At 50.1% G+C, this 121,896-nt stretch overlaps 1 protein-coding gene and 1 long non-coding RNA gene across 8 annotated transcripts; one reads left to right on the forward strand and one right to left on the reverse strand.

Moving 5' to 3' along the window:
• Nucleotides 1-13,290: 13,290 nt before the first annotated feature.
• Pde9a (phosphodiesterase 9A) lies at nt 13,291-105,530 on the reverse strand. 7 transcript variants are annotated; one of them, XM_087898346.1, is made up of 19 exons: nt 105,406-105,530; nt 74,620-74,690; nt 72,648-72,725; nt 68,637-68,680; nt 44,442-44,496; nt 43,773-43,843; nt 38,519-38,603; nt 34,084-34,162; nt 32,675-32,749; nt 28,325-28,411; nt 27,433-27,537; nt 27,158-27,240; nt 25,755-25,911; nt 23,293-23,406; nt 19,805-19,909; nt 19,012-19,140; nt 17,786-17,881; nt 16,204-16,321; nt 13,291-13,663 (listed from the first exon to the last, which is right to left on the reverse strand). In XM_087898346.1, the coding sequence occupies exons 2-18, from the start codon at nt 74,652-74,654 to the stop codon at nt 16,220-16,222; spliced, it is 1,500 nt and encodes a 499-aa protein (XP_087754472.1). In that variant the 5' UTR covers nt 74,655-74,690; nt 105,406-105,530; the 3' UTR covers nt 13,291-13,663; nt 16,204-16,219. The 7 variants fall into 7 exon arrangements, with proteins under 7 accessions (XP_087754472.1, XP_085535965.2, XP_085535966.2 ...); XM_085679839.2 differs by lacking the exon at nt 105,406-105,530 and adding an exon at nt 104,554-104,709; XM_085679840.2 differs by lacking the exon at nt 105,406-105,530 and adding an exon at nt 104,554-104,709 and having other exon boundaries at nt 13,291-13,666.
• Nucleotides 103,728-117,650, forward strand: LOC146890860 (uncharacterized). Its single transcript, XR_014998377.2, has 3 exons — nt 103,728-103,846; nt 116,410-116,493; nt 117,356-117,650. It is a non-coding gene; the product is annotated as an uncharacterized LOC146890860 (long non-coding RNA).
• Nucleotides 117,651-121,896: the final 4,246 nt, after the last annotated feature.

Consider the following 121,896-nt stretch of genomic DNA (forward strand, 5'->3'; position numbering starts at 1 on the left):
TGCACAAAGATTGGTAGGAGAGACGAGAAAAGGATTTCTGCTAAGGGGAAAGTGGTCAGCCATGATAGGTGAGACTTTCTGGTGCCACTCCTTATAAGCTTATGGGGACTAATTAATTACATTCAAACTATTACATGGGGTTTCTCTGTGTAGCCCTGGCTCTCCAGGAATTCACTCTGTAGACCAGGCTGGCCTCAAATTCACAGAGATCTCGTTGCCTCTGAAGGCATGCACCACCACCACCCAGTGCAATACTGAGTTTCCCTATGTAGCCCAGGCTGGCCTCTTGTCTCATTTTCCTGAGTGCTGAAATTACAGGCATGAGCTACCAGGATTATTGTTTGCTCTTTGCATTTTTTTAAACCATCAGAAAATTTCCAATAATATCCTACTTTTCCCTTGAATCACTCTCGTTTCCAACATTCAGGCAAAGAGGACCACACAGAACCTTCTCTCTCTTCCTGGGTGTTTTTTACTCGCTGTCTCTCAGGAAGCTAGACACACTTGTGTGTGTGTGTTTCTGGGGTTTGAACCTTGGGCCTTAGCACAGTGAGAAGTATTATGGTATGATGGTGTTGACTGTCAACTTGACAGACTCTAGAATTACCTGAGAGACTCTAGAATTACCAGAGAAAGCCTCTGGGTTTATCTTGGTTGTGTTCATTGATGTGAGAAGGCTCATCTCCCCCTGCCCTGTCCCCCAGGACAAGGGTTTCTCTGTGTAACCCTAGTTGTTCTAGAATTCACTCTACAGACCAGGGTGACTTCAAACTCAGAGATCCGCCTGCTTCTGCCTTCCAGTGAGGGATTAAAGATGTGTGCCACCACGGTGCCCGGCAGGAAGACCCATCTCTAATTGTAGGCAGTACCGTCATTGGCCGGGGATCCTGGACTGCGTGGAATGGAGAAAATGAACAGTAGCAGCAGCAGCAGCAGCAGGACTCATTGCTCTCTTCTGACTGCAGGAGTAGTAAGACCAGCTGCTTGAGCTCACAGTGCCTCAACTTCCCCAGGTGATAGACTACCCGGAACTGTGAGCCAAAACAGACCCTCAAGAGGCTTTTGTCGGAGTATCTTACTACGGCAGCAGAAAAAGAAGCTAAGATACTAGGTAGGTGCTCCTCAACTGAGCTGTGTCCCCAACTTTGGGTGGTTTTGTTCAATCTGCGGATTACCCAAAATATATCGGCTTTAACTATAAAACACAGGTTGAGAGCCAGGCGGTGGTGGCGCACACCTTTAATCCCAGCACTCAGGAGGCAGAGGCAGGCAGATCTCTGTGAGTTCGAGGCCAGCCTGGTCTACAAGAGCTAGTTCCAGGACAGGCTCCAAAGCTACAGAGAAACCTTGTCTTGGAAAAAAAAAAGGCTTAACGTTTAGCAGAATCTTTCTCTTCTGTCCATATTGTAGCCACTGTGCTCTCTTACACAGATTCTCTTCTTGGCCAAACTCTAGTTAGGCTCTTGAATCTTCTCCTCAACCCTGTTGGTGAACTTCCTTTTAATATACACTTGGCAAGAACTCTAAGTCAGTTTATCAAGAACTCCCTACTCTCAGATCTGACCCTTAATTTATTTTCTTTTATGGTGTCTGTCTGTCCATCCCCAGGGATGGGTGGCTGACAGCAGGATCTTCTGTAGCTGCTCTCTGATTTTATTAATTTATTTATTTATCTATTTATGTATTTATTTATTTTTGTAGCTGAGGCTAGCTTCAAACTCCTGATCCTTCTGTGCCCACACCCAACCCAAGTGCTGGGACTCCAGGTGGGTGCTGCCACACTTAGCCTGATTGCTACTAATTTTTGAGGAATTCCCTGTCCCCTTTGTCCTCAGGAGGTGTCTGGTGACCCTTGCCTGGCCTTCATCAGGAAGCCTGTCAGGTCAGCTAGCTAGGTCTCCTTCACAGGTGTTTCCTTGTCTATCCTTTGTTCCAGGGCTGTAAATCCTCACTCTCTCCTTCTGCTGGGAGAGGTGAGCCAGTCTCTCCCCGACTACAAAGCTCCCTGCCTGGTCCCTGCACCTGCTGAGTTGTTGAGAAATGAGTCTGCCTTGATGAACTTTGACACCCCCTCCCCACCCTGCCGTAACTTTGCTTTTCACACCGTGAGGAGGGAACGCCTGTGTGCTCACTTGGTGTCTGTCTCCTGTGACTCAGCTCTCTGCTGGCTTTGAGAATGATCAGACCCTTCCCGTGGTTTGTGTGGGAATGATGTTCTTTGAGGCTGTCTGAGCTCTAAGAGGAGATAGAAGCCACTTTTGTGCATTTTACGTAGCTCGACCCTAACGGGCTCCTTCTGTGAGCTCATCTCCTGATGGGTCCTGGCCATCGGCAGTACAACACATCATTCGATAAGATCCTGGCAGAAAAGAGATGGTACAAAAAAACTGAGCCACCCAGAAGGGTTCATGAGTCTAGTTATGAGGGAGGTTAGAAAACCCTATCTTCCAATGCAAAGGGCACAGACAGCTGCTTTTTGCTCTAGGCCTGAAAGGCCAAAGAGGAACTTAGTTAGAGCAGTAGACTGTGCAGTGGCCAGGCTGACCAGTAGGAGCTGTGGTCACAACCAAGCAAGGACGCAAAGGACCTACCTCAGTGACTACCAGCCAGCCTGGTCCACATAACACACGGACAACCACCCACCCATGGCGCCAAACACTCCCTTTTCCAGGGGCATAAAATATATACGAAGATAGAATGTGTTGCCATCCATCAAACCAAGCTGAAGGCACTTGAAAAAGGATCAAAATATTACCCACGGCATCAGACACACCTTCTTCCAGTACAGTGAAAAGTGTACCAAGACAGTGTGACTATCCATCAAACCAACTTCAATGCCCTTGAAGGTCCAGGCTGAAATGTTACAGTGTGGTTCTTGTCCATAGTGAAATCTAACCAAGTATCAATAGTATCAATAACCAGAAGACAACAGGAAACCCTTCAAACAATTGGGGCCAAAGTAACCTAGTTTTAAATGATCCATGATAGGAAAGAGTCTCAAGGGAAATTTAAAGAGACAGTGAACTGAGGGAAAATGAAAATACAATGTATCAAATTCAGCCCTGGGGCACAGCTAAAGCCTGGCTGGGAAAGAGATTTACAATGCTAATGCAGGAAGGGAGACAGCAGGATCCAGTCCCTAACTAGACTTCAACCTCAATAAAAAGGGCCAAATAAACCCAAACAACTCAGAAGGAAGAAATATAAAAGGTGAAATTAAAAAGAATGCAGGGGGGCTGGAGAGATGGCTCAGAGGTTAAGAGCATTGCCTGCTCTTCCAAAGGTCCTGAGTTCAATTCCCAGCAACCACATGGTAGCTCACAACCATCTGTAATGAGGTCTGGTGCCCTCTTCTGGTCTGCAGACATACACACAGACAGAATATTGTATACATAATAAATAAATTAAAAAAAAAAGAATGCAGAAAGTCGGGGGTGTGTGTGGCAGAGCTGGCTCTTTGAAAGATCAGTAAACTTGTAGCAGGAGAGGAGAACCACCCGCGAATAGTGGGAACAGAAGAGCGAAGGTCACCAGACACTGTGGCAGCAAGGGTGTGACCCAGGGACACTGAAAAGCATCCATCCACACACAGAACACGGACAGCTTATGTGAGAGGGACCAACTGTTTGAACAGCAGACACATCTACCACAAGATACTCATTTCAACAGCTCCATATACGACGATGAAATGGGACCGATGATTAAAATGCACTGTCAACAGAAACACGACTCTTACCTCCAAGGGAAGAGGAGACAGTTTATTCTGGAGCTAAAGGTGAATGGCTGTGGTCCAGGAACACAGACTCAGTTTACCCGAATACTATGCTCCGGCATCTTATCAGTTTCATGAAGTTTTTTATAGCAACGGAACAGAGAAAGCCATAAATCAAGGCACGTTTAGAACACGTTAGTGGAATATCAGGTAGGCAGGTGGGTTTCTGTAAAGCAGGGAATCTCTGCCATAGCCTCAGGTGTGTTGGAGGACGCTCTCAGCCCTGGAGTGGGTGGAAGGTAGGGATCTCTTTGTATGTCCCAAAAAGATTTACCTATTAGTCACAAGATATCACACCATACACATAGGCAGCCAATAAATGGCTCTCAAGGGGCTAAGATAACCCAGGATAATTTGGCTCTGGACCTGCAACATTCTAGCTCCCCCCAAATCACAGAGGTTCCAATGACTGAATCAGGCCTGTAGAATCTTTCCATGGGTGTGCCTTTTTCTGGGGCCCTCAGTCCACAGTACCCCTCCCACCCGCATTTACCCATTCTTCAGTCTTTGTACTGAAATTTATCCCAGGCCTTTGACGAGGAATTGTCACCAGTTTGTGCCCTCTGTTGCAGAAAACAAAGGAAGCAGAAGTCCTTCTCAGTTCCTACAGGAACTAGGAGTACTCTGAGACCAAGTCAGAGAGAGACAATGAAGACGCAACCATGGATTAATATCACTTATTAACGCCCATGTAGAAATCCATAGCAAAGTACTAGCAACTTGGGGAGGCAAGGGTTTATTTGGCTTACACTTCCACATCATTGTTCATCATCGAAGGAAATCAGGACAGGAACTCAAACTGGGAAGGAACCTGGAGCCAGGAGCTGATGCAGGGGCCATGAAGCAGTGCTGCTTATAGGCTTGTTCTACATGGCTTGGTTCAGCTTGCTTTCTTATAGAAGCTGGAAGCACCAGCCCAGGGTTGAACTACCCACAGTGAGCTGGGCCCTCCCACATCAATCACTAATTAAAAAAATGCTCTACAACCTTGTCTACCGCCTAGCTCTTATGGAGGCGGTTTCTCAGTTGAGGCTCCCTCCCCTCTGATGACTCTAGCTTGATTCATTTTGACAAAAAAAAAAAAAAAAAAAAAAAAAAAAAAACTAGCCAGGGCACATCTATACACAGAAAATAAAAACATCTTTTTTAAAAGAGGGTAAAATAGTTAAAACATTTTTTTTTAAAAAAGAAAGTAACATGGGAGGAACTAAGCTACCTAGTTTAAAGAGCTATTGTTTTGCTAGAATAATTAAAGCTGTGTAATACTGGTAGAAGGGCAGACAGGTCAGCGGAGCAGAGACAAAAATTCAGAGACAGGCGCCACGGATATGTTCCACCAGCTTCTGAGAAAGGCATAAAGACAATTCCTGGAGGAAGAGCTTGTGTTTTCTTCTCTCCCCCACTCCACACAGGGCTCCTCTGTGTAGCCCTGGCTGTCCTAGAACTCTCTGTAGACCACGCTGGCCTCGAACTCCGAGATCTGCCTCAAGACATGCTGGGATTAAAGACGTGTGCCACCATTTGGGCTGAAAGATAAGCTTTCCAAAGAGAGCGCCGGCGTGACCAGACACAAGACACAAGCGGGACCTCGATGTCTGTGGACAAGCCGATTCTAAAGGGTCATAGGTGAAACTCTGAAAGCTGAGACTCTTAGGAAAAAGACAGAAGAAATTCTCAGCCTCAAGGGATAGGCAGGGAGTGTTTAGACTTGACAAGGAACATAAGCTTGATGAAGGAAAATGATGAAATTGGACTTGGTCAAAAAAAAATATTTGCTGTTTGAAAAATATCACTTAGAAAATCGAAAGGCCGGGGCCACTCTGCAGGAGACTGCGGCTTGCCCAGCAACGGATGCGATGCCCTGGGTTCGATCCCTGCCCTAGTCAGCTTCCTATGGCTCTGATAAAACTTGTGAAAACACTCACCAACTTCTAGGTAACACTCCATCAGTGAGGGAGGCCAGGGCAGGAATCTGGAGGCAGGAGCTGAAGGAGAAGCCATGGAGGGGCGCTGCTTTCTGGCTTGTTCCCCATGGCTTGCTCAGCCTGTTAAGCTGAGCCCATCTGCCCAGGTGTGGAACTGTCCACAGTGCTCCCCCATCAGTCATTAATCAAGAAAATGGCCCACAGACTTGCCTACAGGTTAATCTAATGAAGGCAGGTTTTTGTTGTTTGTTTCTTTTTTGTTTTTCCTCAGTTGAGGGTTCTTCTTCTCAAATGATCCTAGTTGTACTGAACTGACAAACACCAGGCAGCGCCATCCCCAGCGCCACACAGGGTCACACACTGGATCATACACTTCATTTATTTCGGTGTTGGAAGGCAGCTCCACCCAGCGGAGCATTAGTGGTACTAAGAGCTTTTAAATGCCTAGCAACAAAGGCAGGAGAGGTGGCTCAGCGGTAACCGCTTGCCATATAAGCATAATAGGCCTGAGTTTGATTCCCAGACCACACAGAAAAGCTGGGTACGGAGCCTTATACTTTTTTTGGGGGGGGGGGTCAAGACAAGGTTTCTCTGTAGCTTTGGAGCCTGTCCTGGAACTAGCTCTTGTAGACCAGCCTGGCCTCGAACTCACAGAGATGAAGAAGAAGAGGAAGAGGAAGAGGAGGAGGAGAAAGAACATTAACCTAACAGAAGGCTCACACTTTCCTGGGCATTCCTCCTGGAGAAATCACTTCACAGCCAAACAAACACCTGCTGACTAATTACAATTACCCAACCAGTCCAGGTGCCCATTTTACTAGTCACCCACTAGTAACCCTAGTAGCCTGGCCCACCCCGAGGATTCCCAAGAGGCAATGGGGAGGTGTGTAGAGTTGAACTGGTCTGGAAGTTCCAACTTCCCCTCCATACTTTGTGTTGGGAGATTTTTCTCCTCCCTAAAGTGCTAATGCCTATTGATCTTGGAGAATTACCGTGGGAACAAGGAGGTGATCTCAGCCTTCTGGGGTTCCCATTTGACCAGGCTTTGGGCAGAGGAAATTCCACCTCTCCTAGATAAGGATTCAAAGGTTGCCAGGTCCTCCTCAAAGCTCCTTTGACTGGAGCCTTATCGTAGTTAGGGTTTCTATCGTTGTGAAGAGACCATAACCACAGCAACTCTTATAAAAGACACCATTAAACTGGAGTGGGCTTACAGTTCAGAGGTGTGGTCCGTTGTCGTCATGGTGGGGAGCATGGTGTCATGCAGGCAGACATGGTACTGGAGAGGTAGCTGAGAGTTCTACATCCCGATCCACAGGAAGCAGGACGGGAGACTGAGCCCTTAGGTCTAGCTTGAGCTCCTGAAACTTCAAAGCCCCCCCCCCCAGTGACACACTTCCTCCAACGAGGCCACACCCACTCCAACAAGGCCACACCTCCAATAATGATACTCCCTAGGAGACTATGGAGGCCATTTTCATTCAGACAATCACAAGCCCTTATTCCTCCATAGGGGCAGCTGGCCTAGAGCTCTCATGGCCTGTGGGGGTGGCCAGAGTGGGAGGGATGAGGTGGCAGGAGAATCAGGTAAGCTAATTCCTCTGGGTTCTGTTTCTTTATTGTTTTGCTTTCAAGCATGTTTAGTAATGTAGGCAACAAATCACTTTAAAAAATGTAATTAAAGTACCTTCCCTCCCTCCTAGCTTTCCCCCCAAATATATGACATCCTCTTTTTTTTATTTTTTTTATTTTCCAGACAGGGTTTCTCTGTGGCTTTGAAGCCTGTCCTGGAACTAGCTCTTGGAGACCAGGCTGGCCTCAAACTCACAGAGATCTGCCTGCTTCTGCCTCCTGAGTGCTGGGATTAAAGGCAAGTGCCGCCACCACCACCAGGCTGACATCCTCTTTGTTAATCATTATTGTTACATATACATATAAAGGAATAAACATGTAAATATGAACAACTGAGCCTGTTTAGTGTTGCCTACATGTATATTTCTTAGTCTTGTCTAACCCAGGGGCTCATCCCTGGGGAAGATTAATTCTTCTGCCCCTAGCAGTTGTTAATTGCTTGTAGCTATTCATTTAGGGGTGGACCCTGTGAGCTCCCTGCCCCATCCACATTGTGTGATGCCAGTTGGTGTTAGTTTTTCAGGTCCCGTTTCAGCAGCCATCCTCTGGGTCCTGTTTGTCTGTCTGTCTATCTGTCCTCTTTATCTGCCCTCCTGGAACTTTCCATCTTTTCAACAGTGCCTGTAGCTATAGGGGCACACCCTGTTTGTTCTGCAGACATCCCACAGTCCCCTCCCTCTCTCTGTGGCCTTTTAGCAGTCCTTGGCAGATGCAGCCAGACAGCGTTGACTACTCGCTTCTTATTTGGGAAGATGCTTTTTGCAGATGCAGCCCTGGCATGTGAGGATGCTCAGCCAATGACTTGACGTCCTTGGAAGCAGAGGGAGGTTTGGACACAGCCACATCCTGAGGGAAGACTTTGCAATGACAGTAGAGATTAATGTGACACTGCCACAGACTTCTAGGAGGTCCTTAGGAACTAAAAGATGCTGTAAGGATCCACTCAATGAAACCTCCCCAGGGAGCAGGCCCTGTAGACGGCGGACCCCGGTCCTGAACTTCAGAAGCCTCTGAATAGAGAGAGTTCTTTTCTGCTGACTTGAGTCCCCATTGCATGTGGTCATCTGTCCCCACAGGGTAGGACACAGAGAGAGATGAGTGCCCCACACCGTGGGAGAAGGGTCAAGCCCAGCCCTATCAGGCTTTGTAGAGCAGGTGGCATCTTAGTCACCCTCTGCCCTGGGGCAGAGCCCTGAGGCAGAGTTTGCCCAGCTCACAGGTCTGAGCGGTGCAGTGGGAGTCAGAGCGGAGCCAAGGACGCTCTCGCCCTGGAAGCCTGCTGGTGCGGACAGTAACCTGTCTGCAGGCAGTAGGTGGGTGGTACACATAACATCCTGCCTGGCTTCTCCTCAGCTGGCACACTCTGCTCAGAACTCTGTCTCCCCTGCAAGCAGCAGCTTCATCAGATGGAGCTGTCTGTCTGTCTGTCTCTAGTGCGTCATTCCTCCTTAGCGCTGCAGGGCTGGACATCCACTGGTGACAGGGGTCCCCGCACACTAACCTGGGGCTGCAGCCAGCTCCATCCACAGGCTAGTCAGCCGTCAGCTGCTGCTCAGCACATCCCCCTTCTGCCTGCTCACTGGCACACCTGGTGCATTCCGGATTTTGTTGTTAAATCATTTTAAAGAGAGAGAGAGAGAGGGAGGGAGGGAGAGAGAGAGAGAGAGAGAGAGAGAAACCCAAACAGAAAGCCTTGAATTCTCATTACCACAAATCTTCATCAGCTATTGCACAAAGCTTTCGTTCAGCCTCGCCTCGCTGTTTGTCTCTACTGCCTCCCCCTCCCCCGCAGAACCCATCCCCTTGTTCCTGAAGGAAGCCCAAACCACCTTTATTTTCACTTTGTTGGCTGCCAGGTCTATAAAATGGCTGAATGCTGGACATCATTCCTCTCTTAGCTTCCTTATCAGCTGGGAGCAAGGCCGGCGGGCTGATGTGTGCATGCACGCCCAGGAGCATGGTCCATACATGTGCACCCATGTGTATGTTTGATACCTACCTATAGGAACAGTCCCTTCTTCCCCTCAAGATTTGCATTGGGATTTTTGCTTCTTATGTGATTGTGTGGGTGACCAATCTCATTCATTCATTCATTCAGCTGATGTTTATTGAGCACCTAGAAAGTCTTACCCATTAAAATCAGCCCTGAAGTAGTGTTTGCCTGTCTGTCTGTCTGTCTGTCTGTCTGTCTATCTATCTATCTATCTATCTATCTATCTATCTATCTATCTATCTATCTATCCATCTATCTCAGGACATGATTTCTCTGCATAGCCCTGGCTGTCCTGGAACTCACTCTGTTGAGTGGCCTCAAACACAGAGATCCACCTGCTTCTGCCTCCCAAGTGCTTCTCAGTTTCCTGGGAAGTTGTTTTTGCAGTGCACCTGCTTTCATGAGCAATTTAGATCACCCACAATCAAGATGTCACACTGTGATGGGGGCCCCACATCTTGTGTGTCCAGGAGAGATTGTGTGGGGCAGCTGGCCTCTGCAGTCAGCTGTGGGGTCTGGGCCTGGAGTTCCTGGCTGACTCTGAGACGTGGTCACAAAGCAGCTTCAAAGACTGGAGGAAGGAGCCCAGTTAGGACCCTTGCCCAGTGACCTGGCTAACTTGGCATATCTTTAAGGCATGGCAATGAGACCTAGTATGTCTAAGGAAGTCCCAGGGTGCAGCTTCAGCTGCCCACACACAGCGTTCATGGGTGGGTCCACTTCTAGGGGAGCAGCAGCAACGGTGAGTGGACCAATCGGTGATGTTGGTAGTATGAGGCCTTCAGGAGGGCTGTGATTGACAGCATGGGCAGTAAAAATCTCTGACCTCAGCCCTGGGATAAGGGGTGGCTGGTCACCTTAGAGTGTAAGGAAGAACTATAAAACCTGGAAGGGGAGAGGGGACCAGTGAGGTGGGATGGGGCTGGGTCAAAGTTTCCAAGAATGGTCAGGAAGGGTTGGACAACAAGTATTTAGCAGATTTCGAACAGAACACCCCCTGGTGGTGATGACCACTGCCCTCCGATACACTCATTCAGTTTACCCAGCCCAGGAGATGGTGTGAGGAGATCCAGGCTAGGACCTTATGATGGGGGTGTCCCGGGTTATCCACGTGGCACTGAGTTCCAGTTCCAGAATGCAGAGGATGAGACCTGGGAGAGAGACAGAGAGAGGGAGGAAAGAAGAGATGGAGGCAGAAGCAGCCCAGGGGAGCGGTTGTTTGGAGCCAGCCAGAAAAGCTTAGGTGGAATTGTCATCTGGAGCCTTGAAGGATGAAATTGAGTCTGGAATTGTGGGAGAGCATTTTCAGGGTGGGGAAGGGGGCTGCAGCCGCAGGGAGTGAGAGGAGCAGAGGTGGGAAGGTGAAGGAAGCAATCCTGTACCCCTTAGCTAGCGCTCACCGCCCCTACACAACATGTGGGGACAGCACACAACAGACAGGGCTCCTCCCAGCTCCCAGTCAGGAAGCCAGAGATCTGCATGGTCTGGGCCAGCAAGTTCTTTAGGGAAGAATGAGCAGATCTCTGGGTCCCTTCTGCCAGGGCACTAGCCTCAGTCTTTGGGCTCCACACCCATGGCCTCTAAGTGCCGTGTTCAGGGCACCACAGTATCCCAGACCACCGATTATGAAAATATATAATAACCACAGGGTTCAGAGCTCAGAAAATAAAAAGAACATCTGTGACCGATAAAGAGGGTCCCAAGAGGAAAATGAGCAAAGGTTTGCTTTCACAGAATGGGAAAGCTATACGGACAGTTAGCAAATAAAAAGCTTTCCAGATAACAAATAAAAATTTGAAAAGGCACTGACCCCCGCCCCCAACACACACCCCTCCAGGTGGAGCATGCCTTTAATCACTGCACTTGGGAGGCAGAGGCCAGTCTGGTCTTTCAGGGTAGCCAGGGCAACACAGAGAAAACCTGTCTCAAAAAACAAAAACAAACAAAACAAAAGGCATTTATGGGCTAGCCACAATATGCAAATTAAGGGATAAGGGTCGGTCTCCTTCATAAGGCATGATGGGAAGCCAGAGGGCATGACCAAAGACTGCGGGAAGGGTAGCCAGAGGGCTGCACCCAACAAACTGGATGTTAATTTCTCTGAGCGGTGACAGGGCAAGTCAGAGAGAGCTCCGTTGTCATCTAAGAGCCTGGTGCTGCTGGGAGAACACTCAGTACTGTTTGTTAGCTGTGGCCTGAGAGCGTGAGTGCTGAGAAGTAAACCTCTCAGGTACCGCTGGCAGGTTAGAAGTCACTAGAAGGCCCCCCCCAGGTGACTACAACTAAGTCTCCAGTCTCTGCTCCTCAGGCTAGGCGAGTGGCTCTGAGGTCTCAGGGGACTCCTAAGTCCTAATGTCCCTCCACGTACAGGTGGTCCTGTGCCCAGGCTGATGTCTGAGTCCACCAGCCTTCTGCCTTCTCCCCACCACAGCAGAGTCTTGGCCAGTCCACTTCCCAGCTGGCCACTTACTCAGATGTGGGTCCCTTCCCCTACTCCATCCATCTCCAGCTGCTGACACCAGGAGTCACTGAGGCTGACCGGAAATGAGGGCTCAGGGGTCTTCTAGTGCAGAAATCTCAGGGCTCAGAATGCAGGATCCCAGTGGGTTGTAAGGGGTGGGGGGAGCCCTTGATATTGAGATGGGAAGGTCAGATGGAAATCATCATTGGAGGGTCTTTTTTCAGCCAGTGTGGCAGGTGACCATCCTGTCCTGTAGGGCGACAGAGGGCAGAGGCACAACACCAACAGGGCGCCTCTGAGGTTTGGCTGTATTCTGACAGTATGTTAAGGTGACAAAACCAGAAAGAGGTGTAGAAGTGAACACCGTGCTGAGGAGGTCAAAATGGGACAGAAGTAGTTGGTGTGGTGGTGAGCCTGAGAGGTGGGGTGGGGGCTGGCATGGTAGTCCCCTCTGTACGCTGTGAATACCACTGGTTAATAAAGACACTGTCTTGGGCCTGTGATTGGGTAGAGCGGGGAGGGGGGGAACTAAACTGAATGCTGGGAGAAAGAAGGTAGAGTTTGAGAAGCCATGTAGCCTCACTGGAGACAGATGCCGGAACTTTACCAGGTAAGCCACAGCCTTGTGGTGATACACACATTAATGGAGATGGGTTAAATTAAGATGTAAAGGTTAGCCAATAAGAAGCTAGAGCTAATGAGCTAAGCAGTGATTTAATTAATACAGTTTCTATGTGATTATTTAGGGAGTCTGGGCAGTTGGGAAACGATCAAGTGGCCTCCTACTACAGGGGGCTGTAAATTCAAAGGCCAGTCTGGGCTACATAGAAAAGTTTGAGGTGAGGAAGACACACACACACACACACACACACACACACACACACACACACACACACAGAGAGAGAGAGAGAGAGAGAGAGAGAGAGAGAGAGAGAGAGAGAGAGAGACCCAACAGTGGAGCACCTACTCCGTCCCTTCAGGGGAGTAGCCCTAGGGAGATGGCCAGCAGCTTCTCTGTGTTTCTTGTAAATTGAGAATTCGGAGGCCAGCCTGGTCTTCAGAGCGAGTTCCAGGACAGCCAGGGCTATACAAAGAAGAAAGTCTGTCTCAGAAAACCAAATCAAACCAAAAAAAGAATTAAAACCCTGACAGTAAGTCAAGATTTCAGAGCCCAGGCGCATGAGAGGATATGAAGGGTGTTGTGGGGGCCGTTACCATGACACCTGGGATATACACATTGCCTGTCCTCCAAAAATGAAGGACAGGGCATCTCTTCTTTGGGGACAGAGTTCCTTAAACACACTGACAATTTGAATGGAAAATCCCAGTTCCCTGTCCCAGTGGTCAGGAGGGCATCTGCCTCCCACTGAATGCCTGGTCCCCTAGCCTGCCTCATTCCCAGCTCCTGTACACACCACTGATGACTTCCCTTTGCCACGCGCATGTCCCCAAGTGTTCCCCCACCCCGCTCTGTTCATAAACACAGGACACATGCACGCTCCTGCACTCGGGCACCATTCTCATGTTTAATGTGGAATTTACATGAACCCTGGGGTCACATTACTGCTCAACCATTTGAAGATACATCCCAGGGAAAACCAGAGTCCTTGGAGGCCCGAATGCAAAACCCAAAGAAAAAGTACAGACCCATTTCTGTATAAGAATATATTATTTAAAAGACAGTTTAAAAATAAAAATTCTGTACAGCATCATGAATTCCTGTTTTTATATCAGTGAACAAAACGGTTCTTAGAAAATGTGGTCTGTCGCAGGTCATCTGGGGTCGTCCGGGTGTGATCGTCCTTGCGTGGAGGATCCTGTGAGGTTCCCCATCCTTGTCCACTCAGAGGCCATGGTTTGGTTGCTTTAACTAGTCCAGTCTGCTGGAAAAAGAGGAAGATGGCATGTTGTCTCCGTGAGCACTGGAGATGGCACAGTCACAGATCCCAGTGGGAAGTTGAGATGGTAACAGGATGCATGGGACCAGAAAGCAGAAAGACCTGGGCTGGGGAGTGGTGGAGCCAGCACTGCTCTCGCAGAGGATCCAAGTTCGAATCCCAGGATCCACAACCGCCTGTAACTCCAGCTCCAGTGTATCCAGCGCCCTCTTCTGTTCTCTACGGCACCTGCACTCAAGTGCACATACCCACATATATGTACATACTCCCCCCCACATATATATATAATTAAAAATTTAAAACAAAACTTTTTTATGTTAAAGCAGAAGTAGGGCTGGAGAGGTAATTCAATGGTTAAGAGCACCAGCTGCTCTTCCAGAGGTTCAATTTCCAGTATCCAACATGGTGGTTCACAGCTGTTTATAAGTCTAGTTCCAAATGATCTGATGCCCTCTTCTGACCACCACAGGCACCAGATATACCAGTGTTGCATAGACACACAAGTAGGTAAACACACACACTCACGCACATACATACACTCTCACATACTCACTTACACAGTTACACACACACTCTCACACAGTCACACACAGTCACACACACACATACTCACAGTCACACACACACACACACACACACACACACACACACACACAAAGGCGGTACTAACTGGGGAATGAAAGGGACCAAGCCTGAAAGGACAAGTGGATGCAGGGAAGGGCAGGAATGGATGAGAAGCGATAGTAACAGATATGCGTGAAGACACTAGGATGAAAACCACTGCTTTGTATACTAATATGAAAATTTAATAAATATAAAAGAATGAGGCCAGGTGGTGGTGGCGCACGCCTTTAATCCCAGCACTCGGGAGGCAGAGACAGGCGGATCTCTGTGAGTTTGAGGCCAGCCTGGTCTACAAGAGCTAATTCCAGGACAGGCTCCAAAGCTACAGAGAAATCCTGTCTTGAAAAACCAAAAATAAATAAATAGATAGATAGATAGATAGATAGAAGAATGAGGTTGAGGCTGTAGAGAGGGCTCACTAGCTGCTCTTAGGAACACTGGCTGCTCTTACAGAGGACACGAGTTCGGTCTCCGGTACCCACATAGAGGCTCACAACCATCTGTAACTCCAGTTCCAGAGCATCTGACATCCTCTTCTGGCTTCCACGGACTCCAGCACACATGTGATCCACATACTCATGCAGGAAAACACATATACACACAAATAGAGTAAATAAAAAAAAAAGGAGAGAGAGAGAGAATGAGGTTGTCAGCCACATAACACATGTAGCCCAAATTAGACAATATCAGTGCCATTTTCTTCTCAAGAACATGACCTGGCTTCAAGGTTCACTGGATGCCTCAGTATGGAACAGCAGTTCACACAACTGCTCAAATCCAAGCAATGACACTGTGGCCTTGCGCTTACATACGAGAGGCCTGGGGTTCACAGAGGTGGGGACGCATGGCCGTCACTTGCAAAGGTTTAGTGAAGGCATGTCTTGGGATGACATCTTTTGTTTCCCCTCAAACTCAGCCTCTTCAGCTCCATGCATAAACCCTCAGCTCACATGACAGCCACTCAACAGCCACGTGCTTAGTTGGAGGTTAGCCTGCACCCAAGCCTGTGCTGTAGCTGTGCTGGCTGAGTGGCTGTGCGGGCGTCAGAAGACATGCTTGTGGTGATGGAGGGGGGGTAGGGTAAGGGGCAAATGCTTTTTAAAAGCTTCTAGCACTCCAGATGCACTTCACAGAATATCTCATCTCATGAGTGGCACACATTCTAATAATTAATCCTTTCTATAACCCAAGTGTGAACCTTTCCAAATCAGAGCCCAGATTCTAATTAGGATATGCAGGATTACAGCTGCACGTACTGGAAAGCAGGCTGCGTGCCTGGTTTGACGCCGCTCTCCTGTAAATGCAACAGCAAATGAGGGTTTGTAAGCGTCTGGGGGTTCGGGCACTGATGTGCAATCCCCACTGTGAGGTGAAAGGTGAAAACACCCGACTGTACTGTTTGGGGAGAGGCTGTGGGAGGCAATCAGAGGATAGACAAAGGCATCAGGGTGGACATCCCGTGACTGACTTTCTGGTGCTTTATAAGAAGAGGGCGGGAGATCAAACACACATACATTCTCTGTCTCTGTCTCTGTCTCTGTCTCTCTCTCTCTCTCACACACACACACACACATTATCTCTCTCTCTCTCTCACACACACACACGCTCTCTCTCTCTCTCTCACACACACACACGCTCTCTCTCTCTCTCTCTCTCACACACACACACACACATACATTCTGTCTCTCTCCACACACACTCTCTCTCTCTCACACGCTCTCTTTCTCTCTCTCTCTCTCTCACACACACACTCTCTCTCTCTCACACACACACACTCTCTCTCTCTCTCTCCCTCTCTCTCACACACACACACTCTCTCTCTCACACACACACACACGCTCACACTCATGTGCACTTTGCCCTCCCCACGTATAACACTTCAGAGCCCGTCCACTTACCGTACACATTGAGACGTCAGTTTGGAGGTGATTGTCCTCCACTGTTTTTCTTATCTCTGTTCTTCTCTGTGGTGTTTTCTGTGCCCCCAGTTGTCAAGCTTTCTGTCTTCTTCTGTAACTAAGGAAGCAAGGGCCAGAGTCAGACCTGGAGGCAGAGGGCCAGTGCAGGCAGCCTCTTGTCTCAGGAGGTGTCCACTGCCTGAAGACACTCAGATGGCTGCCCCCACACACATATGCTTTTCAGATTTTCCAGAGACAGCCTGGGTGCTTGTGACCTGTTCACAACCCACGACAGCATCCTGGCCAGGAATGTCTGGGTCAAGCTGGCCACAGCCCACAGCCCCAGGCCTGGGGGCCGAGTTCCTGTTTCAGGCTCAGTGCGGTCACTTCTTTCTCATGCCTCCTTCTCCAGGGCCAGGATGGCATCTTGGAGAGCCTGGCATTCCCACTGGGCAGTGAAACATATGATTCCAGACTCAGGTTCCCACGAGCATTGGCTGATGGGATGGCCATGGTGGCAGAGGTTCCTGCAGCCTTCCAAGCAGAGTCTGGACGGGGAACAAACAACCTTTGGTGTGCACAGTTTTCCTCTTAGCCTTTAGATTTACAGAGCCGACCCCTTGAGGCTTCCCGGCAGGGGGATCAGGACTGCTGGTCTGTGCTTTCAGTCAACCTATATGTTTTCACCATGTGTCTGTGATATGCCTGGCACTGTACACTGGGGGGTGTGCATGGCAGATGTGGCTGAGGGAGATGTGACCAATACCAGACCACACCTGGGCATAAAGGCAGAAAAGATGGATACAGAGCCCTCTGTTACTGGGGAGCTTGGATGGATGGGTACAGAGTCGGAAATGAGGGCACGAGGGGCATCGGAGGTTGGGTGGTGAAGGCACAGTGGCCAAGGAGATGTCTGTAAGGTATAAGGAATGAGGAAACTTTTCTGGGTACATGGGTGTCTTGGTAGGAGCAGGGGGTGCTGTGGGCAGAGAAAGACTGTACCCGACAGTCACGTCAGGCAGGTGACAAAGATTGAGTCCTTAGTACCAGCATCTCTGAAAAAACAGATCTTCACACAGGGGCTCCAGCAAAGCAGAACTGCTCATGGGGATCAAGACTGCAGAGGCTCCTACCCTCTCCTGAGATCCAGCATCCCCAGCGCCCTAAAACCTCTCCACCTCCTGGACCACAAGAGTAGACAAGTTGCCCCGTGTGCTCTGTGTCTCAAAGCAGGGACTTCGGTCCTCGCTTTGGTCTCATGTCTTTTTCAGGGCAGCCCTCACTGAACAGGCACCCTGGCCTGGAGGAGGACAGGGGCCAGGGAGGTGCTCAGACACACGGCAGAGGTGGTGATGCACGGTGTATCTCCAGGCTCACACAGCTGCATGCTGGTTCTCATCTGTCAGCAGACTCCGGGGAAAGCACAGCCCACCACAGTCCCTGGGAAGAGATTCTACCATTCGAGAGCACAGCATCTGGACCCCTTGTCTCAATGAGCTTGGCTCTTGTGCCCACCCTTTGTCCTGCCTGGCCGCCAGTCCCTGACTCGCCTGCCTGTGTCCTCTGCACTGCCTTTGTTTACCTCCTTCATGGCGTCATCCAGCTGCTTCAGCTCCTCATAGTGTTCTCGAGACTCCCAGAGTGGCCGTAGCATGGTCTCCTCAACAATGGGAAAGAGCTGGGGAGCAAAGAGTCCGGGGTCAGTCCACCATTATTAGATGGCAAAGAACACTGGAGGGGAATTGTCAGGCCCTTGGGGTACCTGTGAGTCCCAGGGATCTCACTTCCCAGTGGCCTCATATCAAGGCCTTCAGAGAAACCCGAGGAAATGGAGTGTAAATCTCCCGGCCAGTTTCAAGTCCTAGAGACCCTGGCGCAGCCCCACCCATCCCCCATTTCTGTCTCTGGCACAGACTTCCACTCTTGTCACTCCTCAGAGGACCCCAGAAAGCCTACTAACTTCTCCTGTCCCCATCCTTCCAGTAAGACAAGGGTAGGGATGGCCTCAGAAGGTCTTAGGCAGGGGACAGATCTGATGAAATCCCTGGTGGTGGTCACAGAATGAAAAGGATACAGGTGGCTGTGAGCTACCCAGAGAACGATGGCCAGGAGGTGGGGTGGAGCAAATGGGTTGGCTAGAGAGGAGTGTGTGTTTGGGACTTGGGGATGGAAGTGGTGGCCTTAGGCAGCTCTGGGGCGTGGGAGGTAGAGGCACAGAGTTAGAAGAAGACTAGGCTTTGAGGGTTCCCCAGCCCATGGGTGCCAATTCCAGGTGCTCCTTTTTTTTTTAAATTTTTTTTATGGTTTATTTAACTTTATTTTATATGCATTGGTGTGAAGGTGTCAGACTCCCTGCAACTGGATCTTCAGACAGTTGTGAGCTGCCATGTGGGTGCTGGGAATTGAACCCGGGTCCTCTGGAAGAGCAGTCAGTACTCTTAACCACTGAGCCATCTCTCCAGCCCCCCAGGTGCTCCTTTAAGAAGCCTAGAAGGACAGGAGAGCCAACAGCTGGTACAACTGGCTGGGTCTTAACGCTGGCAGAGATAGGCAGGGACAAAGTGGGCACAGAGGGCCTGGCAATCACACATGGGGCTCTTTGAAGAGCACCAGAGGGGGTGGCACTGGACACAGCAGAAGGAATGGCTGCCAGGCAACCATCACCATGACAGCAGATGAAGCTGTAGAGGATTCATGTGTGTGCATGTGTATGCATGTGTATACACAATGCATATCCCCGAAATGTACATGCATGCATGTGTGCACACGTGTGTTCACTGCTGCTGTACCGCCCGCACAATCTCTCACCTTGGTCACTGTTTCAAACATTGGGATCAGGACAAACTTGATGAACCCAATTTGGGCTGTTGCTTTGGTCACTTTGTCCCTGTCCATGAATGGGGCCACAGGAAGGCCTTCTGACTTCTCACGGTCGCTCTGCAGGGAACACAGTGACAATGGCATTAAAGGCACAAAGGCCCGCGGATTCGGGTACACAGAGCAGCCCTGTTCTTAGAGGAAGAACAGGACATGCTGCCCAGCTGGGATCCTCATGGTCACACAGAAAAGCAGTACAATGGTGAGGACACAGGGCCTGCGGTGAACGGCTACACACGAGCCAAGGCGAGGTGAGCACACTGGCATCATAGGGACCAAGTCTAGAGACAGGCTCAGTGTCTCAAGGACGTGACAGGGCAGTTTACAAGGCTCAACTTGACAGCTACTGTCTGCATTATTTTATGCCCGCGTCTCCAGGTAGCTATCCTACGAACCATCTTGCTTGCCCTCGCCCCTCAACAGAGTCCCCCTCCCCTCAGGTCTTGCTTCTTGATTCATGGCTATTCTTGAGTCTGCCTCTAACAGTGGCTCTGTGAGTGGCAATGGGTGGCAGTTTCACCACAGTGTTTTTCTCCCTTGGTGGTCATTGTCTCACATCTATAACACAGCCTATGTCGTTTCTGCTGTATGTCTACACAGACAGTAATGTGGAGGCTGCTGGGGTGTGCATGGATGTCAATCACCCTGGTCTGCTCTTTCCAATGCAGCCCCGCCCACGGAGCTGGAAGGAGTGCTCATGATTTGATGGCTCGGTATCTCTTACCTGCATGAAATATTCTTCCAGTAAACAATCCACCCATGGTTCTGCCACCTCCATGGGACGGACTTCGTTGGAGATATCACAGCATTTTATGAGAATCATCTTCAGCTGAAAGAGACGCGACATTGAGGGCCACGGCAGACACAGCACAACCACTACCGCTGTGGGCTGACTGGATTCGCCATCACAGGTGGAGAAACAGGGCGGGATGGGGGTGGGGAGGGGTGCTGGCCCTGGAAGGGTACCTGCAGTACTCTGCACTGGGATCCTGGCAGTCGGGATTTCTCAGCTTCCCTGAGGAAGGGTGGGGAGCCATCACACCCACAGAGCATCCAATACTCAAGCTTTTAGGGTGTGAACTGCCAGGTTAAAAACCGAGTGTGCACTCAGGCTCTCCCATGCTCACTCTGCGGCTCAGGCTGTCTTTAGAACCCCAGGCTGGCCTTGAACTTCTGCTCTTCCTGCCTCCCAGCTGCTAGGATTATAGGTATGTGTCACCAAGCCTGGTTCTCAAAACAAAGTCATGGTAAGGCTAAGACAAGGAGATGCAAATTCAAGGACTGCCTAGGCTACACTGAGTTCAAGGTCCTGCTGGACAACGTAATGAGACTCTTGTCTCCAACTGCCAAGAAAAATCAAGGCTGGGGACACGGCTGAGGGGTATACAGTATTTGCTGATCATATATGAAGTCTATCGCCTTGACAAGTAAAAAAAAACTGTGACTGTGTGAAATATAAGAAAAATATATAGAAAGGACATCGTTAAGAGGCAATGGTTTAAAAAGGGTATTGAAAAGAGAGCCCGAGGGGGACCCCCAAGTGGTGGTGAAATGGGGGCAAAGAGCATGGTGGCAAAGGTCTTGCAACCCCACCCATGTCCCAGGACAGTGAAGATGGGAGAGGTCAGCCCAGGATTGCTTACTTAGGGGTGTGTCCTTCAGCAGAACCCTGACTATGGAACTGAAAGATTGTGTAAAATTGTGCAAAAGGGCCTGTTTCCAAGTGCAGGTCTTTCCTGTGTCAGCCTGCTCTCTGTGCCAGGGCCTTCTTGTCCTGCAGACATCCCTCCTGTGATGGAACCAAGTGTGTCGCTGGAAGGTCCTGCACAGGTCCACTCCCACCAGCTTTCATGCCGCCCCATAGCAGGTGTCCCTCGTGTGTTCTCTTGGGTGTCATCTCCCAGGACAGTGGACTTCCTTCCAGGTGGGAGGCTAGCCCCTCCCCTGGAGTCCAGCAGGGCTGGGTCAGGACAATCAGAGGATTCTGCCCCAATGTTTCTCCTGAGTTAGCTAGACCATCCTGTCTACCTGCTGTGGGGGCTGGTGCTCTGGCCTTGTGCCAGGCACAAACATCATTCGATACATTTCTGGATAAAAGTGGGGCAACCGTCCAGGGTCTGAGGGTGAGCAGGCAGGACCGGCCATCGGAGGCACACAACCTTGAGCCATGTTCTGCCCGTTTAGTTGACTTTTCCACATAGGAGAGGGAACACAACCGGGCTATGCACAGGCCTTAGGTCTGCATAGCGGGGTGGATCAGCCCTTCCACTCTGGATGGGCCTTGAAGGACCTGTGGATATTTGCTGGGAAGCCTCATTTCTGGTTCCTGGGCAGCAATCCTTCTTTGCTGCTCTGTATTGGAACTGGCTCCAGCTCAGAGGTAGTTACAGTCTTGGTCTGGTTGGCCTCATGGGGGAACTGCCCCAGACAAGGCATTGTAGCCTCGACAGTGGCTGGGTCAGGCATGTTGATATGTCTCTGGACTGTGTTCTGGGTGCTTCCATTTCCTTGGCCTAGGAACTCCCCCCTTCCCCCGCCCCCACAGAGGCTTAGATTATGGACTCTTTCTCCCAGTCCTTTCTCAGTCCCTCCCCCAGTCTTTGGGGGTCCTGCCTGATTCTGTCCCAGGGAAGCCCTGGGCAGTAGTTCCTCTTGCACCTCCCAATCAGTGGGCAGTGGGCGGGTAGGCAGATGCGGGTAGGCAGAGACCAAGGTAGGCAGGTCTGCCTTTGGTCTGGTTTGTCGCCTTATCTACCCGCCTTTACTCGGGGCAGACCCTCTGAACTCCAGCCTGTCATGAAGCCCGGAAGCTAGCTTTCTTCATGTACAGACAGAAACAAGGCACACAGCTTTATTTACTTCCCTCAGCCGTTTCCGATCGTCTTTCATTCTTTTTTCTTTCCCCGACCCTTAGCAGATCCTGCCATGGATCCCATGCGGCCATACATGTGACTTTGCAGTAGCCCCTTTGTGTCCCTGATTTAGCTTATTATGCTTTTAGCTACCCCCAAAAATATTAAGTAGTAAGTTCCAGAAATAAACAGCCTGCCAGTTTTACCCCCATCTCCACGGTATTCTGAGGACCACAGAAAGATCTCACGCCATCCTCATCCTACTCAGGATGGGACCCTTCTTTCTGACTTTGGTTCGTTTTGGATACATTGCCCATTATCTGCCATGGTGTCCTCTTGTTATTCTGCCTTATTGTGGTGTTGGGTTCTTCTGCAGCCAATTTGTAACTTAAACTTTATTGCAGAGATGTGTGAAGAGGAAAAACCACAGCATACACAAGGCTTGGCCTCCCACGGCTTTAGGCACTCACTGAATCACCTTTAATCCCAGCACTTGGGAGGCAGAGGAGTGAGTTCAAGGACAGCCTGGTCTACAAGAGCTAGTTCCAGGACAGGCAGCAAAGCTACACAGAGAAACCCTGTCTCGAAAATCGAAAAAAAAAAAAAAGAGAGAGAGAGAGAGAGAGAGAGAGAGAGAGAGAGGCTATAGTCCATGTCTCCAAAGTGAGGCATAGAGCAATTAACTTAATCTCTGAATGCTGGGATGCTAATTGCTAATTATTTTGTTAATGCATTTTGCTCATTTTGAAGTTAATTAATTAATTAATTTTTTAAGATTTATTTATTTGTTATGTATACAATGGTCTGCCTGCAAAATTTGTCCCTGCAGACAGAAGTTGGCACTAGATCTTATTACCGGTGGTTGTGAGCCACCATATGGTTGCTGGGAATTGAACTCAGGACCTCTGGAAGAGCAGTCAGTGCTCTTAACTACTGAGCCATCTCTCCAGCCCCAAGTTAATTTTTTTTTTTTGAGATAGGGTCTTACACTATAGCACAGGCTAGCTCAGAATTCATTATAGGTAGCCCAGGTGGGTCTGAAGTGGCTGCAATTCTCTTGCCTCAGCCTCCCCAGTGTTGTGAGTACAGGGATGGACCAGCATGCTGGGTTTGCATTTTGATTTTTAGAAGGGACAGACACCATGTATACTTAGGCCACTTCCTCACCTTAAGGGAGGGGGTTGTCCCTGATCCATGGAGTACTCTTCAGGGCAGCTTTGTCTACTGCTGGCTCAGGAGGAGTTGGGATACTGAAATCCAATCACTCCAGCAGTCCATGGGCAGGGGAGATATCTGGGTTCCTGGTTTTTCCAACTGAGCTATGGCTCAGTTTTCCAAAGACACAAAAGACACAACCTACCAGCGTCAGATGTTCCTCATTGCTGTAGTCAAAATTCTCCATTTTTTCTTTGAAAGAATCCATAATTTCAGCGTGCCTTGCCATGTCGGTGGCCAAGATCAATGTGATCATGCCCTGGATGGTAAGAGGACATGGTGTCACCATATGCCAGAACCTCAGTGAGTGTTCCTCACACTGTGCTCTGAGCTTCTGTGTGACCATTGCCCACATGCGTGCTCTGTCTGTCCCTGTGCCATGTCTACAGGCTACAGATCACAGCCTGACAGGGTAACAGATGGGTCGTCATGCTGACTTGTAAAACCAAGCAGATTTTAAGTCTCCTAGACTTAGTCACCTAGGTCTGTATTAGCCCTGCTCAGAGCTTGCTGGCAGATATCAGCAGCAGATCCCAAGACAATTTTCCCGTTGTCTTATCTATATGTGACTGCATATAGATTATCTAGGTCAGAACATACTTGGTAACATCCCCACTATCAAGTCTATAAGTGAGAATCCAAAGGCTTTAAACCCTAGTAGTGCTATGGTTTGCCAACATGGCTGATGCCCTCCTAAACACAGGTTGAAATCTGGTCCCTAGACTGACTGTGGTAAGAAGCGGGCCCTTAAGAAGTGTTTGGGTTCCACCCTCATGAAAAAATTCATATTCTCCCCCAACGCATCCAGCACTGGGTTAAATCCACAGGGAGTGAATTCTTGCTCTTGCTCTTGCTCCTTAACCTTCTGCCCACATCCCTCACCAGAAACAGAGCAGATGTGGATGCCAAACTCTTAGACTTCTCAGCCTCAAGAACTATGAGTGATCATGAACCTCGTCCCTTTTAAAACTACCCAGCCTGTGGTATTTTATTATCGCGGCTGAAACTAGACTAAGGCAGTTAACTAAATAATGGTTTAGGAAAACCAGTTTTAGTAGCATAAAAACCATAGCATCTAAAACTATAATCCATATAACCCATTCTTTCATTTCTCCTTCTGTCCATCTAGCTTTCCATGAATCTACAGTATTCTATTTGTGTATATGTTCACCCATCCTTCCATCCATCATCCACTCACCATCCAACCATCTGCCACCCACTCACCCACCCTTCCTTCCATCCCTCATCCAACCATCTGCCACCCACTCCCTCACTCATCCATCTGCACAGTCCATCCATCCATCCATCCATCCATCCATCCATCCATCCATCCATCCATCCATCTTTTCATTCACCCACCCATCCACTATCTATCCAGCCATCTGCCACCCATTCACCCACCTACCCAGCCATCCATTATCCACCCCCCTATCCCTCCATCCCACAAAACATTTACATAACATCTCTGCCCCGGGTGTAGAGTGTCACCTTTCCAAGAAAATAAGACCCCCAGCCTCAACGGCCAATATGAAGCAAGCAGTCAACGTGAAGAATCTCAAATGTGTATTTCTTGTGTGTGTGGGAGGGGACACATCATCTTGCACTTTGAATTACGAACCTTTTTCCTGTAAAGACTGCAATTAACAGAACATTCAGTTATCCCTCAAGATCTTCAGTGACAAAACTGTTTTGTATGTGTGAGTGTGGGTGCACGTACGCCATAATTAGTACACATGGAGGCAGGGGGACAACCTTGGTTGTTGGTCCTTGCTTTCCGCCCTGTTTGAGGCAGGGTCCCCTGGTGTTCACTGCAGTGGACACCAGGGCAGCTGGCCTGTGAGCATCAGGTAATTCTGCCTCCACCTCTCCTTTCCCCATAGGGTGTATTACAATTATAGCCACTACTGTGTCTAGCTTTGATGTAGGTTCTGGGGATCTGAACTCAGGTTATTTGGTTTATGTGGCAAGTGCTTTACCTACTGAGCCATCTCCTTATTACTTATAAAATATTTCAAAAATTTGAATAAATGATTTTTGTTTCCAGAAGAACTCTTATTTTAGAACTCATAAACTTCTGGAATAGGACAATCCCTTGTTGTCCCCAGGGTGGCCAGCAGGAAGAAAATCCTGTTTGCATGGATTTATTGTCTGCTCATCCAGTTAGATAACTCTTTTGTTCCAATTTTAGTATATGTGCTGCCGAAGCGAGCACGACTCTTTCTCTCTTCGGGGGTACCGCTTGCTGGAGAAAGTCACACACTAAGGGATGCTCCATCAGGCTCACTAGGTGGCCCTGGCCTGTGTGGTCATCTCCCTTGCTAGCATGCCCTTTACCCACTGTAGAAAAGGGTTCGTCATAACAGTCTATGGCGCACACTTAGAGAGTGGAGCTGCGAACATGAAAAAAAGGGTAGAAGTCTACAGACAGAAGAGAGGGCTGCACCATGAATCAGTGATTCAGTATTGACTGTTGTCAAGCACTCCAGTTAGCTTTGAACTTCTTAGAGAGCAGGCGAAGAAATAATGGTTTTGGGGATACTGCTGTAACCAAGAGCCTCTGAAGAGCAGGGCTCTGCTATGACCCTACAGAGCCCTGGCCCCACACACCTGCCTGATCTGCCTGAAGCCCTCAGCTGGTACACTGGAGAAGATGTTGCATTCGGGTCTCGCCAGGATCTGGAAGGCAATGGCGCAGTGATGGTTCTCCAGCGGTGAGATGTCGTTGTAACGCACAGCCAACTCCGTGCGGGCGTTGATCTGGTATCTAGGATGTGTGGAGAGAGCAGGAGGCTCAGGCACCCTGCTGCTGGCATCTGTACGCCAGGGTGTGCATGGTTCCTGCAGAAGCTGGAAGTGCTTAAGGGCGAGTGACCAGACGCCATCTGCTCCCACCAGAAACTTGCTTCATGGAACCCCTGGCTCTCCTGTAACTAGATATCCCGTGCCTTGAAGTCCAACCCGTGATCTCAGCTCTCTCCCTGGAGTGATGCCTTGAAGACATGAAGGTTCCAAAAACTCAGATTTTCAGTATATGCAAAGACAGGATTTCGGGAAAGCGGAAATAGGTTTGTTCTCTCACCCTATCCCACATGTAATTATGTATGTATGTATGTATGTATGTACATATGTATGTACATGCATATATAACAAGATCTCATTCTGCAGCCCAGGTGGCCTGGAAACTGGAATCTTTTTGCCTCACGCAGCCTCCAAGAGCTGGGGTTACAGGAAAAGTCCCACGGTACCATTCTAAGGGTTGGATTTTGAGGTTAATGCTAAAATAAACTCCTTGCCAGCCTGATGGTGGCAGCTGTGGTGAACAATAAATGTGCTGAAAGGTAACAGAGGACTTGCTGGGACCGCCTCTGAGGAATTCTCATGGCCACGCCTGGCATCGACTCTGTCTCTGAGGAGTACACATGGCTAGACCTGGTATCCCCAGGGACACATCGTGGCCCCAGGGACATCTGATGTCACGTGCAGCCACGAAGGTGCATCAGAGAAAAACCTATGTGTCACTGAATTCAGGCCCCCACTATGAGGGAGGACTCTGTTGCTTCATGGGGTAGCATTCTACTCTAATGGAGACAGGAGGTGCTTAGTGTCCCAGGCCTGGGCCCATCCTCTTGGTCCCATTACCTGTGTTCCCCAGCCCTGCCCTTACTCACTCTAGCCCTGCTCCACTGCATGAGCCTTTGGAAGCATCCTGGAAGACAATGGGGCGAAGACCCACTGTCCCCCATCTTGTGGAGGGGGCAGGCTGCCATGCACCTTCAGAGCCTGGGGCTGATAAAAAGGGACTGTGGCTACCTGTGTGGGTTGGTAGCTTTGGAGATACTCTCCTGGGGGAGACCCAGGGCTCTGGACAATGTCCAAAGCTGGGAACTGCATCCTACAGGGTTAGGGGCCTAGGTTAGCAGCTCCGTCTGAGAGCTGCTGGGTAAGCTGAGTTTCCCCTGAGAGAAGGGGCACTTTCCAAAGCAGAAACGAGAAAGAAACCCCAAACGTACGTGTTGTTGTACCCTGGGTGGTCCAGATCATGGCAGATGGCTGCGGTCATCAGGACCAAGATGTCCATCTGGGAAAACTTCTCCTGGATTAGGAGAGAGTCAGACGTCTGTCCTCCTCCTGGGAGGGCAGGAGGGGGTGGGGACAGACTGGGCTGCAGTGACAGGGGCGGAGGACTCAGTCCCTGCAGAGGTCATACACCCACTGGGCTGGGGGCAGGGAGGGCCCAGGTACTCAGCAGGGTGAGGGATGGAGGGCGGGGGCTGGCAGGACCCACCTGGAGGCCACAGAGCCAGACCATGCTGTACATCATCTGCGTCACACAGAAGCAGTGCCGGAAGTTGTGGAAGGGGTTGTTCCTGTAGTTGTCATGCACACAGAGCTGTGGGGAGGGAAGGGTCAGCTCACCGCCCCTGCTCCCATAGGCTCCCAGGCATCAGGTGTCCCCAGGCTCACCATCACAGGACAATGCGGCCCAGGAGCCCTGCAATGTCCCACCACGCTACAACCTGGGGGCAGGGATGAAAGTATCCCCCTCCCCGGGTCTGCTGAGCCACACTGGGATGGAAAGCTGGGAGTGGGGCAGGGAGCATTCCACGAGGGACTCTAGGTTCCCAGGCCTACTGGACAATTAGCAGACTTTCAGTTCTGGATTCATGATAACATTTCATCCCTTAGAGAAAGATCTGCTACGAAGCACCCATGCCTACCCTATATACATACAGCCACCTACACCATGAACAAGACAGATACATACACTCTCACAAACACACATCCACACCGCCAGGGACATACACTCCCAATCACACACATTCTCACATGCACACTCCCAGAGACACACACGCACACACGCACATTTATATCCTCATAGACATAACTCCACACACTACTCATATAACCTCCTTAGCCACACACCCCTAGACACACATGACATCCCCAATTCCACACGCCTCCGCTTTAGTGGGCTGCCCTGTGAGTTTCTTCCTGGTTGTCACACTGTTTCCTCACTCCTCCGAGGGCCTGGGAGGACAGATGGACAAACGACCTGACAGAGCTCCCTTGGTCCAGATGCCCGCTCTGCAGAAGCCCACTGTCACCAGGAAAAGCATAGTAGACCATGCAGGTGTGGCAGGGGAAGTAACAGGTCTGAGTGTGGGTTCGTCACTTACCAGCCATCTGCGGAGTGTGATGGGGTTGATGTTGAAGTCCCTGACCAGACCAAGGTCATGGTACATATGCTCTAAGCAGCTCAGCATCTGTGGGAACAGGGTCAGGGGTGAGAGGTCAGGGGTCAGGGGGAGCAGGCAGGCCAGTTGACCCTCCTTCCTATGCACTGTCCTGAACAGTACCATGGGGATGATGGAGAAGGGTGGGACAGGTCAATTGTAGGATCACCCAGATGGGTGGTGACAACCTGCAGGCCTCCTGGGAGTGAAGTGACAAGGTGTGTTCCAGTCACCATAGCAACCTTGTGTAGGGAGACACAGCTGCAAACGGTGACGCCAAAATGATCACAACCCGAGTGGAGGGTTAAGGGTTCCGAGGAAGCTCAGCAATCATACATGTGGGAAGGGGTGTCCCTGAGGGCCACCCCTTCCTCGCTCAAGGCTAGAGGTGGAAAGGGCTTTGACGAGCTGGAGTCCGCTCCTTTTGCTGGGACTAGAGATTCTTTCTACTGCCTTGATCTGGAGGGCAGATCTCTTGTCCGGACAAACGTGATTTCCGGAAATTCTGTCATCTGTGGACACTTGGTGTAGGGCGAGATAGACATGGTGTTGAATTCTGCTGTCTTTTTTTCAGATCTCTGCAAACATCTCCCAGAGTTTTGACACTAACTAAGCCAACGAGAAATAGAAAAGGAACATGTAACCAAGCCCAGATAGAGTGGCTTTGCTTCTGGGAGAAGCAGGTCTCGGGGAGACAGAGCAGAGTGAGACAGCCCAGTGGCCATGGCATGGCATGGCCCCAGCAGAGAGCACGTCCCCTACGCCACACATCAGTGCCAGCCTGGTCCTGGGTACCAGCGTCCTAGTACCTGCACAGGGCAACAATTGTTAGTGCTGTAGCCTGGCCAGTTTCCCTTGCATCTGGGCACCAAGTGGCAAATCTATGTGAGGGACTGAATTGTGTCCCATCAATAGTATGTAGAGACCATACTGTGACATCCCCACCAACGTGACCATATTGGGGACAGGGTTTTTACAGAGGCAACCAAGATATATGTGGCCACAAGGAGGGGCCCCATTCAATTTGACCATGACTCTGTAGGGACAGATCAGGACACAGACATAGAGATAACTGAGAGAAGATGTCATCTGAGAGCTAAGGGGACAGTGCAGGAATGGCCAACCCAAGACACCTAGACTGTGACCTCCCGGCTCCAGGACAATGGGACAATAACACACTGCTGTTGTTGATGCCACCCAGTGTGTGGTGGTTTGTCATGGCCGACTGTCAGAGGAAATGTGTGTATGCCACCAAGCCCTATCCTTTTTTTGTTAATTAATATGTATGGGCCCTGGGAATGCAGCAGTTAAGGGGATGTTCTGGGACTACGATAATTAAATTCTGTTGGGAGCAGAGAATTCTACGGTATCACAAGTTCATTTGAGAAATGGAAAACAATCTCTCACTTGGACCTCACAGGGGACTTAGGCTGTCACGGAGCATCCCCAGGTCACGCTGGCCCTACACACATCTTCTTTGAGAAGTCAATGGCTTTGAAGATGCTGGCCCAGAAAGCACTTCCTGCAGAGTAACAAGGGGTCTGGCCCTGGCTTGAGGACAGCTGACTCCCCAGATGCTGGCTGGTAGCTGCTGTCCGTCCAGAGCTCCCGGTGCTCCCACCGTACAGAATGCCAGCCCTCAGGACCCTCGGGTTACAGTCCCATTGGGTTTGTCCCAGAGGCTCAGGCAGTGTTCTGAGCAGCCCTGGAGAGATGAAATATTTGCTGTGGAACCACAGCTGAGAGATGCTGAGAACTGCCAGACGCCACCATCTGCTACCACTTCTGTGATGGACATGGTGGCTTCGGAGCAGGCGTGATGGTCTGTTCCCTTGACAGTCCTCAACCCCAGCTGAGTAAGGGGGTGAGCGGTGGCTCCTGAAGACGGCGATGAGCCCTGATCAAGAGGGGGGCGACTTCCAAGGCGACGACGGGTGGTCCTTCAGTGTGGCAGTGCAGCCACCTCACTGCCTGCAGTCTCTGATGACGCCCCCCGCCCCCCATAGGACCCGAGGCACCAGAACAACGTACGATCACATCCTGAATTAGGTCTGAGAAGGATGCTGGGTGGACCAGTGGGTAGATGTGGCATTGCCCCCACTGGAAGAGAGAGGTGTGCCGCCACAGGGCCCTGATGCTCCTTGCCCTCTCAGGCTCAGGTGGTTGCCCAGGTCCTCCGTGTATGCTCAGTTATGCATATTTGCTGTTCACAGTTGAATCTGCCTGAGACCGAGGCTCTTGATTTGGGGTGTTTTTCTGGCTTACCACCGGAAGGCAGTGAGAAACCTCCAGAAGCACCCTGCTAGTCTGTCTGTCTGAAGCTATGGACAGTGAAAGATGTCACATGGCTGGGTCCGGCTGTATGAGTCACCGTGCCCCCCTGCCAGCCAGAGAGCAGCTATGACCATGGTCTGCAAAGTGAGGGCAGGAGAGTGATGCTTCTATTATGGGTGCGTGAGTTCTTCAGCCTTGGGGACAGCCTTCACTCCCATCACAGGCAGCACTGTGCTTGGAGGCTCCACGGAGGGGGTAGCAGCAGCAGCAAACCAAAACAAAACCTCAAGTACTGGTTTCTATGCAGCCACTCTCACTAGAGACATTGACTGGCTAAAGTCAACAACTGGGTATTGGGACCATCCTAGAGGGTGAGGCAGAAGCAGGGCTGGCCACCTACTGGTGGGAGGAGCCACATTCTGAGCCACCTGCTGTACCTTTCTTTGTCATAGTTTTGCTCTGCCCAGGCTCTGGAGGCACCACACTGCCACATCTCTTCAAAGCCCTACCTTTGTTCCTGGCATCTGTGCTCAGGGAACTGTGACCCCGCACTGACCTGGGAGGGCTGCACATCAAAGACGCCGCCTGAATGCTTGATTTCTGCATGCCGGCTCCGTACCTCGGAGCTGGAGCGTGGAACCCTTGGTAGCTGCACCTCTGGCATTTTGTTGATGGGGTGCTCTTCCAGTGAGCTGAGCTAGGTCCTGCTTTTCTGTTTTGTTGTTGTTTGTGGATGTGTAGGGAGGTTGTATGTGTGTGGGCAAGTGTGAGGGTGTGTGTGTGTGTGTGTGTGTGTGCATGCACACACACGAGTGTGGAAGCCAGAGGTTGATAGAGTATTTTTGCTTTGTTTTGTTTTTTGTTTTTTGATACAGGGTTTTTCTGTGTAGTCCTGGCTGACCTGGAACTTGCTCTGTAGACCGGGCTGGCCACAAACTCAGAGATTCACTTGCCTCTGTCTCCAGAGTGCTGGGATTTAAAGTGCGTGCCACCACCACCTGGTATCTATCCACCTTTTCACCTGAGGCAGGATCTATCACTTGAACATAGAGCTCACTGATTAGCCCAGTCTATCTAACCAGCCTGCTTGGGGCATCTCTGCCTCCCTTGTGCGGAGGTCACAGGCAGCTACCCTACCCATGAGACATTTACAGGGATGCTGCAGATTCAAACCCCAGTCCTCACCGTGGACAGCAAGCTCCTTTAGCCACCGAGCATCTCCCAGCCTAGTCTCTGCTTTTCTGGTTAAAATTCCCCAGCCAAAGGCCTTCTGATGAGGTTTATTTGGGAAATAGGGGGACTCTCTTGTCTAAAGGCACAAAATCCCATTTGCTACAACTGACCTTGCCAAAGGTAACAGGGAACAGTTTGGCCTATTTCCACAAGTCTGTGCTTTGGAAAAGCGAAGAACTCTTAGGTTTTGGTGAGTTGCCCATGAGGAGGGACTTGTTCTTTCTCCGCGTTGATATTTCTTAGCGAATGAGAAACTTTGAAGAAATATCTTCCGGTCAAACCGACTCTTCTCTCTGCAAAGCTTAGCCACTATCTTGTATCCAGCTGCCCGGGGCCTCTGCTGGCGACACTTTCCAGTAGGATGCTCCTTTGGAGGCCCCTTTCTGCAGGAAACAGCTGTTCTAAGCAGCGGCTCTGCCTCCACATGGCTACATCTTCCCACGTATCCTGAAGATAAGAGTGTGCTCAGTCTGGGCCTGGGTTCAGCTGGTTGCCCAGGGACACTTGGTGTCATCAGAAGGTCAGGGGTTGCTGGTATTTTTTTTTTTTTAAAGCTTGGGTATGGCCCCCTTGCCTTGGGCTCTGACTTTTGTATCCCTCTGAGCCTACTGAGTGTCATTTTGAATTAAAATCTAGAAATTTTAATTCAGGAGTGTTTAACTTAAAAAAAAAAAAAGACAAGAGAAAGTACATGGGAGGAACAGCCTGGGCACAGTCCCCATTCAGGATCTGCCGTCCTGAGCGGCTGTCCCCAGTGACCGGAGAACCTGGATGTCCCTCACCTACCTCGTTGGGTTCCCAAAGCCAGACATCGAAGGTGGGCTTCCGGAGGGCTTCGATGGTCTCTGGGGTGAGCAGGTACTAGGAAGACGGAAGTGGTATGTTAGCCAGACAGTGGGGCGTCTGTCTGTGAGTAACAAAAGCTGTGCTCACGGCGGCATCAGGGTGAACATTTTCTCTTTTCTCCAGGCCCCCTCACAGATGCTGTGTACAGACTCGGGGCTGTCCTTCCTTGGAAGATGTCACTGGACTCCCACCTACAGCAGCCTGGGCTACGAGGGGCTCCTAGGACCAGGAATGATTAGGGGCTCCTAGGAACGTTTAAGCGATAGAAATGTTCCCTGTATTTACCATGATGGTAATTTCACGACTATGTGTGTCAGAACTCACTGTGCTCAGAGTCTAAGAAATTGAGCTCCACAACTATCAATCAAATCTCAACAGTAAAAGCTATGTAAAGTGAAGGGACAATAAGCCACTGGGCACATGTTCACACCCCTGCCGAGCATCTCTGCTGGGTTTGTCTTGGGGAAAACACTCCCGGAATCAGCCTCGAGCTAAGCCACACCCTGGCTGATGAAGGCCTGAGGCTGAGGTTGGGTCCACTGAGCACTGAGGTATAGGGTGAACTGTCAGCATCAAGGATGATGGTCTGGACATGAGGCAGCAGGAGGGCTGCCATTAGGGTTAGCCTTCTTCATTCTCACTGGTGTGGAGGCTGGCTCAGTTTGTCCCAGGGCTGGACAGGATGGCAAACCCGGACAGGACTGCAAAAGATACTGGCCACGTTTGTCCATGCGGAAAGGTGCTGGTCTCCTGGATGATACTCAGTGCACAGCTTGGACAGATGTGGAACAAATCACTGACTAGTGGGCTCCAGGGACCTATGGGGGCTTCCAGGAGAACCTGTGGGTGGTCGGCCTAACCTCAGTGTAAAAGTGCGAGCCAGGGTTTAACCAAGTCTGCCACTACGGGGGTGGCGTTCCTTGGAGGCACTGAAAACAGCTGAATTCCATCCAGGTCAAAGCTACTTGACTCTGGGCTTGGCTGCTTTTAAAACTCAGGAAACTTTTGTGAACAGCTTTCCATAAAAACTGTGTTGTTCAGGGACAGGGGAGCCAGTGATGCAGATTTTTAAGAACCTTGTTAAAGTTCCTTGGTGGAATGTTTGTATGCAGATGTCTTTTACTGTCGGCTAAGGGCCGGGGAGGGATGGAGCTCTGGAATTGCTTCTCTAAACAAATGTCCAAGAGAAAAATATCCTGCCTGACAACCTCCCACCCTTCCTCAGCCCACGATAGGAATGGGGGGGGGTGTTGTCACTGTGCAGAGCGAGGGGCCAGTCATGGGTTCCTGCGTCCTGGGTCTGAAAGAAACTGAGCTAGAATTGTCCCTGGGCCAGAAACCCATCTCACCTTGGGGTAAGTGGGGACATCACGTCGGGGTGTCAGCTTCTTGTTATCCAAAAAACTGTATTTACAGGGACAGTTGGTCCTGGAGGGGAGAGGAAGAACTAGTTATGGCAGGGTATTCTGGCTGGGAAGCCTTCTGTATGCTGCTCAGGGCAGCAGAGCGAACGGAACGCACAGCCCCAACCCCAGGACCTGTAGCCTCAGCCCCGGACCTGTAGGCCCTAGTCCTGGAAAGCACAGACCCAAGCATCAGATTTGCCATAGGAGTATCCAGCAGGGCGGCTGGGAGATGCTTGGTTCCCAGTTTGCAAATAGGGGGCACCCTGAAAGCCAGGTGATAATGTAGCCAGAGTTCACTTTTAGTTTAGTTTATTAATTATACATGCATTTATCAATAATTTATAATTAATAAACTTACCATTTAGAAATAAATTTATTATAACCTATTAGTCTATTATTTAAGAGATAGCTACAAAATCTTTTTAAAAGACACAAGTACTCTCTTTCTTTTTCCTTGCTTTCTTTTTTTTTTTTTTCTGAGACAGAATCTCATGTAGCCCAGGCTGGCCTCAAACTTGCTATGTAACCAAGAACAACCTGGACTTTTGAGCCCCTGCAGGCTAGGATTACAGAGGTGCCTTACCACCCCTAGTTTATGCGGCGCTGGAGATGGAAGCCAGGACTTCCGGCACAGGCGGCAACCACTCTACCAGCTGAGCCACATCCTACACATAGAACATCTGATTCTCAAAGACTCAGCCGGGTGTGGCGGTCCACGCCTGTGACGTCAGCACCCAGGTGATGAGGCTGAAGGGTCTTGTGTGTGCAGCCAGCCTGGGCCACAGGTGGGGATCCCAACTGAGAACAAACAAAAGCCAACAAACACAGCAGAAAAACAAAAAGAAACCCTCCAGTCCCCATTCATCCATTTCTCCCCAAGTCCCACACCCCGGACGTCACTCTGAGAACAGCTTGGGGTGTCCTTGCAGAAGGTCCTGAGGCACAGAAACACATGGCTAGACACCGGAGCTTTCCAGCCGCATGCGGTGTTGGGTTAAGAAAACCGGTGGTATTGTGCGAAAATATATGCCCTGTATGGTTACAATTTAATCTACTTATTTTTTTTCATAACATTACAAGCAAAGAAGATCGCAAAACAGTATTTTTAAGTTTTTTTTCCTTCAAAACTAGTTGAACATACCCAAGAAAACACCAGGGAGGGAGACTTTGCAATGGATTTAAGTCGAAGACAGGCCTGGATGTTGTCACTATCAGTGACCGCCCCCCCCCCCCCGCCTCTCTCTAAGTTGTCTGGAGTCTTCCGTGAGCCTGCAATATTTCCAAGCCCAGAATCATAAATCTATTCCTTTTGAAACACAACCTTTACCTCCCTCCCAACGACACACTTGCCGAGACTATCAGGCTGCTGTGATGGCCACTGTACCAAACACAGATGTAGTAACTCTGTGACAGAAGGAAGCGACCGAATAGCCCAGTGAAGCCATGCCACTTCAGCCCTGTCCACACGCCACCCACTCTGGAATTAGATCGGCTCCTCCCTTTCTCCCTGAATCTCGTTTGTATAAACATTCATATGTGTGTTCTATTCTGTGCCTTCTGCCCCCACCCCCAAGCATATGGAAGCCCTCACCAGGCACTATGCTGACACTGGAATCCCACTCCTTCCTGCTGAGGCCTTGGGGGCAGACCAGGATGCTGGGTGTCTGCTGACCCTGTCTCGGCCAGCCACTTCTCACTCTGGGCCCCGTTGCCACAGGAACCAGCATCCTCCAGCTGGTTGAACAATTGGCATAGGGCCTCTTCTTTTAGTCCCGTTTGGAGCTCCTTTTTGCCTCATTTCCTGGGCTTCCTATCCTCCCATCCCCTGGGGATCAATCCGTTCATGGTCAAGACCATTTGTCTGGGACAAAGGCAGAGATTATAGCCTCCAAACCTCAGGCACTACCCCATCTTTCTGCATGACCCTGCCCTGGTCTAGCTTCCTTCTCGTTCCTTCATTGTGTGGTGCGGGAGACCACAGTAGCCACATTCAACTTACTTCTGCCCTGAATGTAACCTAGCCATTGGAGCTTTCTTTGCTGGGAAACAGAGGAAACTGAGGGGGTCTAAGGAGAAGACATCCTGCCCAGGGCGCTGGCAGGCTGTTTGTGTGCCCGCTGCTGTTCCCAGGTAGGTTCTGGTGGATTCAGACCCCCAGCAGGGTGTGTTCACAGTGGGCTAATGTTGGTCTGCTCTTCAGACTCATGATTGTGGGGCTAGCTGTGATTCCCCCAATACCCACCCCACTAGCTCCTATTCTTTCTACTCCCCAAGAAAGGCAAGAATATGGCACCTGCATCCCACAAGGGTACAACCTTTTCTTTACAATCCAGTTGAGGTGACACAACCCCATCCAGGGGGGATGACTTGATTTCTGGGTGTGCATCTGTACTTAAAATGATCGTCCGTCAACAAGACAGAAGGGGCAGCACAAACACCACACTCCCCATTCTGTATCCAGAACACTAAAGCCTTGGGTTCAGGAGAAAACCGGCTACAGGAGACTGAGCCAGGACTAGGCGTGGACTTGACCAGAGCCAGTGCCCCAGATCGGCTTGCTCACTGGAGGTGGAACCTGAGCATGTCGCCCCCTTGTGGACACTAAAGCATCCCACAGGCCCATCTCGCTTAACAAGGAATGCCCCCAGCACTGTCTACGGAGAATGCCACTTCTGCAAGCCTGCTGGGGCACTGGAGGGCTCTGGCTTATGTCTCTGAGCTCTAGACTGTACCTGTGGGGTACAGAGGCACACTTGTCACTGAGCCGAGCCAAAGACCCATTACAGGCAGACTGCCAGCACTGCTGATGGGGGCCAGCACAGAGGCCATTTGCCCCTACTTGGTCCTGGGGAGTCAGGCTTCCTGGGGCGATAGCAGGCTGAGTGAGGCCTTGGGTCCAAGGTTGTCAGGTTGGTTTCCAGCCTCAGCTGACTATCACCTGTCCCCTGGGTTCAGACTATCATCTGACCCTGGGTTCTTCTTAGAGGGACCTTCTTGACCGCTGAAGAACTACTTTCGTAAGGACAAGGGAGTGAACTGTTCGCTCAATTTCCTATGGCTGCAAAATTCTTGGCCCTGCCTTCATCCAAACCAGATGGAACAAGAGCTCCCAAACTCTACATCAGCTGGCCAGTCCATGTGACACTGAATTGATGTGGTCCCCATAGGACAACATGGTGTACCTCTCGCCCTCCCTGAGACAACGCCATGGGGACCACTGGCTTTCTGTGTACCTCCTGCCCGCAGGCAAGAGCCACACCCACCCTCAGCAGGCAGCCTGGCTTTGTTGAATTCAGGCAGTGGTCTCCAGTGCAGCTTGGGATTCTAAGACAACTGAGGTTGCTTGTTCAAGGCTGGTCCTTGCTCAGAGGTTGCCCTACGGTCATGTACTCTGGTTTTTTTGTGGATAGTCCTGCTGACCAACCATCCAGTAGGCACATTATGCTTGGATTACTGGTCACCGGCCTCTGCGGACATCACCTTTGACGGGCTATGTGATCCAAGTTCATGATAATGGGAATACACTTGCTGTGTTCCTCTGCCAGATGGGGCTCCCCGTGGGAACTGGGAGACCCGGGGATGAAAACTGGGGTTCCCTATAAGTCAAACACCTTTGTCTTCTTACTGTTATCTTTAAAAATAGATAGCAGCTGGGTGTGGTGGCATGTATCTTTAATCCCAGCACTGGGGAGACAGAGGCAGGGGGATGAATCTCTTAGTTCAAGGCCAGCCTGGTCTACAGAGTGAGTTCCAAGACAACCAGAGCTAAATAAACAAACAAAAACAACAGCCACCATCACAACAAAAAACCCAACACAAAATAACAAAAACCAGACCTCAACTTCCTTCAAGTGGGGAATTTACCATAACCCAGGTCTGAAGGAGCATGATCTCCCTCTCACGTGTGGCCATTTCCCAGCTCGTGACTGCCACAAAATCCCCTTTTTAAGAAATCATATGGGGCTGGGAAGATGGCTTAGCAGTTATGTGAGCACTTACTGTTCTTGCAGAGGACCTGGGTTCTATTCCTAGCACCCACATGGCAACTCACAACTGCCTGTACCTCTAGTTCCAGAGGATCTGACACTTTCGGCCACCATGGGCACCAGCCATGCAAATGGTGCACGGACACGCATACAGGTAAACACTCATGCCCATAAAGTAAAAATCAACCTTAAGGAACAAAACTCTTCAAGAGAATGGGATGGAGGGCATTGGTACAAGAGGCTTCCTCTAGCTCGTGTCAACCACGTTGGAGTCAGAACGACCAACTCACATCAGTTTTTCTGTTTGGGGACACAAAGCCATATTCCATCCCATGCTTTCCACAGAGACCCTTTCCAGGGCCAAGTGCTGCAGGCTCCACGCACACACTCACCTGCTGTTCCTGGCAGCCAGTTCCTCCCGCATCTTTTTAATGTCACTCTTGCATTTTTCAATCTCCACCACTTTAAGTCCTTCCACTGGTGACAAAGAGACACAGATGGGGTCACCAGAAGTAGTCGCATGGATCTAGCCAGCTGGTAGCTGAGGGTCTCAGGAGGATGCTGGCTCATGGCAGAGCCTTCCATGCCTTCTCATGCTACTGATATGTGGGGATCCCTCAGCTCCCCACCAGTCAAGAAACAAACAGGCAACATCAAGGAAGAGCAGGGTGAGACTCAGTCACATTCTGGGGGGCCGGGGGAGTCCCAGTGAACTGGAGAGTGTGCCTGCCAACAAGCTACTAGCCAAGATGTTCCCTCGGAAAAGCGGGGAATGCCTGGAAATGCTGCAGGAAGCTGGGTTCTTGAGGAAGAAAAAAATATGTTATTTTATGACCACCTCTTGGTTTTCTGCCAAAGGACAGTGCCCACTATGACAATGCACTCTCTTTCTCACTGAGTTGGGCTCGGAATAACTGTTAAAAGCACAGCATGGCCCCTTCTAAAGGAAAAACAGATTTAGGGAGTTGGCAAGTTCCTAACAATGCCTCCCACCCAAGAAAAGGAGCTGCAGCTCGGGCGCCTGTGTGAAGGCAGCCTGGCATAACTCAGACTCCTTCTGGGCTTTCTAGAACTTTCCAAGGTAGTAGTTAAGCTGGGATAGGACACCACAGGGACACTGCCTCTTCTGCACAAAGGGACACAGTTAGCTCTGGTCCTGGTGACTTGCTTCTGAGCCAAAGAAACCTCCGTCCCTCCCATACAAGGCTGACAGGAAGCTGTGCAGACCAAAATGAAGGTCTCAGGTGCCAGTAGCTGGGTTAGGGGTGGTGGCAGCCTGGGGACAAGTCAAGGTAGCAGCTGTTGGGAGGACACACAGAGGCCGGGCATGTTTGTTCACCCACTCAGTCACCCTCCTTTGGAGTGAGGTTCTTTACACTTTCCTGTATCGCTGGTACCCAAAGAAGTTGAAGGTCATGGGCGTTGTTCTCAGGATAGATGCTCAGGCACCCCTGGGGTTCCTTAGCAATGGATTTAATTTGGCCACTGTGGCCTTGTTTAGACCTCCTGGTTAGATATTTGCAGGCTGAAGGCATGCCTCTAGAACATGAACGCAATATGTGGTAAATCAACAACCACAGCAAGCTTGCCGCTCAAATCGATTGATGCACGAGAGGCAGGACCTTGTGGGAAGTAAGCGGACCCACGGAGAGGTGACCCGCAGCTCTGCTTGCCATGTGGGTTTGAGACAAAGCTGTCCCGTGTGACACAATCAGCTTAATCGTGCAACTGTCACTCATGCCTTGGTTGTCAGTCATTGGGAGTACAGGTGTGACCTACACCTGGGATTCTGCAGCTCATCGCAGGCCCCATTCCAGTTCCTCCACCACTCCATGGAGAAGGAAGCCTACTTCAGGGTGTAGATGCTCCATACGGAGAGGCGGTCAAAAAACAATGATGAGAGGTCGCTGTGCTCATGGCCTGGCCCAAGTTCCATCCTTTAGGGCCCTCTTGGTCTCTCTTAAGCTTGGCAGACAGGTAGACACAAATACCCCAAGCTAGTACAAGTCCCCTGAATCATTTAACCTTGCCAGGGCCCTGGTGACGCAATCAATGTGACCTTCTGCCATGCTGCCAGGCAGCATTATTCTACTTTGAAACCTTGGGAAGTGCATGTGGACTTCAGAAGGGATTTCTGAAACAATAATGTGTATGCATGTTTTGCATCCATAGGTGTCAATGTACCACCGAAGTGCAGTGTCCTGGGAGGCCAGAAGAGGATGCTGGATCCCCCTGTAACCGGAGTTAAAGATAGTTGCCATGTGGGTGGGTGCTAGAAACTGAACCCAGGTCCTCTGGAATTGCAGCCAGTGTTCTTAACCACCGAGTCATCTCTCCAGCTCTGACTTTGGAAGGTTTTGTGTGGACTTCTGTATCTTGAACCTCCCAATGAAAAGATTTAAGAGTGACTTCCTCAGAGATGGTGGCTCGGAGGAAAAGGGGCCATAGCAGTAGCTAAGGCAGTCTTCACTTTCTTCCACATCAAGAACCTGCAGGATCTGGGGGACTTGTTCTCTCCTGGCTCTCAAAACTAAGGCTCTCCGCTCAAAGGCAGGGAGCTTCACTTCACTTCAAAGCCTCTTCCTGGGGCTGCTCTGAAGGTTTGCCTTAGGCACACTTCCTGGGTTGGGGGGGCAGATACAGAAGGGCTGGTTTGGTTCAGTTCAGTATGGAAATTCTGGATTGTTTGCGTGTCCCGTGTCCAACTCTGCCCCCAGGGGTTAGCTCTGGCTGTGGTCCACACTGGTGTTTAGGTCTTGGTTCAGATCCAGGGCATGGGTACAAAGGGTAGATGGAGCAGGGTTGCCCTGTGCCCCCCACTCCCAGCACACCAGAAAGGAAGTGAATAGCTCCAGGCAGGACAGGAGGCAAGGGCCAGGCTGTTCCATGGTTAGGAAATCACCTTTGACCCACCAGTAATCCCAGCCGCCTTACAGGCTAAACATTTACACAGAAAGGAAGAAAAAGGGCTAGAAATCACAGAGGAGAATCGTGTTTGGCTTAAGGTCAAAGGGCAAGCAGGAAATTCCATTCATGACAAGGTCAGTGCAGTGTGGGGGCTTACTGGTGGCCAGGCTAGCTGGATGTCCCTCACCCTAAGACACAGATAATAGCTGATGGCAGCCAGGTGAAACTGCACATGTCCGCCATGTGTGTGTCTGTCCATGTCTTTATGCTCATATTTTTGCATGGTTGTGTGTCTATATGGAGCAGGGGCTCGAGTTGAGCTCCTGGCAGCCTATGCAGTCATACAGGGTCAGGGCCATCTGGGTTGGACAATTCCCTAGCGTCCTGCTCCGAAAGAGGTCTGACTGTAGTCGCCTCTCAAACTTTTCACCCTGTCTCCCCTACTTGCATATACCCGACAACCCCTGTCTACATCTTCAGAATGAGGACCTAAGTATCTGGACTTGAGTTTCTCTGAAACTCAAAGTCCCTGGGGATCAGCATGGGTGCCATTCCTGGCTATATCCGTGCTAAAAGGAGAGGTCTCTGGAGACTCTGGAGACTAGGAAGTGGTCAGCTAAGAGGACCGGGAATGAATGAGCCCAGAGCCAGCTGGATTTCAGTGGCAGAGAGCCCATGCATGCAAGGCCACTCCCGGGGGTGCAAGAAGACACGGAGATGCCTGAAGTGAGACCTATAGTTGGCGACCTGGGACAGAAGAGGCATCAGAAGAGGACAGACAAATGGAGGATGAGGAGGTACCTGCTGTGTGTGGCAGTCATTAGCCAAATGGAGACAGTGGCTTTGTGTATCTGTTGATGTGGCTGGTGCCCCGGCAGCAAACTCCTTCCATGGTCTGTGGCTAAAGTCCCTCTCACGTTTAGAGAGTCCAAAACTCCATACATCTCGGCAGGAGACTAATCTGATCTCCCCTGACAAAGAGGGAACGATGCATGCTCACTGCAGTGGGTTGAACAGTGTCTCACAGAGCAAGTATTCCTATCCTAAATCCCGGATCCTGTGAATGCCACGTCAGATGAGAGATCCTTGGCCGTTATTAGATAGAGAACTTGAGACGGGACTATCCTTGATTCAAACAGAGGTGTTTTAAGAAACAGACGGGGAGTACTGAGATATGGGGGCTGGGAGGAGGGAGCCACATGAAGACATGGGCAGACCGCAGCCATGGAGTGATTCCAGCCAGGCAACCACGGACTACCAGAGACAGCCTAGAGACGTCTCTCCCTCAGATCCCAGAGGCACCAGCCCTGCAGACACTTTCTGAGCCAGAGCTTCCAGCTCCCAGAAGGTACTGCTGGGATTCAGACCCCCAAGGTGCAGCACTCTGAGGTGTAAATTTGTGAGGTGGCCCCAGGAGTGCACACTCTTCCTACTCTGGCTGTGTTTCAGCTCCGGCAGGCTTTGAATCTGGTACCAGTGGGAGCAATGGCAGTGGGGACCGTGGGGATCCAAATGAGGAGATGCCAGAGGGGTGACAGAGGGACTAGGAGTTACAAGGATAGTGTGTGTGTGTGGGGGGGTTGTCATGCTGCACCACACCCTCTAGCAGTGTGGTTGGCTCCCCAAGATCTCCTTTTCTGTTCAGAGCCCTCATGACGGCAAAACAGACGTGTAGGAGGATGGCGCCTCCCCAAGGAAAGGTGGCGTGGACTCCAGACACTGGTCTTTTCTTGTCTCATTTGCTGAATAAACTGGAGTGGTCACTATCTGTGGTTCCCCCTCATCCCAGGCAAGACAAGATAGTCTTGAGGACTCAAAGATCAGTTGACTTGGGAAAAGTCAACGTGCTCTGAGAAGGACTCATGAGATGATGGGAACGTGTTTCAGCTTATTTCAGGGAGCTGGGTTTTATGTGATAGAAATTTTTTCTTGAAGAAAAAAGAGAAGCAATTAAAAAGCAAGATTAAAAAAAAAAAAGAAGAAGAAGAAGAAGACATCTACTCAATCTTCTGAACAGAATCTGCCACATATTCTTCAGGGATGCTTGCCTCTTAATGGCTTCCTGTTTGGATTTTGTTTACTCAGCCCAAGTTAATAAATTAGGTGCCCGTGTATTGCCAGGCTGAGCCTGACAGTGACAGAGAGCCTGGCTGTGGAGCTGAGGGTGGAATGTGGGATCCGCAGGCCTATGGGGCGGAAGCATCGAACCTTCCATTGATCCTCACGACAGATGAGGTGACTTGAAGCTAGTTCCTTCCCCAAATCTGACTTTTTGGAACCTGAACGGAGGCTGGACCTGACTCTCGCTCACGGGCAGAGTTTCTTCTTTCCTTTAGCAGGGGCTGAAAACTGAGATGCAGATGTCACATACTTATTCCAAACTCTGCAGAAGCAAGCTGCATAGCAGCGTGAAGAGACACTCCCCTGTCTCATGCAGAGAGGCGCAGAGCTGAAGTCTTGGCAGCGGTTCTGCTGGGCCAGACTGAGGCCATTTGGGGTCTTACTTTGTGTTCTGTGCACAGACAAGGCTTTGGACGAGCTGCGCGTCACAGAAACATGTGCTTAGACCTGTCCTGGTCTAGCCTTTGTGAATATCAGAGCGGCACGCCAAGAAAGGATCTGCTTGCCGTCAGTACAAACTCGCTCGCGATTCTAAGCGGCTAATTCTGACGGTGGCTAAAAGTACACCTGAAAAGCGGAAAGAAGAAATAATAATAATAAAAAAAAAACTCCACTCACGTTCCACCCGTTTCTCCAGCACGGCCAGGTGGTTTGCAACCTCTGCTTTCAGCTCGTTGATCTTAAACGCTCTGGGGGGAAAAGTGGGGAGAAAAGATAAAACAACATGACCCAGACTGGCAAACATGTATGGGTTCCTACCTGAGGTGAGGTCTCCAAGGAGGCTAGAGAGGGGACCAAGACAGCAGGAGAGGCTTTTAAAGAATGCATAACGTCCCTGGGTCTGGTGTCTTTGTTACTCTGTCCTGGGTTCTCTGTGTAGACTTAAGGTGGGTTGACCCCAAGCCTGTACCCTACTCTGCCCAACACGGACAGCTATGGGGTACTGCCATGTTCAGAAATCGCTCTGAGAAACTAACAATACTAACATAGAATTTGGTAGGGTGTTGATGAATGCAAAGGAAGCCCCCCCCACCCCAGCAGTTCAGTGGGAGACACTCATTTGTAAAAGGGTGTTTTGTAGGCGGCTCCAAGTCCTGGAAGAATGGAGCGGTGGGGGTGGACTCACCGTCCCTGGAAATCTACCAGCAGCCACTGGACACAATTTTGGGGTAAGATGAAGGTTTGCTAGAATGAGCCCGGCCAGGCTCGCTACCGAAGCTACAAAGCCTGAGTACAGCTAGGCTCAGCTCCCACACGCCTGAAAAGTCCATGCAGAGAATACGGTACCTGGAGAACTGCTCTGCCACCTGGGCCAGCACACCCTGGATGAGTTCTTCTCTTTCTACAAACCAAAGGAGAGAGACCGATGCAGTACAGGCTGGGAGGGAGGACGCAGAGGCAGGCAGGTCACTAAGGGTTCTGTCCCTGAGCGAGCTACAGGTGTTACCGCGAAAGATGCTTAGACTTCAGTCGTGGGGAGCATGGCCTCCCTGAAGGTTCTTCCTCTTCTCTGCTGCCTGCTCTTACTGGCTCCTTGTCAGTGGCCCAGGGTGATGTTCTCCAGGTACTACCACAGCGAGATAAGGCAGGCCAGCCTGGGGGCTCTAAATATGGATAGCTTTCTCTTAGGGCTCATTTTATGGGGACAATTACTATGACAGAATGGGGTCAATGCCCCCTGGAGTGAAAACATAGTGTTCTCAGGATGGGCCTGCAGAGAGGAAGCAGGCTGGGTGGAGCAGGCCTGGCCTCTTGCTGCCTGCCCTGTAAAACTGGGTTGGGTGGCCAGTTTTACAAGGTTCAGGTCCCAGACTGATCATAACTTGCCTATTTCCTATTTCCTGACCAGCCCAAATGCTGAGACTTATGGGAAGGTGCAGACGGCCAGGGCACTGCCCTCTGTAGTGAGTCTGTCTGTGTCCTTGAGAGAGGGGAGACCTTCTTGTCCCAGTTAATGATTCATTCATAGCCCCAAACTCAGAGACCCTATAAAGGGATTCATAGACGCTTCTGCAGAGGGGGTATAGCTCAGTGGTAGAACATTTGATTGCACAGATGCTTCTACATAGACCTGGTGCTTAACTTGCCCCAGCAATCAAAACAAAGCAAACCACAACAGCACAGCCAAGAAAATACCACGGCAATTTAGTCCAGCAACGGAACTCAAAAGTTAAGAATGTCCCTGTTTCCAGCCCGTGCCTGCTTTCAGGTAAATGGTCGGGAACACACAAAAGACAGGCGACACGGCGTCAGTTAACACGGAGAGAGTCAGCACACCTGTCTGTGTGTGGTGGCGACACGTGTGTGTTTAGCATACCTATGGAGGTCAGAGGATAATTTGCGTGAGTCAGGTCTCTCATTTCATTGTGCGGATTTGAGGAACCAAACTCAGGTCGCCAGGCTTGGCGGCAAGCACCATTAACTGCGGAGTCGGCTTGTGGGCCTCAGGACTTATTAAATTAAATATGACGAATTGGTACACACATTCTACTAGTGATAATAATTTCAGCTCAGCATGCCTTTTTATCCCAGCACGATGGGAGGGGGCAGGAGTTAGCAGGCCAGGTGGGCGGGAAGAACAAGTTCAAGGTCAGCTGTAAACTGCACAAGGAAACCCTGTCTAAAGCGGGAGAAAGAGGAAGGGAAAGACAATCATTTAAAAATATTCATGTCTGGGAGACAGAGGCAGGAGGATGACCAGCGAGTACATGATAAGCCAGCCAGAGTTATGTAGCAAAATCCTAACTTTAAAAACAAAAACAAGGGGGCTGAAGAGATGTCTCAGCAGCTAACAGCACTGGCTGCTCTTCCAGAGGGTCCAAGGTCAAGTCCCAGCATCCACACGGCAGTTCACACCTGTCTGTAACCCCTGTTCCAGGGAATCAGCCTCCATCACACAGACATACACGTAGTCAAAACCACCAATGTACATTAAACAAGAAGGAAAAGAAGGGGGCTGGAGAGATGGCTCGGAGGTTAAGAGCACTGGCTGCTCTTCCAGAGGTCCTGAGTTCAATTCCCAGCAACCACATGGTGGCTCACAACCATCTGTAATGAGATCTGGTGCCCTCTTCTGGCGTGCAGGCATACATGGAGGCAGAATGTTGTATACATAATAAATAAATCAAAAAAAAAGAAGGAAAAGAAGATTTATAAAAAACAAAAGCCAAGTAGAAAAGTTAGCATCTGTTGTTAGACGTAAAAAAAAAAATGGTTTTTGAGAGGCTGAAGAAATCTTTCAGAGGTTAAGAACGCTGGCTGCTCTTGCAGAGGACCCGGGTTTGATTCCCAGCACCCACATGGAGGCTTACAGCCAACCATTTATAACTCCAGTCGCAGGGTACCCAATGCCCCTTCTGACCTCTATGGATACCAGGTATGCACACGGTACACAGACATATATGTTCAAGTCAAACCCTCATAAATAAATAAATCTAAAACATTTTTCAAACGCCATTTCAAATAGTAACAGAACAATCCTATTTTTCAAACATGCTGGGAGGGAACCTTCAAAAACACCAACCGTTATCTTTTGCTTGTAAGATTCCATTTTTTTTATTTTTTTTTTGCTTCCTCAGAGAATCTTTCATTTTTACCATGAATATATTTTAATTTTCTAATGAGAAAAAAAAAAAAAAGTCGTTCCCCCCTCCCTTCTTGGTCACTTGTACTCAGTCCAAACAACAGAACCTTGTTGGTACCCCCAGAAGTCTCTTTGGCCTCCCTGAGTCCCCGTCCCTCCACAGGTCACCTGAGCGCTAAGCAGATGCCAGCTCACAGGAACGCTGGTGTGCCGGATGTGTCCTCCTGTGTCTAACGCCTGCAGAAAAGACTGGGTGGCAGCGGCAGTGCCTGTAGCAGGGACAGTGCCTGTAGCAGGGACCTGGGATGCCAGGACACCCTCACCAGGCTGATGCCACTGAAAACTCCAAACTTAGCAATTCGGTTCATCAGCGGTGTGAGTACCATTGCAAGCAGCAGGTGGCTAGGCGGCACTGTTGCAGGCACAGGCAGACGGCACGCAGGTCGCTTAAGGAAGTTCTGCAGTTGATGCTGTTATGCCCAAGTGTCTGGTCCCCAAGTGAATTCACTGAGCCGGATATCCAATGCAAATTACATGAGGGTTTTTAATTCAAACTCAAGTTTGGTCTACACCTCCATCACACCGATGCAGTGGGCGAGGGAAGTGCAGCCCCGAACCCAGGAAAGGGGCAAACTTTTAAAGAGGAAATGCCACAACCAGGGGCGTTTGAGTCCTGTCGTCTTGGGGTTGGGTGAGGAGCACACAGGATAAGGTAGTTTCTGAACCCATTGGTCAGTCTTTGGGCACGAAAACCTAACAAAGAGCCATTAATAACTGACAAGGTGTCTTCAAGGAAGAATGTCTCCCAGGAACATCTGGACCTCATTAAATTTTATGGCCCTGCTCCCTACCTTCTTAGTTGGCCATTTTTAGGGTCTCTGTTCAGATTTCTGCTATCAGCGCATTCCTGGGACTGAGATCTGCTCTCTCCACAGCTCATTCTACAGCTTAAGATGAAGCCCCTTCTTTAAAAGGGAGTTTGCAAAGTCAGGTCCTCACAGCGCTGGGTGCTGGGTGCAGCCCACTGTGTGAGCCCAGGAAGATGTGTTCAAGTTCAGACACATCACGCCATCTCTGTGTGTCTTCAACAATAAGCTGCTGTGATAGTCCCCCCTACGGAGGCTCAACATGGCAGGAACAGTAGCCTGGTTCACACCACTTCCAGGCGTTTCTGCCCCCTTCCTCCCTTTCTTTTGGCAGGATTTTGCCAAGTAGCCCAGGCTGGCCTCTAACTTGGGCTATCTTTATGCTTTAGCCTCCTATGTGCCTAGCCCCTTTTTTTTCTTCCCTTCTTCCTTTCCTAAAGTATACTTGCTAGCGTTTATCCTCTGTACACAATAAAAAGAAAAAAAAAAACCAAAAATGCCACAAAGAAGAATGACTCAATTCGGATCAACCTCTTAAGCCCTCGATGCTTCACAACCTGTGGGAAATCCTTCCGGTGCTATATGACCTTATACTCACCGCAAGTTCACGTCAAGTGTGGACGCTCACTCCAGAGCAGGTTCAGTCACCCCAGCCCAGCTTCCGGTTGTCTGCTCCCCATCTACTCAGGTGTCAGTCCAAATATCTGCCTTAAACCACTCCCTCGTGGTGACCACCTCCCTGAGGACACCTCGGTACAGCCTACCTGAGTCACCCTCCTGTCCCCACGCCCTGCACACACTGCGCAGCCCTATGCCACAGAAGCCATTTCACCATCACCACCGTGACCTCTCAGAACTGTGTCGCCCATTAAACCTCCCCCTGAGGAACCTCACAGGGTAATTCTCAGTACTCAATAAAGGCATTAACCTGCAGGTCATCTTCTGTCTTTGTCCTTGTGCTCCTGGCCTCTCTGTGTGGTCTACAGTCCACCTGCCTATCCCCAGACCTATAAGTAAGGACTTCTTTATTTCAAACTTGTGTCTCCTAATCACTCACCTAAGACCCTGAGGAAGTGGGCGGAACTAACCCATGGCCACTGACTTCATAGCCTCTAAGAAGAACAGTCACTTTTCACGGCATGTCTTCGAAGCCCAACTCAAAGTGTCCGTCACAGAGCCACAGTTGAGTGGCTTGTGGGTCTACGGACTGGCCTTCTGAGAGGCCTGTGCCTGCCTGGGAAGAGAAATGGCCTCCACTGGCAGGGCCTCTGGGAGCTTTCAGTTTGGTGCAGTGCGATCTTAGATTAGTTATAGTGAAATCTTTAGAAAAAGTAACAGTTTGGATTAACTCAAGTTGCCGATCTCTAAGTATTCATATAAATTCAGAAGTCATCCAACAATCAGTATTGTGTGTGTGTGAGAGAGTGGTGTGAGTGTGTGGTGTGTGTGTTAGTTTATGTGTATGTGAGTGTGCGTGTGTGTGGTGTGTAAATGTGAGTGCATGTGTATATGTGAGTGTGTATGTGAGTGCATGTGTATGAGTGCATGTGTGTGTCTGTGTGTGTGATTGCATATGTGTGTATGTCTGAGTGTGTATGTGAGTGCATGTGTGTGTATATGTGAATGTGTGTCTGTGTGTGTGCCCACATGAAAGCCATGCTACACCTATGTAGATTAGAGGACAACTTGTATGAGTTAGTTCTTGCCTTCTACTATGTGGGTCCTGGGATTCAAACTCAGGTGGTCAGGTGGCAGCGAGCGCTCCTACCTGCTGAGCCATCTCTCCCCGGCCCACTAGCCGCAGCTCTAGTCAATTCATGGGTAAAAGAGGAAGTTTCAAGAAAAAAAATTTTTTTTTAAAATGTTGAACGTCATGAAAACCCAAACACCACACTTCAAAGTTCTGCTGTGGGACATGGCTACAGTAAGGCTGAGAAGGGAGTGGAGCCCTGTATGCTGTAAGAGGGGAAAATTTAACACAGTAACCTAGGATCCCACTGTGAGAACTCACAGACAAAGGGAAGCCACAGCAGGAGGGAGACAGGAACAGTAAAGAGTAGGAACACGAGCAAAGAGGAGAACGTAGTGAGATAGAAAGCAAACCATACAGAAAAATTAATAAAAGATTTAGCTCTTTAGAAAGGCCAACAAACCAACAGACTTCCAGCAAAAGCGACAATAGATAAGTGAGCAAACAAACAAAGACAGGCTACCAGCAACAGAGGCTACCAACACAAGGGACAAGAGAGGAGCTATTACTACAGCTCCTACAGACATGGAGCCCTGTGAGGGGGTCTGCAAACGGCTCACACCTACAAATTTGACAACCGTGATAAAGCAGACCAATTTCTATAAAAACTAAACCACAACTCCTCCAGGATGAAGTAATTTGAATAGCTTATAACCATAAAGGAAAGTGGATTTAAAACTAAGAAGCACTCCCACCCCCCAAGAAATATCCAGTCCCACATGGTTTCCCAGCAGAACTAAATCAGTAGTTGTAAAATCCACACAATTCTAAATCTCTCTTCCTGAAACCAAAAGAGGAAGGAACATTTCTCTATCGTTTTTAGAGCACTGCCATCAGAATCTGATACCAAATCCCGAGAGCAACAGCAATGGAGACAGCCATAACCAACGCCTGTCGTGAACACAGACACAAACTCAGTAAGAAGAAAACATCTAAAATCACATCCAGCACTATAGAAAAGAGAACCATATATTAGGATTCAATGGGATTTGCTCCAGGGATATAAGTTTGGTCTAATATTTAAAAACCAATCAATGTAATTTACATTGGAAGAATATAGAAGAAAAACCCCGTGATCTTGTCAATTAAGTCACAGAAACCATCTGACAAAAATCAATACACATTTAAGAAGAAATTCTCAGGAAAACAAAAACAGGGAAGACCTACTGATTTTTTTTTAAAAAGCATTAACAGGGACTGGAGAGATGGTTCAGCAGCTAAGAGCTGTTCTTCCAAAGGATGTGGGTTTGAGTCCCACAGGGTGGCTCATAACCATCTGTAACTTTAGTTTCACGGGATCTTATGCCCTCTTCTGGCCTCTGTGGGTACTGCATACACATGGTACACATACATGCAGGCAGCTACAATACCCTTACACACAAAATGAAAAAAGAATTATAAAAGCATTAACAAAACTCTTCAGCTACAGGTGTGACAAGGCAGGACCGACTCACTGACACAATGCTGGAAGTTCAAGCTAATTCAATAAGGCAAGAATAAGAAATAGGACACAGGACCATCATCTTGCTGATGACAAGACTGTCCTATATAGAACAGTCTAAGAATCTACAAATAAACAACCTCTCCCAGAGCTAACAAGGTCATAAGATACACATACAATATTAATCGTATATAATAATTACATTAAAAAATACAATACCATTGCAAATCACTCAGAAAAGCCCCATGTCTCAGGTATAAACCTAACAAAGACATATACAGAATTTGTATGCTTGAAACTCCAAAATTCTACTGAAAAAATATATAAATAAATTGTAAGTAACTCATGTTACTTAGTGAATTTGACTTAGCAAATTTGACACAGCAAACATGCCAATTCTCTCTAAACTGGTATACAGGCTTAAAGAAATTCCTGTAAAAATTGCTGCAATCTCTTTTGTAAAAGTAGACAAGATTATTCCACAGGCAAAAAACTAATGCAAAATGAATGGCCCATGGCTATAAACAAAATACACGGGAAAAACCTGCAGAGTGCTGGGGAAGTCAGAGTTCCTAGATGTGACGCCCAAACACACAGGGGAAATTGCTGTCACTTGTCAAAAATGAACCATTGCTATAGGAAGAATAGTGTGAAGGGGACAAAGAGGCAGCCTGAAGCCACACTCCAGGCAGCCAACATGAAACGGATTCCATGCTTTGGAGTGTGTGTGTGTGTGTGTTTTAAGAGAGAAAGAACATGAAATTGGGTGGGGTTGTAGGGGATCTGGAAGGAGCTGGTGGAGGGGAAAGAATAAGATCCAGATATATTTCATGGAGGGCTGGAGAGATGGCTCAGAGGTTAAAAGCACTTGCTGCTCTTGGAGAGATACTGAGTTCAATTCCCAGCAGCCACATGGTGGTTCACAACCATCTATAATGAGATCTGGCGCCCTCTTCTGGCCTGCAGGCATACATGCAGGCAGAACACTGAATACATAATGAATGGATGAATAAATATTTTATGAAAGATTTAAAAAAATAAAAAACAATTATTGCAAGTTTAAATGAGTCATACCACCCCCCCCCCAAAAGAGAAAAGACAAACTGCCGTTCAGGGGGGAATATTTGCTAATGGGAAAGCTGGCAATGATTTGCACACAGTGTGTGTGAAAAGCGGTCAAACCCAACAGCAGAAAATATTTCAATGCAACCTGAAAACAGACAAGAGGTGACACGTGACCGACTGTGTGCAGATGACTGCGAGCATGGGAACTAACTGGCATTCACAGTTATTAGGAAACGCCTATCAAAAAGCTTATCCTAAGATCAAAAAGGCTGACCACACCCAGGGTCAGGGAAGAGTAACCCTGGGTCACTCATGATCATGGAGAGTCTGCAGAAAAGTTTGGCAGTAGCTGACCTTCCAGGCACAAGGAGCAAAGTCTATGTTCCCACAATCACCTGTGAGTTAACAAGATGCCTGGAAATGGTCCCAACCTGGAAACAAGCCAGACACCCTCGAGGGTGAATGGATAAACTAGCTGTGCTCCTCCAAGGAAGGGAGCACTATGCAGCCAGAAAAAGAACACTTCTCTAGGAACAGCTTGGCCCAAATTACTTGTATGACCGCAGCTATTCAACGTTCTAAGTGACAAAATTAGAAATCTGATGACCTCGGATTAGCAACTGGCAGGGGTGAAGGAGGGGTGAGTTCAGAAGGGAAGTGGTTACCCAAGGGCAGGTAGGATGGAGGAGAGGTGGTGTGCACCTGAGTGTGCCGGAGTCCGCAGCCGGCTGGTCACTGTGCCGCAGGTGTGCAAGCTGCCTCTCCGTTTGTTCTCATGAGCATCTGAATCTGAACTCACTTCCAAGCCAGATCAGAATGGAGTAAAAGAAAATAAGGAAGGGCTGGAGAGATGGCTCATTGGGAAAGAGCACGCAGTGGTCTGGGGGTTGGTTCCCAGCACCCACATGGTTACAGGGGGATCTGATGCTCTCTCGTGGCCTTCTTGGGCACAAGGCACGCGTGTGGCACATAGATATCCACGCAGACAATAGCCATACACACAAAACACAAATGAGTAACTTTAAAAAGAGAGAAGGAAGAGCTGACCTTTGGGTTTGGGGGATGTCATCTCTTGGGTCTCACAGCATTTTTATGCTGGAATTTGATTCTCAGGAGAAGCAGGACTCAGTGCCCAGGTAGACGCTCATATTCCCATCTATGTTAAGGCTAAACCTTAGCCCACATATGACCCATGCCAACATCTCTGTGGTTCTTAGAAATAGCTCAGAAACAGTGGCACACCCGCTGGGGCCACGGTCAGGCTGTGGCATCCACTCTGAACACAACAGCCCAGCAGAAAGAGCTCACTGGGGCATTTATGCAGAGGGCAAAGAACGAATTCTTCTTCAAGAAAAAAAAAAAAAAGGAAAAAAAAATCCTGTGTTGCACAGCCAGTCACATGTCCATAAACACAGCCCTGGTCTGGAAGCGGTGTCCGCCATCACAGGGATCCCTGCATCAGCCCTGTTTTCTCCTCGCGCCCTGCAGAACTTGAAAGCAAGCCAGGAACACGTGTAGCGTCTTCAGGGCAGAGTGTGGCCTGCAGCACAAGCCACTGCTTTCGCTCCTGTCCCGGGGTCACTAAGGCTGGCTGACAGCCAAGGTTTTGCCCCAACATCTCTTGTGGCTTGCCCTTCCCTGGTGTGTGGCACCATTGGGACAATGAGATGCGTAGGGAGCTCCCATCGGCGGCCTGGGCTGTCCTGGCCTGGCTGCCACATCTTCCAGGTGCTCTTTGCCATGGTAATTACAGGTGCAGCACAACCGCACAGATCAAGGGTGCTCACGGTGCCATTCCCACATTCGCACACATCATGTTTTGACCACACCCATCCATCCTCTTGTTCCCTTCACCCCAACCCTTCTGTTTCCCCTATTAACCCTTTCTTTTACTGCCCTGTCTTTAAAAAAAAATGCTGGTTTCTACATGAGAAAAAAGCACACATTATTTCTCTTTATCCCCCCAGGGAGCCTAAAACCTCAAGATTTGGGGGGCAACAGTGTTCAGTTGTCAAGTGTTTGTCAGCTGGTAGCAAAGCCATACCCTGCCAGCGAAATCCACTCCTAGAGACGACGCCTGTCGCTATTTCCCAGGCTGCACGGCACATACTGACTGAAGAAGTTTAAGCACACGCAAACGTTTTGTTTTGAAGACGCCTTAGTAGCTCTGTGAAAAGTCAGCAGTAGCCAAGAAGGCTCATAAGTCACGGCTTCAGGCAACGGTCATCTCTTTGGGGTCCCTCTGGACCTCAAGCGAAGGCGATGGTCCGAGGGGAGGAATGTTGCTGGCCCCCACACACAGAGCCTGCAGGAGAGCAAGCTGGCATTCCCAAGTCAGTTGCTTTCTAGGGAACCTGCAGGAGCTGAGCAGCTAATGCAGAGCTCCCACCGACCCTGTGCCTGTGGAGAGCTGGTGGGAGCACACCAGGGAGGACTTCCAGGTACTGACTGCCGCCGCAAAGGTAGGTGCCTCGTGTGCTCTAAAGAGCAACTTCCTCCAGGCTGGGGAGGCTTGTGTGCACTCTCGGCAGGCCACTCGGCTTCTGGTTTGTGGAAGCCTCAGCTCCCGCAGGCTGCTGTGTCTACAGATTTCCTGAGGCAAGCATCCACAGTAGATGCTGGTGAGGGCTGGCGGGAGTTGGAGGTCTCACAAACAGCACAGGAGGGCTGAGTTTCATTTTAGGACAACGTGAGAGGGCCAGCAGGGGTCCAGCTTCGAGAATGTTAGAACATCACAGAAGGGTCACACCACTGATGTGGAGCTGAGAAACCCACCTCGCACGTGCTCAGCTAGAGCAGGGTCTGTTCTAGAACACGGGTCTGGAATAAACCAAACCTCTGTCAATTCTGGGGAAAGCTACTGGGGTGTCAACAGCGACAGGAACATAGGTGCACATGGGATGAGTGCCCCATGCCATGGGGTTTCCCAAAGTAGATCACAGCAGAGTCTGAAGTCTGACTCCAAGCCGGGTTACAGGGGACATTCAAGGAACCTGCCCCTGCCCCGCCCACTTCTTCCAGGAATTGTTTGTTTCAGACAATTCCTGACCCTGTCGGGACTCCTGTCATTCAGTGGCAGAAAGACACAAGCGTTTGGTTAAAGGGACAGCAGGAAAGTATACTTTTCTGTTGCAAGGAGCAATTGCACACTACAGGGCCAGCAGGCTGGTGACTCGAAGTCCTTTGTATGTGGAAGAGGACAACAGCTCTGCCAAGCTTTTCCATCCCCCTAACGCCTGAGGGGGTTTGGACACGACCCTCTTCCCCATCCCAGGCTTCTGCATGGAGGTGGAAGGCCCGAGGTGCCAGTATGGGCATCTGCATCTTAGCTCTCTCACCCTGCAGATACAGCACTAAGAGCTGCAGGGGCGCTGGGGTGCTGACATACACCTGTAATCCTTATAACTGGGGAGCTGAGGCAGGAGGATGGAGAATGGGAGGCCAGCCTGGGTCACTACGTAGTGAGAACTTCTCCAAAACAGAAAACAAAAGCCACAACGCCGAGCCTCTCACCTGGCAGAGAGCAATGGCTCACGACTCCCCGGGGCTTGCCACGCTACTCTACTCAGATGGAGCCCCGGGCCATTGCCTCAACTCGAGGCAGCAGATGGGGTTCTGAGCATTCTCCCAGCTGCACCGGATCAACAGAAACCTCCCCAAATTCCGAAAAACCGAAACCAAAACCAAGCAATACCTAAACAACAATGAAAATGTCTACTCCTTCGGGTGGTGGCATCATCATTATCGCCACCGCCAATGCCACCGTCACCACGACGTTAGGGATAAAATGAGCCCCATTCCCTAGACTCAAAGAGGCCACTCTCCCAGAGGCCCCGGAGACAAGGGAAGGTACAGTCAGCTCATCTCTCTCTCAGCACGCAGCCCCCAACAGAGTTCTGACAAACAACATTCCACCCTTTGCCCTGGGAAACAGAGGAACCAGACTCACCTCCGGTCCCACTTCTGCTCTCTCCAAGCCCCTGCTGCAGCCCTCCAACCAGTCTTTCTTCAAAACAGTGTGTGGGAACGGTCTAAGGCTGGAAGGGTCACTGGGCACTCATTGTTTATGGGCCCCATAAAACTGACATTCAGAAGGAGGGGGAGGGGGGGGACAAGACACACTTCCTTTATGACCCAGGAGGACAATAAAGTTATATGATTAACAGTGACCTTGCCTAGCGCTTCTTAAAGTCGCAGGTTCTCTGGGTCGCCCTGCTGGGAAATCACAAACTCTCTCAACAGTTGAAGGATTGGTATAGGGCATTTCAGTAATAAGTAAGCAAAAGGCGCCAAGGACTCTGCTGTCCTGGTGAGCCAAACTGCTGTCTCTGGCAACTGTCTTGGTGGCTCAGATCCACAGGCATGGGGTGTGTACAGAGTTCTGTTCTTGGGGTTGGGGGTTGGGGGTGGGGAGGGTCTGTCACGCTCTGTCTGGTCTGCCTGATTTCTTTTTCTTTCCCTGCCCGCTTCCTTAAGAACCTGTGCATAAGGATACCCAGCGTAGGCATTCGTAACTGCCATTGCTGGAAGTCTCCAAGCTGCTTGCAGCAGGTCACTAAGGAATACACATTGATACACGTGGATATTGGATGATGCTGGAGAGCCAGGGAAAGGCAGAGAAGGGGCCCCAACTGGCAGGGCAGCAAGAGAAAAGAACTGGTCTGAAAGGCTGTGCCCTGTGTGGTTCCAACTACAGGACACTCTGGAAAAGGAAAAACTATGAAGACAGGAAAGAGGGCTGTGGGAGGGAGCAAGGAGTCATGGAAACAGATCTCCCTCCCCTTTACCTGTGCTCCCGCCCCCAACACCCTACTGGCCAGGCTGACTTTGAATCTCCTGCTAGTCTCAATGATCCTTCACCCTCTGCTTCCTGAGTAGCTGGGAGCACAGGTGCCGCCACACTTCGGGAAGCCCAGGAGGTTGAAGGTTTTCTTTATGAGGCTGCTCTGGAGGGACACATGACACTACACATTTACAAAGCTGAAGAGCGTGTAAAGCCAAGAGTGTCCCCCATAGTGAACTGTGGACTCTAGGGAGTACCACACGTCCATCACTGAGGGTGTAGGGAGAGACTGGGTAGGAACTCCGTGGTTTTCATTCAACTTCGCTATCAATCTAAAAACACCAAGTCCCTACGTTTCACATAAGTTGAAGGTGGAAATCGCGATGCTTAGAGCAGTGGCTAAGAGCCACGCTGAAGGGCAGGGAGCAGGAACAAAACAGAACGTGGACATCTACCCAGCCAACACGAACACCAGCAGAAAAGGAAAAACCTGAGATCAGCAAAAACCAAGCACCCTCAAGCCCAAGGCTGTTTAACAGTGATGGGAAGGTTTTGATTAGAAATATGAAGAGAACTGTCAGCGGCATCTGGAAGGGTCCAGAGCAGGGGGAGAAAGCAGTAGACCAAACATGGCCGGCAAAGGCAGGGTAAGAAGAACTGAGAGGAGCCAGCATGGACTCTGAAATACGTATCAGGGTCTTCTATTCTGATGGTGTCTGGAGTCAGCATGCGCTTTGGGATGCTAATAAGAAAGCCACAGAAGCCATTTGTTCCTTCCAGTAATAAGGAACTGGCTCCTCTGGTAGAGGGGAAGGGCTTCACAAGCTCCTGGGGAATGGTGGCTTTCGTCTAACTGCAGAAACGTAGGGAAATGGAGTTTCCTTTGACCTGACAAAGTCAACCCTAGCCCGGTCTACAAAGTGAGTTCCAGGCCAACCAGGGCTACACTGAGACCCTCAGACAGCCAGACAACCAGGCAGTCAGTCAGCAAAGTAATCTTCCCAGTGTATATTCTTAAAACTTACTTTATTATTTTGCATGGGTGGGTGTTTTACCTGCATGTATAACTACGCACCAAATGCATGTACGTTCAGAGGTCAGAAGAGGATACCAGCTCCTATGGGGCTGAAGTTACCGGCAGTTGTGAGCTGCCATGTGGGTGCTGGGAATTGTATCCAAGTCATCTAGAAGAGCAGTCAGTGCTCTTAACCACTGAGTTGTCTCTCCAGCCCCAACTAGACAGGTATTAAGAGGTCAAAATGATTGGGATGCAGGACCTAAAAGAGTATCTCCCAACATATGACTGTCTCCGTCTATCCTAGACTCTTACTATGAAGCAATTACTAAAGAATCAAGCAGTGTTCACAAGATACTGTCAACGTACATATGTTCTGATTGGGTGTGCAACCAGTTAGAAATCTAAAAATCCCATTTACAGGAAAACCTGGGAACAAAAAAATATTTAGGAATAAATGTTTGGGTTTTTTTTTTTTAAAAAAAGATATGCAGAATGTCTGTCTTGAAAACAACTTGCTGAGACTGCCCAAGGGGAGGGCTGTCTCATATTCCTGGGTGGGAAACCTCAATATGGTAGAGACATCATTGTCCCCAAATCTACCAATCCTTATGTTGGAAGTATTCATAATCAATGACATAGTGCCTTTCTTACATTTTTTTCTTTTTGAAACTGATAATGGAGAAAATATTTCAGTTACCTAAATCAACCCAAAAGGAAGACAAATGCATGAGATTCACCCTGCCTGGTATCAAGAGCCCCATACCATGTAGCTAGCTTGGTACCGATGTTGATGCTAGGAACCAGGGGTGCACACAGGAAGGACAGTTTGGGAAAGAAGCAGACGCTTCAGAAGTATGCCACGTTGTGGGGGGGGGGGCTGACTCATGATCATGGAGGAGGGGCAGGATCTGCAGTCCTAGGGTAGGAGAGTAATGTGGGAGCACAGGTGAGGCGGTATGATGATGGGGCTCTGGGGGAGAAGAAAAAAACTTCCTTTCAAAGCCCGAGAGGGACTGCATTAGGAGAGACAGCTGTCAATCACAGCATGGTGGAGGCCCTGAAGGGAGCAATGTAATCTTAAATTTCCCAGAAACAAGAACAACTCTTTACTTTTGCAGGTTTTCAGGGGGGTGGCAGGAAATTCCCTACCTGCGATGTAACCTGACCTGGCCACCATGCCGAGGGGCAGGGGCAGGCACGAGGAGGCAGGACTGTAAACTTATCTTACAGTTGCAAGGGAAGAGGGGCTGGGCTTGTTTCTCCTACTAACACCAGAGTGCTCTAACCATTGCCAGCAGGGGCTTGCCAGGACTTTCTCACAAGGGATGGGGGTGATGCCACACCTGAGTCCATGAGCTAGCTAACGGTCAGAGCAGACAGATGGACAAAGCGAGCACAGGTTCTAGGAGGAGATTTGTGCCCAGTGAAAGTCTGTCTCCATAGAAGCGCCAGTGGGTCCAGAGCAAGGGCCGCCTCTTAGCCAGTCTGGCCGTGACAGCCCAGGTGTGCTGAGGGAGACGGTTGGGCAGTGAGCCCTGTGTAAATCGATTTGAAATGGATCACAGCTTTAAAGCAAAAGCTGAGACGACCCTTTCTGAAAATGCCTCTTGAGAGAAGATGAAGGAGGTAGCAAAGATAAAAGAAAATACGTTACTCCCGGTGTCATCCAATTCACCACCTCTGCTCCTCTGATGACCTCATTAAGAACATGAAAAAGGTGGTGACAGTGGTGGGGGGTGGAAAAGAGAAGCCAGGATCTGAGAAAGAGTCACGTGTGACTAATGAGAACCACCAAGATCACTGTTTCCTACGGCAAGTCACAAAGAGCAACAACAAAAGCCGGTTTAAAAAGCAGCCAAAATGTTTAGAACACATTTCAAATGGCCAGTAGATATATACAACGCCTATATGTATCACCAAATAGCCTGGGAAATACACACGGAAGCTGTGCTGAGATGCAAGGGGTACCCACATTCCGCCAACTGTGAAAGCAGCAGGCTGATCGTGGTGCCCTTGTGGTAATCAGCAACTGAGCTGCATCTCGTGAGTGCAGCGGTCACTTCCTCATGCACGCGCCACCCTTCTTTGCCTCAGTTTCTCCTCCCTCCAAGGGCTTTCTGAGATCACTTCAAATAATGCCATGAAGCCTAGTTCCATCTTCAGACACATGGGAAGTTAACCCACTTATGTGGCACACTTGCTCCCAGGCCGTACCCAGGAAGCAACATCGGCAAGCGAGTCCACAGTGAGACTTTCACAGTGATCACAGCAGCTGGGCCCCAAACCAGAAGTGAACTATGAATACTAAAATTCTAGAGACAGATACTTGGGTTCAAGTTGAAGACCAGAAAAACAAAGCAACCAAACCGCTAGAGAGATCTTACCACTACCAAGGCTCAGACAAAGGGGAGATCCGGCAATGCTTTCCACCAACCTCAGACTCCACGCTCACCTGAGCTCCTGTCTCTCCCCCTTTATATCCCTCTCTTGACCCAGCCATAGTTGCTCCTGTCTCCACCTCCCTAGTGCTGGGATTAAAGGTGTGATCCCAAGTGCTGGGGTCACCTCTGTGTGAGTTCTGTTTCTCTTTCAGACAGATTCAATCTTGTGTAGCCCAGGGTGGCCTTGAACTCACAGAGATCCGTTTGCCTCTGTCTCCCTGCTGGGATTGAAGGTATGTGCCACCACTCCCTGGCCTATATGGCTGACTAGTATGACTACTTTGCCCTATGATCTTCAGGCAAGCTTTATTGATTAAGAGACAGATAATATACTACCATAGTGACCACCGTGTCAACCCACAGGGGCCTAGAGCACACGCATGCTCAGAGGCACAGAAGCAGTCAAAGGCCTGTGAATCGGTAACTGTGACACCAAGCCAGAGTCCTCACATCGAGGTGGCCGGCACACAGTAGGAGTCTATCCTAGTGGCTCTAGGGAGCTGGCAATGCAATCTGGTGACAGAGGCAGAGACGGCGTACTCTTAGGTGTGGGGAGTAGCCTGGAGGCAGCACCCAGGGAGTTTCCGAGGTTGATGGAGACATCCATTTTGACTGGGTGATAGCTATCTGTCTGGTCTTCATCTAATTCCTCGAACAGCGCTCTCTGAAACTGCACATTCTGGTTAGATCTTGCTGAGCACTGGGTTCTGCTGGCCCCCAGGATGTCTTGGTACAGAGGGCAGTTGGACTATGCATGGCCCTGAAGCACTGAGCAGTGTTCAGATGCCAGTGCCATTCTCAACCAAAGGAAACCCTGTGGCCAGGGCACACATTCTGGAGGCCTCTGCCCCGCTGCTTGCCACCCACGTCTCTGGCAGTGGCATGATGCTGCCCTAGCTGGCTAGGCTGCCCCAAGGCGAAGTGTGAGCCTGCCGTTCTAGAAACAGCTATTTTGTATTTCATACACTGCACCCTATTTGTTTTTAAAAATAATGCAGGCATGGATGACTAAGATTCTGTTTATGAAGCTTAAAAGCCTTAATGCTTTGGGCTGAAACTGCACTAAATATAGAAAATATTATTAAGAGGCATTATTACTGCTCACAAACAACACATCTGCGCTCAAATTCTGAGCTGTAACTTGGCTTCCGGGCAAAATCAAGAGCCCACACAACGTGTGTCAGTTTGGCCCTGAGGGAGCGCCCCTGCTCCATTAAAATCCTGCAGTTTTGTTGAGACAAGGTTTTGCCCATTGGACAATGCCCTTGGGGTTACTTAAAATGATAGCTACCGTTTATTGAGCATCGCTAAGTGGCAGGCCCTCACTAAGCATTTTGCATAAATTACACCATTTACCCTCTGAAGAACCCTGCTGAGGTGTCTATTTTAATTCCTATTCCGCACAGGAAATGGAAACTCTGTCTGGGAGGAGCATGAGGTAGCTTTCCTAAAGCCACTTCACCCAGCTGGCAGATGATACAGCTTCAGATGGGCCGATTATTCTTGGATTCCTATTTGCGAGTCCAAAGCTCTAAGTCTGGGCCCCACAGAAGTGATCACTTAGGGAGGTTATACAGGAGGTCCTCCAAGGTGTGTGTGTGTGGGGCGGGCACTGAGGCATATTCATGAGGAAGTGATCGTGGCGGACAGGGGTCCCTTTGGGAAACTGCACTGGTAACATCAGAAGATTGTCCTCTTTGAGACAGACAGCTGTCTGAGGTGGTGGCTTTTCCATCACTCCTGGGCTTCCCTGAACAGAGGAAGTCCTCAGGCAGCAGGGGGACAGGGGCTGGAGAAGGGTGCCACGGACAGGTTTGAGAACAGCCCAGTGAGATACCAGCCTGTTGCACCAACAGAATCTCCTCTGCTTTGCTCTGAACCTTTAGTACCGCTCCCTGACCCTTCCCCTCCAGTGATCAGCCGTCTAAAAGGACTGACTGGTTTACTCGCTGTATCTCAAAACACTTCAGTGCAGTAACCACGCAAAAATAGACATGAAAATCCATAGCAGTATCGCTCACAATAGATACACCCCTCAGGTTGGGGTCAAAATGTGGCCCATCCACACGAGGTAGTGTCACCCTTGCCTAAAAGGAAGGAGAGCAGCTTCATGCCACACTACCTGTGTGGACCCCAAGCTAACTGCAGGACATGGCCCCCTAAGGCCACAGTGACATATTTGAAATAGGAATAGGCAAATCTATAGATGCGATGCAGACCAGATGCTACCAGGGCCTTGGGAAGGGAGGGGAGAGGAAATGGAGATTCCAGGCCCACAGGTGTGGGGCTTCCATCTGGGGTGATAGAAACATTTGGGGATAAACAGTGGCAATGCACAGTGAAACACATGCAGACAAAACCGCTCCGCCACACGCTGAACTCTGGATGAAATAGCATGCAAATTACACCTCCAGCAAACAGGAAAGCCAAGCTGAATGCAAATTCCCGAGGGAGCTCCCTCATCCTTTGTCTCCTGAGACTGGCTTGCACACTGAGCTGGCAGGGTTGCTTCGTTTGGTTCACGTGGACCCAGCAGAATGCTTGGTCTGGCCATGCCTGGAGTTCCACGGACACTCCTGGAACCTCAGCAGGACCTCCTGGGGCGCTGAGGTCTCTGTGAGTTCAGACACTGGCAGCACGTGGGAGCAGGTGCAGGGTGAAGTCTCATGGACACCAGTAGCACATGTGGCAAGGCACACAGGGACCCTCTGACCTGGTCTCCCCGGGTCTCCGGCAAAGGTCCACTTCTACTCTCCACAACGAAGGGGGCAGGTGTGTGCCATGGACAGGCTGCCTGCCCCCAGTGGGAATTCTGAGCATTGTCTACTGCTGGCCACCTGTCACCTGTGCTCTGCCCTCTGTCCTTTGCAAACAGTGGTGGCAACAAAGTTGCAGCAAATAAAGTCCTGGACCTCTCCTGTACTCCATCTTGGAGGCAGAACATTTCATCCATACGCAGTGGAGTTGGTGGCCTGTGCACCATGATGTGAAGGACTCCACGGGACTCCAGGTTGGAAGGGCGTGGCTACAGGCCTGTCCTGGGCTCCAGGGGAATGATGGGACATGAAGAAGGGCATGCAGAACCCACAGGCACTCTACAGGGCCGTTTCTGATTCAGAAACTGAAGGTGCCATTCCCAGGTTCAGTGTGACTCCATGGCCAAAGGTTGCTGTGTCTTGAGAAAGTCATGGGCACACAGCTCTTCCATGGGACACATGGCCACTGCAGGACCCATCCACTTGAAAAAGCCAGACACATTTTGCTTTGTATCTGGGCGGTGGATGTGGCAGCCACACTTGGGGGGAACTGCTTTTCATGAGACAACATAGTGGTTCTTCTCTATGGATCTGAGATCTCAGGACTACCATGTGGCTATTATTCAGACACGCACGTCTCTCTCAGGCAGGCATGCTGCAATGGGCTGTCAACTGCAACTGGATGTGTGTGTGTGTGTGTGTGTGTGTGTGTGTGTGTGTACACACGCACATATATACAAGTACACTGTTTGGAGATGTATATATGGAAAGTGGATATATATATATGGAAAGCAGAGATATATATAGGGACACACACACACACACACACACACACACATAAAGGGAAAGCGGAGGAAAAGGGTACATTAGAAGAGAATGGATGCCTAGCAACCAGAGTCTGTTAGCCTGACCAGGAACATCAATGAGGAGAGGATGCTGACCAACATGGGAGATGCTGGTCTCTGCGGAGAAGGGATAGACCTGCTTTAGAGCCAGTACCTTCTTCCTGCAGAGTTCACACTGCACTCCCATGCTGCTCTGAGGGGCAGAGCAGACCCAAACATGGCCCAGATTTGCCCAGGTTACTTCTGCCAAAGAGCAGAGACCTGTCCTTTTGTGCTAAGCAGACATTTATGCAAGGCCCTGCAGTTGCACCCTGGCTGTTGGCCACCCTCACCCTGTTGGCATTCTCGGGGAAGCCACACTTCCAGGTTGCTCCCTCACTTAAAGAGCGCTCACACTCATGGTGTACAGCAGGTATTTTCTGGTTCTGTCTGGTTCTGGCCCATGGAGAGGAAGCATCCCTCCGCTGTGCGTTCAGGCTGCCATCATGAAGCTGGGATGCACACACACACAGGCCTTGGTCCTCTGCAGTACTATCTCTCCAAGTCATTTGCCATGCTTGTGACCCCAGACGTGGGAAGAACTTTATAGCATTGGCCCAGCTGCTCACACGTGCCCTCTACACCAGCCTTCCACAAACCCTCCAGGGAGCTCAGCTCTTACATCCCCAGGACTCTGCTCACACTCAGTTCTAGCTTGTGGTAATGAGTCAGAACCCAACTCCCACCAGTCCTGGTCTGGCTCCAAAGTCACACAAAACTTCATTTTTTTTTTTGAGTCAGTATCAGGACTGGCTTTTCCAACACACAAACTATTAATAGTTTTACAAACTAAAAGATCCTAGAAATGGAAATTTAAAAATGTTTGTCATTGTAGGAATTGAACCCATTCAATTTATGTGTGCTATGCATTACACTATAACCTCTCACATGCAAATCCATTTCTGTAGCACTAAGAGGAAACTGGTGAGGTTACCAAGCAACATCCAAAAGCTTTTCACCAGCAACTACAACCCCGAGAGGAAGACACCCCAACAAGTGCAGAAATTCAGGCATGAAAGAGACCATGAAATATTAGTAACGTAATTCTCCCCCAAATTATTCAGTGTATTCAATGGGATTTCACTAAAATTTTGAGCAGTTTTTTTTTTTTCTGTCAGCCATCGACAGACTTACTCCAAAAATTATTTAAAAATAAACTCAGTGTCAATTTTGGAAAACATGAAGAAAGAAAAAAAGAGAGAGAGGCTTTGCCACCCATTTGCAAGACTAGCCATCGGTCCATAGTCATTGGTCTACGTTCATGGTCAGGACAGATGTGTGTGCTAATGGACCAGGAGGCTGGGCCCAGGTAAAGACTCACACAGGTGTGGCCAGCTGATTTCGCACAAAGGGGCAATGGTGACTGCATGGGGCCGTCTTTTCATCTCACGGAGCTGGAGCAAATGAATCTCCATATGGAAAAAACATGCCTCAGTTCTCTCCTCTACTTGGCAGACTAGACGAAGCAACCCCAGCCTAAGGAGAAAAACAGGAGGAACAGTGTGGTGTGGTGGAGGAGCCATGAGGACACGATCCACTTCCTAACCCACAGCTACAGCTGATGATGAGAAAGATACGAGACAGTCAGGCAAGCTGGCTCCTACCTGCAATCCTAGCACTTGGGAAGCTGAGACTGGAGCATTGCCATGTGTTCTAGGCCAGTCTGGTGCTCCACAGTGAGCTCCAGGCTAGCCTGGGCTATAAAGACTCTGTCTCAAACAAACAAAAATAAATAAAAAGGCAAGACACATCACGATACATCACACACACACACACACACACACACTGAGAGAGAGGAGAGAAAGACAGAGAGACAGATAGGCAGTCAGGCAGACTAATCAGGTAGGGGACACTAAACCGATGATTCACAATCTTGAAATTCACAACCATGAAAGTCTGAGAACTGGGAACCCCAGGCCTCAGTGCAGTGTGGGACAATGGTTAGATCCTGGCATAGATAAAGGACTAGGGGAAGCCATGTTGAAATCTATACAGAGAACTGGATTTAGTTAGTAATATAAAAATAAAATAGCTTTCTGCTCAGAGGAAGCCAGGAAAGCTTCTTACAATAAAAATATTTATGCTACAAGAAGTTAGACTCATATCTACTGTCAAGAGAACTGTATGACAGTTTATATAAGAAGCACCTCAAACAGAGAACAGGCTGAAGCCACTGATGTCCCATGATGTCACACTGCAGACAAGAAGGAGATCTGGACACACGGCCGGCCGCACACATCGCTGGCTCTCTGAGGGCACTTCAAAGTTCACCCTGTCGCACCATCTCCCCAAGACCCAAACTGAATTTCACAAAGGCAAGCCAATTTCAACTCTATCTCATGCATACACAAAGATCAACTCCAAATCTGCCACGTGGGCTTGGATGCAGCTTGGTGGCAGGATGTTTGCCTAGCATGCACAAGGCCCTGGGTTTCAGACTACGCTGCAAACAACAACAACAACAACAACAAAAGAAGCGAGGAAGGAAATCCATATGGAGCTAAAGATACAAAGTAAAACTATAAATCCCTAGAAAAAAGTATATTAGCAAACTCCCAGCCAGGAGGTAAAGCCAGGTGCAGTGGGGAGAGTTCTATAGCTAAATGGATCCTGGTTCAATTCCCAGAACCCACATGGCGGCTCTCACTGTCTGTAACTCCAGTTTCAGGGGATCTGATGCACTCTTTTGGCATCTGAGGGCACTGCATGCATAGGGTACACATACATACATGTAGGCAAGACAACCACACATATACACATTATAGAATAAAAATCTAAAAAAAAGAATTAAACTGGACTTTTTCAAAATGTAAAGCTTTTAGGTGGTGCAAGCCTGTGACTCCAGCCTATGACTGGGGACATGAAGAAAGCAAGTCTCTGAGTTCAAGGCCTTGTGGATGACATAGTAAGAGCCGGAGTCAAAAGACGAAGATCCAGAAATGTGGTTCAGTTGTAGGGTGCTGGCTTAGCCTGTATGAATCCCTGAGTTCGACTCCCGGCACCAACAACAAAATCAAAACAACTAACCAAGCCCATCTGATCCTTGAAATCCACCAATCAGGAGATGAACAGGATGCTCTGGACAAAGGAAACATTTATTGTGTTTCTGACAAAGGGTGTATGTGTGTGATGGTGTGTTAACTGCCAAGCTGACAGAATCTAGGATCACCAGGGAGACGGGTCTCTTAATTACATGAATTAAGATAGAAAGACTCATTTTAATTGTGGGCAGGACCATTCCCTGGGGAGGAGATTCTGCGCTCTGGAGAAACTGAGCCGCACTGGCAAACATGCATACATCACTCACGCTATCCTAGTCATGGATGTTACATGAGCAGCTACTTCAAGCTCCCGCTGCCTTGATGTCCCCACAAGACTGTGTGACCTTGAACTGTAAGCTGAAATAAACCCTTTCTCCTGCAAAAGCTTTCATCAGAGTGGTTTATCACGTCAGTGGGAACAGACGCTAAGTGTGCAGGAGCGGCAAAGAGGGTTGCAAAATAAATATAGAACAGACACTCACGGCCAGTAACTGTTAGGGAATCCACAATTAAAACCATGGCCCACTCCACTTCCACAGCCATCAGAGTGACTGTAACAGCTCATAGCGCTGAGAAGACAGCCAGCCGGGATAGGGTCCCATGGAGCCCAAGATGGCACAGTTGTGTCAGCTGTGTAGCAGGCTTTGATGGAGCCAAACGTACACTTTACCTCATGACCTCACAGTTTCACTCCAGCCCCACCCCTAGTCTTTCACAGCAGTTTGACTCATAAAACAGTGACCCAAAAGTCCATTCAGAAATGAATGAGAAGTACAGGGTGCGGATGACCGTTAACGGCTAACAGGCGCCATGGCCGGTTCTCACGACACCAGTGGTTCTCAGAAGCATCATGTCGAGTCACTTCCTGGGTCATTTTTTTTTTTCCGGGAACTATGGAAAGGGCTGGGGAGATGGTTTGCTGTGAAGCGTGAGGACCTGCATCACATTCCCAGACCCCACATAAAGAGCTGCACACGGTGGCACATGCATGTAATCCAGAGCTGGAAAGGTAGACACAGGAAGATCCCATGGGGTTCACTGGCTGGCCAGCCTAGCCTAGTCAGTATGCAAGACCCAGGAGAATAAGAGATCCTGTCTCAAAGAGCAAGATGGATGCTCCCGAGGAAGGACATGACAGGAGAGTGATGTCTGGTTTCTATATGAATGTACACAGTCATGAATAAGAAACACTTACATCCCCCCACCCAACGCTTCACACAAACTCTGGGAAACACATCTACTGGATCGTCTCCAAAACTAAGCCAGCTGTCAAGCGACGTGAGAGAATGTTCACGGGAACCTCGGTTTCATAGCTGGTGACAGCAGTGTACAGCTTCTTCAAATCACATCCAGGTGCACACTTAAACAGGGGCATTTTACTGTGCACAAATCACATGCAAACAGACGCAGTCTTAAAAAAAATCCAAAAGGAAATAGGTTTCCTACAAAATCCTACGCCTGACTGAAGCACCTTGGGAATCCTGGTGGGCTGGGGGTCTGGGTGGGCGGCTCACAGGAACAGAGATGGGTGTATGCCTGGGAACTGAGGTAGAACGAGGTGGGATGACACCCAGTATCTAGCATGTTCCCTGGGTCAGGGTGGGAATTCGAGGGGAGGGCACCTGGACAAGAACATGAGGCTTCAGATTCTGTAGTGGGAGCAAGCTGTAGAACTGAACACTTATACATTCATTTCATCACAGGGAAAGGCTAGAACCTTCTCTCTCTCTCTCTCTCTCTCTCTCTCTTTCTCTTTCTCTCTCTCTCTCTCTATATATAAATTATATTTATATATATAATTTAAATTATAATTAAATTATATATATAATTTAAAACGTAATAACAGGGCCTTACCAGATAGTTGCTTGACAGCCACAGGTCTCACCTTGTAAGGAGTTCTGCAAGAGAAGAGAAGGCACCATGAGTGGCTGCCAGAGGCGCCGGTGGCTGCCAGCGATAAGCGATCCCTGGGGAGCGTTACAATCCAGCTTGGTGATTTGTTTTCTTTTCCTGCTGCGGCGCTGGAGCTAGAACTCCAGGCCCTGCACGTTCCAAGCTCACGCTTGGCCACTGAGCTGCATCCTAAGGCCCCTTCCCCAAATCTGGCTGTTCTGAGTTCTCTCACTCAGGGACATCTAATTTTAAAAATCATATCGTTTAACAAGTTCCTTTATAATGGCCTTTATATTTGACTAATGAAGCAAACTTCTGTCATCGATTAACTAAGACCCAAAGATACAGTATCGGGTGGGAAGAGAAGACTCTTTTGCCTAATTCTATCCCAAGCCAGTACAAACCGGCTCCCTCTCATTTCTGTTGAAGCTCGGAGGACCGTACTGGGGTCACCGACCCTGTCAGAAACACATGCCATTATTCACCAGCCTGTTTGAAGTCCTGCAGAGGACACTGGCTATTGGGACAGCAGGGGAAGGCTCTCCATGGATGTAAGGACCTCTAGCTAGGGCACGGGCAGGCTTCTGAGACCAGCAGAAGGTAGGCATATCCAGGGCTCACAGCTATCCTCAGGACAGACTGGTGGGTTGGCTGTTTTTTTGTTTGTTTGTTTGTTTGTTTTGTTTTGTTTTGTTCTTTTGTTTTTTTTTTAACCCCAGCAGTTTGGCAGAAGTTATAACCTGATAGCAAGAACACTAGAAGGCTCGAGAGACAGCCCTCAGAGGTGTTGCTGGCTGGCTGTGCGTTAGCGACACAGGTAAAGTTCGAACACCTGATCCTAGGTCTCGCAGATGAAATTTGGAAGTCATGTTTCAAGATGAGCCATGGGAGCCCAGGGACCCTCAGACCTGTCTTGCTCATTCACCTGTGCTGTTCTGAGAGCCCAGTGTGGTAGGAGTGGGCAGTAATGGGCAATGATCTCCCACCTTCAAGTGCGAGACATTATTCTGTTACAGAGTTACAGTGTCTGTCTTTAGGATGGGCTACCCATTTGTTACCCAGAATGTTTTGGTCTGAATGCAAGCAGAAACGAGGAGGGCCTGGACAGAGACTGTAAAACACTCGGACCACAGGCAGAACTTCCTGGCTACATTCCACAGCCTCTTGCTTAGCCTTCACTCTGGGTTTTCAGCTCAGTAGAGCCAGTGCCGCGTCTTCTGGGACTGAATAAACCCTTGGCTCCATCTGAACTGAGTTATGGCTTCCTTGCTTCTCTTCCTCGACTCTGTTAATATAATGTAAATGAAATAACTCCTTCCCTTTAGAGGTGATAAATGGCCTTGGACTTTCACTGTGTATCTGTTCTGCAATCTAACTGCCTGGCCACTGGTCTTCTAGGACGCTTGGGGAGGCAGCAGCCTGGCGCCAGCTGGGCACCCACGGGGCATGTGTGCTGAGCAGAGGGATGGCTGTCCAGCCCTCCTTGTTGGGGCCTGGTTGCTTTACCCAGCAGAGAGCTGCACGTCTCACAACTTGGCTAAAATCGGAAACCAAAGATGTGTTTGTGTTATGTCAGGAATGCGCGGTGTCAGTTCTGGGCTTCTCCTCTCTCCATATGCTACGCCATATGCCCCCTCTCCTCACACCACTTAAGCATCTGTTCCCCTTCCCCAGCAAGAGAGCAAGAGCAGGGTCCAAGAGGCAGCGGTGAGAGCGGGACACCACCAAATCTAGAACATTTCTTGGTCAGAGAGAGGAGCCAGATGGGAATAGGTCCTCTGAGGGCAAACCTGTAGCTCCAATTTGGCCAGGCTCCAAGATGCCCGTTCTCACTTATTGGTCCTGAGGAACAGGCTGCTCACTCATCAAGTCTTGCCAGCTCCAAAGGAGAGCGGAAGCCGATTGGCTTTCCATCTTGCCGCTGTGATTTGGGGTTTGAAACAGGTGCAGAAAAACCAGCAGGCAAGCACTAAGCCGTGAGAGATGCAGACAGCTGCCCATTGGACCAGGATGGAGGTGGATGCTTAGAAACCTCCAAGTCTTGGGGAGTCATGGAAAACCCATCCAGTGAACAGGAAACAGGGAGGGAGGCTCCAAGTGTGTGGATGAGACTGGCACCCACAGTTGAGTCCCTTCCAACAACAAAAGGCTGGGACAGCAGGAGCTGACCATGTCCACGCTGAACAGCTCTGTGGTCTTCAGAGGTGGGGAAGGTAAAAACATAGACACAAGCGGTCAGGCATGCAGCAGAGGCGGCCCCATGAAAGGGTGGGTAAGGGGTGGGCCCATGATTTTTGGGGAGTGTGTAGAGGGGTCACAGAGACCAGGGAGTCTATCCTGTACCCCGAGAATGGTACCGGCTGGGGTCAGAGGACAGAACTTTCTGGTCACAGGCCTATACCGAGGTCCAGAGGAGTTTCAGAGGTTCCCCTTTGTGGGTGGTCCTCACCCCAGGCCGCACTCGAGAACCCTCTGCAGAGCTTTACAAAGATCAGTAAATCATAAAGGAGCCCATGAGTCAAGCAGATCCCTTTAAAAGATGTTGCTAGTGTCAATGCCAGCAAGAGCAGAAAGCCACTGCTCAGTTGACCTCGTTCATACTGAGCCACCAGTGTGGGTGAGTGGATGCATGTCTTTATGTCAGACAGGCACGGCAAGCACCAGCAGCCATGCCTCGAGGTCAGGCACCCCCATGGAGACCAGGATGGGGCATTGCCAAACCACACATGTCACGATGCACATGGAGTCTTCAGCAACCACTCCCGACTCTGGCAATCTCTTCCCAGCACAGAGGCTCAGGTCAAGATACTGAGTCTGTTCTGGGGGAGAAGAGCGAAGAAGAGATGCGGGAGGGGACACGTGCAGGAGAACGTGGAGGCCCAGGAGACAGCACGCTCACACCTCAGCAGGTGCTGTCCACCATGCCTGTGTCTGTCACTTCCCCATCTCCATGCACCCACACAGGAAACACACTGATACCCAACCCACAGCAATGTGGTTCCCCCAGGCCTAGGTCATTTGGTCATTTAGTCTAAGCCATGTTGTCCATGTCCCTGCCTCACCCAGCCTTCTAGATACCTCACTCTGTCTCCACATCCACACCACTGTAACCAGACACAGCACCAGACACCTGTCTGCATCTGAGAGGTGGTTTCCGGCTCCCACAAAGCAGTGTTCCTTCTCAACATTTGGGCGTGTGTGTGTGTGTGTGTGTGTGTGTGCATGTGAATGCATGTGTGCATGTATGCATGTGTGCGTGCGTGTGTGTGTGCATATGTGCATGTGTGTGATGTGGAAGTCAGAGGACCTTCCATCTTCATATGGGTCCTGGGCTCGAACTCATGCCATTACACTTTTGTACAAACGTTTTGCCAGCTGGATCATCCTGCCAGCCCCAGACGTTGCATTTTGAGTTCTATTTAGCTGAACTGCGCATATGACATGGAGACGCCTAGGACTTTCCAGACCACCTGGGAAAGTGGCATCACTGACATACAGGATCTGTTTGTCCCATGCCCTCCCTGAGGGTACAGATAACTGGCTCCAGCTATCTACTCATTTTCAACAGTAGCTACTGGCTATGCTACCCTTGACCTTCTTCTGTGCCTCAGTCTCCTTCATCCTTATGCACAGAATGTTCCAGCAAGGGCTTAAATGGGGAGACAAAGTCCCCAGGAAGTCCCAGTCCTCCCAGAGGATCCCCCAGGCTGGAGCTATGCTCCTAGTCTGGTTAGACTAGTTCCCTGTGTCTACACACGGCCGGCCTCCTCTTAGGGCCCCTACTGAGAACGGAGCACGGCTTCCCAAGAAGGCAGGAGTGAACCGAGCCTCCTCCTCCTGCTTCCCATCTGCCTCATCCCTTCTCTGCTGAAACTTCACACTTCTCAGCAGTAGTAAACAAAACCAAATTGCAAACTCCCCGGGCACATGGCATGAAAGCGTAAGGCACCCCAGGAAGAGATGCTTGCTTACCGCTCTGAGTTCGCAGGCATGGTGGGATCGATGGAGACCATGGCGTCATCGGTGGTCAGAAGGGAGATGGTGGTGTTCCTGCAAAAGACTCAAGTAAGTACTGCCCCCTGTACACATATGTGTACCCAGGTCTCATGTGACAGAGCCCAGAGGAACCAGGCTCGCCCTGAGAACTGGGGACCAGGTGTCCTTGACTAAGGGCAGTGGGTTGTACCCCACCCTCCCTTAGCAAACCAAGTGAAAAGGGTAAGTGTATTCTGAGAGCCTGCCAATTTTTAAATAATTTAAAGTGGGAATTGGAGCAAGGCTAATTTATTGAGTTGGGAGATGGAGGAAGCTGTGGTGCCCAAAAACTAACATAAATCAGAGACAAGAATCATCGCTTGCTTATCCGGCTGCTTCTGGACCCTGGCAGAGCCCAATGCGCAGGTCCCAATTTTCTCCCACAAAGTGGACTTAAATGGCCAAAACCGGTTTCCTCCGCAGCTTCTCACCCCTGGGGTTTCTGAAGAGCTGTTACCTCTGCCAAGTGAACTAAGCCCTCTGATCCTCAACTGTGAATGATTACTACTGTATTTTAATTTGTGTGAATAAGGATGAGTGCACGCTTGTGTGGGTGCGTGAGGCCAGAGGTCAACCTCCACGCATTCCTCGGGCAGCATTCACCTCGAATTTTGAGACAGGGTCTCTTAGTGGGACTGGGGCTTGCAATTCAGCTAGCCTACCAAGCTAGTGAACCCCCCTGCTCGCACCTGCCTGTCCCTGCCTCCTAAGGACTGGGATTACAAGTGTGTGCCGCCACCCCCGGTTTTGATGTGAGTGTTAACTTGGGTCCTCACGCTTGCACAGCAAGCACTTTATCCATAGAGCCAGCTCCCCAGCGGCCTATGAATTCTTCAGATCAGTACCATGGAAATGAGACCCCACTCTCACAGGGTAGGGAAGCTGCCCACGTGGTGGCTGCTTTTACTGCACTAGATCACCTGCTGTCGCTTCCAGGACACGGCTTCATCACCCCAGTCCCTTCCTGCTGGTCTGCGAAAACCTGTGGTCATCCTTCCGTCCCTTTTGCCTCCACTGACGCTGACCCCAGCTTTAAGGTTCTCGCCATCCAGCGTCATGCCCAACCACCTCTCTTTTCCCCTGCTTCTTTCTTTAGTTGTCTCTGCGACAGAGTCTCACTGTGTCGTCCAGGCTGACCTCTAACTCGCAATCCTCCTGCCTCAACCTCCCAAATACCAGCATTACAGGCATATGCCATCACACCTGGCTTTTGGTTGTCTTTTCTAATGGAAAATCAGGTGTTAAAATGAATCACGTGTGCCTTAGCCAAAATGCTCAGGGTCAGAGAGTTTGGGATGTTTTTTTCTTCAGATTTTAGGCTACTACAGGGAGCAGACCCGTGTGTAAACACAACCCATGTCTTTCACGCTGGGTTTTGATTGACATCCCACGAGGTCAAGCACGGCATTCTCCACTTCCGATGTCAGGTCAGCGCTAAAACTGTTTCAGATTTTGGAGAATTTGGGGTTTGGGGACTAGCGAGGCTCAGCCTGTAATTAGAAAATCCCCATGCTAGTACAGACTGGATTTAGAAAAGAAACTGCGGGGGGATTTGGAGGGTTCTGTAGGATAGGCAACGGCTTTTAGCTCATCTCTAAAGCCAGCCTGTGTCGAACACTGATGACGACACCCCTGAGAGCAAGGGCATTTACAGCTATGTGAGGCCGGAGCAACTCCGAACACAGCCATCTTCCTTCCTCAACAGGGAGTGAACACGTGAGTGGAGAGAAAAGCCCAGCTCTGAAGAGGGGGCCCTGCTGAGTTCAACCTGGGGGGCTGGACACTGCCTCTGAGGAGGTGCAGAGCCGACTGAGCTTTCTGTGGGGTTTGTCTCACTGATCTGACCCCCACTTGCAGCTTCACCCACCTCTGGTCCACTGTGGGGATGGAGCACACAGGGGACACTCACCGAGGCAGGCCGGTGGCGATACAGAACAGGTCCATGATGTCGCTGGAGTTGCAGTACTTGCTGAAAACCACCTGCAAAACACAGAAGGTAGGCTGGGGAGTTGGCTCAGTGAGTCATGTGCCTACTCTTCAAGCCCAAGGATCCGGGTTCGAGCCCTAGAACTCATGTACGTAGCCAAAAGTCACATGCTTCTGACACCGGGGAGGCAGAGACAGGAGCATCCCTAGGGTTCACTGGTTAGCCAGCCTAACCTATGTGGTGAGCACCAGGCTAGTGAAGACGCTGCCTTGAAAAATGAGACTCATGGATACTGAGGAGTACCGCTTAAGGCTGACCTCTGGTTTCCCACATGCATGTGTCCACATGTGCATCTAATACACACAAACACACATGTGCACACATGCATTTAAACAAAAAAGCACAAATCACAGGCAGTGAGGTAGCAGAGCAGCGGCTGGTTTCCATGGAGATGCTGGGTTCCAGGTACCAGGTACTCCCTTGCCCTGCGGAACCGCTGTTTACTTTTCAAAACCGTGGGCTCGCTGATGTCACGTGGGCATCTCTTCATTTGATCAGCATGTATGGGATTGTGGAAAAGCTTCATTCCTTTGTTAGGTGAAAATAAATCGCTCGCCTGCTTCCCCGTGCCTGCAGTGCCCGCGGCAGTGTGCGGCACAAAGGTGAGGATGAAGTTCCAGCGTATGGCAGCACAGCCCGTCTTCAGCACTTCACAGAGTTGTCGTGGGAAAGGCAAATTTAAGTTTGTTGATTAAAAAAATGATTGCCTTTTAGCCTTTGGGGAATGAGGATCTGGGGCCGAATGACTACATTAAAGGGGGCCTCAAAATGACAAGAGAACAGCTGTGGACCACGAGTGTCACAGCAACATATAAACTGCAGGCACTGCACCTCTGCATCCGGCCCCGGCCCTGCGGGACAGTGAGGGCTTGTCTTGCATCAGCATGGTCTGCACAAGAGCCTGGACGTGAGCAGGTCTCAGCTCTTCTTCACTGGTAACCATCCTATTATTATTGCCATCCCTTCTTGTTAATAATATCCCTTATAACAATATATTAACATATTACATATAATAATAATCCCATAATTAATAGTTCAAACTTTATCATAGCTTTCTTTTTCCCCTTCCTTCCTCTCTTGTCCTGGGCATCCAACCAAGGGCCTTGCACGTCAAAGGAGAATGGTTTGCACTGAGCTGGAGCCCCAGCCCCTTTCTGAGACAGTGTCGCACTATGTGGCCTGGAATTGAATTGAAACCCCCCATCTCCAGCTCTGGACTACTGGGGTCACAGGCACCCCTAGGCCCCACTTTCATTCAATAGATGCTGCCCTTGGATGCTTCTTCCGGGCTTACTGCAGCAAATGCCCTTCAGTACTCTGCCCAAGTCCCTGTATGTGCTGTATGTGGAGGAGGACCCAGGCTGAAAATTACCTTTTGAGGCCCGGCAGGGTTGTTTTTATTTTTTAATTTTTTAATTTTTTTTTAAAGCTGAGTTGCTTCTTGCTTACTTAGAGATGGTGGAATGTAGCAAACAGAGGACTCTCTCCCATGAACCTGGCCTTTCTGGGACTAAGGCCACTTCCTGCATGCTGCCAGGCCAGCAATGATACAGAAACAGAGCATTTGTTCATGCCTTGATGATTCCGCCCTGTGTACCAGCACCAGGGGTGACCGTGTTAGCTGTGACCGCATTTTCCCTCTGCACTGTCCCTGATGTCTTCAGCTCCCTGCTGAGGATGCCATTCCAGCTCATCTCTGGTCACATCCTGATTCCAGCAGTAGCTTCCTCCCTGGTTCCATTCCTGTCTCATCCCATCCACGCCATACTTCTCTTTGCAGGGTCCCTGTGAGCTCCTGTCACCCGCAGGAGAGATCTGACTCTTTGCTGGGCACGCAAGGTTCCAGGGTTTGTCCCCTCCCAGCCTGTGCCCTGGCTAAGTGTCCCACTGTGGTCTCTGACCATGAACGCCCTTCTCCCAGCCCTCTTGTTCTCTCTTTATCCCACTGCTTACATACAGCAGCAGGCAGCATCTTTGGTCTCTACTGTCAGCAGAATGCACCTTTACCCAGGACCAGCCTTGTTTCTTCCATGACCACTCCTGGCACTAGCCTCTGAGCCATGGTTTATGATGCAAATTTTCTGGCGTAGCCAACCTGGAGTCCCGGAGTCAGCCTGGGGGTCTAGCCAGTCAGCCATCAAGGCATTTGGAGTCTTTTTTGAAGCTCACTCTGCCTGTTCAGTTTGGTCTTGGAGGTCTCACGCTCGTGTGAGCTGGAGGAGGGAAGCATGAAGACCCTTTCTGTAACGGTGCTGGGAGACTTCTAAAAAGAGGGGCAGGCAAGAGGCTTTTCAGAGTGTGCCCGCAGTCAGAGACGCAGTGGTCCCTGGGCCATCTCAGGGACACCATGCAGAGGATCTGGGCAGGAGGAATCTATCCTTTGCTTTAACTAGGCTCAGAGGGGTCCTGAGGGTGGGGCAGGCTACAAGATGTGGGCTATGGTGTTGTGGGCCAGCTATCCCTCTCGCTCTCCCCTACACAAATGCTAAGGGTGTCATGTGGCTGGGAGGGGCTGCTCCAGCTCCGCAGAACCCCTAGAACAGATCCTAACAGTGCATCCTCTGTGCAGCCAAGAGTGACTGACCCCAAGCCTCTTAGGGGTCACGTGGTGTTCAGTGGGGCTTTCTGTCCTCCGAGTTCTTGCTTCTGGAAGTTGGAGAAAATTCCCTGACTTTTGTTCTTATGTTACACTTAGTTGTGTTAATACATGTATGCCATGGTTGCCAGTTAAGGCCCTTTGCCTGCTGAGCCATCTCTCTGGGCCTCACCCACTTCTTTGTGACTCAGTTTTCAGTCCTGTGGAATGGGCCCACAAAGGCATCGGCTGTCACCTAGCGATGGCTTAGCCCTGAGTGACATTCCTTAAGGTTCTATGGTCAAACGTGTGTGATTCTGAAGATGTTCCGAGGCCACAGTAAAGGACCACACCAAACTGCAGACTCAAAGAGTCGAGACCAGACAAGTCTCCATGCCCACCTCCACCCAGAACTGTTCGCTGAGGAGCAGCATGGCGAGGCTGCCGAGCATGCCCAGGCTGCTGAGCACACCCAGCAGGATCCACCGCAGAGGACAGAGTGAGCCCCGAGGACATTGTGCGTCCCGAGCTCCATGAAGAATCCCTTTCGCTTCTTCCTAAGCATTTAAACAAACTGGTAATTTTTTAAAACTGAAATGAAACATTTTAAAATAATATCTGGTTTTTCCTGCCATCTCCGCCTCCTCCCAGATTCAGGAAGTTGTATTAAATAGTCTTCCTTTCCATGGCAACGGGGTTATCTGCAGAGGTTTCTCCAGAGCAGTGGGCAGCACCTGAAGAACGAGAGCTGCCATCATGGGGTCAAAGCTTTGAGATCCTCCAGGGGTTGGGGAGTGGCCTGCTTCGTGGGGTCACAGTCGACCCAGTGAAAAGAAAAGCCTTGGGTTCTGGTAGGTTCTGGAGACTTTGAAAAGAGGGGTTCACCTAGATTTATAAGGACTGTTGATGATGTGTGAAGGAAAGAGAAATATTTTGATGCTTGGGCTTCCAAAGATAGGATGGCAAAGAGCTGACATTTTTCAAATCTGAAGGGTAGGGTCTTTATCAGGGACAGTGGCATTTGAGAGGCAGAGGCAGGAGGAGCACGAATTTGAGGTCAACCTGGGCTACATGGTGAGTCTGGTACTTGCCTGGGCTAGGTAAGACCTGGTCTCAAAAGAAAAAAAAGAAAAGAAAAAAGAAAAAAAGGATAGGTAAATGTTTTATTGATACTCACAGGAGACCTGCTCTTTTCTGGATGGAGACAGAAGAGAAGGGGGTTAGTGGGTGAGGGGAGACGGGAGAGAGGAACTGGAAGGGGAGGTGGGGGAGGCTGCGGCTTGGATGTAAAACAAATATAATAAAATAATAATAATAACAACAACAACAATAATAATAATAATAGAAAAGGTAAGCCTTCCAGTCAATCAAATGGAAGGCCCTGTGGCACCTGACACCCTTGCTGCTCCGGTGCAAACAGCTGAGCTGGAGCTAGGGTGACGCCTTTGTTCTGGGATCAAGAACCACCTCCTGATAGCATTTCTGACAAAGGGCCTAGGGAGGCTGTACAGAACCTTGAAATGAGAAGAAAGACTACATGGGGTGCCTCAGCAGAAAGCACTGTGAACCCACATTCCTCCACTCTGCGGCTCTGCCAGCTTTTCCGAGGCCTCTTTTGAGCTGGCTGCAACATTAGTTGAGCAAAAGCCTCCTGACACACGGACATCTCATGAGCAGGAAAGTCACGACTTTTTGTTGCTAATTAGTCTCCAGCAGGGCCAACGCCAGGAGAGTCCAAGATGCCAGAGGGCAGGGTGCTGCTGGGATGGCTGGAGCCAGGAAACACCCAGCTTGAACCAACTGTCACTGACTGCAGAAACCGAATGGCTGCAGTCCGTGCCCATGAGACCCTCAGGCAGCCTCATCAGGAAGGATGCGGGGCTGTCTGTCTACACGATTCTGTAGGTCCTTTGTTTGTTACCCAGAAACAGCGAAAGAAAAAAGAAGTGGAAATTTAAACAGGATGCCAAGGCAGGCAGATTCATGGGAGTTTTCAGCCTGCCATCCAGCTTTTGGAGGCAGATCAGGGCTGGGGCTCATAAGCAAGCAAGATTCTCCATTTCATGGAAAATCGCCCCCAAATCTTTGATGTGGCTTGACTAGCACTGGGATATTAGAACACTGGCAAGAGACATAAACAAAGAAAGTAGAAGGCTTCTCTTCACCGGGTATTTGTCCTTCTCTTTCCCAGCTGGGACCTGGGAATGTCACTGAGCAGCTTTGTCCGGGAGCCCGTCCCCATGCTGTCTCCATGCCGCCCACGGAAAAGAATACAGACACTTGCCAAGAGTTGGCGGAAGCCAAGCACAATTCAAAGAAACAGAGACACTCGGACGTATGTGAGCTCCCATGGGCCCAGCCAGAGCTGAGGTTTCATCTCAGGCCACCCGACCATGAGGGTAGTCACCCTGGCAACTACTGACCCTGGTTACTTAGTCTGTATTTGAATCAGCCTCCTGCTTCGGACCTTGTTAGACATGGGACTGGATCTAGGGACGGAATCGTCCGTCCTTCACCCTTTCTCTGTGCAAGATCCTCTTGTACTCTGTAAGCAAGACTGTAGCCACAGGAGCCTCAGCTTACCATTCTGTAAATGGGCCAATAAGGCCAGAGCACCACTGGCCTCTCCAGGGGGCAGTGAGCAACAAGCAGAGGAAATTACTGCAAAGGAACCGCCGAAGCATGGCTGGCTGAATATCAGGTTGAATGCCGTGCCGTGTTGGTCACCATGAGACTCGTGATCCTATCAGGATGCTGACACACATCTTCAAGGGTCCCTGAGTTGCCCAAATGCAACCAGAGTATCTTCCAGCCACAACCTGTGCAGCACCAGCTGTATTTTAGCAAGACTGGAGTACACACCCTGAAAGACTTCCAGGGGTTCAGGAAAAATAAAAATGGATGCGGCTCTTTATGTGCCCATGGCTTTCTGGGGGTGGTGGGTGGCTGCCCTTGATCTGGTAAACTGTCATTCAAGGATGGAAAAAGAGTTGTGTGTGGTGGAGCATCCATGGTTTTGAAGAGCTGTTCTGGTCCAGCTCAGTGATTCTTGGGCTGGATGGCTTCTGTCAGGGGTGTAGGAAGGCAAGGTGGGGTAGTAGGAGCAGAGTTCTGGCTAATTGGCAATCAATGGTCCCTGCCAGCTTGGTTGGGTAGAGATTTTCCTGATAAACATCCCGCTGTACTCCTTCTTCCTAAAACTTCAAGGAGTAAGATTTAGAGTATCACAGTAATCAGCCTGAAGCTATGAGACATGGGGCACCTCCAGCAAGCACTCTCTAGAATGCTCCCTGTCTGTCCTCATGGTGATGGAACTGAGCCAGGGGCCCCATCACCCCACTTCATGAAAACCGGTCGATTATACCAGAACACCGCTGGCCTCTCCAGGAGGTGGCAAGCAGCCTACAGCGACAGACGGTGAATTCAGCGGGATCACAGGACCACCAGAGGGATGTATCAGGAGCTGGTACACAGGGCTGTGGGGTGCTGTGGAGGCAAGGGACTGGAGACAGAAGAGTGAGCCACACGGGCATCCAATGGGGACTCAGATGTTTTCACAACAGTCACACACACACCCAAGGTCTCCACAGAGCTCAGTCTCATGAAAGGACATAGAAAAGCTATGTTTGGTACCTGAAGTATGGTAGATGGCACATCCAGAAGGAACAAGTCAGAAGATTGGGGTGCAGAGGTGAGAGCGGCCATGCTAGGCTCAAGTGATTTTTGGGCCAGAGAAAGGATAGGGTAGTTTCTGAAGTTGGAAAGAGCCATTTTGGGTTTTGAGTCCAGAGGTCTCCTTCTGAGGATGTGGCTCTGTCTATAATGTGTCAGAATAATAAGGATTTCCCTGTCCCTCAATATCCCACTCTGAGATGAAGGAAGAAAAAGGGTTTTCCCAGGCACCTGGTTCAAACCCCACATTGTGCTGTCTCTCCAAGTCAGGAGAGCATTTTAGATGCCAAGAGTGATTCCCAGATGACCAGCTACCCTGTGGGACCCAACAGAGTAACACTGACCCTGGCTGCACGTGGTGGTGGGACCTTCCTACCTTCTAGAAACCAAAGCACAGAATGAAAGAACTTCCCAGTACCCAGGAGGGCATCTCATCCGGGTTCACGCCCCATTAATGCAGCTGTGAATTTCAGTACAAGACACAGCAGGGCTTGGAGGGACGCTGAGGAGGAGGCAGTGAATGGTGGGAGCTGGGAGGTTCTGGAGCGGAACTGACGACATTGGTCGGTTCATCTCCCAGGTGGGAAACACGGCTGAGGCCACGCAGCCACAGCTGCATCCTGGTGTGGGTGCTGGGCAGTGGCTGCCCTCGCCCCCAGCACAGTGGGGACCTGGGCTGGAGGGTTCTTTCAGCTTCCATGGGAACAGCTAGGGCTTATGCTGGTGTCCGTACCCCAATCAGGGCTGGACTGTCTTCTAACCTGGCCTCTAAGGTCATGCACGACTCTGCCCTCAGCTCACCTCTGCGGTATCGCAGGGATCTGGAGAGGCAGTGAAGACTCATTTGGAGCCCGGAAGGGGCTGATCCAGTGAGGTTACTAGGATGCCATCCTTCAGCTAAGCAGGATGTCACACCAGGGGGACTGGAGGACTCAACAGGCCTAGGCTCCAAGGATCGGAGTCAGGCTCAAACTCTGACCCTCCCAGTCCTCACCCCACTGGGAGAGCTCCCAGACCCCACTCTCAGCCTTCACCTGTGTCCCGGTCCAAAGCACCTACGATTAGACTCAGTGCCCTGCCCACAGTGGTCCGGTTGGAAGGCCAAGCCTTGTTCTAGGGTATATGCTGGGAAGGTGCTGGCTGGGCAGGAGGGGTGCTGTATCATTTTGCCCTGGCTCAGTGTGGATTTCTAGAGCATGCATGTAAAGATACATCTTCTTCCATACACACTACAATTTCACATATGTGACAAACCATTTAAAAAAGATTTGTGAAACACTGGTTTCAATCTCCTCCGCCCTTCCATTTCTGAAACAAGGTCTTGCTATGTACGTTCTAGTTGGCCTGGAACTCACTATGCAGCCCAAACTGGACCTTTTAACCTGCCTTTTTGACCAGTAAGTGCTAGACAGAGATCTGCCCTAAGCTGAGACTTCTGGAACTCAGCCTGGCTTCCGAGGACTGCTCACAGATAACTGTTTGGGCCACTGATAGGAAGACGGCCACACAGGCACACGAGGAAGCTTATAGTATCGTATCCCTGGATTTAGGTTCTAGACACAAAGTGAATTCTTGCGGTCTCTATCCCATTTACCCTTGATATCCAAGTTCTGTTCATTCCAAAAATGGCTGGCAATGGCAGGCATGATTCTTCCTTCTTCTTGGCAATTAGGAGCTTGTATAGAAGAGTCAGAATCCCACAGGGCGGGGGCTGGGGCATAGTGTCCAGCCTCTGGCCCTGCACACCGAGGGAGCACCAACCCGCTCATCTCTTGTGTCTGAAGTGATTCTCTGCAGCCTCTGTGCATAGTTCAGGCACCTTTCTTGCTGGGGTTATAAGACTCTCCTTTGAACTGTGTCGGGTCCAATGGAAACTGTAATTTCCCACACCTCGAAAGGCAGTCCAAAAATCCAGCAATGAGCTCAACCCCTATAGGGGGCTTTCTGGCAGTTAGATAAAGGCCAGCACGCCTCAGGAACTTGTAAAATTCGTTCCCATCTACCCAAAGGAGTCATTTCCCTTACTTCCAGCAAAAGGGACTCTCCAATTAACATCTAACCTGTGGTGCCCATCAGCACACCAAGGTCCATGCTGGTCTCCAGGCTCCCTCAGTCCCTACTGGCAAGTACTTGTTATACATCTTATGCCCCCACACAGGTCCTCTGGCCCTGCCCTCCCCTCAGCTACTCTCACCAGTCTCTGCTCCTGCTCGCCTCACTACGCTTTCTCTATCCTCTATTCCCTCCATCCTCACTCTTCCTCCCCCTCTCACAGACAGCCCTGGCCATGCCCAGTCTACTTTTTCTCTCTGCCTTGGACTCTTCCAGATGCCCTGGATGCTATGTTCTCTCTCTCTCTCTCTCTCTCTCTCTCTCTCTCTCTCTCTCTCTCTTCCCCTTAGCCATACCACGGAGCTGTCATGTGGTCATTTAATACAGATTGGCCTTAAGCCAGTGACCACCAGAAACCGTGGGTCTCTAACACAGACCCGTGAGGTTCTACAGTTACAAAATTCTCCCAGGCTTGGGCAAATACGATAATCAAACAGCAATTGAGGTTTGGGATGAGTTGATAGGCTGGGAAAAAAACCAAACCAAACTTAGTTTTAGCCGCATCCCAGCAAGCACCCCCCGGGGGAAATGCAGTGCCTGGGAACTTCCTGTGGTCCAGCTCCACTCCATCAAGACACACCATCCCGCAAGGCTGGGAACCAGCATGGCAGGAGCTCCCTCTCCACATTTCTGAAAGCCCACATTACCTTTCAAAACCATTCTTTTTTTTTTTTTTTTTTTTTTAAAAATCCATGTTGGGAAAATCCCACTGAGGAGTGAGCTGTTGTAAAACACCCAGATCTTCGTGTCTCACAGCCACCGTGCTACCCTGACGGTAGAATCTTTTAGTCAACTGCCTTAGCAACAATTTTCACGGAGTCTCTTTGAACTCAGTAAGATCTCCCTCCGAGGAATCCTACAGTCTTTGCCCCACCCTCTCCAGCAGTTTCCCAGCTACTGTTGAGAAGGAAGAGTCCAGAGTTCTGAAACCCTGCAGTGTTCCCTTCCCCCTGCTGCTGGACCCCCACAATCCTCTACCTCAGCCCCCCCCCAGGCTCTTGTATCTCAGATTAACCAACAGGAGTCTTTGTTTACTCTCTTAACTTGATGACGGCATCCAGTAAGCATCTGTCAATCTAGCACTAGGAACCTCCTATCTAAGATGAGGGGCAATGGCTCCAAGGAATCAAAGCAAATACCAATGTTAGCCAAAGTGGGAACGAGGAAAGGCAAACGGCGTCCTCAAGTGAGAACAGCCCTGTGCTTTCTGGGGCGACTATGAGTTGTCACCACCACACCCCCATGCTGTAGAGCACTGTTCTCCAAGAATGAAATCAGGGCAACTGTAGACACCAGGAACCCTCCAGATGGGGACTATTAAGACTCTTATAGAAAGGCAGAAGAGAGATGGTCCTCTGACTGAGCGATCAGCCTGCCCCTCCTGCCCCGGAGGCCAGCTGTATACAGAGGTGGAAGGTTAACAGAGGTGGGGACTCCATCCGTGCAGCTAAGGGGAAGCTGCCATATCCACGCTGGGTGAGACTTTCAGTTATGTGGCTGCTTTGGGGTCACCCACATGCCTATAGTGATACCCACCCAAGCTATGTGAGTAAGCCCAGTAACTGATTCACAGGCTGGACTTGGAAGGAGTCATTCTTTTGTCTGTCATCAGTGTCTATCTTAGGGGGAGCGGACATTTGTTTAGGACTTGGGTGCCAATGGGTGGGGAGAGGACAGCAAGGCGTGGGTGTGGTTAGGATGGGGATCCCCTGAAGTGATGGGATGCTATAGTAACTGTGAAAAGAGCCTGCTTGTGAGAGAATATGTGTAGAACAACATCGGTCCAGGAATGGTGAGAGCCTGAATCCACTAGGCGAATCATGCCACTGTTGGTGCCTAGGATGTGTTACTATGGGTGGTGTAAGTAAGACACCAGGCTGGGGAACTGGGTTCAGGGAATTCTGATCTCATTGTTCTCTCTTTACAGTTTCCTACAAAGCCACCATTGTCCTCAAGAATGGAGGTGACACTAGGTGTGGGTTCTGAGGTGGTGTGGAGGATGCTGGCTAAGGAATGGGTCTCCACACAGCCACAGAAGAGAGCAGTTTGATAAGGTGTACGCCCTTGACTTGGAATCCCATTTTCAGGGGTCGCTCTTTGGAAGTAACAGCAACAGACACCATTCGGGTGCAGCCTGTGGATTAGCTCATCCGACTGTCACAGCAAATGGGGTCACCTCCCGGGTTCACACCCACCCCACTGCTCGGCACAGCAGCCCACCATCAGCTTCACAGCTGGGGAAGCTCCTCTCGTATAGTTTACTTGGAAAACAAGGAATGAAACCCTGGGTCTCATAAACAATGAGATGGTTACAGCGAGTGTGTCCTCCCCCGACAGAGCGCTGACATAGTCTGCGCCTCTGAAGACCACTTAATGCAAACAGCGGGAACGCCATGGGTGGGGGCTGTGTGAGAACCATCAGGCACAACTGTGGGCGAGAAAGACACACAGGCATGCATGCACGCGAGCGCACGCGCACACACATGCACCCATGCACACACACACATGCACGTAAGCAAACACACAGGCAGGCATGCATGGGCACACACACGCACACTTGCATGAGAACCCAGCAAACCGAGGCCCTGGGGTGTCAACAGCAGCTCCTTGGGTAGAATAATGGATCCTTTATTTCTTCCTGATGTCACACTGCATTTTCCCAGTCTTCTCCAATGCATATGTGGGGCTTTTATAACCAAGGAAAAACTTTCCTCACTCCCCAAGCTAAGGTTCGTCTCTGATAAAGGACCAGGTGTGAGCAAGTGGCGCCGCACACAGAAAAGTCTCAAGACAGGAGAAAAGGTCTTCTCCATTTTGATTTGGAAAGAAAACTCTTCGGCATAAAGCCAAGAACAAAAGAAAAGTAAACAGTTAACCAGAGGATAGAAGTCGGAATTTAAATAGCATATGGCTGGGGTGGGGTGGGGGCTGTATGAGGAGGAGAAACTCAGAAGGGAAGAGGAGCCTTGCAGAGGCTCTGGGGTAGAAGGCAGAGCATCAAGCAGGAACGGCAGCTCCCCCGGAAGGCAAGCAGGGGCTGAGCAATTTTACAAAGACCACTGGCCTAGAGAGAGCCACATGCCTCATGACCCCAAGGGTGTGCAGACAAAAGGGAAAGAGATGTCTCTAGTGGATGCTGAATTCAGAGCGGGAACCAGGTGGATCCATGCCCCAGGTGCTCACTAGTACTCTGCAGGGTATCCACGCATGCTCATGTTCTGGAGACTCAAGTGTCCCAGGCGAGACTCCTAGCAAGTCACAGGCCATAGTGCCCGGGCAGTTAGGCCTGTCGAGGCCAGAAGAGCTAAGCAGCCAGGATCCTCTTAGTACGGCTTTATTGAGCTTTTTGAGAGCGGCCATGATACTCTGAGGCAAAGTGACCCTGAGGCCAACAGGAACCTGCAGTGGCCACCTGGGCCCCCAATTCCAAACACAAGGGCCGCACATGCCCTTCCTTGTTGCCATTAATACTGTACTGAGTGTGTAAAACCACGTGGTATTACACACACGGTGCCTAATGGTCTATATCTGCTTTAAACATTAAGGTGGTGTACACATCTGTGAGAAGAAACAGGTCGGTTACGGAGCCTGTGCAAGCTTTGCCTTACACTGCCCAGCCACTAGGGCTGAGAAGAGTGAGGGCCTGGAAGCCAAGGTGGTCTGCGAGTAGAGACATCTGGAACCGAGTATGTGGCTGACTGTGCCCCACCGCAGAAGGCCCAGGACTGGCCGGCCACACCTTTACTCTTTGGACTGTCTATTTCTACAACCACTCTGCCCAGAGGCTGGGTTGTACACTGGCCCACGCACATGTATGACAAAGAAGTAGGTACAGGGAAATTGAGGCCCTGAATCCAGGTTGGCTTGACCAGCACAGGTTTCTGAGCCCTTCTGAGGCTCCGTTTCACCACGTGACAAGTGAGGACAGCCCTACACTGGCTACAGACGTGATGATTCACCCTGGCAAGTGTGAGCTTTTCGTATCAACTTCTTGGCCGATTGGCAATTGTGATTACAGGATGGGTCATTTAAACCCAGGGGTCTTATCCCTTCAAAGACCATTTCACGGGCAAGAGACACCCATGATATGCAGTCTCGGTATGCCAGCCAGCATTTCTGGGGGGTTTCCATTAGTGTGGGACAAACGGAGGCCAGCTCCAGAATTCTGTCAACAAGGCTGTGCTTGCTCTAAGTGGCCCACTGACCTCTACTGGCAAGTCACTGTGTCCTGGTGTGTCACAAGGACAGCAGATACTGGAGGACAGAAGGGCTCTTTAATAAGAACCATCATGCAGAATCAGCAATATCCCAACTGTGGCAGGTGAGAGACCAGTGTGAGCTCCCTCCAGGAGGGTTGAGATCTCCTCTAGTTCAGCAATCAGTCTCTAGATAGGGAGGGCCTTTCCACAGGCCTGGATCAGCTCCTCTGAGCAGCCAGCCCATAGGCACATGCACCGGGAATAGGGCCCAGGAACCCCCCCAAACCCCAGTGAGGACCACTAGGGCACATTTTGTGTCCCATGGTTTTATGTAGTGTCAATATCACCACCACCATCATTGTCAACAGTTACCGGGGCAGAGACAATTCTCAGGTCAGAGACAGAGCAAGTGGACCTTAGGAGCCTGGTGTCATCATTAGTCCCACAGATATAGGCACAGAATGATGGTCCTGATGCAAACTCAACTGGCATGGGCCGGAGTCCAGGATGCCAGATCACAGGCTGTGACTAAAGCTGGCTTAGCTGCTCTCCACGGGGAAGAGAGGGTCTCCCAGATCTGTGCTGTGTTGTCCCACCCATGATGGATGCACAGTTCAGGTCTGGTATCCAATGCTGCATCCTCGAAGTGAGTATTGATTTAGCTCCTTCCAAGGAGAATAAACCAATTCATGGTTCTTTTACTTTGTCCATCACAGACTGATTCATTTTTTAAAGCTTTTGCCAGCTATTAAGCTTTTACATAAGCCTCCGTGGGTTTGTCAGGCTCTGCCCATAACCAAAGCTGCCAGAGCCTTTCAGGCTGGCTGCCGGGTGAGTGAAAACCAGCTGGACCACTTTCCTGCACAGCCAACTCCAGAACAGGGGCACTGCCTTCACAATTTTTGGAGGGGTTAAAAGGTGTGGGGGGACTTCTACTGTCTTTTCAGTGTCTGAGAAACAAGTGTTTAATATGAAAATGTTTAATATGAAAGAGACCAGGACCAAAACGCATAAAGACATGTTCACCAAAGAAAACTTGCCAAGCTACCTACATATTGTGTGCCTATCCACCCGCCCACCTGCTATCTGCCTTAACACCTACCTCTCCATAATCTACTCACTCATCATCCACCTGCCCACCCACATAAGCATCAATCCCTCTATCAATTATCTATCCTGATACCTACCTATCTGTCCATCACCCATCTTACCTTCCTCTCCATCCATCCCCTTATCCGTTCATCTGCCCCAGCATCCACTCTATCACCCATCCACCTACCCACTGCTGTCTATACTAACACCTGAATCTCCACCCACCACCCATCTTATCTATCTCCCACCCACTTGGCCATCACCCAGCTATCCACACATCTGTCTACCCACCCATCCATCACCTAGCCTAACATCTACCTATCTATTCACCCACCCATCAGCCACCTTACATCTATCCATCCACCCATCCATCTTCCCACTCACCCATCTATCTACCCCCACCCATCCACATCTGATTTCACCCCCAATTTATAGATTTTACATATACATTTGAGCACACTGCTCATTCTGGGCTGTCTCTTGCTTCGGAGTGCTTAGCAATGACGTCAAGTTCAAGATGGTTACAGCGAACCAGCAGGCAATCATGCTGTTTTGTTTGCTAAAATAAAATCTGTATTAGTCCTCATTTCCCTTTCTAATGTAGGAGATGTTTTTCTGGTCATTGCATTTGAAAAAGAATATAAAATAATAACAGAAATTTCCATTTATTACTGTGATCTAGACCTATTACTGAAATTATCTTTAAGAAGGGGGGGGACCTTGGTTCTAGGGGCATGAGCACACACGTGCTGAGGTGGATGGAAGGTGAGCTGCAGCCTTAGCCCCACCACGGCTCAGGCCGCTCCCCAGCTCCCCACTGGCCTGACTTCCAAGCTCACGGATGACACTCTGTCTCACCTGTCTTTCACAGTACGTTTCTAAACATAAAGACTGCTTCTTAAGACAGACACCATGTGATGAGTGCACAGAAGAAAATTAATGACAATCCCCTGGTCAGGTCCCAGTGTGGAAACAGATGTATCATGGGTGGGGGCGGTGGGGGCACCCTCTTCTTACCATTTACTAAAACACACGGTACTTCTGATCCCAAAGCACCTCTCCAGGCTAGATACTCCTATTTTGCAGACTTTAAGGCTCAGAGAGTTAAGTAATGTCCCCAAAGCCATACAGCAAGGGCTGGGGAAAGAAACATAGGGCAGTCTACAAGACAGAGTGATGTCCTGCAGGGATGGCATTGGGTGGCTCCTGCAACGATGGCTATGAGCTAAGCAAGTCCATGGTGCACTGTGGGAGCAACGAAGTCCAGAGCTGCCTGCGTTAGGAGCTGATGTTTCGCACACATGAAGAGTAGCGCCCCATCCTGCCCTGGAAACCCCCATCCCTGGAGAGGCTGCGAGATGAGAGATTCAGCAAGGCAATTGTATGAGCCAGCTTACAAAGGGGACAAACGCTTTGGCTCATGGCTTAGAGGGTCTAGCCTGCAGCTAGCCAGCAGTGAGGCAGCATGCGTGCAGGGCAGACAGGCATATCACTGCTCACCTTATGGACATGACGGGAAAGAGAAAAAGACGAGGGTGCCAGGTTCTCAACATCTCCTTTGAGAGCACACACACACCCAATGACCTAAATACCCCCCATTAGTCTCTACCTCTTGATGACCCCTCTGCCTCCCAAGGGTGTCCCATGCTGAGGACCAGGCCTCCAACATATGGGTCTTTGAGGACCCATTTCCAAACTGCAAGACCCACCAACCTAGCTGATGGAAGATGTAGTTCTGAGGTGGCGTCCCAAGACTTTCTGTCCTCAGGATGGGAGCAACACCAGTCCCACCTGCTTCCAAGTTCCTCCCTGAGCCCAGGATGTTGGGTTCCCACCTGACCCAGAGGGAACACTTCACCCTAAAAAGACCCAATTATACTACAAAAGGAGCCTAGTATCAGGGTTCCTGTCCCATGCCCTCAGCTTGGGAGAATGGTCTGATTCTTTCACCCCTCAAGGTATATATTATGATATCTCAAACACCGAGGAAGACATGGAAGTTGGAAGCATTGGGTAATGCCAACTGGCAGAAGCTGTACCCGCCTCTCTCATGGGACACAAAACTTTCCAAACTCTCACCATTCATTAGCCCGGCTGGACTCCAGCCCTATTGCTGACACAAGGCCCCAGGTGAACAGGGAGAACACCTGAAACTGGTACTGAAGCCCACCAAGGCCTCCCTGACGCAGGTCTTCCTCACACACCCTCTCTCAGATCTAGCATTTAAGGGGCTTTTGACAAATGCCCAGGGGAAAGGATTGAGAGGCACAGCTGCCTAGCCTGACCCGGAGAAGCTCTACCACAGTGTGGAGTAAAATTAAGTAGGGGGACACTAAAGACCCAGGATCATGGGAGGAGATGGGTGACAGTCAATACAAAACCAAAGGTGGCCCGTGAGAGGACGGAAGCTAGGGCGGACAGGTTCGAGGAGCAGAGCCGGGCTAGAGGTGCCTACCATGGCCCTCTCAGGGTACCTCAGGGTAGCCCTCAGGCTTGGGTGCTTGAATCTGCATGGCTACTCTGGGAACCCTTGGATTCACTAGAAGTGGTAGATGCCAAGCAGAGGTTAAAGTTCACAACCACATGCCCAAGGCAAGAGCCACACTTCCATCTATACTAGTGTTTTCCTCCTAATCCCGGCAGCCAACTATGTTCCTACCATGACCAAGTCTCTGCAGATGTACTTTTGAAATGAGGCAGTCCTGGATTACTTGGGGGTAATTTCTAAATGTGATCCTTATACAGAGAGGGAGGCGGAGCTTGACACACGAGAAGATGATGATGTAAGCAGGAGCTGGTGTGAAGATGGGAGGCATGGAGCTATTGCAGAGGGACACCGGTAGCGTCCATGAGCTGGCAAGGGAGGAAAGGCTTTTGCAGAGCTTTCAGAGGGAACACAGCCCTGGTGATCCCCTGGCTCAGGCCTAGGGAGACTGAGAATTTCCGTTGTGTTAAAGCCAGGGGATCATGACCAGGACCACATGGATTCAAGTCCCGACGCCAAGGAGGTCAGAATCCGTTCAGCAGGTGACAAAGTTCTGAGGATAAGCAGAGACAGGACAGTACTAAAGACAAGAGGCAATAAGGCAGACACAGAGGGAGCCTCCGGAGGCTCAGGAGCCGGACGTGGCCACTCCCTCTGAGGATGCTAGGAGTCTGGTGGGAATAGGGTGAGAGGCAGGAGGTAGAAGAGCCTGGCTTCTATGGGAACCCATCGTTGGGCAGCAGGGCAAGGCCACTCTGGTCCCCCGAACCTCCTCCAGCTCCCTAGGTTGCCTGACTGCTGGCAGACTCCAGGATCTGTGTGCCTGCTTGGGTCCATGCTGGTCTCAGGCTCCACCTATGTGGGTCTGTCTGTCAAGTTCGATACACTTATCTTTCTTGTCAAAGCTCTGGGTCACTTTGCTTTTATTTTTTTTAAAGACTCTTCTCGTGTCTGAAGCCAATGTCACTGCTATAAATAATGGATCATAGGAGTTAAGTGGAGAGAAAAAAAAAAGAGAGACCAAATGACTCTTTTTAAAAATTGCTATGCAGAGCTCAGGGCAGAGGAACGTGGAGGACATTTCTGGGGCTCCTCTGATAACAATCTGGTGGCCTTCTCCCACCAGGCAGCCCCTATAATCCTGAATTCAGACCACACCCAAGAATGGAGCGGTGTGAAGATGAGGACAGGTGAGGTGCGCTGAGCAACCTGAGGACGGAAAGCGGACGTTCTGACAAGGGTGGAGACTCCCTGTGCAGCCTCCTCCAACACTCAACAGAGAACTTCAAGACCTCGGGCCATGCTGTGGCTTGCAGCTGAAGGCTTGTCCTTAACTGATGGAGGCATCGGGAGGTGGCAGGACCTTCAGCAGATGTGGCCTCATTGGTGGAAGGTCACTGGAGGTAGCCCGTGATAGGGACACTGGGACTCCAGCTTCTTCTCTGTCTGCTCTCTAATTCCTGCCCTCCAGGAGGCGAGCAGCCCTGTCCTGCCACCACGCTCCCCACCACGGTGCCCTGCCTCTCCAAAGACTCGAAGTGATGGGGCTCAGTGATCTCAATGGAAAAATCTGGAGATGTTCCTCCTTAGAAGCTGATCTCAGGCATTTTGTCACCATGATAGAGGCTGGGGATGATGGGAAGCAATGGATTCTGTCATTACCAGCTCCAGTGGGAATGATGTAGGAGAGAAATGCCATCCAAGACACAGTGGGAAAGGCTATTAATACAATGAGCCCCTGGAGCAGAGGCAGACAGTCTTTATGATCCCCTTGGGGTTGAGGGAAGGCCAAATTGCATGGAAGATGGCCAGGGGAGGGGAACCAGGAGGATTCAAGGAGGTGGTGCCATCGAGGCTCTGAAGAAGGCTGCTGTGTGGCTGCTATGGCACATTTGCTGGGAGCTGAGGGCCTAGGACCCCAAACCAGGAACTCCCATGATCAGAGGTACCACGACGTATCTGAGGGGCAGGCAGAGCTTTCCTTCCAGTGAGGGGCTGGTCATGGTTATGATGGAGTGGGTCCCTCTCATGCAACCCCATGGCCATACAGCTTGTGTTACTCTGTATTGCTTTCAGTGTAATTTAAACCCTCCTTAAAGTGTTCTACCTACCTGTCCAGCTAAGGACTGTGTCCACGCAGGTCCCCCCTTTCCCATTCCACTCACTCACCAGGAGCTATGCCGTCTCTCCCTTTGGACACCAGAGGATGGTCCCCCTTCGCTAGAGATTTTGCATCTGAATAGATAGTATGCATCTAGGGGGTGGGGGCTCTCTAGAACTTTCTTGACCTGTCTTGGCTGCAAAACATTCTAGCTATTTGCATCTTCATCAGTGCCAAGAGGATCGAGAGAGGGAGAGGTCCTGCGTAGGACAGTATAGGTCCCGATATGGGGAGAAACAGACATGGGCCACAGGAGAGCAGGGAAGCCATCACAAACAGGGGCCTTAGAGACACCATGAACCTCTCAGACCATCGTGGCTTTGGTGACCTGTGCCCTTTCCTTCCTCTTCGTCACTTATGATACCAGCCTCTGGAAGAAGGGAAGAAATGCTTGTTTCTACTTCTCTAAAGAGACTCTGGGGGCTGAATTATGTCCCCCCCAAATCCTTGCGCTCCCAGTACTTTAGACTGATGACCCAGAGACAGGTGACGGAACTAAAACTGTCATGGTGAGAATGTTGGGGAGATCCAAAGCAGCTGGTAAGTACCCTTATCTGAAGCAAACAGGACACGGACGCACACAGAGAGGGATGCCCATGTAAGGACACAGGACATACTGCCCACAAGCCAAGGAAAGAGGCCTCAGGAGGAACCAGCTCTGAGACACTATGACCTTGGGCTTTCAACCTCCAGGACTCAGTTTCTATGCTGAAGCCCCCTGTTGGAGACACGTTGTCATGGCAACACACTTTAAGTATAGGGATAATGGGCTCTGGAGACTAAAGACAAACTAGGCCAATCCGTGTGCTTCCTGGAACTTGCTTTACAGTCCTGCTGGGCCAGTACTGCATGTTCCCCTCTACAGTCTGTGAGATGGGTGGGCTCTCGGGAAACCAGCCTGTGGTCCCTCACCGCCCCCATATGAGGAGTGGTCAGAAGCTCTGTGGGCCTTGTGTGCCACCGGGATTCTGGTGGGAAAATGGCACTCCGATGAGAGGAGTGGTTAGCACACTTGTGGGAACCAAAGCAGCACTGTCTCCCCTCCTCTCTCTCTCTCCTTCCACTTTGGGAAGACATGGCCTAGACATCAGAGCCTGAAGACCCTGTGGAAGCTATTTGAACGTCACTGGGACCGTGTGCACCACCCAGAACTGGGGACTCATTTTCATAAGATCCATACTGCCTCCCCTCAATAGAAAGAAGAGCCCATGGCAGTGTGTGATGGCTCTGGGGAGCCCATGGCAGTGTGTGACAGCTCGCAGGGAGCCCAGGGCGGTGTGTGATGGCTCGTGGCTGTTGGAGAATTCTCATCACTTGCCAAGAGAACGGCTTTCTCAAAGGTGAGCTGAAACAATCCAGCAGACATCACTGGGTCTGCTTGTGTCCAGCTCGGACAGCTGTGGGTTTGGGAACGAGTGAGAACCACAAACAAGGGCGGGGCGACGTAGCCAGTGTGGCACCTGGTGCCTGGTTATAGCACGGGGTGTGCCTATTTCCACCCACAGGGCTGCCTAGGGAAGGGCCCTGGAGTAGGATCACGGCTGGAGAAAGCACCCAGGACAGGGGCCCTGGGGTGGAGCAGAAGAGGGGTGTGGACCGAGTGCATGGGCCTGGGAAGGGCCTGCCAAGGAAAGCCAGCTGCTGGGTCTGGCTTCACTCAGACAATTGGTCCATGCCCACTCTGGGTTTGCTGTTGTGACTCAATGCTTGCCCAGGGAGGGTTTCTACTCAGTGGTGCACTGTCCCCTGCAGGTATGGCCCTGTGCCATGCTGATGTCATTATCACTGACATGGCCACCCACATCACATGGCTGTGCTGAGCACAAAGATGTCCCTGAGGAGGTGCTAACCCAGCTCATGCAGAGAGCTTGTATCACCCACTCGGAGCCATGGACCCACCATGCTTGCTTCCAGAAGCGAAGCCTGACACTCAGAGAGGAAGTGTGTATATGTATAGTGTATGTATATGTGTGTGAGGGATTTGTATGTGGATGTATGTAATATGAGCCTGCATATATGTGTGTAAGTATGTATATGTATGTGTGTACATGTAATGTGTGACTTGTGTGAGGTATTAGTTTGTATGAGGTATTAAGATGAGGTCTGTGTTCATGTCATATGTAGCATATAGCATATACAATGTATGTGACATGTGTATTGTGTCGTGCATGAATGTGTATGAGACCTATGTGTGTGCACAATATGTGGTGGTAGGTATATATGGTATGTATTCATAGTATGTGATGTATATATGTGAAAAGGTGCATTTATGTGATGTGTGGCATGTATGAGGTATGAATGTGTAACATGTTCATGTGATGTGAGGGGCATGTGGTGTGCCCTGTGTGAGTGCACTTATACATGAGGGGCTGGCCTCTGCTCCCCATGCTGTGACTGTCATCCATACTGAGCCTCTGCCCACCATGTCTACCTACTCCCACGTGCCTGGGCTGCCCCCCAATACGCTGCTGTAGTGGTCTGAATGAGAAACAGCCCCCATAGTCTCATGTATGTGAACACTTGGTCCTTGGTGGGCAGTGCTGTTTGGGGGAGTTATCGACCTTTAGAAGGTAGAACTTTGCTGGTAGAAGTGTATCACTGGGGTGGGCTTTAAGGTTTTGTGGCTGGGCCCCATTTCCTGTTCTCTCTCTGCTTCTTGTGTGTGGATGAAATGTGCTCTCTGTTCCAAGCCAGCCTCAAGGCTTCCCCAGCATGATGGACCGTGTCCCCTCTGAAACCGTGAGCTAAGACAAGCAGGCTTCTTCTCTAAGCTGCTTTTGGTCATGGTTACAGCATTGGAGAAGCAACCGATCTACCTGGGCTGCCTCTGGGAGCTCTTCCCTGCACCCGAGTCCCCAGACCACTCCATCTCTGCCCTTGCCGTGATGGCACAGACATCACCTCCCACACTGACTGCGTGGGGCTCAGCCTAGACACAGGGGCCCAGGGGAGAACTTGTCCCATAGACTCTGTGATGGTTGGAATAAGATGTCATGAATAGTCTTGGGTGTTTGAACACGGGGTTCCCAGTTAGTGGAGCCATGTGGGGAGACTTAGGGAGTATGGCCTTGCTGGAGGAAGTGTGTCAACAGTGTCTTTTAGAGTTTATGATCCCACACTATACTAGCTTGCGTCTCTCTCTCTCTCCTTCCGGCTCCCAGTTCAAGGTGTGCGCTCTCAGCGTCTAGTTCCTGCTACCACGCCTGCTGTGTGCCGTCATGCATCTCCTCCGTAATGGACTCCTAGCTCTTTGGAACTCTAAGTCAAAGAAACCCTTCTTTGTAGGAGTCGCCTTGGTGTTCTATCACAACAAGAGAAAGTCATTCACACAGACGCCCAGCGGCAGTGTGGTCATCGGCTGTCGCCACAGTCACCGGCTCTAAGCTGCGGCTTTCCTGTCAGTTAGCCATGGTGACACCCTCCGCTCTCACAGCCAGTCTGGATATGTCTGAGCAAACACCATCACTGACTTGAGCCTTTAATCACAGCTTAGGCTTAACTCAGCCCTGCAGGATCTGCATGACACTGCTCCAGGCAGCAGGCTGGGGCTGGGTCCTGAAACCCTGGACTCATAGGACTGAGAGTTCCAGGCAGAGCGATGCTGAAGTCGCCTGTGCAGTCATGCCAAAGGCCACCTCTCGGGCTGGGTGTGAGGCTAGAGAAGTCTGAAAAGACTCATGGGAGGGGGCTTGAGTGATTGGTCACATCAATGACCTCTTTATCAAAAAAAAAGTAAATAAACAAATAAATACAAACCAGCCATATGTAACTGGCTACCTGACTACACACAGGCCCAGGTGGCTATGCTTGGACACTTCTGGTAACTTCTAGATTGTCAGTTCTTGGAGGAGCCAGCAGCCTGTCCACAAGCCAGTCCTGTGCTAAAGAGCCCTCCCAACCTCCACCACTCCACAGAGGGACTCTTGCATTCCCAAGCCTTCCACATAGCCTCTTTCACCGCCAGGCTGGCTTTGCCTTCAGAGCTGCCACTCATCCCTGGGCAATGCTTTCAGCCTGCCACACAAAGAAATGAACCTGAAGCTCACAGTCAGCCACATGAGGTCTGTGTGTTTTGTTCCACCCACGCCTATTGCTGAGCGGTCCTCCCTTGAGAGACCCGTATGGTGACACAGCCACCAATTGAGCAGAGGAGGGTGGACTGGTGGCTAAGCCAGGACAGGTGTTACTAAACCAGAAGTGTCTGGCAGGAGCAGCATTGATCCTTCATTCCCCGAGTGAGTCTGGACACGTGGCCTGTTATGGGAGAGAAAGGGATACCGGGGGCCACTCAACAACCCAGATAGGATGGGGGTTGCGCTCACTAGGCACAGAGACTAGATAGCTTTAAATGTATGGCATAGATTAGCAAACAATAAACAAAAACAGGGACACTTAGTCACACATTCCGAGAGCCAGCCATGAGGACACTCAACACAAACAAACACATTTAATCTCCCCAAAGCACGGGCAGACGGTCCTTTCTTGCCCATTTCCTCGTTGATGGAGATCCTAAGATGTGGAGAGGGTAAATAGTGTCCAGCAAAAAAGGTAAAGGAAGATCTCCATCTGGGCCTCAACTATGACGTCAGAGTGCCAGGGGATGTTCTGCATGTGGTCAGAGCCTCATCTGTCTTCCCATCAGACACACTGCAGGGCCTTCTCCATATGTAGGTCCCAGATTGACCCCGTGTATACTAGGAAACAAACGCGGAGCTGACAAGAGGCTGAAGAACACCAGGCAGGGTCCCTGACTGTCTGCTCCGATGGGGACAATGGCACACTGTGGTCTTGCCACGCAGCTAGTCCTAAAGAGGAAGGCTGTCTTGACTCCCACCATAACATGGCAGGACACTGTGCCAAGTGAAAGAAGCCAGGAAAAGGATAGGTACCGCAAGATTCACTTGGATGAGACCCAACTATGGCTAAATTCATGAAGACTGGATGTAGAGAGAGAGAGAGAGAGTCAGGGCCTAGGGAGGGTGGAGATCCCAGGTTTAACAGAGACCAAGCTTCCTTTCTGCTAGAGAAAGTACTAGTGGTGAACGGAAGTGCTGGCTACCTAGCACTGTGAGCTAACTTAGGGCTGCTGAGCTGTGCATTTAACAATGTTATATAGAGTTTACCACGATTTTAAAAATCATACAGTCAGTCTAAGGGGGCAAAAAATAAAGCTACAGGAAGTTTCTGTCTGGGACAAATGTTTCCACTGTGAGACTAGAGAAGAGGTGTAGAGAGAAAGGTGTGCAGGGTGAGGTGGAGGGGCGACACCCTACTGCATACTCCACTCCCTATGAGAACCAGCTGCCTGGGCATGCAGCACGTAGGGGATGCAGATGCACACCGACAAGACATGATGCTGTGGGTCGTCAGAGATCATGGTCACATCCTAGGTCCAAGTATCAGTCAAGTCACAGGCTCTGCTTTCTGTGAATGGAATTACCAGACTGCAGCCGGACTCCTGTGAGGCTGGAGCTCTGTGCTCTGCTCAGGGCAGGTCTTGAAATGATGCAATACGCAACAGTCTGTCTGGACAAGGACCCCGCAAGGAGGTGCTTCCCTGGTGACTCAGTCAGTTCTCCTTATCAAAGACATGTTGTGCCCCCACATCTATCAGGGGTGTGGCTTTCTGGGTTACTAGCAGCCTGGTGACTAGACAGGAGGGGGCTTTTTGGGGGTGCAAGAGGCCGTGGGGGCATGCCTGCCACTCAGGCAGTAAGCAGAGTCTAGCTGGGATGCCCCGAGATGCTCCCATTGCTGGCACGGATACCGTACCCGCATCATCTCTCATTTGCATGTCAGTCCCACTGAGCCGCCAGGACTCCATGCCCTTCCCATGCTCTTGACTAGAGCATTTTCGAGGCCAGATGAGCTTCACTCACAATGTGCTCTGGGGAGGTCTATGGCCCCTTGGCTCTGGGCATAAGTTGGTCCCAACAGGTATGGCTTCTGTAAGTCAGAAATGGAAGAAGGGGGTCTTTAGTTCTGTCGGTCTGGTCCGTTCATGCTTTGGGTCAGACTCACTGGATCTGGGAGAATTACGAGGGGGTACCTGCCACAGCTTCTTCTGGGTCCTCAAGATTGTCGGGTCTGGGGGCTGTGAAAGGTATTGAGACATAAGGCCACCCAGGCCCGAGGAGCAGCTGGGCATCAACAAGTTTCCTAAGTGTCTACCTGCCCCCTGAAGTCACCAGTCTCTGCTCGGTCCCTCTGTGGGAATGTCACCACCTTCTCACTGAAGTGACTTTCACATCTGTCCTGGTTAGTTTTTACCATCCACCTGGTACAGCCAAGAGTCACCTGGGAAGAGGGAGTCTCAAGTAGTCACAGCTATGGGGAATGACCTTGATTGTTGATTGACGTGGGAGAACTCAGCCCACCGTGGACAGTGACAGATAGGCCTGGACTGTATAAGAAAGAGGACAGAGCTGTGTGTGATGGTGGATGCTTTTAATCCCAGCACTCGGAAGGCAGAACATGAGCCAGGGAAGGTAGACCAGTAAGCTGCACTTATTGCTGGTTTCCTGCTTCTGCCCCTGCCATGACTTCCCTCAGGGATGGACTCTGACCTAAAGTATAAACCGCATGAATCCTTTCCTCCCCAAGTTGCTTTTGGTTGTGGTGCTCATTACAGCAACAGAAAATAAAGCAGGCCACCATCTTCCAGTCATCAAGGACAGAATCAAACGCCGCAGGGGACCGGGGACACTGCCCTATATCCACCAAGAGCAGAGCAGTCTCCTTGCACCTCTGGGCAACACCAGTGTTTCCAAAGGACTGCAGGCCTTCAGCAGTCACTTCATGACAGCATCAAGCTGGGTTTAAGCCTATAGCATCCTTTCCAGGTCAAAGGTCACTGGGAATGCTTGGCTTCCAGGAACCTCGGATCAAAGCTGGGCACAGGAGGAGGGACCAGGGCCTGCTCTCTGATTTCCTAGTGACCTCCCGAGGTCCTCCTAGGATACTAATACTGTAGTGTTCCATCAGGCACTTAACAGTGGTTTGCTTGTTGCAAAAGAAACTGAAAGCTGAGGTGATCTTATTTATCTTCACAACTAGCTCTGATCCTGGCAGAGACCCAGGGGCCATCTCAGGCCAGTGGTCAGACTGGACATAGAGTTGCCCATTCAAACGGCCCCTGCTCCCCATTCCTTCCTCCCTAGCTCCACACTGAGCCCCTGGAGGATGAGGACACCCCTCTTCTTCTAGCTCACTGCACTCAGGGTGCCATGCCCATATTTGTTTAAAGAGTCTTAAGTTATAAACATATCAGAGGAAGGCAAATGGATTGGTCTAGAACTGCTGAAGGCAGCCAAGAGGAACTGCTGGACCTGGTTTGATGAGGGAGAGGGCAGTGGAGCCAGGACCCACAGGACTGAGCCAGTTCATCCCGGTCGCAAGAAGCATGGGGATATGAGTGGGAGGAGCCCATACAGTGGCAGAATAGCCGCCGTGTGCCTGGATGGGCAGGCCCATCTGTTCCAAAGTGAAAGGGCAAGACTATTCTAAGGGAGGATAAGGCAGTCAAACCAGGGGACACTATAGGTGGCACCACGCCCATCACAGGACAAGGCAGGTGCATTCTTTAAACAGTCAAAGGTGGAATCACTGAAGAGGCGGAGGCACAGGCTAGGAAAGAAGGCTTAGCTCTTGAGGGCCTTGGGCAGCTGTAAAAGGCATAGGCAGGGCAGAGGATGCCAGAGGAGGAGAGAGCATGGAGCCACAGTCCCAGTGACCAACCCGGCAGGGCATGCAAGGCTGAGGACTCTCAGTGCAGAGGAGCTGCACCAAAGAGGACATCTTCAGTGTGGAGACAGTAGGTCGGAGTCTGGCAGGTCCACAGAGGCACAACAGGACCAGGTTGGGTGGAACCCAGGAGTGTGCCGAGAAGCCCCAAGCAGAACTGGGTACCTTGAGCTCTGGGTTCCAGCAGGACCAAGGCCAGGCAGCCACATTCACGGAGGCAAAACATTTCAGACGGGGACACTGACCAGCGTCCTCGTGCTGCTGCGCCCTGTGGCTTTTCTCATTTAGAGCACAAACAGCTCAGCAAAGCTCAAGTGGCTGTTTCCATAGTAAGACCCAGGTTCCAGCTGCGGAGATGGGCCGGGACAAAGCCACAGGCAGCTTAGAGTGGCTGAGGAGGGGCGCTTACCACACCAGGGCCAGGCTCGAACAAAGGCTCCCAGGCTTCCCCCTTGCTCAGCTACTGGCTTTTCAACCAACCCAAGGCTGGTTGGGCTGAGGCCCTGAAGGGCTCTGCTTTCCTTACCGGTCTGCAAACCCAGGCAGGGGCCCTCTGGCTCTCTGATGCAAAATGCTTCATGCTTGACATCCCTAAGTGGGTAAGTTCAGAGCTTTCCTCCCCTGTAGATTAGATAAGGGACCAAGTACTGAGGTCTGGGGGCACGACCCCCTCCTCCCAGTACGGAAGCTAAGAAAGGACACAAGAGAGTCCTCGGAGCAAGGATGGAGGGGGCCTAGTTTCTAGAGAGCAGATCGAGCTCCCAGCTCCCTGCTTCTTTAATGGCCTACTTGAGGGCCTCCTGGTCCCCATCTGTGCATCCCGGCAAGCCAAGGAACCAAGGGACAGGAATGTAGAGACGTGGCTGGACAAGCAACACTGCCCCTTGGCCATTGTGAAAATTCTAACTCAGTATGTTCTAAAGGCTTCTAGGTCTGCAGGATGGGAGCCTTCCCTCCTCTCACAGAGGAAGGAAGTCAATTCATGAGGCTCCACCCACAGCACAGACCCCACCATGTCCCTCTGTCACATCTCAGCCAGCTGGAAATAACCTAGGGTACCTACCAACTGTGAGCTTCCCATCCCCAGGCCAGAGGAGCTGTGATTGCTCACACAGGCTAACACAGTACCCTGAGTATCTCAGTCATGCTGGACCCTAGCCTCCAGCAGCCAACGTTAGGGCGTGTGTGGCTCACTGGATACCTGATCTGCCTCATCGGTCTACACCTACAACAGCAAGCCCACGCCTACCCCATTTAAGAGCTGAGAAAACAGACACAGGTTGACGCTGCTAACCAAAGCAGAGATGGGAAGTGAAGGTCCTGAGGAGTGGGGCCTTGGGGACACATTGGGTCCCACCCAGGGGCCCTGCAGACTTTACATAGAGTTTGGGAGGACAAGCCCCTCTGGGCCCTCTTCTCTTCTACATGAAATGGCCTAAAGATAGAAGCCAGAATCCCCAAAATTCTCATTGCCATTCTCATTAAAGAAAGCTGGGTACTGTGTGCACCCAGAATTGTCCCCATACACAAAAAGCAGCACCAAACAGAGGCCAAACTACTTCACTAGTTCCTTTGGGTCCCACCCTGGTACAATCAAGAGGGCCCAAGGTCTTCTCCCTGAACTTTGCTGGGCAGGTAATACCAACAAAAGGCAGTGTTAGCAATGCGGTCCCCTCCCATGTCTGCCTGAAGCTGAGATGGCCAGGAGTTGGTAGCAAGATGGACAAAGGGCTGACAGAATGCAGGAGTCATGGGCAAGTCCTTCACCAAGACTGATGTCTTGGCAGAAAGCGACACATGCCTTACCTCATCCCCAGGGCCCAAACCTTTCCCTGGGCATACTAGTGGTTTATTCCTTGGCCTCCCATGAAGAAGAGATGGAGTGAGTAAATGAAAGCCAGAAATGATTGCATGCTAGGAACTTTCAGATACGCCCAGTGCCTAGGAAGAGGAAACACTCTGGGCTGGTGTAGAAGGTCTCTGCAGTGTGGACAGGTGCAGGGTTGCAGGCATGGAGCCTGAGATGTGAACATGCACACCAGGAAACCCAGAGATCTGGTTCTCACCAGGCTAAAGGTTCACCTCAACAGCTAGTGCTGATGACAGGGTGCCCAGGATCAGTGAGAGACTGACCACAGTGGCAAGGTGGAGGCTCTCTTGCTCCACCAGCCTCTACTCTGTGGTGTGAAGGCAAGAATGTTTATGAGCAGACAAAGACCGAGAATAATGCCTCTTGTGTTCTGCGATGGTCCAGGCACTGTTTATACCTCTCATTTACTTCTCATTACGGTCTATAAAGCAGATATAATGATCCCTTCACAGACGAGGATGCCAGCCAGAGGAGCCCAGAGTGGCAGAGCCAGCACTCAACATCCAGTCTTGCCTCCACCCAAAGCCATGACCTTCTAGCCTAGTGCAGGTGCCTGCCCCGACCCACCCCAGGGTTGGCCTGTAGGTGGCCTTTCTGAGAGGTCACTCAACTTCAGGTATATCCACTGGGAAAGCCCACCTTACCCACAGTCTCAGACCAGCCTACCAGACCCAGAACTTACTCGGGTCCTCCTAAACCTTTCTTCTACTTTCCACTGGTTGCCAAGCAGCTATATGAGGATCTTTGAGGAGATTTTAGGAAGAACCTGCCACTTTCGGCCAGGTGACACTTCATCTTTCCTCTTTAAGGGGATAAAAGAGGGCCAACAATGTAGCACAACAGTGTCTGCCTTGCATGCATGAAGCCCACGGTTTCATCCCTTGCACCAAAATTTAAAAAAAACAAAACAAAAGCAGATCTTTAATAAATTCTCATTTGGTGGGCTAGGGGAAAATGCATGGGTACAGATATGTGCTTTGTAGTCACATTGTATACACATGCAGGCACACATCTGGCATGTCTGTTGATGCCTTCACATGCATTCGTGCACGTGTTGTGTGCTCAAACGGGCAGAGGCAGGAAGACACGCAGTGAAGTCCTTCCTTCCTCTGGGAGGAAGAGGAGGCTGTTACATCTCAGTAGCTGTGCTCCAGGAGTGGGGAGCTGGGATCTGGTCCTGCATCTGAACCTGTACCTGCCCATGATGCTCAAGTAAGAGGCTGACCACCGTTGCTGGAAGGTACTTCCCAGCCCCTCCCAAGTAACCAAGCCCGAGGAGGGACGGTACTTCCCATTTTTCCAGGATCAGGCTGATAGTGGAGGGTTGGTTTCTCTTACTGATGAAGCCAGCCAGACAAGAGGACACACTTGAGAACGGAGGCCCATGTCCATCAGGCATCCCTCCTTGGCTTCGTTTGCTGGGTCTACAGCAAGCTGCCCGGCTTCTCTGAGAGGTCCAGCGGAGGTCCGGGAGCAATTTTCCCACAATGGGCTTTTCCATAAGCACTCACTTTAGGGGGAGCTAATGAGACCCTCACCCACCCCCACCCCCGCCAGCTTACCCATTGTCCCTTTGTCAATATCAACAGAAGTCAAGGACACTAAGTGTCTAGGGAAGGGTCTTTAGAAGGGGAGGGACCGCGAACAAAAGGGGTCCGGGGCGAACCCCTCTCCTACGTGGCTCAAGTTGGTTGGGAAGGCAGTGTACAGCAGAGCCTAAAGCGGGTCTCTCAGTCCCCACGAGGTCACAGGACGCAGCGGCAGGTTCCGCCCCCCTCCCGCGACTGTCGCCGTTCACCTGGTCTGCACCCCCGGCAGCCGCGCCTCCCCGGGCCCTGCGCGCACGGCGGGCCGCCAGGATCAGCTCCGTCCGAGGGCTCGGTGCCTGCAGTGGGGACACCTGCTCTTACTGGGGCTCACAGAGGCCGCAGAGGAGGGGCGGGGTACCTTCTGGATGCGTCCATCGATGTCCAGGTAGATGGCCTTGGGCCGGTAGCTTGAGGAGCCGGCCCCCATCGCGCCCGCAGCAGCACTTGGACTTTTTCACCTTACTTTCTCTCCGCGGCCACCGCGCCGGGAGGGCGGGGGCGGGGGGAGGGGCGGGGGAGGGACGGGGGCGGCCAGCCAACCAGAGCCGGCAGCTCGCGGCCTCCGCACGCCCCTCCTCCCACGGCGCCGGCCCGCCCCGCCCTTCCATTCCCTCTCCTCCCTTCCCTTCTTCAACCCCTCCCCTTCTCCATCCTCCTCCTTTCTCACCAGGGCTCCTCCCTCCGGCCTCTCCCCCGCCCCTAGTCTCCTTCCCCCCCCCTTTCCTGCCTCCTCCCTCCCAGCCTACCCTCCCCATGATTCCTGTCCCCTCTCCTCTTTCTCCCTCCCACTTTCTCCTGCTCCCTGCCCACCCTTTCTCACCCTTCTTTTTCCCAAACCCTACCTCCCCTCTCTTTCCTTCCCCCTCTCTCCTTCCCTCCTCCTCATCTCTGCCTCACCTAGCTTCCCCTCCTCCTTACTCACCCGTCTCTTCTCACTCCCCCACCTCTCTTCCCTCCCTCTCTTTCATCTCTAGCCCTCCCCTTTCCTCCTCTTTTCTCTTCACTCATTCCTGTCACTTCTTTTCCCTCTCCCTCTTCTCCCCACTCCACCTTCTGTTCCGGTTCGCCCCATCCTATCTCCTCTCACCTCTGCTCTCTGTCGCTCTCCTCCTCTCCCCTCCCCCATCTTCTCTTGCTCCTCCTCTTCCCCCTTCCCTTCTTCTCCTGCCCCACCTTAATGTAACTCCCTCATCCCTTTGATTCCTGTCACCTTGGTAGCCTCCTTGTCCGTGTCCACGGTGCCCTTTAGCTTGAGCAGAGATCACCCCTACATACACGCCCACTCAGTCACCAACAGTCCTTGGGCTGAGAGCTGTGACTGTGACCCACAGTGCTGGGAAACCAGCCTCCTTGCCCTGCAGCAAAGGCCACCCTCACTTAATTGGAATCGGAAGTGGAGAAAGTTCCTTTCCCCTGTTGGCTGTGCCTTCCTGGAAGGGCGGGGAAGGCTGCTTCCCTGGCACCTGGAGCTGAAGCGGGAGCCTAATTTCTGCTCTTTAAGCTGAGGGAAGATTGCCCAGTCCACTGTCTGTTGGGTGCAGCACTTCCTTACCCACCCACCCACTACACACACACACACACACACACACACACAGTTTTGCTATTTTTCCATAGGGGTTGAGGGCCCATGGTAAGCCCGGGGGAGGGGGGATTTCAGATCTCCTTCCCCTCTGGATACAATTCTCAGGGGCTTTCCCTGTGGGAACAGCTGGAGGAGTTTGTTGCTCTTGGAAGCCACTGTCAAACCGCTGGAGAAGGCCCTTATTGTTCATCTTAAGTGGATTTCCAGCCCCACCGTCCATCTGCTGGTGTCTGGGTTGTGCTTGCTGAGAATGCCTGGGGCTCCCTGTCCTATGGGCCTAAGAAGAACCAGTCAAATCAACCAGCCAGATAAGGACCTTTTTACCCCCTTACTTTGCCTCTTCTGGTTTCTACCTGGTGGATGGCCATTGGAGTCCAGACCAGGAATGAAGTCAAGGGCTTCCAAAAGCAGCACACAGTTACCCTCACTCGCCCTCCCTCAGCTATTACCACTGAGAGAGCCTCAGAAACCGTGACTCCCTAGCCCAGAGGGTGGAGGAGGGCCAGAAAGCTAGCTGTGCATACTCCAGTAACTGTCATGAGATAAAGGAAGTAGTCACCTTCCACCTACAGACGGTCCAGCCCCCACATCACCTCGATGGTTCCAATCCACCCAGACTGTCTGGCAGCCTCTGCCCACTCCCCTGGTGCAATTCAGAGCCCATAGACAGAGCTTGACATCTTGAGAATTACTGGTGACAAGTATGAAGGGCTTTAAGGTGGGGGCTGACACTACTGGGTAGTTACAGCTAGTCACCCGATTTGCTGATTTACAGTTAAGATCAGAAAAATCAGCTGGTGTTTGTTGTCAAATGAGCCAACACTATTTGAACTGATGGGCAGCCTGCTGTTAGGGCCACTGTGTGCTACCGTGCAGCCTGGCATGGAGAACTAACTCCCCACATGGCAGATAGCTTTCTTGTCCCCCAAACTTTGCCACAGATGACCTAGTCTCCTGGAATGGGTTCCTTCAAGACCAGGTGTTTGTCCCCAGTGCAGCTAACCTGCATCCTGGAGGGTGTCTCTGCATGTCCGCTCCTGCGAGTGTTGGGCACCAGGCACGCAGGCCTTTCCAAGGCCTGGCTGGCTCTGTAGTCAGAATAACAATCACACCTAATCTTATTTTGCATTGTGCGGCTTTCCTCTCAGGAGACACACCAGACCTCTGAACAGACAATCACTGAGGCAGCAACTGTTACCCTAAGGGGAACAATGCCCCCCTCCCCTGTTCCCTTTGGAGCTATGGTCTGTCCTTCGCCAACAACTTCTGCGGTATTCAGAACTGGTCCAGGCACTGGGGGTACGAGGTATAGGAGTGAACAAAATTACTCAAATCCCTCAATGGGAAGGGCCGGCCTTTTTCAGAGTAAGACTAGAGGCAGATGAATGAATATGAACATGGAGTGTTGAGTAATACCTACTGTCAAGGAGATAAGTCAGCGGGGGACAGGGATAAAATGTGGGACACGGGAACTGGGCTTAAAAGGTCACTTTGTGAGCTGGTGATCTGAGTGACAAACCTTCCAGCCAGCCGTGGCCACATTCCAAGATCTTGCTTAGGAGGCCAGGAGGGCTGGAATGGAGGCACAGCAGTGGTTCAAGACAGACTCAGGTGGTTCAGACAGGCTCAAGAGGCAGCCCCGGGGAGTCACGCAGCTGACTTCAGGCTGCTGTGTGTCTATCTATCGGGAGCAGCCTCATGGGAAGTTGGGCAGAGGAAGGATGTGTCTGATTAATAATGGTTTTACCAGGTCTACGCTGGCTCTTGAGTGGATAGTGAAGGCTGTCAAGCAGGGTTACACAGTCGGAGGGAGGCAGTGACATCATCTTCACAAAGCATGGTGACTATTTGGACCATGGTAAGGGAGCAGGGCTCTACAGAGAAATGGGGTCAGTAGAAGATTCTGTATACTATATATGCTATACCTATATAGTATATAGTTGAGATATACATGTGCATATATATCTCAACATATGATGTGCCTGATAAGCTTATAATTAATTGGAAGTATTTTAAATTAAACATGCCTGTCATTTACTGAACATATACTTTGTAGCACTGAGATTTTCCCCTTGAAGCTCTTGGGGCCCTGTGGTTACAATTTCTCCCTAGCTTTGAGTGGGGTGGCAGAGACAGAGACTGACTCATGCAGCCTGTCACCAGCACAGGGAAAGATCTGAAGGACATGTGGCTTTGTCACCGTAGTAAAAGAAAATGCCCAAGTTGAACTCTCATCTAAGCGCAGGACCATTACTCCCGACAACAGGCATTGGCTCAAGCGATTGGCAGAGGCCGGAGACCCAGGAGGGCCAGTGCTGGTGTCTGTTTCTAGTCTAAATCTGAAGCTTGAAAGCCCAGGGAGCTGCTGGCTGGCGTGCATCCCAAGTTCAAGGGCAGACCAATGCCTGGCTTAAGCAGGCAGGGAGAACAAAATCCTTCTGTCCCCAGTTCTCTGTGCCTTGAAGTCACTTGATGAAGCCCAGCAAGTAGAGGTTGGACACTCACCAAATTTAATCTCACCCAGACCCCCCGTGAGACATCCAGGATACGACATGGAGCCCCAGCAGACGCACCCATAGAATTGACCCTCCTGGGGTAGAAAACAATTTGTGTCCGTGTCCGACGTCTCCATGACAACTGGCTTCATGGGTGGCCATTATTTCTCCTTTCTGCTATCCTTTCTCTTTGTTTTGCCTGTACCAGAGCTCAGGCCTAGGCATCCTTTGGTTGAGGTAAGGGCTGGCCTCCTTTTCACTGTTCATGGCAGCCTGGGGCCTCCTCGTGGCCTGACTTGCTCCTGGGCATGCAGCCCATGTGAGAGCCTTAGAACCAAAACAAAAATGGAAGAAACCATCTGCCCCTGCGAGGTGGCCTGAGGATCCCGGACCAGGTAGAAGCCAGGACCTGCCCACCTGTGTCTTGAGTTGGCCTTGACTCTTTCGGGAAGTCGGTAACTGTTTTAGTTAGGGTTAATGTTGCTGTGCGGAAACACCATGACCAAGAGCATCATGGGAGGAAAGGGCTTATTTGTTTCCGCTTCCATATCACAGACCATCAGTACAGGAAGTCATGAACTCACACAGGGCAGGATTCTGGAGTCAGCAGCTGACACAGAGGCCATGAAGGAATGTTGCTTGCTGGCTTGCTCTTCATGGTTTGCTCAGTCTGCTTTCTCAAAGCACCCAGGACCACCAGCCCACAGGTGGCATCCCCCACAATGGACTTGGCCTTCCCCCAGCAATCATTAATTAAGAAAATGCCTCACAGGCTTGCCTATAGCCCAGTCACAGGACGGCGTCTTCTCAATGGAGGCTCCTGCCTCTCAGATGACTCCAGCTTGTGTCAAGTTGAAAACTACCAGGGACAGCGACTGAACTCAGTCAGAAGGGGTGTTAAAGAGAGGGGCTTTCTCAGGTGTGTGGGATCCTGAGCGTAAGTCAGCCTCGAGGAAGGTTGTAGGGAATAGAAGCCTGGGAGTCAGGGTGGGGCTGACCTCCTTCCCAAGCCCTTGTAGAAGTTGTCATTTCTTCCTAGTAGCTTCTGATGTCCTTCAGCAGAGATCACTCTGTCACTGTCAAAATGATCCATTAGACCTTTTTCATATTAAGGCTTCGAAAGGCAGCTAAAGAGGGAGGAGCCAAGACAGGGGTGGGGGAGGAGGTATCCGGCCTCCGGTTTCCTGGCTCAGATCAGTTCTTGTCTTCAGCAAGAAGCAAAGCCAAAGCGAGGCAAGACAGCGGGCTTCACAGTGACAGCATCATTCTTGAAGTTGGGAGAATGGGAAGGAAGAATTGAACATTTAGGAACGATCTACAGGGCTTTCCCAGTGTGCATGAGCCAGGTGCATTTTGTCAGGGCCAGAGGTTCCTAATGGGGGGCAAGGGGAGAGGGGGGCAATAAAAAAACTTTCAAAACACTAAGGCAGACAGCGCCCAAAGAATGACACTCACGATTGTCATGTGCTGTTTAGGTCCACACACCCAGGCACACACCTGCACGCACACAGAGGGCACTAGGGAAGGGTATGCCCTTTGACCTGATTTGCCTTAAACAGTGAAGCTGTGTGGAAAGACCTGTGCAAACCTTGGGCTTGATTTACACACTCAGTGTCTGCTCTTTACGGCCTCCAGGCCATAAATCATGGCCAGCCATAAACCCTTCAGAAAAGACACCATCCCTCCCACGCAGGAAGATGGTCCTGCCCCAGTTGCTCCCTGTGGGTCCGGGATAGCTTGGGCTCTTGTCTATGCAACTTGGATTCCCTCACTATGGTGATTTGCTTGTGAATGCCCATGCCCTGTGCTACTTCTGTTGTCTTGCTGTACTCCTCTTCCTCCTCCTCTTCCTCCTCCTCTTCCTCTTCCTCCTCCTCCCTCCTCCCTCTCCTTCTCTATCCTGGTCTTGGTGTTGTCCAAACTGACCTCAAATCTCAGTTGCTTCCTGTCCAAGATGGAATTATAGGCCTGGCTTCCGTTGCTATTCATACATGAGATTTGTAAGCCAGGCGGTGTGGTGCATGCATTATATTTCAGAGGCAGATCTCTGAGTTCAAGGTCAGCCTGGTAGTCTACAGAGCAAGTTCTAGAGCAGCCAGGGCTACACAGAGAAACCCTGTCTTGAAAAAAAAAAACAAAAACAAAAACAAACTAACAAAATCCAAAAATTTAAAAAAAAGAAAAGAAAATGAGATTTGTAGTGAATGTATACTTTTTACACTTTGTATGTGTGCAAGAGCATATGTGAGTGTGTGTGTGGCACATGTATGTGTTTGTAGGTACTCCTGTGGAGATATGTATGACTGTGGAAGCCAGAGAGCCACATCACATCTTCCTTAGTTGCTTTCCACCTTATTGTGGACAGGTCTTTATTAAGCCAGAGTTCACTGAGCTGGGCCAACCAGCCAGTGAGTCCCCGGGATCCTCTTGTCTCCACTCCCTAGTGGTAGAATACAGGCACCTAGTATCATGCCTGGCTTTCACATGGGTACTGGATGTCAAACTCAGGAATTCATGCTTTGGTGGCAGACACTTTACCAACTGGATTGTAACCACAACTCTGCTTTTTATACTTTTCTGTGTTTTCTGTATGAAGACAGACTTGTTTATTTTATTCATTTATTTATTTATTATGTTTTTCAGGACAGGGTTTCTCTGTATAACAATCCTGGCTGTCCTGGAACTTGCTGGGTAGACCAGGCTGACCTCGAACTCACAGGGATCCGCCTGCCTCTGCCTCCCAAGGCTGAGATTAAAGGTGTGAGCCACTACCACCTAGCGTGACACACTTAATTTAATTTTTTTTTTTGCCAAATAACCCTCAGAAACGATTAAACTTATCATCTTATGAGCATATAATATCAGGTATCCTTTGACACACTTTCAGCAAAATTAAATGCGCTCATTGCTCCTTTTCAACCTTGCCAGGGAAAGACAGAGACTAGCCCTGTTCTTCGGGCCTCTGGTGTTTATCTAGTGAATTAATACCCATTGCTATGCATTCTGCCTTAAGGCCCCTGTGCTATTGATTTTACTCACTCCTCATGTAGAGGAGACCATGGCTTTTGAACTGTTAGATATTTTGCAAACGCTTCTGAGCATCATTGTCTGTTAACTTTACATTCTGTGCACAAAGTGGCGGTGCATATTTGAGCCAGCAAACCACCCATCCTGAAGTCCTTCTGGCTTTCCCGTCAGCTTGAAAAGGCAGTGCCCTTTAGAGTAGGAAATTGAAAAAGAAAAGAAAGAAATGACCCACATTTCCAACGCACTTGGCTAATGAATCTGGCAGCTCTGCAGAAGCAATGTCAAGGGCGATAATTATGCTGAGTGCTCGGGATAAACGGGGGATGCCTGTGGGACACAGCAGGCTACATCGGGCCAGCTATTCATCCAGCCCAACCGAGTCCACCAGGCTTTTAAAGACCCAGCAGAGGTGAACCGGCTTGCAGTGGAGGCAAAATGTTTGAGTTTAGAGAGTTAAGGATCTCCTTTTTAAAAAATATTTCGGAATCGCTGTTTAGTGCAGTGGGGGTGCTGTAACAAAATCAAGTTAAGGCCTTGGCTTCCACCTTAGAAGTGGCTGATGGGAACGAGCAGGACCAGGTTGTTAAAGAGAAGCCTAGTGCCCCCTGGAGGTCAAGATGAGTATTCCATCCTTGCACAACTGTGGAGCTGTGATGCTTATGGCCAGCCTTAGACACTTGATCTGTGTGTCTGGGGGGCGGGTGGGATGGAACCAGGCTAGGGATCTCTTTCTCTGGACCTTCTTCCCTTGCTCACTGGTCCTCAAGCAACACATCCCCAGGGTTCTGCCTTTTGCTGTAGTCTGCCCTGCATCCCTGTGACCTGACTTCCCATCACTTCCTATGGCAACTCCCTTGGCTTCTATCCCATGGTCCTTCCAGCTTCCTGCCTCTCTCCTATGCCCCACTCTCACATCTTGACTTTAGACATCGTTTTGTTTTAGCAGATTGTCCTTTTCTCCCCCATTGCTTCATTCTCTACTCTCCATTAAAGCACCACCCAGGAATGGGGGGCGGCGGCAGTGATCTCAGAGTGTTAACCCTAGACAAAGAACTAAGGGCAACAAGAGAAATGGCCTTTCCCCTGAGGAAAATCCCCCCCAACTGGTTACCCCCCAATACCAAGTGGTCATCCCCTACTGATATAGTGTACATACAGATAACATTATATGGACTGAGCAGGCTGCATTTATGTACTTAGGAGTGTATGTGTGTAGTGTGTGTGTGTGTGTGTGTGTGTGTGTGTGTGTGTGTGTGTGTGAGTGTGTAACAACAACAACTAAAGAAAAAGAAGCCATGAATTTTAGAGAGACCAAGGAGTGCATAGGAGGGGTTGGTGGAAGGAAAGAAAGAGTAGAAATAATGTAATTATATTATGATTTCAAATAATTAAAATGCATTTTTTAAAAGCACTCTCAACATAATCAGGCATTCCCAGTTCTCTGGGGCGGGGTAAGGCATCCTTTCCTGGTCTCCAGGATCCTGCCCCTCCTGGTCCTCAGCCCTCTTTTGTCAGTGGGAAAGACAAGTGGTCCAGGATGTTCTGAGTGATGGGGAAGAGAGATGATAGATCCCTCTGCCCAGGGCCTGAGATCACTGGCTCCACTAGAGAGTGATTGACAGCTATCCTGGAGGCACCTCAGGGCCTTTAGCAGCAGGTAACCCTGACTCTCACTGGAGTAGCCTATGATGAGCTGCTGCCGGGGCTACCATCCTGTGTGGGCCTTCAGCTGGTCCTGGAAGGTGTGACACTGAATGCTCCATTCCTAGCATCCTCAGCATCCTACTTCTGAAGATGATTCTGATCCAGGTATGTGTCAAGACGAACTCAGGATTCAGAAGAAGCCCCAGGCAGCCATCACAGTGGGACCAGCAGGCAAGCGATCTCATTTACAAAAGTAGGTTGGAGGCCTCATTCCCTCCGACAGCAACACTGCCAATGCTTCCTGCTGCTCCAGTTTAACCATGACATCGTCAAGAGGAAGGCAAGCCTCCTTTGTCTGGCTGACTTCTGGTCTGCCAGAATGTGTCAAAATATCATCTATTCTAGTTTTAGGGGCCACAGATTGTGTGTGTTTTAGAGTGAGAAACTCTTAGCCATGTGTCTTGGACCTGAGTGTTTCATTTCTAATCCTGTCCATGGGTTCTGAAGGAATCATGATGGGGTCCCTGGTCCTCCCAGGCTCCCCAGGAGTTTGTGCGAAACATAAGGCAGAACCTCTGACCCTTTCCAGTGGGAGCTGTCTGTTAACTTCATCCCTCACTTCCCATGAAACAAGCAAAGAGGCCAAATACGTGCCTGCCAAGGATGGTAGGCACTCCTGGACTTCACAGGCTATAGCATGATGGAAAATACAGGCTATAGTTACAACTCTCTGGCTGGCTCTCTCTCTCTCTCTCTCTCTCTCTCTCTCTCTCTCCTGCTAGTTGCTCATGCAAATCATTAAAAAGTGAGAATCAGGGGCTGGAGAGATGGCTCAGAGGTTAAAAGCACCGCCTGCTCTTCCAAAGGTCCTGAGTTCAATTCCCAGCAACCACATGGTGGTTCACAACCACCTGTAATGAGGTCTGGTGCCCTCTTCTGGCCTGCAGGCACACACACAGACAGAATATTGTATACATAATAAATAAATAAATATTAAAAAAAAGTGAGTGATGGAGGAGGGTTATCTGTCTACTGTGTTATTTTCATTGGTCAATAAAGAAACTGCCTTGGCCCTTTGATAGGACAGAAAATTAGGTAGGCGGGGTAAACAGAACAGAATGCTGGGAAGAGGGCAATGAGGCAGACGCCATGGAGCCAGCCACCAAGTCAGACATGCTAAATCTCTCCCGGTAAGCCACTACCTCGTGGTGCTACCACGAGAATATTAGAAATGGGTTAATATCAAGATATGAGAGTTAGTCAGTAACTAACTCTCTAGAGATAATGGGCCAGGCAGTGTTTAAATGAATATAACTTGTGTGTTATTATTTCTGGGGCTAAGCTAGCTGTGCGGGAGCCAGGCAGGATGAAAAGCAGGCCTGCCCGCAGCCCCTCACTACAAGTGAGAATCACACAGGGCAGGGGTCACCAGGGCCTACACAGCAAGGCCCCTGAGCAGACAGACTCTCTGTGGACCATCCCCATTGGGTGTCTTCCATCATCAAGTTGTAACCAAAGCCACTGATCCTAAGTGCAACGCTAAGAACTGTCTCCCTCCTCTGCTGACCTTTCACCCAGAAGCCATATCACCTGTGGAACTCTCATTTGGGTCCCCCCCCCCACCGAATTGTGCTACAAAATGATAGGGCCAACTTGAAGGTGGATGATAGGGCTTGCAAGGCCTATGCCTGCCCCATCCGGACAATCGCAAATGCTGACAGAGAGAGCCAGGCGCTGGACCAGAATCAGGGGCAGGAACCAGCCAGGCAAAGACCCAGGGCTGGCAGGCAGGCAGGCAAGACAGGTGAGCAAGGAGCAGGCAAGGCCACTTCCTCTACTCGCATTGTCACCGACTGGGGTTCCAGAGACCCCAGGTAAGCCACAGTCCAAAAATATTAAACGGAGATTTCCAGAAATACACAATTTACAAATTCATAAAGTTTAGAATAACTTTTATTATGATACATTGCTATAGTTATTTTATTTTATTTTATTATTACTTGTAGGTTTGAATTTCTTCCTGGTCCTAATTAAGTTAATCTTTGTTGTGGGTGAGTATGTATAGGGAAAAAAAACATGGTAAATTTAAAGTTGTTACTATTTTATGGTCCCTGGCATGTGAGTCTTGGGCAATATCCTCCAGGACTGAGAGCATATTCATTTACCCCAGACTGATATACACAATGTGACAGGCATTGTCTCTAACAGCTGTGTGCAAGGAATTCTGCCACTAAATACAATAGACAGAGGACAACTATTGAGTTCCTTTTGTACTGGCCAGCTTCTCCTGGGCATGGGGCCAGTGTGACCCAGTGAGATTCCATTAGGGAAAGTTGATTTCCTGTTGCTAGTGGTACTAATTACATATAGCTTCTTGGTTAGGGGTGGCAGCCCATGTCCACCTCTCCATCTCGGTGCTGAGACGCCATCTGGCTTAAACCCGTGCAGGTCTTATGTGTGCTGCCAGAGTCTCTGTGAGTTCATATGTGCATCAGTCCTGTTATGTCTGGAAGACACTGTTTGCTTGGCGTCTTCCATCGCCCTGACTCTTACAGTCTTTCCGCTCCTCTTCTGCAGAGACCCCCGAGCCCTGATGACAGGGGTTCGATGAGGGTATCCCATGTAGGACTGGGTGCTACAAAGCCTCTCATTCTCTGTATGTTGTCTCTATGTTAAGTCTCATCTACTGCCAGAAGAAGGGTCTCTGATATGGGCTGAGCATATATGCCACTCGGGGTCATTTTATTGCTATGTCCCTTTAGCAGAATAATAGGAATAGGTTTTCTGCCCATGACCAGTCCAGTCTCAGGTTCTTGGCCATTTTGGGAGTGGTAGGTATGGGTTCTATCTCATGGAGTGGGCCTTAAGTTTCATTTTTTAAAACAGGGGTTGGGTAAGGAGTTCTCCCATAATTTCATTTTTAGGTAACCACAATTAGTCCCAGTTACTGAGAACATTCAGAGCAAATATGGAGGCCACTTTTGCTATTTTATATTGTTTGACTTTGGAAAGTTGTGTTCCTATATTAATTTTGTATGCTAATTATCATATTAAAATTTCAATTTGAAACAGAGGAAAATATTACCTCTTGGGCTAATTCACTATAACTTCCACATGAGTGGAAGAAACAGCTCAATATCTTTCCACAGTACTCTGAAGAGACTTGGGCTTTGCACTCAATACAGTCAATTTTATTAAATTGGTTTTTTTTCTGTTCTAAATTACAATAAGTTAAAAATGTCCCACAAATGTTTGGCATGTGGAGTATCCTTCAGGACTAACAGATGCTCCCAAAAGTTCAAGGAATTTCTAAGCATAAGTAACTTATTGTATAATTAAGTTCGCTAACATCCCCCAACTCCTCAGAGAACAAATTAGTAAAGTATGATTATTTCATCATACTAAAAGAAAAGTGGTTGGTTACTCCCATAACATTGGCACCACCTTTGCACCATATTTCTTGTAGGCCGATCACTATTGTTGCTGGGTGACACTGATGATGACCTTTCTTCACTAGCATGAAGAGTACCTTCTAGCACCATGAACACTGGTGAGTAGGGGTGAAGCTTCCTGTTTAGCTTGGCTTCTCCATGTTTGATGACGTAAGCAAGTGTAGCCTTCAGCAGCAGGTTCTTACCATCAGGTTGTTGAGAGCAACCAAAGACTCAGCAATAGCTTGTGATACTTCAAGGTGTGTGGGAAGTGATCCTTGGGACCTGTGTGGCCAACTCACCAAGCCCGTTTCTGGCACTGGAGGTTTTGTTTGGCTGTGTAAGATCTCTTGTTGGGGTACTTTCTCCCCTATTATGGGGACGCTTCATTTAGATCCCATTCTATGTTTATATTTTAGGAAGCTTCTATAGTAGTAGGTTTCCATATCATTTCTTGTTTGTTTGTTTTTTGAGACAGGGTTCCTCTGTGTAGCTTTGGAGACTGTCCTGGAACTTGCTCTGTAGACCAGGCTGGCCTCGAACTCACAGAGAACCGCCTGCCTCTGCCTCCTGAGTGCTGGGATTAAAGGTGTGTGCCACCACCGCCCAGCTTCCATATGCTTTTCAAAGTAGCCTTTAGTGTTAGTTTTCCCTCCCCATTGTCCCTCCTTTACCCTTCTCTCCCATCCCCCTTTCTGTTTAATCCCTGTATTCAACTTTCCCCCTTAGCTCTCTACAACTCTGTATCCTATTTCCTCTTTCTTGGGAGGTCCTGTCCTCACCACTGTCCCTTACTGAGTATACAACCTCTGTGGTTATTTGGATTGTAGCACACATAGTGAAAACTTAAAGACTAATATCTCTGTATAAGAAAAAACATAAAATATTTATCTTTTGGGGTCTGGGTTATCTCACTCAGGATGATTTGTTTTCCGGATCTACTCATTTATCAACAATTTTCTTAATTTCCTTTTTTAACAGATGGCTGATATTTCACCGTGCAAATGTGCCATGCTTTCTTTAGCATTCGTCAGTTGATGGACATCTAGGCTGTTTCCGATTTTTGGCTATTATGAATAGAGCAGTTATGAACACGGATGAGCAAGCATCTCTGTAGTAGGATGTGGAGTCCTTTGGGTAGGTGCCCAAGAGTGGTACAACCGGTTCTTGAGGTCGATCGATTCCCAACTTCCTGAGGAGCTGCCACGCTGATTTCCATAGTGACTGTCTGAGTTTGCACTCCCACCAGCAGTGAATAAATGTTCCCCTTACTCTACATCCTTGCCAGCATGAGCTGTCATTTGTTTTATTCATCTTGGCCATTGTGACTGGGGTAAGAAATCTCCAAGTAGCTTTAATTTTCATTTCCACGATGACTAAGGATGTTGAACAGTTCTTTAAGTGTTTCTCAGCCATTTGTGTTTCATCTTATGAGAACGCTCTATCTAGTTCTGTACCCCATTTTAAATTGGGTTGTTTTCTTGATGTCTAGTTTTTAAAAAGTTCTTTATATGTTATAGATAACAACTCTCTATCGGGTGTATAATTGGTAAAGATCTTTTCCTGTTCTATAGGTTGCCACTCTGCCCGAAGGTGATCTTTGCCAGCTTTTCAGCTTCATGAAGTACCATTTATTAATTGTTGGTCTTAGTGTCTGTGTTATCGGTATTCTGCTCAGAAAGTCTCTTTGGCATAAATGTTTTAGACAGTGGGATACTGGCATCTGGAGAGGAGTCTTTGAAAGGACGGCTGTCAATGGAGGCAGTGAGTCAGGGCAGAAAAGGCCAGAGGCAGCCAGAGTTGGGCCAGGTGATGGGGGATAGGAACGAAAAACAGTCAAAAGGCAGGTAGAATGGTGTTCACAGCACTTGGGATTCTGTTCTAGATGTGACAAGAGCCGCAGGGGGGTGGGAATCTAGGAGGTGACTTGATCTGATATGCCACAGAGGACATGCACACAGAAGGCCCATGGGGAGGGCAGCAGACTTAGGAACGAGGTTGGGGCAGGTTCTGAAGCCAGTGCTTACCTGCTGAGTGGCATTTAATAGAATGTTCCACAACCCTAAGCCTCAGTATTCTTGTCTGTACAGTGGGACCATTGAGTCTCTGAAGGACTTGAAAGGTCTATGAAGGCTGCTCACAGTGATGAGTCCATGCAGGCCCTGTCCTTCCTGCCTAGTGCCGTCCTGGGATACTGTTTCCCCACAAAAGCACTCAATCACTGTAGCCATGGTGTATGCAGTTTCCCCTTGGAGCATAGGTTTAAAGATTGCTGAAGAGACTCCTTTAGAGCAAGCGAATGACAAGAAAACTGGCCCTAGACCCAGAGATCTCAGCTGTCCCCCCCCCCTCCCCCCGCCCTTTGCCTGCCCCAAGACTTTTCCACATTCTGGCACCAGCATCCTGAGGGGCCGCAGGATGACTTTCATCTTTACTGAGTATCTCCAGAGGCCCGGGGCATCCTCCTCAACCAAGTCTGCCGCCAACTAGGCAGGAAGCAGGCTGATGACCAGCAGCCAGTGGAGGCTGGGAAGCCGTGTGTGCAACAGCCAGTTTCCCAAGGCTGTCTCCCTGGAGACCCAGGATGCTTGTACAGGAGCTGCTCCGGGAAGCTCAGTGATGTGTCGGCCCCATTGTCACTGAAATAGAAATCTCCAGTCCTCCTCAAAACCCATGGCAGGAGCGACTATGATGGCCAGCAGGTGACCACTTAAATGGCCACCTGAGGGCACAGAGCAAGGACACAGACCTGGCATGTCCAGCTACTGCTTGCAGCGAAGTGTGATGCTTTGAAAGAAAATAGGTTGGAGTCATTCCTCTGGGAGGATCCCCAGCATGCTTCAGCTGATTCAGTGATATGTTTCTGTGATCTCCACATTTCTTTTTTTTTTTTCTGAGTCAGAGGACCAGACGAACTCTGCTTTATCTGAGGTGTTGTCGAATACCACCACCAGTAACCAACACCCCAATTTTATAAACACGTGCACAGGCAACCTTACTTTTAAAAAGGCCCGGGGTGAACTGACTTTAGATGCAGCAGGACCCAAGGGTACACTGTGTCTGTCTGTCTGTCTGTCTGTCTGTCTGTCTGTATCTTCCTCTCCACCCTGTGGGCTTTCCCATGTGGCCGGCGTCACAGTCCACTGGTTAATTGCCCAGCCCCACATCTAACTGGTTGAGTCACACAACAGAGAAGAGGGACTTTCTGAAAAATCTAAGAGGAATGTCCTGGGGAGTAACTAGGTACAGTGGGCCACATTTTAATGTCATAGCCATGAGTCACAGGTTGCTTTGTTAATTATATTTTTAAATAGAATTTTTATGCTGGAACTATTTTAGACTTATAGAAAAAGTGGCTAATCCAGAACACACAGTTCCCAGATGTCCCAGAGCAATTCTCTTGACTGCTAACATCTTAGAATAGTAGGGTACATTTGTTAAACTAATGAGCCAACATCGATACATTAGCACTAACGAGAGCCCATGTTTTATTCAGGCTCCTTGGGCTTGCCTTGCCCTGCTTTTGTGTCCCGAGATCCAGTGTGGCACTTTTCAGGTCCCCCTCAGCTGAGGCAGCTTCTCAGCCCCTCCCTGCGTTTGATGACCTTGACATCTCTCAGGAGGCCCAGTCAACTCTTTTGCAGACTGTCCCTTAATTGGGATCTGCCTGATGCCTTTCTCCTGAGCAGTCTGGGGTTACAAGGCTAGGGACAAGATCAAACACAGGTCCCTCATGTTGTGTCAAAGGCGAGGCTGAGCATCAGGATCATTATTCTTGGCCCTGACCTTGATCTGCTGGCTGGAGGACTGTTTGTCAAGCTTCTCCCTGCAGACTTCTCCCCCCCACACACTTTTTTTCCAGTCCTTCCTAGAAAGGAATGACTAGGCACGACCATGCCCCACCCCTGAGTACAGTGTGCCTGCAGAAAGCTCTGATTCTTCTGCCCGAGGAGCTGGCTTCTCTTCCCCTGTGTGTCTCTTCAGCCCCTGATTATATCATCGTGGTTTTATGCTCCTTCCCTATCTGAGAAATGTCATTTCTCATCAGAATTCTCAGGCTGAGCAGAGCTCAGAGCTGTTCTGGGAAGGAGGCACTGCCCCAGCGGCGACACTAAAATCCCACCCGTGAGCCGGCTCGGCACTAGTGAGAGCTGAGCAGAATGTCTTCCGGTGAAGGCTGATTGGTAGATGACCGCTGTGTCCTCCTTACTTTCTCATTGCCTTGACAGAACACTGGCTCTGAAGCTGCTTCGGTGAGAAAGCGTTTGTTCTGGTTCAAGGCTTGGGGTCCAGTCCATCACAGTCCATCATGGGGGCAGCATCACAATGCCAGCACAGTTCTACCCGTGCTGGAGGGAAACTGCTCACTCTGGGTGCATCTGGAAACTGAGAGAGATGAGTCCTGGGGTTCAGTCGGCTGTCTGCATTTCCTCTTTTTATTTAGTTTGGGACCTCAGCCCACAGGACGCTGCCACTCACATCCAGGTGGGTCTGACATGCTGAGTCAGTGATAATCCTCTCTGCAAATGCCCTAAAGTGTGGCTCACTGACACCCTTGGTATTCCCTAATCTAATCACATTAACCATCAAAATTAGCTACCAGAGCCACTGGAATAACACACACGCTGGGCATGGTGGCACAGACCTTTAATCCCAGCACTTGGGAGGCAGAGGCAGGCATATCTCTGTGAGTTCAAGGCCAGCCTGGTCTACAGAGTGAGAGTCAGGACAGCCAGGGCTACACAGAGAAACCCTATCTCAAAACAAACAAGCAAACAAACAGCAAATACTAATGAAAACCAAACTCACAGCAGGGCAGTTGTATATACGAACTCACAGTGATTGTGACAGTATGCACAAGAGCTGTGTAATATTAAGGCAGCCCAAATCCCAGCAAGGATTTGGGCACAAAGAGATGATACGGCACTAGCTGAAGAGTTTCTAGCAGCTGAGAGCTGCTAGTAAAGTCAGTTTTCTTTAAAGTCATGACACCTGCCTGGTAGGCTGACCCACTCTAGGTCAGGCTCCACACCCAAGAGTATTTGGGCAGCACAAATTGGGCTCAATGGGGTTAGAAACCGAAAAGGACATGAAGTTGGGTGAGTCCGGAGGTTGGAGTGGGTCTGGGAGGAGTTTGGGGCTGAATATGATCAAAATACATTGTATAAGAATCTCAGAGAACTAATGAAAACGTTTTAAAACTTCTCTGTACATTACTAAGTGACACATTTCTACGTTCCTCCCTTCCTTTGTTTATCCTGGCTAATCATAAAACTGAGCACCCTGGAAGACAGGGTTGATGAAGGCCTAGTGTGTCCCTCGGGATCCGAGGTATGAGCTACATGACGGTGGAGGGGACAGACGGCATCCTCAGCAGAGGCCAGAGGGGAACTGAACCAAGGAGTGGAAAGGAAGCCAGGGTTGGAGTAGTTAAAGCTCCTGGTTCTGAGAACAGAGCCTCTGGCCCCAGACAGATCTGAACATTCTAGGTGAATTGGTTTAATCATTTTGGCTTCAAGACT

This window comes from Myodes glareolus, chromosome 18 (genome assembly GCF_982192425.1).
Source record: "Myodes glareolus chromosome 18, mMyoGla1.1, whole genome shotgun sequence".
Classification (NCBI taxonomy): Eukaryota; Metazoa; Chordata; class Mammalia; order Rodentia; family Cricetidae; genus Myodes; species Myodes glareolus.

Bases quoted from the DNA above. Each gene is read 5' to 3' on its own strand.
- Pde9a (XM_085679839.2), bottom strand. From the start codon at position 104,622: ATGGGGGCCGGCTCCTCAAGCTACCGGCCCAAGGCCATCTACCTGGAC. The intron at 44,497-68,636 runs GTAAGGCCCTGT...TTTGGTTTGTAG, and splicing joins GGCTGTCAAGCAACTATCTG to AAAGAGAAGAACTCATCCAG. The intron at 23,407-25,754 runs GTGTGTGGGGCC...CTTACCATCCAG, and splicing joins GCTTCAGGCAGATCAGGCAG to GGCATGATCACATTGATCTT.